The sequence below is a fragment of the Pan troglodytes genome, chromosome 9 (genome assembly GCF_028858775.2).
Source record: "Pan troglodytes isolate AG18354 chromosome 9, NHGRI_mPanTro3-v2.0_pri, whole genome shotgun sequence".
NCBI classification, from domain to species: Eukaryota; Metazoa; Chordata; class Mammalia; order Primates; family Hominidae; genus Pan; species Pan troglodytes.
In genome coordinates, this window is record NC_072407.2 from 51675279 (window position 1) to 51796963 (window position 121685).

General features: G+C 44.6%; 2 protein-coding genes across 23 annotated transcripts; both read right to left on the bottom strand.

Annotated features, from left to right (window-relative positions):
* Positions 1-5763: 5763 nt before the first annotated feature.
* AGBL2 (AGBL carboxypeptidase 2) lies at positions 5764-61447 on the bottom strand. 16 transcript variants are annotated; one of them, XM_063782944.1, is made up of 18 exons: positions 60884-61440; positions 60659-60791; positions 60325-60388; positions 56399-56533; positions 51860-51913; positions 50537-50722; positions 45552-45659; positions 38213-38366; positions 36176-36958; positions 32012-32168; positions 28014-28140; positions 26038-26138; positions 23377-23507; positions 15012-15078; positions 13750-13875; positions 13135-13242; positions 9201-9287; positions 5764-6520 (listed from the first exon to the last, which is right to left on the bottom strand). In XM_063782944.1, exons 2-18 carry the CDS (start codon positions 60689-60691, stop codon positions 6347-6349), a joined length of 2595 nt encoding a protein of 864 aa, XP_063639014.1. In that variant the 5' UTR covers positions 60692-60791; positions 60884-61440; the 3' UTR covers positions 5764-6346. The 16 variants fall into 16 exon arrangements, with proteins under 16 accessions (XP_063639014.1, XP_054517350.2, XP_009458645.3 ...); XM_054661375.2 differs by lacking the exon at positions 51860-51913 and having other exon boundaries at positions 60884-61447; XM_009460370.5 differs by lacking the exon at positions 13135-13242.
* A 1114-nt stretch (positions 61448-62561) lies between these two features.
* FNBP4 (formin binding protein 4) lies at positions 62562-113836 on the bottom strand. 7 transcript variants are annotated; one of them, XM_054661371.2, is made up of 18 exons: positions 113410-113794; positions 111620-111712; positions 102807-103025; positions 100556-100692; positions 98935-99121; positions 97154-97301; positions 96927-97047; positions 92072-92410; positions 89965-90175; positions 82621-82745; positions 80031-80135; positions 78535-78668; positions 77372-77559; positions 70467-70777; positions 70028-70172; positions 68978-69318; positions 65939-66096; positions 62562-63557 (listed from the first exon to the last, which is right to left on the bottom strand). In XM_054661371.2, the coding sequence occupies exons 1-18, from the start codon at positions 113633-113635 to the stop codon at positions 63467-63469; spliced, it is 3279 nt and encodes a 1092-aa protein (XP_054517346.2). In that variant the 5' UTR covers positions 113636-113794; the 3' UTR covers positions 62562-63466. The 7 variants fall into 7 exon arrangements, 4 of the variants coding, with proteins under 4 accessions (XP_054517346.2, XP_054517347.2, XP_016776353.3 ...); XM_054661372.2 differs by having other exon boundaries at positions 113416-113790; XR_010147209.1 differs by lacking the exon at positions 68978-69318 and having other exon boundaries at positions 113410-113786.
* Between the last annotated feature and the right edge of the window lie 7849 nt (positions 113837-121685).

Here is a 121685-nt window from a genome sequence, read left to right on the forward strand (position 1 = left end):
TCTCGAACTCCTAAACTCTTGATCCACCTGCCTTGGCCTCCCAAAGTGCTGGGATTACAGGCGTGAGCCACTGTGCTCGGCCTGCACTTTCTTTATATTTACTTATTCACAACTGATCAGAAGGCATGTTCTTTTTTTTTTTCTTTTTTTTTTTTTTTTTGAGATGAAGTCTTGCTCTTGTCGCCCAGGCTGGAGTGCAATGGTGTGATCTCGGCTCGCTGCAACCTCCACCTCCCTGGTTCAAGCGATTCTCCTGCCTCAGCCTCCTGAGTAGCTGGGATTACAGGCACCTGTCACTACGCCCAGCTAATTTTTGTATTTTTAGTAAAGACGGGTTTTACCATGTTGGCCAGGCTGGTCTCGAACTCCTGATCTCAGGCGATACACCCACCTTGGTCTCCCAAAGTGCTGGGATTACAGGTGTGAGCCACGGTGCCTGGCCTGCATGTTCTTTCTTTAAATATGGAAGAAGCCTGGCATGTTTTGAGGCCACAGCGAAGTTGCTGGTAGGGAAGGAGAAAGACAAGAGGGGGTAAAGCAATGCAGAAAGTTTGGGAAAGTAGAGTGACTGAATTGAAGCATAAGGTGGAGAGATTAGCCTTAAACCCAAAGTTGGGCACTTTTTTTTCTCTAAGAACAAAGGAAAGAGGGCGGGCGTGGTGGCTCACACCTGTAATCCCAGCACTTTGGGAGGCTGAGGTAGGCAGATCACTTGAGGTCAGGAGTTCAAGATCAGACTGGCCAACATGGTGAAACCCTGTCTCTACTAAAAATATAAAAATTAGCCAGGCATGGTGGCACGTGGCTGTAATCCCGCTACTTGGGAGGCTGAGGCATAAGGATCACTTGAACCTCGGAGGCAGAAGATGCATTGAGCGGAGATGGTGCCATTGCACTCCAGCCTGGGTGACAGAACAAGACTGTCTCAAAAAAATAGAACAAAGGAACGGAACAGAAGTAAGGGTGGACAAGAGTGATGCCAGCTCACCACTCCCGAGTGTTTTCTGTGTGTAGAGCACTCTACTAAGTGCATTATAGACATTTTCTTGTCCGGTCCTCCCAACAATTCTGAAAAGTGTGTCTTGTTTGTGTTCCCATTTTACAGATGAGGAAATTGAATCTTTGAGAGGTCATAAAGCCTAAGGTCATAAAGCTATGGAGTCAGCCTTTGAACCCAGGCATCCTGATGCCAGAGTCTAGATTCTTTTTGGCAGAATGTTCCTTATTTTTGTTTTATCTGATGTTTTTTCATGATTAGATTCAAGATATGCATTTCCAACCAGAATACTACTTAAGTGATGTGTTCGTCTCAGGCTTTCCATCAGAGGGCACAGAATGTCCATCTGTCCCTAAACAATCACACTGTTAAGGTGGTGTCCAATTGCCCTATTATACAGTCACACTTTTTCCCTTCCAACTAATAAGCAATCTGAGTGGAGACACTTTAAAACCATGCAATTATCTTGCTCCTCAAGTTTCCTCCTGAATTTTGCATCCATAGGTACTTCTTGCCTGATCCATTTTACTACAATAATTGCAAAATAATGAATTCCCGATTGCAGCACTACTTCTACATTCACCATCGACCTCAGCTTCATTCTTCTTAAACAAGAGCGCTCTTCCTCTCTTTCTCTCTCATTGATATGAACTCATGATTCCTATTTTTTTCAATAGGTTATAGTTTATTAATGTCCTTAATCATTTTGGTGCCCTAATATCCCAGATTTGGCCAGTGGGAGCTCCTTCAAGTTGGTTCCTTTATCCTGTGACATGCCCCCAGCACTTTTTTACTTTTTGACATAACACAACATTTCAGGCTCCTCATCTCATATCTACATTGCCCCAGACATTTCTCTAATGAACCCTGATTCCTTTTAGTGAGGAATGTATTAGAGACCAAGATCTCAGTGCAAAATGTTCTTATTGCTAATGGGATGTATTTGATTTTAGCCCTTTTTAGCAGATACAGCTGAATACACATACACACATTATCTACATATATGAATATGCATACACACATGCACATACATACTTGTGTATACATACATGTGTATGTTCAGACATATACATGTTTTAGAAATCATGAGTTCTGGCCAGGTGCAGTGGCTCACGCCCATAATCCCAGCACTTTGGGAGGCTGAAGCAGGTGGAGTTCTGAGGTCAGGAGTTCAAGACCAGCCTGGCCAACATGATGAAACCCCATCTCTACTAAAAATACAAAAAAAAAAAAAAAAATAGCCGAGTGTGGTGGTGGGCACCTGTAATCCCAGCTACTTGGGAGGCTGAAGCAGGAGAATCACTGGAACCCAGGAGGTGGAGGTTGCAGTGAGCCGAGATTGTGCCACTCCACTCCAGCCTGGGCAACAAGAGCGAAACTCTGTCTCAAAAAAAAAAAAAAAAAAAAGAAAAGAAATAATGAGTTCTTGGCTTTCAACAACACCAACACATTCATTCATTTGTTCAAGCATATAATATGTCTAAAATGTTTCAGAATTGATTTGCCAATGCCATTACATAAACAAACCTACCAAAGAGACTTCAGAATTTGTTTGAAGTTATCTTCCTACCCCTGCCTCACGGGAGCCTAGCTTCTGAACCAGTCTTGACTAGTATGGCTGTTTGCTCGGAGGAAGGTGGCAGCAGAGAGGGAGCATGAGACTTGAAATGGAGGTGTGAAATAGCCACGGAGGGGGAAAGGTGTGGGAACTTCAGTTTCAGAAGCAGAAGATAAATTTCCAAGGCTGAAGGAGATACTTGTGTGCTGGTCCAGGACCACTTGATGGCATATTTTCCCGAAGCCATCTTGGCAGCCTGGGTACAGTAGAGAAGACAGATGGCTGAGATGACTGGCTGATCCAAAGCTGGGGAACTACCAGGTGGATGTGGCAGAAGGACAGAGTGTGAGGACACTGGGGTGCTGGCAAGAGAATGGTTGACGTCACGAACCCTGGAGTCTGGGCTGAATTGGGGAAGAAATGAAGCCAAGAGAAAGGGGAATGACTGGAGCTGTGAAGGGGTTTATTCATGTGATTTCTGGTCACTAAATCCAATAATCTAGGAATAGCAGTTCAGGGGGCTATGAGGAGAGATGGCATCTATCTTTATTTTATTTTATTTTATTTTTCTTGAGACCGTGTTTCGCTCTTGTTGCTCAGGCTGGAGTGCAATGGTGTGATTTCGGCTCACCAAAACCTCCGCCTCCTGGGTTCAAGCGATTCTCCTGCCTCAGCCTCCCGAGTAGCTGGGATTACAGGCATGTGCCACCATGCTAATTTTTTGTATTTTTAGTAGAGATGGGGTTTCTCCATGTTGGTCAGGCTGGTCTCAAACTCGCAACCTCAGGTGATCCGCCCGCCTCGGCCTCCCAAAGTGCTAGGATTACAGGCACGAGCCACCGTGCCCGGCCAGCATGTATCAAAATTGGTTAGCGACAAGATGAGAAGAACTGTACTCAGAGCAACCAAAGAGGTCTTGTTTCCCCAAAGACCGGAGATTGAGGGAGAGAAGACCTAGCTAGCTCAGGCTGAAGAGGGAAACTGTTTAAAGCACATTATTGCAATGTATGATCAACAGCTAAGAGTAGTGGTCAAATGAAGGGACCTTAGAGATCATTTCACCTTTCACTTTTAAGGTCGGGTAGTAAAAGTGCAGGGCTATTAAGCAACTGCCCCATGCCTACTTGCCCCCAGCCTCTGTGGGATTCAAACTCAGGTGTTCTAAATGCCACATTGGTGGCTCTTTAACTCACTACAATGTTCTGAAACTAGCAAAACATCTGACTGCTTTGTTTTGCCTACTAGTCTTTGTTCTCCATCTAGGTTTTAAACACAGGGGCAGTTCTCCATAGTTCCTAAGTAAATCACTGCTCAATGCACCTTTTTTTTTTTTTTTTTTTTTTTTTTTTTTTTTTTTTTGAGAAGGACTCTCGCTCTGTTGCCCAGGCTGGAGTGCAGTGGCACAATCTCGGCTCACTGCAACCTCCACCTCTCGGGTTCAAGCAATTCTCTGCCTCAGCCTCCTGAGTAGCTGGGATTACAGGCCCCTGCCGCCACACCTGGCTAATTTTTGCATTTTTTGTACAGACAGGGTTTCACCATCTTGGCCAGGCTGGTCTTGAACTCCTGACCTCGTGATCCACCTGCCTCAGCCCAAAGTACTGGGATTACAGGCATGAGCCACTGCTCCCAGTCTTTTTTTTTTTTTTTTTAAAGACAGAGTCTCACTCTCACCCAGGCTGGAGTACAGTGGCATGATCTCAGTTCACTGCAACCTCCACCTCCTGGGCTAAAGTGATCCTCCCACCCCAGCCTCCAGGGTAGTTGGGACTACAGGCATGTGCCACCACACCCGGCTATTTTTGTATTTTTTTGCTAGAGACAGGGTTTCACCACGTTGCCAAGACTGGTCTCGTACTGCTGGGCTCAATGAATCCACTTGCCTCAGCCTCCCAAAGTGCTGGGATTACAGGCATGAACCACCATGCCTGGCCTATCTCACTTTCAAGAGATGTTGTCCTCTCTCCAAAAACACAGATATGCTGCCACCAGATGGTGATAGGACCTTCATTAGGCCCTGTGGTCCAAAGAGTAAGGCTTCGAAAGAAACCATGTTCATAGGCCAGGTGGCTCACTGCACCCTCTGCCTCCTGGGTTCAAGCTATTCTCCTGCCTCAGCCTCCAGAGTAGCTGGGATTACAGGCACACACCACCACACACTGCTGATTTTTGTATTTTTAGTAGAGACAGGGTTTCACCATGTTGGCCAGGCTGGTTTCGAACTCCTGGCCTCAACTGATCTACCCGCCTTGGCCTCCCAAAGGCTGCCAGCTGAATTTCTGAACAACTTTCAAACAAGGTTTGCTTTTGGGACTTTTCCTTTAAGGATATCCTTTTAGGGATAAAAAGTGGGGTTTTGGCTGGGTGCTTTCTAGATACTTAAAATGCTAATAGTTTTAGGATGTATGTAAGGTGCGGCATAGGAGAAGGCCATTTGCAAACTCCCTATATAAACAGTATGTGGGCCAGGCATGGTGGCTCATGCCTGTAATCCCAGCACTTTGGGAGGCCAAGGTGGGAGGATCACGAGGTCAGGAGTTCGAGATCAGCCTGGCCAACATGGTGAAACTCAGTCTGTACTAAAAATACAAAAATTAGCCAGGTGTGGTGGTGGCGCCTGTAATCCCAGCTACTCAGGAGGCTGAGGCAGGAGAATTGCTTGAACCAGGGAGGCGAAGGTTGCCGTGAGCCAAGATTGCCCCACTGCACTCCAACCTGGGTGACAGAGCAAGACTCCATCTCAAAAAAAAGTATGGGCTGATATTGCCCTTAAAAAGACTCACAGATTGAGGGTAGCTGCACCTAGGACCTCTCTGTACTCTCTGCTCAATTTGTCTGTAAATCTAAAACTGTTCTAAAATATTTTTAAAATACTCCTACACTAGGATTGCAATAAAATTTGTGTTGTCATGTAGTTCTAATCACTAGTAATCCAGGTAGTGATGGTGGCTGAAAGTTTAAAAGTGATAATGAAAAATGTGCTAGAAAACTTTCAATCCCATGTGATAGAAAAAAAAGTAGTCAAAATAGGGCTCCTAGCATGAGCTGGAGTGACCACCCTTGTAAATGACTCCAGCGTGTTGACATGACAGGCTGCAGCTGGCTGACTTTGCTTGGTGCTCAGGAGAGGCTATTGGAAAGAAAAGGCGGATAAAAAATATCTGTTCACATAAAATTATGCAGTTAACCAATCAAAGGAAACAACTGGTTAGAGAGAAAGAATTTTAATCATCAGCCTAAAAAAATTACAAAACCTCATTGAACATAAGATACGCAACATTAAATTCTGGGTAATACATGCATTGTTATTTCTATGTGGGAATACCTCATTGTGAGCAAACCTGACATACAGCAGTAGGACTGACCGTCACTAGAAATCTTTGACACAACACTTTTTTTTTATTATAGCACACTGCCAAAATGTGTTTAACATAGAGTTTGATTTTTAAAAATTGATTTGCACATAATTTTAGAGAGAATATCTATTGGTTAAAATGAGGTATATCTGTGCTGCCATGAAGTGTGCCATGAGAACACACTTCAGTTTCTGATAAAGCATTTTTACACATCATAATAAAATTTCATTTTATGAAAAAATAGTTGAATTCATGAGGTATGCATCTTGACCACATGCCCACAGTGTAAGTACAAAGTGTAAGGTCAGTGCATGAGTGCACAACACAGTATACCACAAGTAAATGCAGTTCCCAGTCATACATCTCCCCCATTACAAAATGTGTCTAATCTCAAAACCCCCGATGAAGTGCTTGTGTGGCACAGCCCAGGCTCACCTACGGGTATGTGTATATGTGCAAGGATGGGTATGCCGCCATGGCAGCACAGCCTCTCTTTGTGGCAGGATATCTGCTCCTAGGCCAGTTTGGCTTCATACCTGGAACTGGCTCTTGGCTGGAGTTTATGGTTCTCTTTGGAGAGCATGATACTGTAAAGCCTGGCTTCTTATTCTGTGCAAATAAGATTTTAAACAGTTGAATTCAGTTTATTTTGCCATTTCTAAAGATGTAGTTAGGGTTGGGGTTGGCTTTACAAGGAGCTGGTGAGAAGTATTTGCATTTCTTCCCCAAATATAAAAGTAGTTGACAATGTTACGGAACAGAGGTGAATTGAGCATTTGTCCTGGTCCCTTAGCCAAATCAAGGTCAACATGAGACACATTTTTTTTTTTTTTTGAGATGGCGTCTTGCTCTGTTGCTCTGGCTGGAGTGCAATGGCACAATCTCAGCTCACTGCAACCTCTGCCTTCTGGGCTCAAGCAATTCTCCTGCCTCAGCCTCCCGAGGAGCTGGGACTACAGGCGTGCACCACCACACCCAGCTAATTTTTTTTGTATTTTTAGTAGAGATGGGGTTTCGCCATTTTGCCCAGGCTGGTCTCAAACTCCTGACCTCAAGTGATCCTCCTGCCTTGGCCTCCCAAAGTGCTGGGATTACAGGCGTGAGCCACCACGCTGGCCAACATGGGCAACATTTTAATTGCCCCCAAAAGCAGAAGGACTGCATTTTATAAGCTGTCTGGAAACATTACACAAAAAAAGAGAAAAACAATCTGTCAAGGTGGCAGATTGCCTCATTTTTTTCAATTATGTTTATCTGACATGTTATAGAAATTAAATACCCACATCTCTGTTACACAAGTATCACACTATAAATTTTAAGAAAATATGAGGTGGGATAATCGCTTGAGCCTGGCAGGCAGAGGTTGCAGTGAGCCAAGATCACGCCACTGCACTCCAGCCTGGGCGACAGAGCAAGACCCTGTCTCAAAAAAAAAAATTTTTTTTTTAAGAAAATGTACTAAAGATAAAGGTTTGGATAACATTCATCCACTACACTGGATTTAACTGAATTCATGGTTATATGTTACAACCTAATTAGTATGTTTCAGTTCTGGGATATGGTTTTTGCTACTCATAGGCTTCCAGCAATGAATGCTAAGTGAAGAAAGAGGACAAGCTCATTCTTGATTAGTCTGTCAGGACTGAAACTCTCTTTAATTTGACTTTATTTAAGCCTATCTTTTCGCTGCTCTTCATTTTCTGTCATAATATGGTGATTGGACTATCAGTCTTGTCACTCCTAGAGGATCTTGTCTTCGTGTCTTTTAAGGGCCTTGCACATAGTAGACACTAGAAGACACTGATAGGTAAATGAGAGCATCAGTGCAAGAATTCCCAAGCAACAGACTTGGGAAGACAGCAGGGACTCCATCCATTGGGAGAACCATCTACTCTATATCTAGTACACCTAACATAATCCACTGATTCTCAACCTGTGTTTTACCCAGACTCATGTGAACAACACCCTCCTGTACACATACCCTGGGCTATTAGAAACAACAGCTTACTAGCTGTTTTGCCACCTTTTTTTTTTTTGGAGACAGAGTCTCACTCTGTCGCCCAGGCTGCAGTGGTGCGATCTCTGCTCACTGCATCCTCCACCTCCGGGTTCAAGTGATCCTCCTGCCTCAGCCTTCCAAGTAGCTGGGACTACAGGCGTGTGCCACCACACCTGGCTAATTTTTTGGTTTTTAGTAGAGACAGGGTTTCACCATGTTGGCCAGGCTTGTCTCGAACTCCTGACCTCAGGTTATCCGCCTGCCTCGGCCTCCCAAAGTGCTGGGATTACAGGCATGAGCCACCGCGCCCGGCCTCACCATCTCTTTTTTCCTCCCTTTCAGGAAAAAACATGTGAGTGCAAATGAGCATGATGAATGTTATTATAGGGATAAATATGAATTCATTCAAACTTACTCTTTTTTTAAAGTTTTTATATTTTATTTATTTATTTATTTTGAGAAAGAGTCTCACTCTGTCGCCCAGGCTGGAGTGCCATGGTGCAATCTTGGCTCACTGCAAACTCTGCCTCCTGGGTTCAAGTGATTCTCCTGCCTCAGCCTCCCGAGTAGCTGGGGTTATAAGCATGCACCACTACACCCAGCTAATTTTTATATTTTTAGTTGAGACAGGGTTTGGCCATGTTGGCCAGGCTGGTCTTGAACTGGAACTCCTAACCTCAGGTGATCCACTCGCCTCAGCCTCCTAAAGTGCTTGGATTACAGGTGTGAGCCACCGCACCTGACCAAACTTACTTTTTCACTTTTTTTTTTTTTTAGACGGAGTCTCACTCTGTCACCCAGGCTGGAGTGCAATGGCACGATCTCAGCTCACTGCAACCTCTGCCTCCCGGGTTCAAGCGATTCTCCTGCCTCAGCCTCTCCAGTAGCTGGGATTACAGGCACACACCACCATGCCCGACTAATTTTTGTATTTTTTTAATAGAGATGGGGTTTCACCATGTTGGCCAGGCTGGTCTTGAACTCCTGATCTCAAATCATCTGCCTGCCTTGGCCTCCCAAAGTGCTGGGATTACAGGCATGAGCCACTGTGCCCGGCCTAAAACTTACTCTTTTAAAAAAGCAAACAATTCACAAAACTTGGTACTGAATGGTCAGTGGTAACTGTAGCCTGAGGGTGCAAAATGCCTTAGATGTTCACCTGAGCAGAACGAATCCGAGAAGGTAAAACTGGACTGTGCATCACCGCCCTCCAAATCACATAATACATTTGAGAACTAATTAAAATTAATCACTGGCATATAAGTATATACAGTATATTAGGTGAAGTACCTGCATTCTCCCTTTATTCTTAGGCAGAATCAGGGTGGCCATTGATGGGTCCAGGGGGGTGTCTTTGTCTCTTCTATTTAAATTTGTCTAAAATAAATGAACATATCCTCACTAAATTTTCCACTTGAGCAAGTGTGATTACAGTGAATATACATTATTCATTTGTTTCTTATTCATACATGTTGATTCATTGTGATATTCCCACATAAAAGGACAGGCAAAACATAATTCAAAGAAGGAAAAACAATTCAAAGGAGGAAAAGTGACTAATTTACTGAGTGCCTACGATATGCCAGGTGCTTTACCCTTTCACACTAATTCACACAACTTTAGGCTGTAGATATTATTACCTCAGTATTTCAGATGCAGAAACTTAGTAACCCCAGGGTGGTCAGATGACTCACAGAATATTAAATAGTGGGGCTGAAATTTGAACTCAAGGCAGACTTCAAAATGTATGTATGCTCTTGCCACCAGCTGTGCTCTGTGGGGATTCCCCAGTATTACACAGTGAGGCCTCATTATAGTATTCTTTTTTTTTTTTTTTTTTAGACGGAGTTTCACTCTTGTTGCCCAGGCTGGAGTGCAATGGCGCAATCTTGGCTCACTGCAACCTCCGTCTCCCGGGTTCAAGCGATTCTCCTGCCTCAGCCTCCCAAGTAGCTGGGATTACAGGCATGCGCCACCACGCCCTGCTAATTTTGTCTTTTTAGTAGAGACAGGGTTTTTCCATGTTGGTCAGGCTGGTCTTGAATTCCCGACCTCAGGTGATCCACCCGCCTCGGCCTCCCAAAGTGCTGGAATTACAGGCATGAGCCACCGTGCCCAGCCTATAGTACTCTTTTTTTCTGAGACAGTATCGCTCTTGTCGCCCAGGCTGGTTGCAATGGCGCAATCTTGGCTCACGGCAACCTCCACCTCTTGAGTTCAAGCGATTCTCCTGCCTCAGCCTCCCCAGTAGCTGGAATTACAGGCACCTGCCACCACGCCTGGCTAATTTTTATATTTTTAGTGGAGACAGGGTTTCACCATGTTGGCTGGGCTGGTCTTGAACCCCTGACCTCAGGTGATCCACCCACTTCGGCATCCCAAAGTGCTGGGATTACAGGCGTGAGCCACCGTGCCTGGGCAGCACCGTTAACCATAGGGTAGTGTTTCACATGAGGAGGGCCCATTTTGCACCCTATCCCCTAAGAATCAGCTACTAACTATTGTACCAAAACTGTTTTTTTATTTTTTTGGGACAAAGTCTCACTGTGTCATCTAGGGTGGAGTGCAGTGGCAGGATCACAGCTCACTGTAACCTTAAACTCCTGGACTCAAGTGATTCTCCCACCTCAGCCTCCCAAGTAGCTAGGACTACAGGGGCAGGCTACCACATCCAGCTAAGTTTTTTTTTTTTTTTAAGACGGGGTTTCGCTCTATTGCCCAGGCTGGAGTGCAGTGGCGTGATCTCGGCTCACTGCAATCTCTGCCTCCCAGGTTCAAGTGATTGTCCTGCCTCAGCCTCCCGAGTAGCTGGGACTACAGCGATGCACCACCACGCCCAGCTAATTTTTTGTACTTTTAGTAGACACGGGGTTTCACTGTGTTAGCTAGGATGGTCTCAATCTCCTGACCTCGTGATCCACCTGCCTCAGCCTCCCAAAGTGTTGGGATTGCAGGCATGAGCCACTGTGCCCAGCCCACATCCAGCTAAGTTTTAAAGTTTTTTGTAGAGATAGGATCTTGCTATGTTGCTCAGGCTGGTCTTGACCTCCTGGCCTGAAGTGATCCTCCCACCTTTGCCTCCCAAAGTGCTGGGATTACAGGTGTGAGCTACCGTACCTGACCTCAAAACCCATCTCCCACCTTTTTTTTTTTTTTTTTTTTTTTAGCAAGGTCTTGCTCTGTCGCCCAGGCTGGGGTGCAGTGGTAGGATCACAGCTCACTGTAGCCTTGACCTCTCGGGCTCAAGCAATCCTCCTACCTCAGCCTCCCAAGTAGCTAAGACTATAAGCATGCGCCACCATGCACAGCTGATTTTTTTTCTTCTTTTTTTTTTTTTCTAAGACAGAGTCTTGCTCTGTCGCCCAAGCTGGGCGCAATCTCAGCTCACTGCAACCTCTGCCTCCTAGGTTCAAGCAATTACTGTGACTCAGCTTCCTGAGTAGCTGCCACTACAGGCATACACCACCATGCCCAGCTAATTTTGCATTTTTAGTAGAGGTGGGGTTTCACCATGTTGGCCAGGCTGGTCTTGAACTCCTGGTCTCATGTGATCCACCCATCTTGTCCTCCCAAAGTGCTGAGATTACCGGTATGAGCCACCGTGCCCAGCCATGCCTAGCTGATTTTTAAAAAAAATTTTTGTAGAGATGGGGTCTTGCTATGTTGCCAGAGCTAGTCTCAAACTTCTGGACTCAAGCAGTCCTCCTCTCTCAGCCTTCCAAAGTGCTGGGATTACAGATGTGAGCCACCGTGCCTGGCCACCCAGGCTGGAGTACAGTGGTATGATCATGGCTCACTGCAGCCTCCAACTCTGGTCTCATGTGATCTGCCCACCTCAGTGTCTCAGATAGGTGGGACTATGTGCACCACTATGCCCAGCTAATTTTTGTTTATTTTTTGTAGAGATGAGGTCTCACTATGTTGTGCAGGCTGGTCTTGAACTCCTGGGCTCCAGTGATCCTCCTGCCTCGGCTTTCCAAAGTGTTGGGTTTGGCCAGGCGTAGTGGCTCATACCTGTAATCCCAGCACTTTGGGAGGCTGAGGCAGGCGGATCACCTGAGATCAGAAGTTCAAAACCAGCCTGGCCAACATGGTGAAACCCTGTCTGTACTAAAAATACAAAAATTAGCCAGGCAAGGTGGCATGTGCCTGTAATCCCAGCTACTCGGGAGGCTGAGGCGGGAGAATCACTTGAACCCGGGAAGTGGAGGTTGTAGTGAGCTGAGATCGCGCCACTGAACTCAAGCCTGTGTGACAGAATGAGACTCTGTCTCAAAAAAAGAAACAAAAAAGAAAACACACAAAGTGTTGGGCTTTCAGGTGTGAGCCACCATGGCCGGACAGCCTATTTTTTTACACAAAAAAATAAATGATTTTGACTGGGCATGGTAGCTCATGCCTGTAATCCCAGCACTTTGGGAGGCCAAAGTGGGTGGATTACTTGAGTTTAGCAGTTTGAGACCAGCCTGGGCAACATGTCGAAACCCTGTCTCTACTAAAAATACAAAAATTAGCCGAGCATGGTGGTGGGCACCTGTAATCCCAGCTACTCCAGAGGCTGAGACCCGAGAATCACTTGAACCCAAGAGGTGGAAGTTGCAGTGAGCTGAGATTGCCTCTGCACTCCAGCCTGGGTAACAGAGTAAGACTCCATCTCAAAAAAAAAAAAAAAAAGAAAAAAAATCAAAGATTTTATAGCCATAAAACTATAAAGTACTAAACATTGGTTGAGTGTCTCTCCTCTGTGTTGCCACTGCATCCTACTCTGTGATACAATTTCCTACTTACTTGCTGAAATCTCCACCAGATTCTGAAGTCCCTGAGGCAGGGATAGTATTTTGTTCAAGGTTGCATTCACAGCATCCAGTAAAGGGACTGGCATATAGTAGGTGCCCAATAAAATTCATTGATTTATTTTAAAATAACATTTGCTGATTGAGTAGATGGGTGGGTAGATGGATGAATGGATGGTAAGTAAGGCAGCCTGTTCTTATGTTCTTGGTGTAAAATCACAAATCACCAATATTTGATTCCAGACTTCAGTCATGTCTAATCCAAAGCAGTGTCAATGTCTCCCCCAGTTTTAATGTTTTCTTGCTCCCAGTGGCACTGTCAGGTTAGGGTAACGTAAATGGCTATTACATTTGTCACCTTGTGGGAGAGAGGTGCTAATTCGAGAGGTTAGAGAATCTGTGTGACAAAGAGTCAAAAACAAAAATACTACCTCATTTAACCTCGGGTTTTCATTTTTCATTGGTAAAAAACTGGAATTCTCTGAGTTTTTGAAAAAGGTTGGCTGCTTTTGCAGAGTAGAAGCAAATCCTGCCTTTTCCTAGGATTGAGTGAAAAGAGAATCTTTTTCAATTGATCTATTCAAAATTGATCCAATTTACCCAACAGCAAAACTTGTACTTCTGAAAGCACGTTTGTCTTTAGAAAGCAGAGGGTATGGTGGGAGTGTGGCAGCTTGGACAAAGATTGATGAGCTATCCAGCTGTCTTAGCCTGGACCAGGCCTGGCCCCCAGCCATCCATCTACTCCTGACTAGCTCTAGCCACTACCATTCCAGTATCATGTCTTTTCTCTGGAAATTCAGACTTGGCTAAAACCCAGATTTCTTATGCCAGAGTGTAGGAGAGGATCAGTGGGCCAAGGCCAAAACCTGCTCGGCGATGTCCGGAGGGCCCCTGGAAGGGTTCTGATCCCAAAACAGAAAGTCTCCCTCTGCCCCAATCTCCATCCCCTTTTTGGTTTAGAGTAAACTTTAACCCCCTTTCCTTATCCCTCTATGGAATGGTCTGAAACTAGACAGTAGAAATAGCCAGCAAGTCTTTCTTACTGAGGTATCTTCTGTTAACTTTAACTTCTGCATCAAATTTTTTTTCTGATACTGCTCATTTCGCTGTTTCCTAGTCTGAAGTGACTTCTTTTTTTTCTTCTTAAACATCTTCTTTTTCTGAGTCAGCTATTCCAGAAAGTAGAGAAACTGGTCATTGAGGATTCCAGAACTAGGCCCACCCACATGTGGCACTCTTCATGCAACACTCAAGACACAAAGGCTAACTCGGTATGCAGACTTGTGGTGTTGGTTTGGAGAATAAACAAACAGTTCAGTTCCCTCCTTACTGGAGGATGCTTCCTACTTAATACCCCCAAATCCCACTGTTACAGATAAACTGCCAAAGGGGTACTTATGGTTGGGCATGGTGGCTCATGCCTGTAATCCCAACACTTGGGGAGGCTGAAGCGGGTGGATCACTTCAGGTCAGGAGTTTGAGACCAGCCTGGCCAACATGGTGAAACCCCACCTCTACTAAAAATACTAAAATTAGCCGGGTGAGGTGGCAGGTGCCTGTAATCCCAGTTACTCAGGAGGCTGAGGCAGGAGAATTGCTTGAACCCGGGAGGCGGAGGTTGCAGTAAGCTGAGATCACGCCCCTGAACTCCAGCCTAGGCGACAGAGTGAGACTCCATCTCAAAAAAAAAAGGCCCAGTGCAGCAGCTCACGCCTATATTCCCAGCACTTTGGGAGGCCAAGGCGGGCAGATCACGAGGTCAGGAGTTTGAGACCAGGATGGCCAACCCCATCTCTACTAAAAATACAAAAATTAGCCGGGCGTGGTGGCATGTGCCTGTAATCCCAGCTACTCAGGAGGCTGAGGCAGGAGAATTGCTTGAACCCAGAAGGCGGAAGTTTGCGCCACTGCACTCCAGCCTAGGAGACAGAGCAAGACTCCATCTCAAAAGACAAACAAACAAACATAAAAACACAAAGGGGCACTTATACTAATAACCAAATATCTGTGATTTACAATATGAAATCAGATTACTTATGGCAATAATATCAGGTCCAGATATTAATGATCATTAAATGTGTGGTTAAAAGATTCAGTTTGGGTGTTACCTTAAGATGGCCTTAAAAATTAAGCAAGAAAGTTATAAAGGACAAAACAAGAGACTTTAGGGCAAGGTGACTAGTTAGGACATTACTGTATATTTTCTGCAGGTCTTAGGACTGTTGGAAAATTCCAACAAATTGTCTGGTAGTGTCATGATTTTTTTTTAAGGCTGCTATTTCCTGGGTATAAGAGTTCAGCTTACCTCATCTGCTATGTTTGCTAGGTGAACAGGAAGACCATCTGAGAGAGAACTGTCAGAGCCACTGGTGCTGTTTCCAAAAGAAAAAAAGAAGAGGAAATAACTGTCATTGATATGTCTAGGAAGCATAACATTTACCAGACCAGCTGTATGGGATTAGGATTAGGATATCTTCTAGTCTACTATTTCTCTCATTGTCTATGCTTCAATTACTAAAAATTATTATTTTCTTCCTTTTTTATATTTTTGGGACAGGGTCTCACTCTGTCACCCAGGCTGGAGTGCAGTACTGTGATCATAGATCACTGCAGCCTTGACCTCCCCGGCTCAAGAGATCCTCCCACCTCAGCCTTCTGAGCAACTGAGACTACAGGCTCATGCCGCCATACCTGGCTAATTTTTAAAATTCTTGTAGTCACAGGATCCCACTATGTTGCCTGGGCTAGTCTTGAACTTTTGTGTTCAAGCGATCCTCTTGCCTCAGCCTCTTAAAGTACTCAGATTACAGGTATGAGAAATTGCGCCCAAGCAATCACTAAGAATTCTTGACGGCTGGGCGCGGTGGCGCACGCCCGTAATCTCAGCATTTTGGGAGGCCAAGGTGGGTGGATCACCTTGGTCAGGAGGTGGTCAGGAGTTTGAGACCACCCTGACTAACATGGTGAAACCCCGTCTCTATTAATACAAAAAAATTATCTGGGTGTGGTGGCGCACGCCTGTAGTCCCAGCTACTCAGGAGGCTAAGGCAGGAGAATCGCTTGAACCTGGGAGGCAGAGGTTGCAGTGAACCAAGATTGCGCCATTGCACTCCATCCTAAGCAACAAGAGTGAAGCTGTCTCAATAAAAAAAAAAAGAAAAATTTTTTTTTGAGACAGAGTCTCCCTATGTCAACGTCTCGAGTAGCTGGAACTACAGGTGCCCGCCACCATGCCCAGCTAATTTTTTGTATTTTTAGTAGAGATGGGGTTTCACCGTGTTAGCCAGGATGGTCTCGATCTCCTGACTTCATGATCCTCCCGCCTTGGCCTCCCAAAGTGCTGGGATAACAGGCGTGAGCCACTGTACCCGGTACCAAAAAAAGAATTCTTGACAAGCACATTCATTCATTCACTCCGAACACCTACTGCATGCCAAGCAGTGTGCTAGGCACAGGGAACACAGATGAACGAGGCAGAGCCTCTGGCACCAAAGAGTTTGCAGTCCATATGGCAAAGCAAATACTGGCCAGATGGGCAGAATTGCCCTTGGTGGAGGTTGTGAGAGGCTACAGGATTCTCAATATGCAGGCCTAGAGAACAGCAGAGGACTGTCATTTGTTTGAAAACAAGGGATCTTTCTCATTTATTCCTCTTTGGCTGGTACCAATTCAGAAATCCAGGATCCTAACAGGTACTCTGAAGAAATGTATTCAATATATAAACATATGCATTTAATAAAGAATCTGAGCCTGGGCGATACAGTATGTCGCTGTATCTACAAAAAATTTTTTTTTAAAAAATTAGCTGGTAATGGTGGTGCCTGCCTGTGGTCCCAGACACTTGGGAGGCTGAGATAGGAGGACCACTAGTGCCCAGGGGGTTGAGGCTGCAGTGAGCCGAGATTGTGCCACTGCACTCCAGTCTGAGCAACAGGGCAAGAAACTATCTCAAAAAAAAAAAATAATAATAACAAAAAGAACCTTCAGGTCAGAGACCAAGATTACTTTTATCACCCCAATTTTCCTTCAAAAGTTTTGAATGAGGCCAGGCATGGTGGCTCATGACTATAATCCCCACACTTTGGGAGGCCAAGGCAGGAGGGATCACTTGAGGCCAGGAATTAAAGACCAGACTGGGCAACACAGTGATACCCTGTCTCTATTAAAAAAAAAAAAAGGGTGGCTGGGCACAGTGGTTCACACCTGTAATCCCAGCACTTTGGGAGGCTGAGGCTTAAAGATCTCTTGAGCCCAGGAGTTTGAGACCAGCCTGGGCAACATGGCAAAACCCTGTCTCTACAAAAAAATACAAAAATTAGCCAGGTGTGGTGGTGTACGCCTATAGTCCCAGCTATTGGGGAGGTTGAGCTGGGAGGATCATTTGAGCTCAGGAGGTTGAGGCTATAGTGAGCTGTGATTGCGCCACTGACTCTAGCCTGGGCGACAGAGCGACACTCTTTCTAAAAAAAAAAAGGTTTGGATGCTCATCTAGACTAATCTAAAGTCTTCCCTCACAAACTGTGTCCTCCCCCTTTCTGCAAGGGCTAGGATGAATGAAAACTTAAATAATCAAACCTTTCTTTCTTCATGTCTTTTGCTTAAGTGTCACATTATATTTTCCCCTTTCCTGGGGTTTAGTTGGCTAGAACCAAGAGCTGTTCTCTATGACGGGGGTCTATACACACAGTTTACTGGCACAAGGCCAGGCGCGGTGGCTCATGCCTGTAATCCCAGCACTTTGGGAGGCCGAGATGGGCAGATCACTTGAGGTCAGGAATTCGAGACAAGCCTGGCCAACATTGTGAAACTCCATCTCTACTAAAAATACAAAAAAAATTAGCTGGGTGTGGTAGCGGGTGCCTGTAATTCCAGCTACTCGGGAGGCTGAGGCATGAGAATTGCTTGAACCCGGGAGGTGGAGATTGCAATGATGCAGTGAGCCGAGATCGCACCACTACACTCCAGCTTGGGTGACAGAGTGAGACTCCATCTCAAAAACAAACAAACAAACAAAAAACACTTATTGGCACAGAGCTCGAATCACATGGGAGAAGTCAGGATTTCAAACCATTCAGCTGCCCAGGCCTTCATTCTGTTTCTGCTCTCCTCCCACCTCTCAGTGCACAATGAGTAGTCCCACAGAAAGACAGCAGGAAGAAAACCCCATCTTCTCTGACCTAATTCCCAATTCCCTGTTCTCACAAGGTGTTTTTCTAGTCAAGGAGTAGCCTTTTAGGATGCTGGAAGTCCTGTTGGTAGAAAATGTTAGCAAATGGGACAAAAGCACTAAAAGCAGTATGTCCCAGAAAGTGTCAAAACCTTTGTGTGTATACACACAGAGCAAACTCAAACTGGGCTTGTACACTCACAGTCTGCTTTCCTTTGCAATCGTGACAATGAATAGGTGGAACCCCACTGGAGACTGTGACAGCCAGTTTCTTGAGGCAGAGGCTGGCAAATTGGGTTCAATAATTCTTAACCGTATGCATCAGAGTGTCCCTGCTGAGCCACTAGACTGTAGAGTCTGCCTGTTTCTGAATTGATTCCCCTTGGGCTCTATTTATTTCTTTTTAAATTTTTTAAAAAATAGAAATGGGATCTCACTATGTTGACCAAGCTGGTCTTCAACTCCTGGCCTCAAACAATCCTCCCATCTCAGTCTCCCAAAGTGCTGGGATTACAGACATGAGCCATCATACCCGTTATTACAGACATGAGCCATCATGCCTAGCCACATCTTGGGCACTATTTCTATGAGTTGATATGCAGAGCACACTTTTTTTTTTTTGAGACAGGGTCTCGCTGTGTCGCTCAGGTTGGAGTGCAGTAGTGCAATCTTGACTCACTGCAGCCTTGACCTCCTGGATTCAAATGATCCTCTCACCTTAGCCTCCCAAGTAGCTGGGACAACAGGCATGAGTCACCATGACTGGCTACTTTTTGCATTTCTTGTAGAGATAGGGTTTCTCCATGTTGCCCAGGCTTGTCTTGAACTCCTGGGCTAAAGTGATCCGCCCATCTTGGCCTCCCAAAGTGCTAAGACTACAGGCGTGAGCCACTGCATCCAGCCGGCATTTTGTTTTTGAGGCTGTATTTGGAGAGGGGTTGGTGCAGAGGTCTTGGTGAGTTAGGCATAGGATTCTGAGAGAGTGGAAGGGATGACATGGTGAATGGGGCACACTACCTGGCCTGATGGCCTAGTTTAAAGTCCCCAAAGAAATATTTGTGAGACTCAGAATTGCTTTTGGGCCCAGATGTCAATGTGCCATAGAGTGGGTGGAAGAGCCATCCCTTTTCCACTGTCCACCACAGACTACAGTGCAGCCTCTGTCAGAAGACTTCCATGCCAGCTCAGAAGCCTGAAAGCAGCTGGGTCATCCACGAGGCACTTTAGCCAGTAAGTTAGAGTAGAAGGTATTCTTGCATACCTGGGAGACATAACCTTTTGGGGGCTTCCTAAATAGCTGGGGAGACTATGAAGGTACAGATGAGATCCTGAATGCTAAATTAATTCAAAAAATATTTATTGAGCTCTTCCTCTGTGCTAGGTACAGAACAGTACCATTCTAAGTGCATGAGATACAGAGCAAACGAAAAGATCTCTGACTTTGTAGAACCTATCTCCTAGTAGAGGGAAACAGACAATAAACAACAGATATTGGCTGGGCATGGTGGCTCATGCTTGTCATCCCAGCACCTTGGGAGGCCAAGGTGGGTGGATCACTTGAGGTCAGGAGTTCAAGACCAGCCTGGACAACATGGTGAAACCCCATCTCTACTAAAAATACAAAAATTAGATGGCCGGGCGCAGTGGCTCATGCCTGTAATCCCAGGACTTTGGGAGGCCGAGGTGGGCGGATCACCTGAGGTCGGGCGTTCGAGACCAGCCTGACCAATATGAGTAAACCCCATCTCTAATAAAAGTACAAAATTAGCCAGACGTGGTGGCACATGCCTGTAATCCCAGCTACTTGGGAGACTGAGGCAGGAGAATCGCTTGAGCCCGGGAGGTGGAGACTGCAGTGAGCTGAGATCGCGCCGTTGCACTCCAGCCTGGGCAACAAGAGTGAAATTCTGTCTCAAAAAGAAAAAAAAAAATTAGCAGGCATCGTGGTGGGCACCTGTAATAATCCCAGCTACTCGGGAGACTGAGGCAGGAGAATTGCTTGAACCCAGGAAGCGGAGGTTGCAGTGAGCTGAGATCACGCCATTGGACTCCAGCCTGGGTGACAGAGAGAGACTCCATCTCAAAAAAAAAAAAAAAAAAAAAAAATTGGCCAGGCGCAGTGGCTCATGCCTGTAATCCCAGCACTTGAGGAGGCCGAGATGGGTGGATCACCTGAGGTCAGGAGTTCGTGACCAGCCTGGCCAACATGGTGAAACTGCATCTCTACTAAAAATTAGCCAGCCGTGGTGGTGGGCGCCTGTAATCCCAGCTAATCGGGAGGCTGAGGCAGGAGAATAGCTTAAACCTGGGAGACAGAGGTTGCAGTGAGTGGAGATCACGCCATTGCACTCCAGCCTGGGCAAGAAGAGTGAAAGTCTGTCTCAAAAATAAATAAATAAATAAAACAGATATAGTAAAGACTTAAATGATACAGAATGACAGAGGCAATAAATGCTATGGAAAAAAGTAGAGCACCTAAGGGGGATAAGGAGTGGCAGGAGGGTGAACGAGGGGAGTAAGTTGTAGCATTAGAGTAATGTGTGTAGGTCATGTTGAAAAAGGCAGCATTTGGCTGGGCGCGGTGGCTCACGCCTGTAATCCCAGCATTTTGGGAGGCCGAGGTGGGCAGATTGCCTGAGGTCAGGAGTTCGAGACCAGCCTATCCTAGGCAACACAGTGAAACCCTGTCTCTACTAAAATACAAAAAATTAGCCAGGCGTGGTGGCGTGCGCCTGTAGTCCCAGCTACTTGAGGGGCTGAGGCAGGAGAATTGCTTGAACCTGGGAAGCGGAGGTTGCAGTGAGCTGAGATCGTGCCACTGCACTCCAGCCTGGGTGACAGAGCGAGACTCCGTCTCAAAAAAAAAAAAAAAAGGGTTAGGGTGGAGGCCATAGAGGTATCAGGAGGCCTATAGCCTTATAGGCCATTGTAGGGTCTTTGGCTTTTTTTTAAACTGAGTCGGGGAGATACTGAAGTGCTTTCAACAGATAAATGATATTATCTGATTTAGGTTATTTATTTATTTATTCATTCATTTTTTGAGATGGAGTTTCGCTCTTGTTGCCCAGGCTGGAGTGCAATGGTGCGATCTCGGCTCACTGCAACCTCCATCTCCGGGTTCCAGCGATTATCCTGCTTCAGCCTCCCGAGTAGCTGGGATTACAGGCATGTGCCATCACACCCAACTAATTTTGTATTTTTAGTAGAGATGAGGTTTCTCCATGTTGGTTAGGCTGGTCTTGAACTCCTGACATCAGGTGATCTGCCAGCCTCGGCCTCCCAAAGTCCTGGGATTACAGGTGTGAGCCACTGCGCCTGATTTAGGTTTTTTAAAAAATCACTCTTCTGCTTTTTTTCAGCCTTGCTAGTCCCTTCGTCTCAGTCGCCTTTGCTGGCTCCTCCCCTATTAAAGTTGTATTATCCAGCTCAAACCTCAGACTTGGACCTCTTCTCTATCTGCACTTACTTCCTTGAGATCCCACCAGTCTTTTTTTTTTTTTTTTTTTTTTTCTGAGACAGGGTCTCACTCTATAGCGCAGATTGTAGTACACTAGCGCGGCCATACCTCACTGCAACCTCGAATTTCTGAGCTCAGCAATCCTCCTGCCTCAGCTTCTTAAGTAGCTAGGACTACAGGTGCATGCCCCGACCCCCTGCTAAGTTTTTTTTTTTTTTTTGAGACCAGAGTCTCACTCTGTCACCCAGGCTGAAACGCAGTGGCGCAATCCCAGCTCACAGTAACCTCCACCTCTCGGGTTCAGGCGATCCTCCCTCCTGCCTCAGCCTCCCGAGTAGCTGGGATTACAGGCATGTGCCACCACACCCAGCTAATTTTTGTATTTTTAATAGAGATGGGGTTTCATAATGTTGGCCAGGCAGGTGGGAATTACAGGTGTGAGCCACTTCATCCAGTCCCCATCTAGTGTTAAGGTTTAAATATTATCTACCAGGCTGGGCATGGTGTCTCACGCTTGTAATCGCAGCACTTTGGGAGGCTGAGGCGGGCAGATCCCTTGAGCTCAGTAGTTATAGACCAGCCTGGGCAACATGGCAAAACCTGTTCTCTACAAAAAACACAAAAATTAACCGGGCATGATGGTGCACACCTGTAGTCCCAGCTACTTGGGGAGCTGAGGCAGGCGGATTGCTTGAGCCCAGGAAGTTGAGGATGCAGTGAGCAGAGATCATACCACTGCACTCCAGCCTGGGTGGAGAGCAACACCCTGTCTCAAGAAAAAAAAGTCATCTATCCAATGATGACTCTCTCACTGGTCCACTGGACCTCTCCACTGAACTCCAGACCCATATAGCCTACTGCTTGTTCGAGGTCTCCACTAAATATATAATGGACATTACAAACTTAACAAGCCTAACACTAGACTCCTGATCTTCACTACCTCTCTAATTTTTTCCACTCCTTTGATCTTTCCCATCTCAGCTAAAGGCAACTCCATCCAACCAATTGTGGAGTCATTCTCTTCTTTTCTCATGCCCATATCCAATCCACAGGCAAATCCTAATGTTTATAATTTCAAAATATATCTAGAATCCAACCAATTCACACATCCCCCCACAACCACTGCTGCTACTCTGGTCTAAGCCTCCATTACCTTTTACCTGTATTATTGGTCTAAGCCTCCATTATCTTTTACCTATATTATTGCAAGAGCCTCCTATTGAGTCTCCCTGCTTAGAACTTCCCTCTTTATGATCTACTTTTCACACAGCAGCCAGTATTCCTGTTGAAACTAAAACCTGTCTGGGGCCGGACGCGGCGGCTCACGCCTGTAATCCCAGCACTTTGGGAGGCCCAGGCGGGTGGATCACGAGGTCAGGAGATCGAGAACATCCTGGCTAACACGGTGAAACCCCGTCTCTACTAAAAATACAAAAAAATTAGCCGGGCGTGGTTGCAGGCGCCTGTAGTCCCAGCTACTCGGGAGGCTGAGCCCGCAGAATGGCCTGAACCCGGAAGGCGGAGCTTGCGGTGAGTGGAGATCGCGCCACTGCAGCCTGGGCCACAGAGCGAGCCTCCATCTCAAAAAAAAACAAAAACAAAAACAAAAAAACACTAAAACCTGTCAAACCATGATATTTCTCTACTCAAAACCTTCCAAAGGCTTTCCATCTCCGTTGGAGTGAAAGGCAAAGGCTTTGCAGTTCCCTACAAGGCCCTACACAAACTGCCTGCCCAACTCCCTACTCCTTTCTAATGGCTAAAACAGAGGCTGGCAAAGAATATTCACTCTTTTGTTTTGTTTTTTGTTTCTGAGCCTGTCGCCCATGCTGGAGTGCAGTGGCATGATCTTGGCTCACTGTAGCCTTAACTTCCTGGGCTCAGGTGATCCTCCCACCTCAGCCTCCCCAGTGTCTGGGACTACAGGCATAGATCACCAAGCCCAGCTAATTTTTGTATTTTTTGTAGAGACAAGATCTCACTATATCACCCAGGTTAACAACAAAGTATTTGAAAAAAAACAAAACTCTGTTTTTTCTTTGTTACCTGGATTCAATGTCAGACAAAGAGATGTCACTCCAACTTCCTTCTAAATCTACATCTTGTCCAAGTTCATGGAATTTCTTGTGGATTTCCTGTCGTAAAAGCTCCTTAAGCTCTGCTAGACACTGAGTGAACTATGAAAGTGAAAAAAAGAACTATTTTGTTAATTCATTTTATTTTATTTATTTATTATTATTATTTTTGAGACGGAGTTTGACCCTTGTTGCCCAGGCTGGAGTACAATGGCACTATCTTGGCTCACTGCAACCTCTGTCTCCTGGGTTCAAGCGATTCTCCTGCCTCAGCCTCCCAAGTAGCTGGGATTACAGGCATGCCCCACCACACTCAGCTAATTTTGTATTTTTAGTAGAGACAGGGTTTCACCATATTGGTCAGGCTGGTTTTGAACTCCCGACCTCAGGTGATCCACCTGCCTCAGCTTCCCAAAGTGCTGGGATTACAGGCGTGAGCCACCATGCCTGGCCCATTTTATTTATTCATCAAATATTTACTAAGTATATGCTGAAAGGCATTTTATTTATTGCTGGGAACACAAAGATGAATAACCTGCACCCCTGCTAGTAAGGACATGTTAACAGAAAATTACATGAGCGGGAGGAACAAATAGAAATTTTTTTAGGGCAGAACATCAGTGAGCACTGCTCTAGCCACTTTTCTCTGACTAGAGCCAACTTCTTCTTTTTTATTTTTTTTTGAGACAGAGTCTTGCTCTGTCTCCAGGCTGGAGTACAGTGGCGTGATCTTGGCTCACTGCAACCTCCGCCCCCTGGGTTCAAGCCATTCTCCTGCCTCAGCCTCCCGAGTAGCTGGGACTACAGGCGCACACCACCACGCCCAGCTAATTTTTGTATTTTTAGTAGAGATGGGGTTTCACCACGTTGGCCAGGATGGTCTCGAACTCCTGACCTCGTGATCTGCCCGCCTTGGCCTCCCTAAGTGCTGGGATTACAGGCGTGAGCCATCATGCCTGGCTGCCAACTTCTTCAACAATGCAATACTCTATTTTATTTTATTTTATTTTATTATTTTATTTTTTTTTGAGACGGAGTCTTCCTCTGTCACCCAGGCTGGAGTGTAGTGGCATGATCTCTGCTCACTGCAACCTCTGCCTCCCGGGTTCAAGTGTTTCTCCTGCCTCAGCCTCCCGAGCAGCTGGGATTACAGGCGCTTGCCACCACGCCTGGCTAATTTTTGTATTTTTAGTAGAGATGGGGGTTTCACCGTGTTGGTCAGGCTTGTCTCGAACTCCTGACCTTGTGATTTGCCAGCCTTAGCCTCCCAAAGTGCTGGGATTACAGGTGTGAGCCACTGCACCCGGCCTGATGATGATTATTATTAGTTTTTTGTTTGTTTGTTTGTTTGGGAAGACATAATTAATGAGGCAAGACCTCAGAAAGGCCATAGGGGAAGTCAACAAGTGTACACAGAGCAGGGCTAACTTTGGAGAAGAGAAAAGACACCTGGCTGGGCACAGTGGCTCGCACCTATAATCCCAGCACTTTGGGAGGCTGAGGCGGGCAGATTACCTGAGGTCAGGAGTTCCAGACCAGCCTGACCAATATGGTGAAACCCCATCTGTACTAAAAAATACAAAAATTAGCCGGACGTGGTGGTGCACGCCTGTAATCCCAGCTACTCAGTAGACTGAGGCAGGATAATTGCATGATCCTGGGAGGCGGAGATTGCAGTGAGCCGAGTTCGCGCCACTGCACTCCAGCCTGGGCGACAGATGGAGACCCTGTCTCAAAAAAAAAAAAAAAAGAAAAGACACCTGATTTTCTAAAATAAAAGGAAAGATAATTAGTGTTGTAGCTGGGCACAGTGGCTCATGCTTGTAATCCCAGCACTTTGAGAGGCTGAGGCAGGAGGATCACGAGCCCAGGAGCTGGAGACCAGCCTGGGAACAGAAAAACCCTGTCTCTATAAAAGCTTAAAAATTAGCTATGTGTGGTGGTGCATACTTGTGGTCTCAACTACTTGTGAGGCTAAGGTGTTGAGGCTGCAATGAGCCGTGATCACCCCATTGCACTTCAGCCTGGGTAACAGAGTCAGATCCTGTCTCAAAAGAAAAAAAAAAGAATAGGTGTTGCCATAGGTTAAGTCCAGAAGCGAGGGAGAGGTGTTCCAAAGGACTGTCTCCATCTTCTTGGTGAATTATGAGGTCTTACCATTTGTAGACAGTATGCAGTCTGGGGGCTTTCTTATTTTCTTTTATTATAAAAACTTCAGAAAACTAGTAAGAGGAAAATAAAGATTGCCTATAATTCCACTGGGCTCACTTTGGACCCATGTGAAACTGATCACAGCATCATCATCACATTTCTTTTTTTTTTTTTGAGTCTCGCTCTGTCCCCCAGGCTGGAGTGCAGTGGTGTGATCTCGACTCAGTGCAACCTCCGCCTCCTAGGTTCAAGTGATTCTCCTGCCTCAGCCTCCCGAGAGCTGGGATTACAGGCACATGCCACCATGACCAGCTAATTTTTTGTATTTTTAGTAGAGAGAGGGTTTTGCCATGTTGCCCAGGCTGGTCTTGAACTCCTGAGCTCAGGCAATCCACCCACTTCAGCCTCCCAAAGTGCTAGGATTACAGGTGTGAGCCACCATGCCTGGCCTTCACCACATTTCTTGAAACCCCATTTTTACCTTCGTTTGGTCAGGATCACAAAAGTCCAGAAGGGTGTCACAGACATGATAACCTAAGGACTTCAGATCTTCGATGGTAAAGTGGGTGTCTCTTTTATTACCTGGAAAAAAAAAACCCCACAAACATTTCCAATTAAATCTTAGTGACTGAATGTAAATCTAATTTATGATTATCTTTTTAAAAATACCACCACTGGCCAGGCGCGGTGGTTTACGCCTGTAATCCCAGCACTTTGGGAGGCCAAGGCAGGCAGATCACGAGGTCAGGAGATTGAGACCATCCTGGCTAACACGGTGAAAGCTCGTCTCTACTAAAACATACAAAGAAAATTAGCCGGGCGTGGTGGTGGGCACCTGTAGCCTGTAGTCCTATCTACTCAGGAGGCTGAGGCAGGAGAATGGCGTGAATCCGGGAGGTGGAGCTTGCAATGAGCTGAGATCGTGCCACTGCACTCCAGCCTGGATGACACAGCAAGACTGTCTCAAAAAAATAAAAATAAAAAATAAAAAAATACCACCACTGGCCAGGCACAGTGGCTCATGCCTATAATCCCAGCACTTTGAGAGACCAAGGCAGGCCCTTCACTTGAGCCTAGGAGTTCGAGACTAGCCTGGGCAACATGGTGAGACCTTGTCTCTACAAAAAATACAAAAATTAGCCTGACGTTGTGGCGTGTGCCTATAGTCCCAGCTACTCAGGAGGCTGAGGTTGGAGGCTAAGGTGGGAGGATCGCCTGAGCCAGGGAGGCGAGGTTTCAGTGAGCTGGGATTGCGCCACTGCACTCCAGCCTGGGTAACAGAGGGAGACCCTGAAACAAAACAAAACAAAACAAAACACCTCTTATTCTAGAATATTATGCTTCAGGAGAGTGTAGCTCTCCTAGTTTTAGTTTGGTTCAGAAGAATCTTTGGCAATGAAAAAATTATAATCATGATGGTTCTAATTACTGGGGTTTTTACTTCATGTTAGGCACTATGGGAAGTGCACTCCATGCACCATCTCACTAAGCAGTACCTACAATGCAAGTACTATTATTATTGCAGTAAAAGGAAAATGAGGCTGGGCATGGTGGCTCATGCCTGCCATCCCAGTACTTTGAGAGGCCCAGGCAGGAGGATTGCTTGAGCCAGGGAGTTTGAGGCCAGCTTGAGCAACATAAGGAGACCCTGTCTCTACAAAAAAAATAAAAAAATTAGCCAGGCATGGTGACATGCACCTATAGTCCCAGCTACACGACAGGCTAAGGTGGGAGAATCGCTTGAGCCTGGGAGGTTGAGAATGCGGAGAGCCATGATCATGCCACTACACTCTAGCCTGGGTGAAAGAAACCCTGTCTCAAAAAAACAAAATAAATAAAAATTAAAAAAAGAAAGAAAAAAATGAAGTTCAAAAAGGCCAGATAATTTACCCAAGAACACAAAACTTGTTAGTGCAGCTGAAATTCAACCCCCTATCTGCCTGATTCCAGGTTTTTTGTTTGTTTGTTTGTTTTGAGACAGAGTCTCGCTCTGTCACCCAAGCTGGAGTGCAATGGCACGATCTTGGCTCACTGCAACCTTCACCTCCCGGGTTCAAGCGATTCTCCTGCCTCAACCTCCAGCGTAGCTGGGACTACCGGCACATGCCACCACGCCCAGCTAATTTTTAGTAGAGATGGGGTTTCACCATATTGGTCACGCTGGTCTTGATCTCCTGACCTCGTGATCTGCCCGCCTTGGCCTCCCAAAGTGCTGGGATTACAGGTGTGAGCCACTGCGCCTGGCCTGATTCCAGGTCTTTAGCAACCACTATGCCATACTGCCTCATCAAATATATTTCACATTCATATGTTGGGCACTCAAATTTAGCATAAGTCTAGACAAAAAAATCCTCTAGATCAGTTATCTCCCCAGCATTCAAAGGCATTTTATCTCCCTGATGCTTTGCTTGGATTTCCCTTCCTATGCTGGCCTATGATATACAAAAGAGAATGTACCCAGGGTGGACCCGCCAAAGGTAGACTCCATGGTGTAGCTGTTTAGGATTCCCATCCGCCACATAACAACTCGTCCTGTTCCTTCTTTGCATTTTTGGACCTTAAAATTACAACTGTGAAAAGAGAACTAAAAAGAAATCCAAATTTTCTGTTAATCATAAATCAGCAAATGTAAAATATCTAAGATTCATTAATATGATACAAGAATAATTTCCTTGGGGTCCATATGTTATTTCCCAAGGCATTTTCCACAAAATACTAATTTGGAGGGATGTTAACAGGTATTACAGGGGAAAAAGGAGTTCTGTGGTCATGTTAGTCAGGCAGATGAAGGGTTAACAAAACTAAACAGGCTGTCTCTGCAAGCCCTCTTAGAGTGTTTAATATGAGGACTGTAATCTTCCAAAGGGAAGAGAGTATATTTGCAATATGTTTTCCAAACATTTTTGCCCATGAACTCTTCCTTCCTGTTGTCCCCACCCCACTCCCCTAAGGAGAATTTTGCAGGAATTGGTTTCCTAGAACATCCGTTTGGCATTCAAGGCACTAGCCAACCTTTCTAAGACTTATTTTCTGCCACTCCCCAACTTGAACCCCTAAATCTAGTTGTGTTTATCTTCTGTCTATGATGTGTATTCCTTACCCCCATAATCTCTGCCTGGAACCCTCTCCCTTACACTAATCTTATCACTTGGAGTTCAATATCCTCCCTTATCTTTTATGACCCCTCAGCCCTTGTGTGTCACTTGGAGTTTGTAATATACACTTGGCACCTCTCTCTATCCACCCAATCGTGCTAAAAAGATTTTGCAGTTGGAAAGTATCTCATTGTCCAGCGATTTTTAAATTGTGCTCTGTGGAATCCAGGGGCTCTATTGAGGAGCCTCAGGGCATTTCTGCTTTATGGAGGGAAGGAGCAGAGGAGACAGAGTTCCCTGCTTCAATTAGTTTGTTTTAGATATGGGTTCTGGGTGTGATTTCCTGAAAGAAAGAAAAGAAGATAAGGAAAAGAAGGAAAGAAAAGAAGGAAAGGAAAGGAAAAGAAAGAAAGAAAAAGAAGAAGAGAAGAGAAAAAAAGAAAAGAAAAAAGAGAAGAGAAGAGAAAGAGAAAGAGAGGCCGGGCATGGTGGCTCATGCCTGTAATCCCAGCACTTTGGGAGGCCGAGACGGCCCAATCACCTGAGGTCAGGAATTTGAGACCAGCCTGGCCAAGATGGTGAAACCCCGACTCTACTAAAAATACAAAAAAATTAGCCGGGCATGGCAACATGCACCTGTAATCCCAGCTACTCAGGAGGCTGAGGCAGGAGAATTGCTTGAACCTGGGAGGAGGAGGTTGCAGTGAGCTGAGATCGTGCCACTGACTCCGGCTTGGGCGACAGAGCGAGACTCAAAAAACAAAAGAGAGAGAGAGGAAGGAAGGAAAGCTTCCTCCTTTTCTTTTTTTAAACAAATAAGAGTAACAATACAAAATATTTTTATCATATATCTTTATGGGAAAAATCTGTAATATCAGTCAGGCACAGTGGCTAACCCCTGGAATCCTAGCACTTTGGGAGGCCGAGGTGGGTGGATCATGAGGTCAGGAGATTGAGACCATCCTGGTCAACATGGTGAAACCCTGTCTCTACTAAAAATACAAAAAAATTTAGCCAAGTGTGGTAGCTTGTGCCTATAATCCCAGCTACCCAGGAGGCTGAGGTAGGAGAATCACTTCAACTCAGGAGGTGGAGGTTACAGTGAGCTGAGACACACCACTGCACTCCAGCCTGGGAGACAGAGTGAGACTCCGTCTCAAAAAAAAAAAAAAAAATTAAAATACTTTTCTAAAGCCAGTGCAGTGGCTCACACCTGTAATCCCAGCACTTTGGGAGGCTGAGGTGGTGAGGCGGGAGAGTTGCTTGAACCCAGGAGTTCAAGACCAGCCTGGGCAACATAGTGAGACCCTGTCTCTATTAAAAAAAAAAAAAAAAAACTTAAAAAAATTCCAGTCTAGGCCGTGCGTGGCATGGTGGCTCATGCTTGTAATCCCAACACTTTGGGAGACCAAGGCGGGCAGATCACAAGGTAAGGAGTTTGAGACCAGCCTGGCCTACATCTCTACTAAAAATATCCCATCTCTACTAAACCCCATCTCTACTAAAAATACAAAAGTAGCCAGGCATGGTGGCGCCTGCCTGTAATCTCAGCTACTCGGGAGGCTGAGGCAGGAGAATTGCTTGAACCCGGGAGGCGGAGGTTGCAGTGAGTGGAGATCCTGTTACTGCACTCCAATCTGGGTGACAGAGCAAGACTACGTCTTGAAAAAATAAATAAAAGGACGGGTGTGGTGGCTCACACCTATAATCCCAGCACTTTGGGAAGCTGAGGCGGGTGGTCAGGAGTTCAAGACCAGCCTTGCCAAGATGGTGAAACCCTGTCTCTATTAAAAATACAAAAATTAGCCGGGTGTGGTGGCGGGTGCCTGTAACCCCAGACCCTCGGGAGGCTGAGGCAGAGAATTGCTTGAATCTGGGAGATGGAGGTTGCAGTGAGCCGAGATCACGCCACTGCACTCCATCCTGGGCGACAGAACAAGACTCTGTCTCAAAAAAAAAAAGAAGAAGAAGAAAAAAAAAATAAGTAAAATAAATAAATAAATAAAAATCCAATCTACTTTCTTCTTCTGAAAGCTACATTTTGTGGATCTATTTATGATGTGAAAAACCAGCTTCTACACCAATGAAGATTACCTGTATATGCCTGTCACAAAATTAGTCAATTATTAAAAACTTTTATATTGTTTTCATTAAGCTCTTTAATATCTTACAATTATTTGTGATCTTCTAGTATATAACCTTTCCTATGAAGACTCATGACATTAGCATTTTGCTTGTCCTTCAATCTCTTCTTCCAGGGTCAACCACCACAGGATAGGTGATAGATAACTGTATATGCAAGAATTTCAACTTATGGAGGGGCGCAGTAGCTCACGCCTGTAATCCCAGCACTTTGGGAGGCTGGGGCAGGCGGATCACTTGAGGTCAGGAGTTTGAGAACAGCAGTAGCTCAGGCCTGTAATCTCAGCACTTTGGGAGGCCGGGCCAGGCGGATCACTTGAGGTCAGGAGTTTGAGAACAGCCTAGCCAACGTGGTGAAACCCCGTCTCCACTAAAAGTACAAAAAAATTTAGCCAGGCATGGTTGTGCATGCCTGTACTCTCAACTACTCAGGAAACTGAGGCAGGAGAATTGCTTGAATCTGGGAGGCAGAGGTTGCAGTGAGCCAAGATTGCACCACTACACTCCAGCCTCGACAGAGCGAGACTCCGTCTCAAAAAAAAAAAAAAAAGGATACCACATTTTATTTATCTGTTGATTGGTTGATGGACACAGCAATTCTTTTTTATTCTATTGTTTAGTAGTGGCAGGGGTCTCCCTATGTTGCCCAGGCTGGTCTCGAACTCCTGGGCTCAAACAATATGCCCACCTCGGCCTCCCAAAGTGCTAGGATTACAGGCATGAGCCACTGTAGCTGGCAGGACACAGCAATTCTTTTTTTTTTTGAGATGGAGTTCCGCTCTTGTTGCCCAGGCTGGAGTGCAATGGCACGATCTCTGCTCACTGCAACCTCTGCTTCCCAAGTTTAAGCGATTCTCCTGCCTCAGCCTCCCAAGTAACTGGCATTACAGGCATGTGCCACCATGCCTGGCTACTTTTTGTATTTTTAATAGAGATGGGGTTTCTCCGTGTTGGTCAGGCTGGTCTCGAACTCCTGACCTCAGGTAATCTGCTTGCCTTGGCCCCCCAAAGTGCTGGGATTACAGGTGTGAGCCACTGTGCCTGGCCCCACAGCAATTCTTAAAACCATGCTTTTCTAAATTCTTGAAGTCTAGGTTGCTCGGATTTACCAAAGATAATAAAAAGAGATACAAAATGCCAAATAAAACACTACATATAGGAAGCAGTGAGTTCCCATGTCCCTAACTCAATGGAGAGAAAATTACATTATGTGCTTACCTTATCTGGTGCATTTTTGCATAACATTAAAGGAAAGACTCGTTCATGAAGCCAGTATTTGCGATTGTTGTTATTACAGCCATACAGGAAGATATTATTCTTACGACTGTGGCCATGGAAATCACAATACAACAGAACCTCTCTTTCTTCAAGAAGTCTATTGAGGGGGCAAACAAAGGACTCAGTGGACACCCAAATGCATACAAATAATTAAGGATCATTTGGTATCTCTTCCTTAAATACAGATGTTAATACTTTCCCTCCTAAGAAAATCTCAACTCCATTGGCCTTCAATGGACCCTATCTCCATTCTCAGCCACTGCAGAAAACATGTCATCAGCTTGCCTTGCCAGTCAGAGGGACTTGAAATGGAAAATTTCTTTTTTTCTTTTTTGAGACAGGGTCTTGCCCTGTTGCTCAGGCTGGAGTGTAGTGGCCTGACCATGGCTCACTGTAGCCTTGACCTCCTGGGCTCAAGTCATCCGCCCACCTCAGCCTCCTAAGTAGTTGGGACTACAGGCACACACCAATACACCCAGCTATTTTTGTTTCTGTTTTTTTTTTTTTTTTGTAGAGGCGGGGTGATAGAGTTTGGGTATTTGTCTCTGCCCACATCTCAAGTTGAGATATAATCCCTAGTGTTGGAGGTGGGGTCTAGCGAGAGGTATTTGGATAGTGGGGGTGGATCCCTAATGAGTGGCTTGGGCCATCCCCTGGTGATACATGAGCTCTCACTCTGACTTTGCACACGATCTGGTTGTTTAAAAATGTGTGACACCGGCCGGGCACGGTGGCTCATGCCTATAATCCTAGCACTTTGGTAGGCCGAGGCGGGTGGATCACCTGTGGTTAGGAGTTCGAGACCAGCCTGACCAACCTGGTGAAACCCCATCTCTACTAAAAATACAAAATTAGCTAGGTGTTGTGGTGCATACCTGTAATGCCAGCTACTTGGCAGGCTGAGGCAGGAGAATCACTTGAACACAGGAGGTGGAGGTTGCAGTAAACTGAGATTGCGCCATTGCATTCTAGCCTGGGCATCAAGAGTGAAACTCTATCTCAAAAAAAAAAAAAAAAAAAGGTGGGGGGAGGGGGGAGGGATAGCATTAGGAGATATACCTAATGCTAAATGACGACTTAATGGGTGCAGCACACCAGCATGGCACATGTATACATATGTAACTAAGCTGCACATTGTGCACATGTACCCTAAAACTTAAAGTATAATAATAATAAAAAAAATAAAAAAAAATAAAGTTTAGTTAGATCTTCCTACATGCTGTCTGCAATTCAGAAGGGTGCCTGGTGCACACAGGTAATGATACAGTAAGTTAATCCTTTAATTAATTAAATCCAGGCCCATTAACACCAGAACTGGGCTTTGACTGAACAGATAAAATATTTGACTTAATATCAACAGAGGGGACAGTATTATATGTTTTGTCCTATAAAAATATAGCTCTCTACTAAAAATGAAAAAAAACCCCACTTATACTAGAAATAATGGAAAAAACATTCCCGTTATCAATTATTCATTGAAACTAAAGAATATTTAGTTTGGCTGCTAGCACAGTGCCTGGCACACAGTAAATATTCAATAAATGTATGTGAAATTGAAAAAAAAAAATGAACTCCGTCTCAAAAAAAAAAAATGTGTGGCACCTCCCCTACACTTATTCTCTCTCTCCTACTCCTGCTTTCGCCATATGATGTGCCTGCTCCCTCTTTGCCTTCTGCCACGATTGTACGCTTCCTGAGGGCTCCCCAGAAGTTGAGCAGATGCTAGCACCATGCTTCTTGTAAAGCTGCAGAACTATGAGCCAATTAAACCTCTTTTCTTTATAAATTACCCAGTCTAAGGTATTTCTTTCTTTCTTTTTTCTTTTCTTTCTTTTTTTTTTTTTTTTTTTTTTTTTGTTGAGACAGAGTCTCACTCTGTCACCTAGGCTGGAGTGCAGTGGCGTGATCTCGGCTCACTGCAACCTCTGCCTCCCAGGTTCAAGCAATTCTAGTGCTTCAGCCTCCTGAGTAGCTGGGATTACAGGCATGCACCACCATGCCAGGGTAATTTTTGTATTTTTAGTAGAGACGGGGTTTCACCATGTTGGCTAGGCAGGTCTCAAACTCCTGACCTCAAGTGATCTGCCTGCTTCAGCCTCCCAAAGTGCTGGGATTACAGACATGAGCCACCACGCCTGGCCAGATATTTCTTTATAGCAATGCTAATACAACCTAATACACGGGGTCTCACTATGTTGCTCAGGCTGGTCTCCAACTCCTGGGCTCAAGTGATCCTCCTGCCTCGGCCTCTCAAAGTGCTGGGATTACAGGCATGAGTCACTGTGCCTGACCAGAAATGGAAAAGTTCTGATTTGGAAAGGGGTGGTGGGTAGCCTTGCGTAAGTTGACAAGGAAGTACAAAAAAGCCTATTGAGAAAAAGCTCACCATGGTGCAGACCTGTGAAGAAAGAGAGGGAGGCAGAGAGTGGGCAGTTGCAGGAAAGAAAAAGAACCAAAGAAAGCCTTGATTCCTGACTTTCGAGGGCCGGTTCCTACAAGGCTCAGCTCTTCTTTGTCTCATGATCACCCAGGACACCTATTCCAGCTTTCCAAATATGTTCACTTTCCCCATGATGAGTATAATAACAACAATGCTACACATTTATAATATGCTGGGTACTATAGTAAGTAGATCATGTGATTATCTCAATCCTCACAGTAACCACCCAAGGCAGGTATTATTTTTCCACTCTACAGATGAGAAAGCTGAAGCTCAGACACATTAAATCACTTAGCCAAGGTCACAGAACCAGCCAGCAGTAAAAACAGGTCTCAAACTCAGGCCTGTCTGATTCTGAAACATATGCTCTTTAGCTATGCCTGCCATGGTGCCATCTCAGCTCATTGCAACCTCTGCCTCCCAGGTTCAAGTGATTCTCCTGACTCGGCCTCCTGAGTAGCTGGGATTACAGGCACCCACCATCATGCCCGGCTAATTTTTCTATTTTTAGTAGAGATGAGGTTTCACCATGTTGGCCAGGCTGGTCTCAAACTCCTGACCTCAGGTGATCTGCCTGCCTCAGCCTCCCAAAGTGCTGGGATTACAGGTGTCAGCCACTGAGCCCAGCCCACATATTCTTATATGCTGTATTTTCATTTCCAATGGCATGAAAATTCCTTTAAGGTGGGTGCTATTACATTATAGCCTTCAATGCTTTTATACAGGCTTGAAAACTGCTGACTGATGTTATGATTCTTTCTTTGTGATAGGCAATATAAGATCGTAAAAGGAATTTAGACTCTGGAACCAGAGAGAGAGCCTGTATTTAAATATCTACTTTGTCACTTAATAGCTTTATGACCTTAGGCAAGTTACTTAACCTACCCACTTCTCAATTTTTTTTTTTTTTTGAGATGGAGTCTCACTCTGCCACCCAGGCTGGAGTGCAGTAGCACGCTCTTGGCTCACTGCAACCTCTACCTCCTTGGTTCAAGCGATTCTCCTGCCTCAGCCTCTTCAGTAGCTGGGATTACAGGCACCCACCAGCACGCCTGGCTAATTTTTGTATCTTTAGCAGAGACTGGGTTTCGCCATGTTGGCCAGGTTGGTCTTGAACTCCTGACCCCAGGTAATCCGCCCACTTCAGCCTCCCAAAGTGCTGGGATTACAGCCGTGAGCCACCACGCCTGGCCTAGGTTCTCAATTTCTGTATCATACAACTTGCGATATTGACTGTGCCTACCTCATAATGTTAATGTGAAGATTAAATGAGTCATGTGTGTAATGCACCTACCATACAGCTTGCCACTTCATGCATACACATTTACTAATTGTTAGCTACTATTATTATGATACAAGTCTCATCATGAAGACCTGTGAACTCCCCTGAACTCTGACCTTTTCCATTCAATTATTTCACTTACAAGTGAAATGACTCTTGCTGAAATGTTGCATGTCCAGTTTCAACCCAAAGACAAGACATGATTTAAAAGTCTGAAAATTAACAAAGTCACTTGACTACAAAGAGACTGGTAAGGGCTCTGTCTCCAAAGTCATACTCAATTCCTTTAACAACAGAAGAGACCTCATACCCCATCAGGTAGGGATATCTGGTGCTAGGACTCATAGCAGTCACAGAAATATCAACAGATAAAAAGTCTCACCTTTTGATCATGTTCCTGGTGTACCAAATACAAGGGAAAGACTCCTTCAGAATGGTTTTATAATGCCTGTTCAAATCCCTTCCGGCCAAGGAACACCGATAATTCCCCACAATCACACCATCTGGATTTAACATGGGAAGCACCTTGAAGACAAAAATATCTCTGAGGAGCTGGGCATCTGGGGAGTTGCTAAGGATGAAGTCCAAAAAGCCTTTCATAACCCAGGAGCCATTACTTTCTCCAGGGTGAACTCTGGCACTCAAGACCACAGCTTTCTTTGCAGCTGCCTCTTGAGGGGTCTGGGATGGGTTGGTGATGGTGAGCAAGTAAACGGTATTTCCTGCTAGGCTCCTGCATAAAGTTTGGAGCTTGCAGAACTGAGACTGGATAGGGTTGTTTGCCACTGACAGGAGGTAGCATTGCAAATCAGTGTATGTATATGGGTAGAAGTGTGCAAAGAAGCAAGTGTCCTGGTCATATGGAAACTGAATGGTCCACGTGAGACAGTAGAAGGGCTGCTGCCCATCATCCGTGTTGTTCTTGTAGTACTTGATTTCATTTCCTTCTCTCCTCCAGCCAATATTGCGGGTGTTGGCATCCAATTGGGAGTACAAGAGTGGCTTCATCCCTACAGTATAAAGACTCTTGGGTTTTAGCAAGTTGACAATGGTGAAGCGATAGGTGGCATCTCTTCTGGTGTTCTGAACACGAAAATAAAACCACTGAGTGTGTTTGTTAGTGTAGAGGTCAGTTCGCAAGGTGAGTTCATACTCATAGGTGTCTCTGTAATGGAGAAAATAGAACAACTCTGTAAGCTTACACCCTGCCTTAAAAAACAAATTGGGAAAATGTTGTTTTCTCCTGGTAAAAACAGGTCTTATTATAACAGAAAAATCTGCTACCTTAATCATTTATTCTCTGTAATCCCAGCACTTTGGGAGGCTGAGGCGGGCTGATTACCTGAGGTCAGGAGTTCAAGACCAGCCTGGCCAACATGGTGAAACCCCATCTCTACTAAATATACAAAAAAAAAAAAAAAAAAAATTAGCCAGGTGTGGTGGTGGGTGCCTGTAATCCCAGCTACTCAGGAGGCTGAAGCAAGAGAATCACTTGAACCCACGAGGTGTAGGTTGCAGTGAGCCGAGATCGTGCCATTGCTCTCCAGCCTGAGCAACAGAGCAAGACTCCATCTTGAGGAAAAAACAAACAAACAAACAAACAAAAACAATAAGGAAGTATATCTATGGTACTCCCAGAGAAAAACACCTGAAATTTATGAAGTGGAAAAAAAATTTGCCAATTTGCAAAACAATATGTACATACACCATTAATCAATTTTTATTTTAAAAATATATAAATGGCCGGGCACGGTGGCTCATGCCTGTAATCCCTGCACTTTGGGAGGCCGAGACGGGCAGATCGCGAAGTCAGGAGATCGAGACCATCCTGGCTAACATGGTGAAATCCCGTCTCTACTAAAAATACAAAAAAATTAGCCAGGCACGGTGGCAGGCGCCTGTAGTCCCAGCTACTCGGGAGGCTGAGGCAGGAGAATGGCATGAACCTGGGAGGCGGAGCTTGCAGTGAGCCAAGATCATGTCACTGCACTCCAGCCTGGGCGACAGAGAGAGACTCCAACTCAAGAAAAAAAAAAAAAAAAAAAAAAAAAATATATATATATATATATATAATTTGTGCATATTACATATACACACACAGAAAAATATTAAGGCATATACACCAAACTTAATATTTGCTGCATCTAGGAAGTATGACTATAGGACTTTTTATGTTACATATTTTTACTAATACAAATTTTAGGTGAGCTCTAATTTCTTCTATAAGCAAAGTAAACAATTTAGAAAACATTTTATTTTGGGGAAAAAAATGAGTAATAATTACTCCATTTTTCTTCATACCCATAACTATTCCCCATCACCTCTTTCTTTTTTGCAAGTACTTCTGATTCCTAATATCATTACTGAAGACACCTTCTAGTCACTCCAATTATCATCCCTTTGAGAAATTGTTACTCACACTCTGACAGCTTTTTGCAGATTCCCACTCTCAAACCTTGATTCAAACAGTAGAGTATTATCTTCTGGTCCTTGCAACGTGACAGCAAGTTCCTTGATAATTCCTCGTTTGCCTCCCACTCTGGAACTGGTAAAATAGGAACCTTCTGTAGGCACTGCAGAGAAAAGATATATTTAGGCTAGGTTTTACTCAGAATCCACTCATTCAGCAAATACTTAAGTGGCCCCTCTAAGTGGTCAACACTATTCTAGACCAACAATGAAATTTCTAATTTTCAACTATCTTTGCAGAGACTTTTAATCTTTTTTTTTTTTTTTTTTGAGACAGAGTCTCACTCTGTCACCCAGGCTGGAGTGCAGTGACATGATCTTGGCTCACTGCAAGCTCCGCCTCCCAGGTTCATGCCATTCTCCTGCCTCAGCCTCCCGAGTAGCTGGGACTACAGGCGCCTACCACCACGCCTGGCTAATTTTTTTGTATATTTAGTAGAGACAGAGTTTCACTGTGTTAGCCAGGATGGTCTCAATCTCCTGACCTTGTGATCTGCCCGTCTCGGCCTCCCAAAGTGCTGGGATTACAGGTGTGAGCCACCACGCCTGGCCATCCAACATCAATTTTTTTTTTTTTAATGAATTATGCTTTTGGTGTCATATCTAGAATCCACTGCCACATCCAAGGTCATGAAGATTTATCCCTATGTTTTGATTTATCCCTATGTTTTCTTTGTTTGAGACAGGGTCTCACTCTATCACCCAGGCTGGAATGCAGCGGCGTGAATCACAGTTCACTGCAGCCTCTACCTTTTGTGCTCAAGTGATCCTCCCACCTCAACTTCCTGAGTAGCTGGGACCACAGGAGTGCACCACCACACCCAACTAATTGTTTAATTTTTTTGTAGAGATGAGGTCCCACTATGTCACCCAGGCTATTCTTGAACTCCAGGGCTCAAGCGATCCTCCTTCTTCAGCCTCCCAAAGTGCTGAGTTTACAGACATGAGCCATTGCATCCTGCAGACACCTGTTTCTTTCTTTCTTCCCTCCCTGCCTCCCTCCCTCCCTTCCTTCCTTCCTTTTTTTGACAGGGTCTTGCTCTGTCACCCAGGCTGGAGCAGTTGCACAATCATATCTCATGGCAGCCTCAAACATCTGAGTTCAAGTGAACCTCCTGCCTCAGCCTGCTGAGTAGCCTGGACTACAGGCGTGCACCACCCTGCCCGGCTCATTTGTTTTAAGATTTTTATAGTTTCAGTACTTATCTTTAGGCCACTGATCCATTTTGGGTTAATTTTTAAATATGGTATGAAGTAGGGATTCAACTTCATTCTTTTGAGTGTGGCTATACAGTTATCCCAACACCATTTGTTATAGAGGCCATTCTTTCTCCACTGAACAGTCTTGGCACCCTTGTCAAAAATGAATTGACCAAAAATATGAGTTTATTTTTGGACTCTCAGTTCTGTTTTAGTGACCTATATGCCTACCCTGTGTTAGGATTATACTGTTTTGATTACTGTATGTTCGTAGTGTTTTGAAATCAAGAAATGTGAATCTTCGAATTTTGTACTTCTTTTTTTGTATTGGCTATTCAGGGCCCTTTACAATTCCATATAAATTTGAGGATCATCTTTTCATTCTGCATAAAAGCCCTTTGAAGTTTCCAGATTCTAGAGGGAAAGTTTTCAGTCTTTCCCCACTGAATATGTTATTCTTGTCATGTGTAGGTCACCAGGTGTCTTCTCCATTCCATTATATCAGTGGTCAGCCAGTGAACGGACAGAGATTTCTTCAATAACCAGGGCTTGGCTAGGTGTAGTGGCTCATGCCTGTAATCCCAGCACTTTGGGAGGCTGAAGTGAGAGGATTGCTTGGGCTCAGAAGTTTGAGACCAGCCTGGGCAACATGGCAAAATGTCGTGTGATATACTCTGTACAAAAAATACAAAAGTTAGCTGGGTGGTGGTGTGCACCTGTAGTCCCAGCTACTCGGGATGCTGAGGTGGCAGGATTGCTTCAGCTGAGAGGTCGAGGCTGCAGTGATTTGTGATTTTTCCACTGCACTCCAGCTTGGGTGACAAAGTGAGATCCTATCATTCATTCATTCATTCATTCACTCACTCCCAAGCCAAAAAAAAAAAAAGCACAAAACTTTCCTAGTCTGGGCAGACTGGCTTTGAGGTGAGGCACTCCTCAACACTAAGTCAGGCTGCCAAAAACTCGATGTTAGCCTTCCTCTTTAGTTGCACAGAGCCCAACCACCAACCAGAGATGCAAGCCTAGGATCCTCTCAGGTTTTTTCTGAATGTGGTTCCAGCCCTAGCCATGTATACTGCGTTCTCCAGTATATGTGGAGGCCCTTCCAAGTGCTCATTTCCCCAAGAATCTTTCTCCTCAGTTTCTTTCCCAGGCTTTTGGGCCTATCTGCTCCTTGCCTATTTGCTATCCCTTGCCCCAGGTAGCTATGAGCAGTGTATGTCTTTAAATACACTTTAAAATTTGATAGATGCAGATGGCACCTGGAAAAACTGCTTTAGCCTGAGGGAGGCAGTAACAAAAGTCAGTCTTTCCTCTGGCTCCTCAAGGAATTGTGAGAAAGGTAAAAAAGAGTCACGACCAGTTTGAGAATAAGGTCTACATTGTCCTCCTCCCCTCTTCCACTTCCAACACCAGCATTCCACATCAGGATGGCGGGCTGCTATCCTCATGACCTCTGCTAGGCAGGGGAATGGGGAATAGTAAGTGGGCAAACAAAAATGGCACAACAGGCCAGGCGTGGTGGCTCATGCCTGTAATCCCAGCACTTTGGGAGGCTGAGGCGGGTGGATCACTTGAGGTCAGGAGTTCAAGACCAGCCTGGCCAACATGGTGAAACCCAGTGTCTACCAAAAAGATAAAAAATTAGCCAGGTGTGATGGCGGGTGCCTGTAATTCCACCTACTCAGGAGGCTGAGGCAGGAGAATTGCTTGAACCCGGGAGGCAGAGGTTGCAGTGAGCCGAGATTGCGCCACTGCACTCCAGACTGGGCAACAGACGGAGACTCCATCTCAAAAAACAAACAAACAAACAAAACAAAAACAAAAACGCCACAACAAAGGCTGGGCATGGTGGCTCACGCCTGTAATCCCAGCACTTTGGGAGGCTGAGGTGGGTGGATCACCTGAGGTCAGGAGTTAGAGACCAGCCTGGCTGAAATAGTGAAACCCTGTCTCTACTAAAAATGCAAAAATTAGCCAGGTGTGATGGTAGGCAACTATAATTCTAGCTACTTGGGAGGCTGAGGCAGGAGAATCGCTTGAACCTGGGAGGCAGAGATTGCAGTGAGCTGAAATCACACCACTGCACTCCAGCCTGGGCGACGAAAGTGAAACTCTGTCTCAAAAAAAAAAAAAAAAAAAAAAAAACAGTTGAGGGGAATGGGACCTATAATCCTAGCACTTTGGGAGGTTGAAGTGGGTAGATTGCTTGAGCACAGGAGTTTGAGACCAGCCTGGGCAATGGTGAAACCCTGTCTCCACTAATAATACAAAAAATTAGCTGGGCAGGGTGGTACATGCCTGTAGCCCCAGCTACTCAGGAGGCTAAGGTTGGACAATTCACTTGAGCCTATAAGGTGGAGGATACAATGAGCCATGTTCATCCCACTGCACTCCAGCCTGGGCGACAGAGGAAGATCCTGTCTAAAAATTTAAAAAAATAGTTGGGAAACATTTTTTCCTCTTCTGTTTTCAGAGTTGGTGAAATATTGGTATTATTTCATCTTTAAATGCTTAACAGAATTCAAACAAACCAGCCAGGTGTGGTGGGTCACGCCTGTAATCTCAGCACTGTGGGAGGCAGAGGCAGGTGGATCACTTGAGGCCAGAAGTTTGAGACCAGCCTGGCCAATATGGTGAAACTCCGTCTGTACTAAAAATACAAAAAAAAAAAAAAAAAAAAAAAATAGCTGGGCATGGTGGTGCACACCTGTAATCCCAGCTACCCTGGAGGCGGAGGAACAAATCGCTTGAACCTAGAAAGTGGAGGTTGCAGTGCCATGCACTCCAGCCTGGGTGACAGAGTAAGTGAGACTCTGTCTCAAAAAAAAAAAAAAAAAAAAAGAGATTTCAAACAAACCTTGTGAAGTAGGTCATTTGAGCCTGGGTTTTGTTTGTTTGTTTGTTTGTTTGTTGTTTTTTGAGACAGAGTCTTGCTGTGTTGCCCAGGCTGGAGTGCAGTGGTGTGATCTTGCCTCACTGCAACCTCCACCTCCCTGGTTCAAGCAATTCTCCTGCCTCAGCCTCCCAAGTAGCTGGGACTACAGGTGTGCACCACCATACCAGGTTACTTTCTTTGTGTTTTTAGTAGAGAGACAGGGTTTCACGTAGGCCAGGCTGGTCTCAAACTCAAGACCTCAGCTGATCCACCTGCCTTGGCCTCCTAAAGTGCTGGGATTAGAGGCCTGAACTACCAGGCCCCAGGTGGGCCTGGGTTTTCTTTGTGGAAAGATTTCTAATTATTATTTCTTTGTTATAATGTATTTAAACCTTTTATTTCTTCCTTGAGTCAGTTTTTGTAACTTTCTAGCAATTCGTCCTGTTGATCTAAATTGTCTAATTTGTTGTCATAAAGTTGTTAATAGTATTACCTTGTAATTTTTTTGATTTGTACAGGTTTGGTCCTTATGTTACCTTTTTCATTTCTGATTTTGATAATGTGTGCCTCTTTTCCTTTCTTGGGTTAGCAAATGTGTTTCAATTTTGTTGATGTTCCAAACAACCAACTTTTGGGTTGTTTTTCTCCATCAGTTTTCTGTCTTCTATTCAATGCTTTCCTTTTTTATTTTTTATTTATTGATTGATTTTTGAGATAGAGTCTCGCTCTGTCACCCAGGCTGAGTATAGTGGCACAATCTTGGCTCACTGCAACCTCTGCCTCCTGGGTTCATGCAATTCCCCTGCCTCAGCCCCCCAAGTAGCTGGGATTACAGGGGCATGCCACCACACCCAACTAATTTTTGTATTTTTAGTAGAAACAGGGTTTCACCATGTTGGTCAAGCTGGTCTCAAACTCCTGATCTCAAGTGATCCACCCACCTCAGCCTCCCAAAGTGCTAGGATTACAGGTATGAGGCGCCACATCCAGCCTCTTAATGATGATGATGATGATTTTTTGAGATGGAGTCTCGGTCTGTCGCCCAGGCTGGAGTGCAGTGGCACAATCTTGGCTCACTGCAACCTCCACCTCCCAAGGTTCAAGGGATTCTCCTGCCTCAGCCTCCTGAATAGCTGTAACTACAGGCGCGTGCCATCATGCCCGGCTAATTTTTTGTATTTTTAGTAGAGATGGGGTTTCACCATGTTAGCCACGATGGTCTCGATCTCCTGACCTTATGATCCGCCCACCTTGGCCTCCCAAAGTGCTGGGATTACAGGCGTGAGCCACCTCGCCAAGCCTACTTTTTTTTTTTTTTTGAGACGGAGTCTTGCTCTGTCGCCCAGGCTAGAGTGAAGTGGCGCAATCTTGGCTCACTGCAAGCTGCGCCTCCCGGGTTCACGCCATTCTCCTGCCTCAGCCTCCCGAGTAGCTGGGACTACAGGCGTGTGCCACCACGCCCAGCTATTTTTTTTGTATTTTTAGTAGACACGGAGTTTTTCCGTGTTAGCCAGGATGGTCTCAATTTCCTGACCTCGTCGTCCGCCCGCCTCAGACTCCCAAAGTGCCGGGATTACAGACGTGAGTCATCGTGCCCGGCCTTTTTTTATTTTATTTTTTATTTTTTTTTAATGAGACGGAGTTTCGCCCTTGTTGCCGAGGCTGGAGTGCAGTGGCGCCATCTTGGCTCACAGCAACCTCCACCTCCCAAGGTTTAAACGATTCTCCTGCCTCAGCCTCCTGAGTAGCTGGTTTTACAGGCGCCTGCCACCATGACTGGCTAATTTACTGTGTTTTAGTAGAGACAGAGTTTCACCATGTTGGGCAGGCTGGTCTCGAACTGCCGACCTCAGGTGATCTGCCCATCTTGGCCTCCCAAAGTGCTGGCATTACAGGTATGAGCCACCAAGCCCAGTCTACATAATTTTTTTTTTTTTTTTTTTTTTTTTTTTTTTTTGAGACGGAGTTTCACTCTTGTTGCCCAGGCTGGAGTGCATGGCACGATCTTGGCTCACCACAACCTCTGCTTCCCAGGTTCAAGAGACTCTCCTGCCTTAGCCTCCCAAGTAGCTGGGATTGCAGGCAGGCACTACCACATGGCTAATTTTGTATTTTCAGTAGAGATGGGGTTTCTCCATGTTGGTCAGGCTGGTCTGGAACTCCCAACCTCAGGTGGTCTGCCTGCCTCGGCCTCCCAAAGTGCTGGGATTATAGGCGTGAGCCACAGCACCCAGCCACATTCTTATTTTTATTACTACTTTCCTGCTGCTTGCTTTGGGTTTAGTTGGCTCTTATTTTTCCAGTTTACTAAGGTAGAAGCTTAGGTAATTGATAAGAAGCCTTTTTTGTTTTGAAATTCAGGCACTTAAAGCCATAAATACCCATAAATATCCCTGGCACTGGTTCATTTTGTTTTGCATCCTATAACTTTTGATATGTTGTGGTTTTATTTTCACTACATTCAAAATATTTTTGAAGTCTACTTGTGATTTCTTTAACCCACAGTTTATTTAGAAAGACGTTATTCAATTTCCACATATTTATGGATATCTCATATTTCATTCTGTTGTTGATTTCTAACTTAATTTTATTATGGTCAGAGAATGTACTTTGTATTATTTTAATCCTTTTACATGTATAAAAACTTCCATTACGGCCTAACATATGGTTTATCCTGGGGAATCTAACAGGTACCCTTAAAAAGAATGTGTATGACTTCAGTAGGAATGGCAAAAAAAAAAAAAAAAAAAAGAATGAGTATTTTGTTGTTGTTAGGTATGGTGTTCTGCATATTTCTATAAAAGATATATATTCAATCCCTAGAAGCTTAAAACTCAACACAGGAAACTGCATTACTAAATGACAGTCATATGCACATAGAACAAAGTACTCACTAAAGTACGTATAACAGGTGGAGAAAAGAAATCTCCCCAAAGATGATCCAACATCTGATTTTCAGGAAGGAGAATAACAAGAGAGAAGCTGTAAAATGGACTTAGAACTATTAAAAATAATGTACTTTTATTTTAGAAAATTATCGAAATTTTGCAGCAGACTGGTTATGACTCCTCCTCCAGGCTCCCACTCATGTTGGCCTGGAAAAGAGTTTACCACTAAACTATGGATTTTTAAAATCACTTTTATTATGGAACATATGTTTATTATAACTTTGTCATGATTAACCATTCATTGTTCAGTGTAATGACAATACCTGAATCTAACTGATAGACAACTGTTCCTTTTTTCTCTCCTACAATCTCTGGTACCTTTTCATTTCCTTTAGGCTGATAGAAATATTCTGGTTGAGGTGGAGCCCACTCTGAAAGAAGACATTTTAAAAAGTACAAAATAAGAAATAATGTAAACGGCACTATCAGAACTAATATAAAATAATAATAATAATTTTTCAAATGGCTAGTTTGGTTGAATCAAACCAAATTCCCACCCTAAATTTCCTGCTTGTTTATAAAATAATTATGTCTTGTTTCTTTCTATAAAGACTTACGAGGACACTTTTAACAAAGAGCATATAAAATGAAATATAAACTATCCATAGAAGACCTAAGAATAAGTCAGAAAGGTCAATATAGCTGCTGCAACAGCTCTTCAAAATTTGGCCCTGACTTTCCTTAAAGTGAGCAAAATACGGTCGTTAACATAATTTTTTTTATTACCATAGAGGACTAGGTCTATCAATTGTTTCAGAGGAAGCAAGCCTTTTTCTTTTCTTTCTTTTTTTTTGAGATGGAGTCTTGCTCTATTGCTCAGGCTCTAGCCTTAGTAGAGACAGGGTTTCTCCATGTTGGTCAGGCTGGTCTCAAACTCTCGACCTCAGGTGATCCGCCCTCCTCTGCCTCCCAAAGTGCTGGGATTACAGGTGTGAGCCACTGTGCCTAGCGAAGGCTTTTTCATTAATACTGAATTTAAAAAGATTTCTTTGGCTGGGTGCAGCGGCTTATGCCTGTAATCCCAGCACTTTGGGAGGACAAGGTGGGTAGATTACCTGAGGTTGGGAGTTCGAGACCAGCCTGGCCAACATAGTGAAACTCTGCCTCTACTAAAAATACAAAAATTAGCCGGGTATGGTGGCATGTGCCTGTAGTCCCAGCTACTCGGGAGGCTGAGGTAGGAGAATCGCTCTAACCTGGGAGGCGGAGGTTGCAGTGAACCGAGATCACGCCACTGCGTGCCAGCCTGGGCGAACAGAGCAAGACTCTGTCTCAAAATAAATTAAAAACAAACAAACAAACAAACAAACATTTCCTTTATGGAACTTGAACTTTTCAATATCATTTTTAGAAGAGTAGCCACTGATGAATTCCAAGAGCATATAAAGATACACCTCAGTCAAATATTACATGAATTTATTTTCTCGAAGATTATAGGAAGTGATGAGGCTTTGACAATTTAGTTTAAGCAATAAGGTGCTTGCATGCCTGTAATCCCAGCACTTTGGGAGGCCAAGGAGAGTGAATCATGAGGTCAGGAGATCGAGACCAGCCTGGCCAACACGGTGAAACCCCGTCTCTATGAAAAAATACAAAAATTAGCCGAGTTACAGTGGGCACCTGTAATCCCAGCTACTCAGGAGGCTGAGGCAGAATTGCTTGAACCCAGGAGACAGAGGTTGCAGTGAGCTGACGCGGTGCCACCGCACTCCAGCCTGGGCGACAGAGTGAGACTCTGTCTCAAAAAAAAAAAAAACAACCAACCAACCAATAAGGTGCTTATTAATACAATTTAGTTTAAACAATAAGGTGTTTGTTAATAAGTTTCTTTGAAACATTTTTTTAAAAATTGCTTTATAAAAGATCATGTAGTTGGCTGGGCGCAGTGAGTGGCTCACGCCTGTAATCCCAGCACTTTGGGAGGCCGAAGCGGGCGGATCATGAAGTCAGGAGTTCGAGACCAGCCTGACCAACATGGTGAAACCCCGTCTCTACTAAAAAAAATAAAAAATTAGCCAGGCGTGGTGGTGCACACCTGTAATCCCAACTACTTAGGAGGCTGAGGAGGGAGATTGCTTGAACCTGGGAGGCGGAGGTTGCAGTGAGCCGAGATTGTGCCATTGCACTCCAGACTGGGCGACAGAGCAAGACTCCGTCTCAAAAAAAAAAAAAAAAAAAAAGATCTTGTAGTTTAGTGAATTACCACAGCATTAACTTGGTTGTTAAATTCCAGTGTCCTTGCTGGGGGTGGTGGCTCACACCTGTAATCTCAGCACTTTAGGAGGCCAGGAGGATCATTTGAGGCCAGGAGTTTGGGAGTAGCCTGGGCAACATAGTGAGACCATGTGTCTCTACAAAAAAACTATTTAAAAATGAGCCAGGTGGCCGGGCATGGTGGCTTACACCTGTAATCCCAGCACTTTGGGAGGCCGAGGCAGGCAGATCACTTGAGGTCATGAGTTCGAGACCAGCCTGGCCTACACGGTGAAACCCCGTCTCTACCAAAAATATAAAAAATGAGCAGAGTGTGGTGGCACGTGCCTGTAATCCCAGCTACTTGGGAGGCTGTGGCAGAGAAGCACTTGAACCTGGGAGGCGGAGGTTGCAGTGAGCGAAGATCATGCCACTGCACTCCAGCCTGGGCGACAGAGCGAGGCTCTGTTCTCAAAAAAAAAAAAAAAAAGAAAAGAAAAAAAATTAGCCAGGCATGGTGGTGCACGCCTATAGTCCTAGCTACTCAGGAGGCTGAGGGGGGAGGATGGCTTGTGCCCAGGAGTTCAAGGCTGCAGTGAGCTATGATTGCACCACTGCACTCCAGCCTGAGTGACAGAACAAGACCCTGTCTCAAAAATAAAATATAAAGTCAAATAAACTCTACTTTTATTTTTTCCCTATATTTTCAGACTCTTCTCTTGTTTTTAATGCTCAATGTTCTATGGTTGCCCAAGCATGCCATGCTCTTTTTCTGTTTCTTCCAACTGAAATACTTTTCTTTGACCCTCTTAATTGGATCATTTCGAACTCATCCTTTAGATCTCAGCTTAGTTGTCAACTCCTTTTGAAAACTTATGCCGATCTCTAAGCTGGGTTAGGTATGCTCAGAGGGACCAAGCACTATGCAATTGTCTGTTAAAATGTTTAACTTCCCCACTAGTTCATGAACTCTGGGTCCATGAACTCTCCACTTTGCTCATCACTACTATCTCTAGCACCAAGCACTGTACTTAGCATATAGCAACACATATGAACGAATATTATAAAGCAGGGAGACAGAAAATAAGGAACATCCAGCTGGGTGTGGTGGCTCACGGCTGTAATCCCAGCACTTTGGGAGGCCGAGGCGGGTGGATCATGAGGTCAGGAGTTCGAGACCAGCCTGACCAAGATGGTGAAACCCCATCTGTACTAAAAATACAAAAATTAGCTGGGTGCGGTGGTGGGTGCCTGTAATCCCAGCTACTCCAGAGGCTGAGGCAGGAGAATCACTTGAACCCGGGAGGCGGAGGTTGCAGTGAGCCGAGATGGAGCCATTGCACTCTAGCCTGGGTGATAGAGCAAGACTCCGTCTCAGAAAAAAAAAAGGAACATCCAGTTGTTTATTCAGTAGTATAAAGCAGAGACATACGTGATGTTTGCTAGACTTGTTCTGGTAGTTAGAGAAGTCCCCACTTTCTAATGCAACCCAATTCCATAAATGCTTAATCCGTAAAATGGATGCAGAAGATTGTACTTGCTCCAAGAGCTCACAGGTATGACCCATAATGTCATAAAAAAGTCTCCACCATTTCGACAAGAAAACTCCAATAAACTCAAAATATAAAATTAAATTAATTTTATATTTAATTAAAAACTGTAAAAACTATGTCGTGGTATATGTAGTCTTCAATTATACCAAGACTGGTAAAAATACCACACAACCAAACACATTAATACTGAGACAGGGTAGCACCCCTGTATTTTTAGATAAGATGCTATGCCCTCTCTCCAAAAAATGAAAAAGAAAAGAAAAAAACCACTGAAACAGGTTAATCTAGAAAACAGATTTCAGTATTTATATATTTTGGCTTCTAGGAAGGTATCCTCCCATTCTGAAAAACTCAGAAGCATTCTAGTTTACACATTAGTGTAACTTGATTTTGGTGAGTTTATATCAGTTTCTCACAGTTTAATTTTTTCCAGGGTGAGTTAATAAATGTTGACTCTAGGCTGAGTGCACTGGCTTATGCCTGTAATCCCAGCACTTTGGGAGGCCAGGGCAGGTGGATCACTTAGCATCAGGAGTTTGAGACCAGCCTGGCCAACATGGAGGAACGCTGACTCTAATAAAAATAAAAAACTAGCCGGGTGTGGTGGCTTACATCTGTAATCCCAGCACTTTGGGAGGCCGAGGCGGGTGGATCACCTGAGGTTGGGGAGTTCGAGACCAGACTGACCAACATGGAGAAACCCCGTTTCTACTAAAAATACAAAATTAGCCGGGTGTGGTGGCACATGCCTGTAATCCCAGCTACTCAGGGGGCTGAGGCAGGAGAATCATTTGAACCTGCGAGGCGGAGGTTGCAGTGAGCCGAGCTCATGCCATTGCACTCCAGCCTGGGCAACAAGAGCGAAAGTCAGTCTCAAAAAAAACAAAAAACAAAAAACAAAAAAAAAACTAGCCAGGCGTGGTGGCCAGGCATCTGTAATCCCAGCTACTTGGGGGGCTTAGGCAGGAGAATCACTTGAACCTGGGAGGTGGGGGTTGCCATGAGTCGAGATCGCGCCACTGCACTCCAGCCTGAGTGACAGAGTGAGACTCTGTCTCAGTAAATAAATAAATAAATAAATGTTGACTCTGTCCTGCCTTATACTTAAGCACGTAGGACTTAACATTCTCAGATCTTGTAATAAAGTCAGGCAGAAGGCCGGGCTTGGTGGCTTATGCCTGTAATCCCAGCACTTTGGGAGGCCGAGGTGGGCAGATCACGAGGTCAGGAGTTCGAGACTAGCCTTGCCCACATGATGAAACCCCGTCTCTACTTAAAAATGCAAAATTAGCTGGGCGTGGTGGTGTGCGCCTGTAATCCCAGCTACTCAGTAGGAGGCTGAGGGAGGAGAATCCCTTGAACCTGGGAGACAGAGGTTGCAGTGAGCTGAGATTGCGCCATTGCACTCCAGCCTGGGCAACAGAGTGAGACTTCGTCTCAAAAAAAAAAAAAAAAAAAAAGTCAGGCAGAATAGCAAGACCACTGTGAGTAAGTCATATTACCAATATGATGAATGTTTTCCTTGATGACCTCACATTCAATTGGCCATCTTGGAGCCTGCAGTGGCCTCTTGGTAGACAAAATGGAAAAGAGCTCTTGGGGTTCTCGAAGACGTGGGTTTACTTCATCCAACTCATCATAAAGAAGCTGTCTGCTCCTAAGATGTGGTAAACTCAGCATATGTGAATCTGCCAAAGGGAAAGAGAGTAAGTGAACATCTTCCTTTTCCTCCTTGGGAACTTTACTGCTCATCTATAACAATGAAACTATTTTAAGCATTACATTAAAATATTAGCACAGATATGTGATTCTCTGACATGTTTCTCCTTCAAGAAGATTTAGTCCAGAATAACAGGTTCAAAATTATAAAACATTAAAATTCTGCACAGTCTATGAAATGTTTAAATATAAAGCTTTAGGGTAAATTAAAAACCTTTTAAAAATTAAATTTAATGGTCCAAGACATTTCAACAGTGGGTTACAATGAATAAGAAGTTACTTAATATGTTTTATTATTTTTGTTTAGCTAGTGGCAAGAGAGGAAATTTCAATATATCCATTAGCATTTTAGAAAAAATTACATAAAACTTTATTCTTTTTTTCTTCTTTTTTATCAACTATAGTGAAATAATCTATAAATAAAATTTCAGGGCCATAATATAACCATACAAAGGAAAGACAGACATAAAACGAAGATGGAAAGAGGAAGGGGAGAGAAGGCATGAGATGGGGCAGAAGAGAGGAAGAGCTCTTGGGAAAGAAAGAATGAGAAAAAAAGGGAAGAAAAGAAAGGCTTTCAGGAAGATAAAAAAGAAAGGAGGGGCCAGGCGTGGTGGCTCAAGCCTGTAATCCCAGAACTTTGGGAGGCTGAGGCGGGCGGATCATCTGAGTTCAGGAGTTCGAGACCAGCCTGGCCAACGTGGTGAAATCCTGTCTGCACTAAAAACATAAAAATTAGCTGGGTGTGGTGGCACATGCCTGTAATCCCAGCTACTCGGAAGGCTGAGGCAGGAGAATCCTTGAATCTGGGAGGTGGAGGTTGCAGTGAGCTGAGGCCGCGCCACTGCATCCAGCCCAGGCAAGAGTGAAAGTCTGTGTCAAAAAAAAAAAAAAAAAAAGAAAAAGAAAAAGAAGAAAGGGAATGAGGAAAAAAGAAAAAAATGGAGATGAAAAGGGGGAACTAAAGGCTGAGGGTCCTTCAGTGCTCATCAGGCATGAATCCCATTCCTGTCTGGTAATTCTTAGGTCTGGTGGGAACAGCAGGTGATGAAGACATAGTCCAAAAAAGGAGCTTGAATTTTCTGATCTGGAAGGACATGAAATACCTCTGTTGATGGCTTCTATCTGTCTGTGCACAGCTGAAGATAAACTGATAGGCCCTAGAAAGAGGAGGAGGAGGCACCCTTTGTGTCAGGGATCGTTGTCTTCTTTTCTTCTGTCTGCTATCCCCATCCCTTCTCATTTCCTATGCTCACTCTGGACCCCTGCATTTCTATCTAAATCTTTCTCCCATACTTTAATGGGGGAAATAAAAGGAAATAAACATTTGAAAAGATAGTAAAGCTGCACAATGTCACTCATAACTAAAGAAATATAAAGCAGTTTGGGCACGGTAGCTCACACATGTAATCCTAGCACTTTGGGAGGCCAAGGCGGGCAGATTACCTGAGGTTGGGAGTTCAAGACCAGCCTGGCCGGCTGGGCGCGGTGGTTCATGCCTGTAATCCCAGCACTTTGGGAGGCTGAGGTGGGCGGATCACGAGGTCAGGAGATCGAGACCATCCTGGCTAACATGGTGAAATCCTGTCTCTACTAAAAATACAAAAGATTAGCCCGGCGTGGTGGCGGGCGCCTGTAGTTCCAGCTACTCGAGAGGCTGAGGCAGGAGAACGCCGTGAACCCGGGAGGCGGAGCTTGCAGTGAGCCTAGATTGCGCCACTGCACTCCAGCCTGGGGCACAGAGCAAGACTCCGTCTCAAAAAAAAATAAATAAAAATAAAAACAAATAAAAATAAATAATTGTGGAATATGACAGGTGCCCTTATAAAGAATGGGGTAAAGGCAGGAGAGGTGGCGTGTGCCTATAGTCCCACCTAGTCCAGAGGCTGCAGGGTAGGGGTTGGGTTGTGGTCACTTGAGCCCAGGAATTTGAGTCCAGCCTCAAAAGAATGTGTTTTTTGTTTCGTTTGTGGTGCTCATATGAAAAGGCTTTCTCTTTTGTTTTTTTAAGACAGGGTTGCTGGGTGTGGTGGCTCACACCTGTAATCCCAGCACTTTGGGAGGCCAAGGCAGGCGGATCATTTGAGGTCAGGAGTTCGAGACCAGCCTGGCCAACATGGTGAAACCCTGTCTCTACTATTCAAAAAAAAAAAAAAAAAAAAAAAAGAATTAGCCGGGCCTGTAATCCCAGCACTTTGGGAGGCCAAGGCAGGCGGATCACTTGAGGTCAGGAGTTCGAGACCAGCCTGGCCAATATGGTGAAACCCTGTCTCTACTAAAAAAAAAAAAAAAAAAAAAAAAAAAAATTAGCCGGGCATGGTGGCACGTGCCTGTAATCCTAGCTACTAGGGAGGCTGAGGCAGGAGAATTGCTTTAACCCGGCAGGTGGAGGTTGCAGTGAGCAGAGATCATGCCTTTCTACTCCCTGCCAGGAGCTTTAGCACACAGAATATAGGAAACTTTTGGGCTGGTGTAAGCAAACATATAAGATACATACCTGAAAAGGGAAATACTACATCAAGGGTAAATTACTGTTTTAATTTTCCCAGCTGTGTTAGTCCATTTTCACACTGCTGAAAAAGACATACCTGAGACTGGGCAATTTACAAAAGAAAGAGGTTTAATGGACTTACACTTCCACGTGGCTGGGGAGGCCTCACAATCATGGCAGAAAGCAAGGAGGAGCAAGTCATGTCTTAAATAAATGGCACCAGGCCAAGAGAGAGCTTGTGCAGGGAAACTCCCCCTTATAGAACTATCTGATCTCGTGAGACTTATTCACTATCACAAGGACAGCATGGAAAAAACTTGCCCCCATGATTCAATTACCTCCCACCGGGTCCCTCCCACAACACGTGGGAATTTAAGATGAGATTTGGGTGGGGACGCAGGCAAACAATATCACCAGCTATTGCCAAATTGCCTTCCTAAAAGTCTACTTACTCACATTGGCAACAGCAGTATAGGAAAGTGTGTTCCTCCATACCCTAACCTACACTACGTATAAGTTTCTTTAAAATTTTGCCCAAATCTCATAATTTAAAAAAATGGTAACTTGCTATTTTGATTTGCATTTTCAGTTAGTAGTGGAGAATCTTTTCATATGCTTATTGACTATGTTTTTCCATGAACTACTTGTTCATGTCTTTTACTCATTTTTCTATTTGGTCATCTTTTTTGTTTGTGTTTATTTAGAGAAAGGGTCTCTCTATGTTGCCCAGGCTGGACTCAAAATCCTGGGCAATTCTGGGGCTCAAATGATCCTCCTGCCTCAGGCTCCCAAGTGGCTGAGACTACAGCCATTTGCCACCATGTTCAGATTTAGTCATCTTTTTTTTTTTTTTTTTTTGAGATGGAGTCTCGCTCTGTCACCCAGGCTGGAGTGCAGTGGTGCAATTTCCTCTCACTGCAACCTCTGCCTCCCAAGTTCAAGCGACTCTCCTGCCTCAGCCTCCTGAGTAGCTGGGATTACAGGTGGGCACCATCACGTTGGGATAATTTTTCTATTTTTAGTAGAGACGGGGTTTCACCATATTGGCCAGGCTGGCTTCGAACTCCTGACCTCAGGTGATCCGCCTACCTTGGCCTCCTAAAGTGCTGGGATTACAGGCATGAGCCACTGTGCCCAGCCCAATCATCTTTTATTAACACTTACTGATTTGAAAGAGCCGTTATATGTAAAGGAAATGAACCCTTTGGCATATTTGTTGCAAATTTTTTTTTTTTAGTTTGTCCTTTACTTTATCAATGGTATTTTTTCCAAAGAGAAGTTTAAATTTTTCCTTTAAAAATTATCAGCTGGGCACAGTGGCTCATGCCTGTAATCCCAGCACTTTGGGAGGCCAAGGCAGGCGGGTCGTGAGGTCAAGAGATCAAGACCATCCTGGTCAACATGGTGAAACCCCGTCTCTACTAAAAATACAAAAATTAGCTGGGCATGGTGGCGCGTGCCTGTAGTCCCAGCTACTCGGGAGGCTGAGGCAGGAGAATCACTTGAAGCCAGGAGGCGGAGGTTGTAGTGAGCCGAGATGGAGCCACTGCACTCCAGCCTTTTGACAGAGCAAGACTCTGTCTCAAAAAAAAAAAAAAAAAAATTATCAATATTGGCTGGGTGTGTTGGCTCGCACCTGTAATCCCAGCACTTTGGGAGGCTGAGGTGGGCCGATCACCTGAGGTTGGGAGTTTGAGACCAGCCTGGCTAACATGGCGAGACACCGTCTCTACTAAAAGTACAAAAATTATCCAGGAGTGGTGGCGGGCGCCTGTAATCCCAGATACTCAGGAGGCTGCGGCAGGAGAATAGCTTGAACCCGGGAGGCAGAGGTTGCAGTGAGCTGAGATAGTGCTACTGTACTCCAGCCTGGGCGACAAGAGCGAGACTCTGTCTCAAAACAAAACAAAACAATATTGTATTTTACGGTTTTCAGATCTTGTGTCATTCAAAGGTTTTAAGTAAAAAAGGGACCTAATCAGATTTGCATATAAAAAACTCTGCTATGTGGAAAATTGATTGGAGGGGGCGGGGCAGCACAGAACAAGAGGAGCCAGGAGACCAATTAGGAGGCTGAATGATGACAGCTTGGATGGGAGGTGGTAGGACTGTGAGGGTGGGGGTGTAAGGGTAGCGGTGGAGGTTGGGGATAAGCAGGGGGGGTTGTAGAGAATAGAGGGGTGGATCAATGTTTGGTTTGAGGGAGAAGTTCAACTGGATTCCTCCCCTTGGATTTTAGAAGAAACCTGTGTCTCTGCAAAAAATTATTTTTTTGTGTAAGCTAGCTAGAACTGTTTTCCACTGCTCCTATGCAAAGAGCCTTAGTAAGCATTATGCATCAAACTGTAAAAATCAATGTATTACTTTTTTTTTTTTTTTTGAGACAGGGTCTCACTCTGTTGCCCAGGCTGGAATGCAGTGGCACAATCTCAGCTCACTGCAACTTCCGCCTCCCAGGTTCACACAATCCTCCTGCCTCAGCCTCCCCAGTAGCTGGGACCACAGGCACCTGCCACCACGCCCAGCTAATTTTTGTATGTTTCTGTAGAGACAGAGTTTTGCCGTGTTGCCCAGGCTGGTCTCGAGCTCCTGAGCTCAAGTGATCTGCCTGCCTCAGCAATCCAAAGTGCTGGGATTACAGGCGTGAGCCACGATGCCAGGTGTATTACTCTTTTTTTTTTTTTGAAACAGAATCTCACTTTGTCACCCAGGCTTGGAGTACAGTGGCCCAACCTTGGCTCATTGCAACCTCCGCCTCCTGGGTTCAAGTGATCCTCCCACCTCAGCCTCCCAAGTCCTGAGATTACAGGTGTGTGTCACCACACCCGGCTAATTTTTATATTTTTAGTAGAGCTGGGGTTTTGCCATGCTGGTCAGACTGGTCTCAAACTCCTAACCTCAAGTGATCCTCCCACCTCAGCCCCCCAAAGTGTTGAGATTACAGGCGTGATCACCATGCCTGGCTAGAAAATACAGTATTTTGATTTAAACCTGTAATCCAAAGTAGATTTAGAGAGAAGTTTTGAATGGTGTTAGAAACAGAGGCCAAGGCTGCTCCCTGGCCTCTCCCATGTTAGAGCAGGTTCTTCTGAATACTCAGAGGAGTTACTAGGCAATGAGGTTCTAGAGGTCACACATACTGATTGTTACTCACATAGAAGCTTCTCCTTTTGCAGGGTGTCTGGTATCAAATCATCTTTTTCCCCAAGAGAGCCATTCAACAGGTATTGAGGGTTATTCTTCCGAACATGCTGATGCGTAGCAGAGTTTGGTAAACTGCCTCTCTGAGCTAAAAATTGGCAGTTTAATTAAAGTTGCTGGAAGGCCGACTCATCACTTCTAACATCTAGGTCAATACCAAACCACTACTCCTTTTATCACCACCCACCACCACAGCCCTTTGCAATGAATACACTGCATTTTTCAAAGAGCTTTCATATTCCAACTTATGTGACTGAAGCATAATTATCCCCACCTTACAGCTGAGGAAATGGATGTAAAGAGGAGACTTGAGAAGCAGCCTGGTGTAGTGGAGTGAGAAAGGACTTGGCAGGCAGAAAGATTCTGAAGCTACAAGGGCTGTGTTGGAACTCAGAAAATGATAGCCAAAGGCTGGGAGGGTTGCTTGAGCCTGCGATGTGGAGGCCACTGCCCTCCAGCCTGAGTGACAGCGAGATCCTGTCTCAAAAAAAAAAAAAAAAAGAAAAAAAAATTATGGCCCAAAGGTTTGGCACTTTGGCATACTGAACACTTTGAATTCAACATAGAAAGGGTTCCAACCCTCAATAACATGCAATTTACCCATGTAACAAACCTGCACATGTACCCTCTAATCTATAATAAAAGTTGAAAAAATAAATTAAAAAAAAATAGAAAAGGCTTAGAAGCTGCCTCAGAATCAAGGACTTTCTGACCTCTCCTGTCTCCCCACTACCCCAAGAGCAGGAAGGGACTCCTCTCTGGATTTCCTTCTAAGGAAACTTCTTTCCAAAAGAAAAGCAGTTATTTTAAGACCCCTTCCCTAGGAATCTCATCAAATAACCACTAAAGATGAACCACCAAAGAGGAGACTAAAAATTGTCACGACACCCAGATAGACTTTTCATCAATTCTGAGGGCAACTCAGAGATTACCTGGGCAACTATTTGCATAAGACAACCTTTCTTCAGTGAAGCTCCTCCCCTCACTTGCTTGCCACCCCTTCCCGGAGCTCAGAGGAACTTTGTCCCAGGACATGGTTTTTGGAGCTCATTCGTTTCTCCTGAATATCATTTACTACCTTTCACAATTGCCTACACAACCCCTCCCTGAATGTCTCTCTCCCCATGAAGAGGGTATTGAAACTTCAACAATCTGGAGTGCAGTAGCGCAATCTCGGCTCACTGCAACCTCTGCCTCCCGGGTTCAAGCGTTTCTCCTGCCTCCGCCTTCCGAGTAGCTGGGATTACAGGCATGCAACACCATGCCCAGCTAATTTTTTGTATTTTTAGTAGAGGTAGGGTTTTGCCATGTTGGCCAGGCTGGTCTCGAACTCCTGACCTCAGATGATCTGCCCACCTTGGCCTCCCAAAGTGCTGGGATTACAGGCGTGAGCCACCACGCCCGGCCTGAAGTTCTTGACTTTGTATGGAAAGTAAAAAATTGTATGATGACCAGCCTGAGCAACATAGTAAGACCATGTCTCTACAAAAAAAATTTTTTTAATTAGCTGGGTGTGCTGGCATGTGCTTGTGTTCCCTTCTAGTTGGGAGGTAGGAGGATCGCTTAAGCCTGGGAAGTCAAGGCTGCAATGAGCTGTGATTGCAACATTGCACTCCGGCCAAGGCAAAAAACAGACCGTCTAAAAAAAAAAAATAATAAATATCATAATAGTTTTGCTGTCATACTTCATATTGCAAAAGTAATGGCCACAGTACATAAGTACTTAGTTATGGTGGAAAAGGCATTAAATTTGTGGGTGGAAGATAGAAGTCTGTTCTGAATGACAGTGATTTGGATTTAGTACTATCAGTGGTTTCAGGCCATCCAGGGGCCTTGGAACCTCCCCCCTGTAGATAAGGCGGGACTAATGTAGTTAATAAAAAAGTTTAACAACATTCTTTGATAGAAATAAAATTAATACTAATACAATGAATATTACTCCATCTTATTTCAATATACCAGTAACAAAGTTAGGAAATTAAATTTTAAGAAGATCAATATTTATAATAGCATAAAAATATGAAGTATTATGAAAAACTATAAATCTTTATTGGGAGACATTAAAGACCTAAGTAAATGGAGATAAATATTATAGTCATAGATTGGAGAACCCAGTGTTGAAAAATTGCCAGTTCTTGTGAAATTTGATCTACAGATTTAATGCAATTCCTATAATCTTTTAAAATGTCATAAGCGGGCTGGGGACAGTGGCTCATGCCTGTAATCCCAGCACTTTGGGAGGCCAAGGTGGGTGGATCACCTTAGGTCAGGAGTTCGAGAACAGCCTGGCCAACATGAGGAAACCCTGTGTCTACTAAAAATACCAAAATTAGGCCGAGCGTGGTGGCTCATGCCTGTAATCTTGGCATTTTGGGAGGCTGAGGTGGGTGGATCACCTGAGGTCAGTTCGAGACCAGCCTGGCCAACATGGTGAAACCGTTTCTACTAAAAATACAAAATTAGCCAGGCATGGTGGTGCACGCCTGTAATCCCAGCTACCTGGGTACTTGGGAGGCTGAGGCAGGAAAATCGCTTGACCCCGGGAGGTGGAAGTTGCAGCAAGCCTAGATTGCACCACTGCACTCCAGCCTGGGCAACAAGAGCATAACTCCGTCTCAAAAATAAAAAAAACACTGGGCGCGGTAAGCTCACGTCTGTAATCCCACCACTTTGGGAGGCCTAGGCAGGTGGATCACCTGAGGTCAGGAGTTCAAGACCAGCCTGGCCAACATGTTGAAACCCCGTCTCTACTACAAATACACAAAAAAAATTAGCTGGGAGTGGTGGTGGGCGCCTGTAATCCCAGCAACTTGGGAGGCTGAGGCAGGAGAATCTCTTGAACCCAGGAGGTGGAGGTCGCAGTGAGCCGAGATTGCGCCATTGCACTTCAGCCTGGGTGAAAAGAGTGAGACTCTATCGCAAAAAAAAAAAAAAAAAAAAAGAAAGAAAGAAAGAAAAATTACCCAGGCGTGTGGTGGCTCGTGCCTGTAATCCCAGCTACTCAGGAGGCTGAGGCAGGAGAATCTCTTGAACCTGGGAGGCAGAGGTTGCAGTGAGCCGAGATCGTGCCACTGCACTCCAGCCTGGGCGACAGGGTGAGACTTCATCTCAAAATAAATAAAAAATAAAATAAAATAAAATAAAATGTCATAAGCCAATTGCAAAATTTATTTTTTTAAATTTTTATTTATTTATTTTTTTTGAGACAGAGTCTCACTCTGTCGCCCAGGCTGGAGTGCAGTGGCTTGATCTCGGCTCACTGCAAGCTCCGCCTCCCAGGTTCACGCCATTCTCCTGCCTCAGCCTTCCGAGTAGCTGGGACTACAGGCACCCACCACCACGCCCGGCTAATTTTTTTGTATTTTTAGTAGAGACGGGGTTTCACCGTGTTAGCCAGGATGGTCTCGATCTCCTTACCTCGTGCTCCACCCGTCTCGGCCTCCCAAAGTGCTGGGATTACAGGTGTGAGCCACCGTGCCCGGCCGCCAATTGTAAAATTTATATAGTAAGGCAAAGACTCAAGAACAGCCATGTCACTTCTGAAGAACAAGGTGGGAAGACATGTCTTTCCAGATAAAGACTATTTTAATGCCATATAGTAATTAAGAGACAGTGATATTGGTAAAGGATAGCCAAACAGACCAATGGAATAGAGAGCCCAGAGACAGACCTTTGTATTAAGTGATGCTGTCTACTTGACAGAGGTGACCCACAGATCAATGGGGAAAGGAAGTACTTTTCACTAATGGTAGAGGAAAAAGTATTTATTTGTCAATGCAAATTATTTATTAGTCTACCCAAGTGCAACCCTCCCAGCTAACGAAGCAATTTTCCTCTTGAGTCCAGGAAAGGTGATACTAGATAAGAACATGGTATTACCTTTAAAGTAGCCATAATATTGGAGGTGACGGTACATAAAGTCTTCATAAGGATCAGGAATAGTCTGTGAAAGGAAAGGCCACTTCAATCAAGATAATGTTTTCAAACCATAATAGACTCAACAAAAAGTACATGAGCGTTGTTGCATAGGACTAGACGAAACCAAGCGAGCTGCATTCCATGCGAATTATTCTATCGTGGGGATCAAGATCTCCAGCTGAGAAAAGATGCCACCAGAACATCCCTTCTCATCTAGTAGCAGATTTCTGTGGAGTTCCCGAAGAAATGGAGTTCCCCGAAGAAATTTCTGTGGCTTTCCGTGTTGTGTACCGACCTGCTTTAGGTGCGTTTCCAAAGCTGGGAACATGTTACTTCTGGATGGTAGGCTGAAAACTAGTCAGTGACATTAGCATCCAGTCGCAAACCCTGCCCAATTTCCAAATAGGCAGCTGATTACACAAGAGAAGCTACAAAGCCAGAAGAGGACAAGTGAAAAAACTGCCAGTACCTCCCGGGGCGCCCCCCCAGCTCCCTCTTGACTTCAGAAAACCCTGCCAACCCAGCTTCTCCTCAGCTAAACAAGGTGGTCACGCCGAGGCCAGAGGTGCATCTGAGACAGGGAGGGCAGCGTATCTTCCCGCTTCTTCTTCCCAAGGTGCTGGCCCCATGCTTCCCTTTCCCTGAGAAGGGAGATGCTCGCCACAGGAAAGTGAAAGAAATGGGTATGGGAGCACGCGACGAAGTCGTCTCGGTAGGTGCCGATGGAAAAAGGTCAGGGGGTTGGGAAAGTGGGCCCTAAAGATTGAATTTAGGGTTCAGAGGAACCTGGTCTGGGGCAGGTGGTGAGGGGGTTTCCTAAGGGTAGGAGCGGGGAAGGAGAGCAGAAACTTCCCAGGAGGGCAGAGCGATGGATGCGACCGCCTTCGCGCCCCGGCCCGTCCCAAGCAGCATGGATGGCTGCGGCAGAGAAGCTCCAGCGAGGCAGGCGGCCACCGCACTTAAGTACAGAGGCCAAGCAGTGTGCGGGCAAGGGGACAAACTCGCTGCACCCGCCCGCCACCGCCTTCTGTGAGGGCCCGGGTAGTCTAGCAACCGAAAGCAGGAAGCGGAGAAAGGGCGGGGCGGTCGGGCGCTTCCGGGGAGCTAGGCCTCGCCCCCAAGGAGGGAGCGGGGACCCCGGGAAGGTCTGCAACATGTATGGCGGGCAGCGGCTTTCTTCCCCTCATACATCACAGCCCCAACCTGGGAATCGAAACCGCATTGATGAGTACGATGCCAGTAGCCTTCAACATACTTCCAAGCTGGTTTGCTGTTGGCTTTAGATAATTGTTATGCATAATTTGCTCTAAGAGAGCTGCTGCTTCTCTCCTTTCACCTTAACATTCTCTCCACTGCACAGCTAGAAAGGAAAAATTACCTTCTAAACTGCAAATCTTAAGAAACAAAGCTAACAAATTCAAATCACACATTTTGATTAGGTTTAAAAAATCAGTTATATGCATAGAAATATACTCCAGGCCAGGCGCGGTGGCTGTCGCCTGTAATCCCAGAACTTTGGGAGGTCGGGAGTTGGAGACTAGCCTGACCAACATGGAAAACCCCATCTCTACTAAAAATACAAAATTAGCCGGGTGTGGTGGCGCATGCCTGTAATCCCAGCTACTCGGGAGGCTGAGGCAGGAGAATCACTTGAACCTGGGAGGCGGAGGTTGCGGTGAGCCGAGATCGTGCCATTCCACTCCAGCCTGAGCAACAAGAGCGAAATTCTGTCTCCAGAAAAAAAAAAAAAAAAAAAAAACAACCAACAACAAAAAAATAAATATACTACAATAAAATTCAAACACGTGTCTTTGGTTAACTATATATGAATATAACCGTATCTGTTACTTTTATCAGTGGGGGGAAAAAAGCTATAAAGCACCTTTTTTCTGAAATGTTAACCATATTACATCATTGCCAGGAATTAAGTAGGTCAAATATTATCTAATATGGCTATTAACCAATCTAGATATTATAGATAATATTAGACCCCAAAAGTTTGATCACACAGCACCATCTGGGACTAGAAGCCTGTTTGTCTAAACTGGCCCCACCACTCCCCATTCAAGATCTGCTGCTCATTTTCTTGAAAGCTGTTCTTAAATGTTTGCACCTTGCATTGTATATGCTTAGAAAAAAAAACAAGTATTGGTTACATAATCAGAATAACAGGAGTTGACGAGCAAAAGGATAACCCATCAGGATTATAAAAAAAGCTTTATTAGTGCATATATACAAATTTACAAGGTCAGAAACTGGAGAAATACAAAGAGCTTTAAAACACAATTTGCCGTTTCCTCAGTTTAAAGTGACTTTTACCTGATTGTGATACAACAGAAAGTACAGAACAGTAAACTGCTTTTTAAATACTGGAATTTTATGGAGAATACATTCACATAAAGAAAGGAGGTGAATTTTGTTTTGGAACAGGGTTAAGACAATGGAGACATTAATACATAGAGTGTCTTGTTGTATTTACTGCCACATACTTGAGGGGAAATTCTCAAAATCAAGGATATGAACACCTGCTGCTGCCTGTATGCCACCTAGTGTGCGAAACGACCGAGCTACCAGTTCTAGAACTTATGAGAACTACTCTAAAGAGTGTGGCCATCTATCAGCACGAGGTAAACCACTTAGACCTCAGCACTTCAGGGGTGGCCGACTAGAGAAAAGAGGCCAGAAAAAGCTTCAGACAATTCCAGTCAAGGAAGGCAGAATGCAGAGCTGCCTTCTGAATTGCACTTGTTCTGGAGGAGAAGTTAATTCTTCACTTTTGTCAGGGAGTCCTCTACAGAAGTGTTATACTCATGAGCCACATGTTCTTCAAGACTGATGAGGTTAATACACCTAACATGCTAAGTTTGCCAGTTTGAGAATAAAGGCAGCATGGTCAAAGCAATTCCAATCACCTCATCCCTTTGCAAAAACAGAAAAATTACATTTCACAAAAGTGAAAACTTTGTATGCATACACTCTTGCCCAGGAAATTTATAAGATCTCCCCCATAACATTTATAGTTTATTTGACAATAAAACTGGTTAAGACTTTGAACTGAACACAAAACAAACAATAATACAAAAAAGTTTTAAAAACTTAAAAACTATGTGTTTGGAGCCATTTTCCTTCTCTTCAGCCTTGCTCTCCAATCCTCAGGAAGGGCTTCAAAATTAGCATTTCTCTCTGCCATGCCACTGTGAAAACAACATACAGATTATTTTAGTGGAAAGAAAAATTAACAAAAGTATTCATTTCCCAGCAAATAAAAATCTAACTGAAATTAAAAACCTGATCTATCACGTCTATGTTTATGAAAATCTTTTGTTTCTCAGCCAAACATCAGTATATTCTTCATCAAACTTCTTCATTCTGATAGGTCAACCAAACACTCCCCCAGTTTTACGTATATGTCTAAGTGCATATTTATTTATTTATTATTGATTGATTGAGACGGAATTTTGCTCTTGTTGCCCAGTCTGGAGTGCAATGGTGCGATCTCGGCTCACCGCAACCTCCGCCTCCCAGGTTCAAGCGATTCTCCTGCCTCAGCCTCCCCTCAGAGTAGCTGGGATTACAGGCATGTGCAACCATGCCTGGCTAATTTTTTTTTTTTTTTAGTAGCGACAGGGTTTCTCCATGTTGGTCAGGCTGGTCTCGAACTCCCAACCTCAGGTGATCTGACTGCCTTGGCCTCCCAAAGTGCTGGGATTACAGGCGTGAGCCACCGTGCCCGGCCTTAAATATACCTCCAGTAACCATTAAAGGCACACTGAAGAAATGAAACACGTTCTATTAGAGTTTTTCTTAGCCCACAGGAGTTATGATTCTTCAGGGCAGATATATCTAATCCTCAGTCTACCAACAGGGACCCTGGGATCTAATGTTTTTTTTCTGTTTTTGAGATGGAGTCTTGCTCTGTTGCCCAGACTGGAGTGCAGTGGCACAGTCTCGGCTCACTGCAACCTCTGCCTCCTAGGTCCTAGCGATTCTCCTGCCTCAGCCTCCCAAGTGGCTTGGACTACAGGCGCCTGCCACCATGTCCAGCTAATTTTTATATTTTTAGTAAAGACAGGGTTTCACTATGTTGGCCAGGCTGGTCTCGAACTCCTGACCTCATGATCCACCCACCTCGGCTTCCCAAAGTGCTGGGATTACAGATGTGAGCCCCTGTGCCCGGCCGGATCTAATGTTTTTGTGTTTCTCTTTCAAGTAGTTTTATTTGTAAGGATTAAAATTCAAATTCTATCTTGCAATTAACAGAATGGATGCATTAGATCCTTTAATAAAAACTAAGCTAGAACCTAACAGAGATTAATTTGAAATCTGGCATCAGTAATAGACAGCTATGTTCTAGGTTATACACTGACAACTGATGAACAGTGAGTTGCAGTCAAAGAATGCTGCCCATTTCAGAATGTATACCTTCAAAACAAGGAAAATATGAAATAAAAAATTGTACTTGCTGTGTCTAAAGTCTTTAAAATTTCTAGAATTTTTGAGAAAGCCATCTTCTTGCCTCAGCCTCCCAAGCATCTAGGACTACAGGTGTGAGCCACAGTGCCCACCCAACATGTTTTGTTTTTTTTTTTTGAGATGGAGTCTTGCTCTGTCGTCCAGGCTGGAGTGCAATAGCACGGTCTTGGCTCACTGCAACCTCCGCCTCGCGGGTTCAAACAATTCTTCTGCCTCAGCGATTACAGGCATTCGCCACCAGGCCCAGCTAATTTTGTATTTTTAGTAGAGATGGGGTTTCACCATGTTGGCCAGGCTGGTCTCGAATTCCTGACCTCGTGATCCACCCGCCTTGGCCTCCCAAAGTGCTGGGATTACAGGCGTGAGCCACCGTGCCCGGCCCAACATGTGCTTTCATCATAAAAAATATTTCTGACCTGAGTGTGGTGGCTCACACTTGTATTCCCAGCACTCTGGCAGGCTGAGGTGCAATTACTTGAAGCCAGTTCTCCCTATCCTTTTATTCTAGTCAAGCAAGGTAGTGAAGGATTTTCTTACCTAGAAGAGGTTCATTTAGTTCCTAGTGTGGTGTGCTCTCTCATTAACTTCTATTCTAGAATAAGTGCAATTGAGAAGGCAGCTCTGTATTCTACCTTGCTTGACTGAAATATAGGGACAGGGGAAAAACTTTATTCTAATTCTGTAAATCATTTGTACAATAATGTGTGTGTGTATAAAAGGGTCTAATTCTATAAGTTATTTGTAAAATAAGTTAGTATGTTATGTGTGTGTGTGTGTGTGTGTGTGTGTATAAAAGGGTCCACTGGATCTAGATAGTAAATGATGTATTGAGAGTTAAGACAGGCCTTTGCCTAAGACCAACAATCAACTGGACAAAGTATTACAACTCGGTTGTTTCTGATTTTGAAAAAAGGCTAGCCCATAATTTCTATAAGGAATTAAACATGTTTATAAATTAGAAACCTTTAGATAAATTTACAAGCTGTGATTTTAAGAATATGTCTATTCTAATGCATCTATAACAACCACAACCTACTCCATCTCATAGTAGGTCTCAACCTACTCCAAAACCCCATCTCATCTGTGTTTCCTTTTCTTTTACCTAACCAGCTGCTGCTGTTTCCACTCTTCAATTCGCTTCTGTGCAGTTGATTCCCGATCCTCTTCACTGGAACTAGAATTGTCCTCTTCATCTAACTCACGCTGGATACTCTGCCACTTTTTTACCAAAGATGGCATTTTGGTCTTACTCTTCTTTGCCTGTAACAAAGGTTAAAGGTCAAAAGGAATAGAAAACATAAAATAAGGATAAGAGTCCTCTACAATGGAGGTCAGGATCCTTTTCCCAGTTCTAAAGAATATGCACACTTTAAAAAAGAAAGTAAATACCATTCTAAGTTCTTGCCATAAATTTCTTACCAACTATAAACAAAAAGGCTTGGTTAAAAATCTATAAAGCAGGCCAGGCGCGGTGGCTCAAGCCTGTAATCCCAGCACTTTGGGAGGGTGAGGCGGGCGGATCACAAGGTCAGGAGATCGAGACCATCCTGGCTAACATGGTGAAACCCTGTCTCTACTAAAAATACAAAAAATTAGCCAGGCGTGGTGGCGGGCGCCTGTAGTCTCAGCTACTCGGAAGGTTGAGATAGGAGAATGGCATGAACCTGGGAGGCGGATCTTGCAGTGAGCCGAGATCACCACTGCACTCCAGCCTGGGCTACAGAGGGAGACTCCGTCTCAAAAAAATAAATAAATAAATAAATAAAATCTACAAAGCTTTGTAAATGCGGTATTTTATAAAATCATGTCATATAAACTTCCTTTAACCTCCCTATCCTATGTAATTCAAAATATTGCCTTTATCGCGTCTCAGAATTACAGTGTTCCCGTTTTCAAATTTTAAATAGATGCAGTGTTCCTCCCAAGTGATTAAAAAAAAAAAAAAAAAAAGCTAAAAAATAAAGCTGGAAAGAGCAACAAAGCAAACTGCCATATTAGCCGGGGGCGGTGGCGGCGGCGGCGGCGGGCGACTGTAGTCCCAGCTGCTTGGGAGGCTGAGGCAGGAGAATCGCTTCAACCCGGGAGTCAGAGTTTGCGGTGAGCCAAGATTGCACCATTGCACTGCAGCCTGGGCAACACAGTGAGACTCTGTCTCAAATAAATAAATAGCCATAATTAAATATGAAAAAAAGCAAACAGATTTTTAAAAATATCGGCTGGGCACGGTGGCTCATGCCTGTAATCACTTTGGGAGGCCGAGGCGGGCGGATCACGAGGTCAGGAGATCGAGACCATCCTAGCTAACACGGTGAAACCCCGTCTCTACTAAAAATACAAAACATTAGCCAGGCGTGGTGGTGGGCGCCTGTAGTCCCAGCTACTCTGCACTTCAGCCTGGGCGACAGAGCAAGACTCCGTCTCAAAAATAAATAAATAAATAAATAAATAAATAAATAAATAAATAAATAAATAAATAAAAATAAATAAATAAATAAAATAAAACATCAATGGGGCCAGGCATGGTGGGTCACACCTGTAATCTCAGCACTTTGGGAGGCCAAGGTGGGTGGATCACTTGAGGCCAAGAGTTTGAGACCAGCCTGGCCAACATGACAAAAACCCATCTCTACTAAAAATATAAAAAATACAAAAATTAGCCTGGCATGGTGGCGCACATGCCTGTCGTCCCAGCTACTCTGGAGACTGAGGCATGAGAAGTGCTTGAACTGGGAGGCAGAGGTTGCAGTGAGCTGAGAGCATGCCACTGCACACCAGCCTGGGTGACAGAGACTCTGTCTCCCCTCCCCCTGCCAAAAAAAATCAATGATACAGTTAGTTCTAAGAGAAGGTATAATGATATAATATTTTTTCTTTTCGCTTACCTTCATTGTCTAAATCGTCTATAATAAACATACAGTTTTTTTGCCCCTTTTCTTGAGACTCCGTTTCAAAAGGTGGTATTTTATAAAATCAGGTCATATAAATTTCCTTTAACCTCCCTACCCTATGCAATTCAAAATATTGCCTTTATCTCGTCTCCTCAGAATTACAGCGTTCCCATTTTCAAATTTTAAATAGATGCAGCGTTCCTATCAAATGATTAAAAAAAAAAAAGCTAAAAAATAAAGCTGGAAAGACCAACAAAGCAAATTGCCATATTAGCTGGGGGTGATGGCGGATGTCTCTGACTCAAAAAAAAAAAAAAAAAAAAAAGGAAAAAAAAAAATTTCTCATAGATGTATTTTTCCCTTATCTACTCCCAAGCCACCCCCTGCCAGAAGAAAGGTTCTACAAAAGCAGAGGGTTTTTTTTTTTTTTTTTTGTCTGTTTGATGTACTGCTAAATCCTAAGCCCCTAGGGAGAGTATCTGACAAATATATTAGATATTGATAAGACCAATTTTTATCCCCGTTTTTCTTTTTTTTTTTTTAAGACAAAGTTTCACTTTTGTCACCCAGGCTGGAATGCAGTGGTGCGATCTCAGCTCACTGCAACCTCAGCCTCCCAGGTTCAAGCGACTCTCCCGCCTCAGCCTCTTTAATAGCTTATCCCTATGCTTTTTAAGAGAAGCAGTTGTATGTTTGAAGACCCGTCTGGGTGATGCTGGCTCAACAAGTAGGAGTTGACATGACTGAGTACTGTACTCATGTTGAGGACTAGGTATGGGGGCCCAAGCTGATTCTCCTCCCAGCACTTGAGACAGACAGATTTCTTAAATAAGGTCTCCCCACTGAGAAAGTAAGCTGGACATTTCAATTTCTTTTTTCTTTTTTTGAGATGGAGTCTTGCTCTGTCACCCAGGCTGGAGTGCAGTGCTGTGATCCTGGCTCACTGCAACCTCTGCCTCCTGGGTTCAAGCGATTCTCCTGTCTCAGCCTCCCAAGTAGCAGGGATTACAGGTGCGTGCCACCAGGCCCAGCTAATTTTTGTATTTTTAGTAGAGACAGGGTTTCACCATGTTGGGCAGGCTGGTCTCGAACTCCTGACCTCAGGTGATCTGCCTGCCTCGGCCTCCCAAAGTGCTGGGATTACAGGCGTAAGCTACAGTGCCCAGCCTGAAAATGGTTAATTTCATGTTATGTGAATATAACCTCAATAAAATTTTTAAAAATAAATTTTTAAAAAGGGAAATTTATTATACCTTGTCTTTCTTTCCTTTTTTTGTCTTTTCAGGTGGTGGCATTTTGGGAGCTGGTGGTGGTGGAGGAGGAGGAGGAGGAGGTGGTGGTGGTGGTTCTATAATGGTAGCGGTAGGCACAGCACCTCGGGCCTGAACTGGCTGCAATGAGGGAGCAGTCACTCCAATTGGGACAGAACATTCTGCATAACTCATAATTGCAGGTGCTGCCGCTAGTCCAAGGTAATTTGACTGCAGGCTCATTCCTCTGGCCTGATGACCCATTCCTGCTGCTGGAAGGCTAACTGGTATTGTCTGATGTCCAATTCCTGTTGCCTGGTTTCCAATCCCTGCTGCCTGGTGACCTAACACAGAAAACATAAAATGATACTATAAAAAGGACATCATGACAAGAACAGATGCAATGAAAAGAGAAGTGGGGATTAGATCACATGGAAAATGATTCCAATATATCCTTTTCTAAAAAATATAGCCATATTTGCTAGTAGCAAAATATATTAATTTTGAATACCTTGGCATTAAACTACCTAAACATCGAAATCATCAATGTACATAAATATACAAGACAATCTGGAAGCATATGTGCTGAACGTTTTTTGTGTTTTTGAGACAGAGTTTTGCTCTGTCGCCCAGACTGGATGAAGTATAGCAGTGTGATCACAGCTCACTGCAGCCTCAACCTCCAGGGCTCAAGTGATCCTCCCACCTCAGTCTCCTGAGTAGCCGGGACTACAGGTGCAGACTACCATGCCTGGCTATTTTTTGTCTTTTTTGTAGACAGGCTTTTGCCGTGTTGCCCAGGCTGGTCTCCAACTCCTGAGCTCAAGCAATCCGCTTGCCTCAGCCTCCCGAAGTGCTGGGATTATAGGTGTGAGCCACTGTGCACGGTCAGCTAAACTGTCAAAAGTTTTTTTTTTTTTTAAGTAAAATAAATGCATACTGACAGTCTTTGCAATCAAGAGCCTTTAACATTTCTTTAGTTTTTATGGCATCTAATGCTGAAAAGAAAAGAAACAATACATTGAGGAAAAACCACGCTCTATGCACAATTACCTGTAGCTATAGCTGACTGGCTATAGAGAACTGGAGAACTGCCAATGGTAGCTGACCTCTGAACCACTGCAGTGCTAATTTCTGTAGCTTTCCTCTTTATTCCTTTAGTGGAAGAAGAACTAGAGATGGTGGAATCAACTGAACTCTGAAACACAAACATTTGTTATCAGTGGCTGAAGGCCATGGTTAAACATAGCCCGCTCCCACCTCCTTTTTTGAGACAGGCTCTCATTCTGTTGCACAAGCTGTAGTGGTGAGATCATGACTCATTGCAGCCTCCTGGGCTTAAGCAATCCTCCTGCTTCGACCTCCCAAAGGTCTAGGATATAGGCGTGAGCCACCGTGCCCGGCCTTTAAACATATGCTTCTAAAATAAAACATGGTGTCAATCATGTTCCAGTCCTCAAAATCACTCAGAATGCCAAAGGGAATTACTTACCTGGCTAGTTACAACTGTGGTTTGTGCTGAAGGTTTCAAAGGGGTGTCTTCCTCTGTTCCTGGGGCAGGGGGCTCCTCACTTCCCTCATCCTCCATCTCTACCTCCTGGATCTCACCATCTTCCGCAGGAGGAGGTGGTGGAGGAGGGGGTGGAGGTGATTCTGGAGGTGGAGGTGGGGGTGGTGGCATTTCCAAGGGTAATGGAGGTTGAAGCACAGGAACATTTGACTGAAGGAGGGTCCAGAATGGAGTAAGTGGCATGAGTGATGAAGAAGAAACTTGACCAGAAAAGGATTCTTTACAAAGAGAACCTATGAAAACAGGTAAGAGTCAGGGAAAAAGCAAGAAAAAAACTCCGTGGCTTATATTCATAGAAATGTTCAACTGGTCAGTAAGATAAACATTTATAGGAACCTAGCACAGTGTACAAAACAATACAGAATGTGGTGTCAAACAGCAGGGAATGGCTCCTTCCTTGAAAAAAATTTGGCCCACAGGCATCTATTCTATACTGATATCGCTAAAATATTGAACAACTCAGTTCAGAAATGACTTCCATGGAAAGATAAATTTATGAACTTCATAGCACCTTCCCCATCTGTATTATACTTGTCCTTCGGGTCCATATTTGTGGATGAGTAGAAGAATATTACATCAACTCAACGAGAAATGCAGTCATCTGAATCTGTAGTTTGAAGTTTTTGATTTCAAACACTCACAAGCTTCAACATACACAAATAAAAGGTAATAGTCTGGAGTCTACTTCAAAAGTGAAAGAGTGAGTGAATAATGTGCACCTGCAGTAATTATTAAACATACTTTATTTTTTAGTGAGCTAGACAAAGTGAGTAAAGACAACCCAGAGTATTCATTCAAAATACTCAGGAAAGTTCTACCCATTGTGTTTAATTTGGATTACTAAATTTAAAAAATCCATTTGCAAGGTGCTACTGTCAACTATATCATTCCTTCACACCCTTGCATACATTACATTCATTTGTGATATCACAGAGACACAAGTTAGGGATGGCAATTTTTACTTTTGCGATAAAAGAGAAATTTAGGAAGATAAATCTTCAAAGTATATAACTCAGATTTTTTAAAACTGCAGTGGTTTTGAAATTGCTGTTGCTGAAGTCTACATTACGAAATTGCAGCTGAAAAGTTGCAGGATCAGCTTTCCTCAAACTTTGTAAAAGCCATCATTGATTACTGTCTTTTCTCTGCTGGGAAAACCTTTAAAGATTAGAGAAAATAGGATATACTTACTTGTAGCCTTCCCCAGCCCTCTTTATCGTCAATAGGGAAGTTTCACAATATATGGGACTATTAGATATATATCCCAGGAATGTTGAAGGGGATTTTCTCCCTAAAATCATAGAATTTAGGAGTAGAAGAGACATGAGAAATCATCTATTTCAACCTCTTCAGTTAAAGGTAATGAAACCCAGGCAGGAACTAACTTGCCCAAGATCATATCAATGTTAGTGGCCAGACCAGAGCTAGAACTCAAGTCTGATTCCTCATCTGATACTTCCTGTTTTACTAAGATGTCCTGGTGAGATACCATGAATCCAAGAGCTTTAGACATCTCAGTCAAAAAAAATATCACTTCACCCGGAGTAGATACGCAGAAGAAGTCACCTGTTAAATTTCATGGTCAAAAGTGGTAGATTAAATAAGGCTCAATTATGAAAGACTCTAGGGCAAGAAGGCCATTTACACTGCTTTGCTCAAAATACACACTGGCACTCAACAAGGTAAAACAAACAAAGCAACCATGAGCCATTTGGGTCTTGCTCTGTTGCCCAGGCTGGAGTGTAGGTGGTGCGATCATAGCTCATTCTAACCTCAAACACTTGGCTCAAGCGATCTTCCTACCTCAGCTTCCCGAATTGCTAGGACTACAGGTGTGCATCACCACACCTGCTAATTTTTAATTTTTTTTTTTTTTTTTTTAAAGAGACAGTCTCACTATGTTGCCCAAGCTGGTCACGAATAGAGTAGTTTTACTTTTTATGGAACAGACAGACAATACATTGTGTAAAAGACTTTAACAACATCATTCCCACTGTCTCCTTATTTTAAGACAGCTGCTTACTGCCACTTTTGGAAAAGGACATTGAAAAAAATTCACCAGGAACATAAATGCAGTTTTCTGGCTAAATGACCTCAAATGACTCATTAAACTTTTATATTTGGCCATATTTAATATTAATTTATGCATTAACTTTTAGACAAAATCAAGTATGGCCAAGTAGTCTACATTATACAATAGTACACAAGGACTACATCAGAACTAAGTCAATAAACGTTGAGGATTAACTTAATTATTAAGGATTAAACTCCCTTCTATTAAACTAATCACAACATACAGTAAGTAAATATAAGTTAAGATTTTCTTTATTTTCTTTCTTTTTTAAAAAAGGCTAGTCAAGTGAAGCAGCAGGACTGGAGAAGAAACAAAGTCTGTAACTGGTTGTGATCAATTAGTTGTAAACACCACTGCACTCGGACCAGCCAGATTTTCAAATATTGGTGGATGTCTCCTCTAGAAGCATAATGCAATACCAACATGTTTATGATGGTGACATGCTATTATGCAGAGGAACTCAAGTAAACACAGAGTTGGTTCAAGGTTAATAATGTGGTTTATGACCTCCAACAAAGCTAATTAGAATTAACTAAACTCTGTAAATATGAGATTAAACTAGACTTGATAAAATTAGCCACAAATGACGAGCATTTTTAGAATATGTGAATCCAATACTTTTCTTCTTTTTTTTTTTTTTTTGTGACGGAGTCTCACTCTCTTGCCCACGCCGGAGTGCAGTGACGCAATCTTGGCTCACCGCAACCTCTGCCTCCCAGGTTCAAGCGATTCTCCTGCCTCAGCCTCGCGAGTAGCTAGGATTACAGGCCCACACCACCACATCCAGCTAATTTTTGTATTTTTAGTAAGAGAGGGGTTTTCGCCATGTTGGCCAGGCTGGTCTCAAACTCCTGACCTCAAGTGATCTGTGTGCCTTGGCCTCCCAAAGTGCTGGGATTACAGATGTGAGCACCTGGCCTCTGCTTTTATACTTCATAAGCACTTCAAATTCTCACATACAATGTGTCTCCCTCAAACTTTGTTATGAGGTCAGCACATTACCCATCTCACATGAAAATAAATAATAAAAATACTCCAATCTCCAACTAAGTTTATTCAAATTATAAAAGCTGTGTCATAGTAATGACAATTATCTCCTTTATCTTACGAAGACCATCAGAAAATTCTAGTTTGAATACACATGGATGTCGTATTACAATGATGCTTCTCCTCGCTTTTAAATTTAACTTAGTTAGTATTTTTGCTGTTTAAGAGAATATTTAAGTCTGAAGCCCAAGGACAGATTAAAGTGGTATATACAGCTCTTTTTTTAGATGGACTCTTGCTCTTGTTGCCCAGGTTGGAGTGCAATGGTGGGATATTGGCCCACCACAACCTCCGCCTCCCGGGTTCAAGTGATTCTCCTGCCTCAGCCTCCCAAGTAGCTAGGATTACAGGCATGCGACCACGCCTGGCTAATTTTGTATTTTTAGTAGAGGCGGGGTTTCTACATATTGGGTAAGCTGCTCTTGAACTCCCGACCTCAGGTGATCCTCCTGCCTCAGCCTCCCAAAGTGCTGGGATTACAAGCATGAGCCACCACACTTGGCCTACGCAGCTTTTATTACGTGCTCAAAGATTTAAAAGCTACAAGCTTAAAACTGAATATGTTATGAGAATACAAATTCTTAATTTTTTTTTAAGACGGAGTCTCACTTTGTTGCCCAGGCTGGAGTGCAGAGGTGTCATCTTGGTTCACTGTAATCTCTGCCTCCTGGGTTCAAGCGATTCTCCTGCCTCAGCCTCCCGAGTAGCTGGGATTACAGGCACCCGCCACGACACCTGGCTAATTTTTGTATTTTTAGTAGAGACAGGGTGTTACCATGTTGGCTGGTCTCAAACTCCTGACCTGAAGTGATCTGCGCGCCTTGGCCTCCCAAAGTGCTGGGATTACAGCCGTGAGCTGTCATTTTTCCCTTTTCTTTTTGAGACAGGATCTCACTTTGTTGTTCAAGCTAGAGTGCAATGGTGTGAATATAGCTCACTGCAGCTTCAACCTACCAGGCTCAAGTGATCCTTCCCACCTCAGCCTTCCAAGTAGCTAGGACCACATACTCGTGCTACCAAGCTAGGCTAATATTCTGCAAAGATGGGGTCTTGCCATATTGCCCAGGCTGGTTTTGAATTCCTGAGCTGAAGTGATCCTCTTGCCTCAAACTCCCAAAGTGCTGGAATTACAGGCATGAGTCACTGCACCTAAGAACCTTGTTTCTGTAGGCGTCTTTTTTTTTTTTTTTTTTTTTTTTTAGATAAAGAGTTTTGCTCTGTCGCCCAGGCTGGAGTGCAATGGCGTGATCTTGGTTCACTGCAACCTTCGCCTCCCAGGTTCAAGTGATTCTCGTGCCTCAGCCTCCGAGTAGCTGGGATTACAGGCGGCTGCCACCACGCCCAGCTAATTTTTGTACTTTTAGTAGAGGCAGGGTTTCACCATGTTGCCCAGGCTGGTCTTGAACTCTTGACCTCAGGTGATCCACCCGCCTCAGCCCCCCAAAGTATTGGGATTACAGGCATGAGCCACTGCACCCGGCCTAGGCATCTTTATTTCTATGTATAGAAAGCCTTCCTTAATTTTCCCCCCAAAGAGAAATTATTGTTTAGTATTTTGAATGAAGAGCTCAGTTTAGCAATTTAAATCAAGAAATTATACAAATTGTTCCATGGAGATTAAAAAGAAAAAGGAGCTCAACTTCACCTAAGTGACATAAGCCCAATATAAAAGATATGTTGGATATCTTGAACCCAACTCATCTTTAGAATCCACTCCATCTTTAAAAACATAATGTTAAATTCAAACACTGAAACAACAAATAATGATTAAAAATGACTTAGAAAAATAAATAGAACTTTGAAACTTCTTGGCTTCTCAGAGTGTAATTTTGCACCCCTTCCCCCACTTTATTTTTGAGACAGGGTCTTGTTCTCTGTCGCTCAGGCTGGAGTGCGGTGGTACAATTATGGCTTACTGCAGCCTCAAAATCTTGGGCTCAACCAATCTTCCCACCTCAACCTCCCAAACAGCTGGGACTACAGGCGTGGGCCACTAACTATGCCTGGCTAACTTTTTAAAACAATTTTCTGAAGAGACAGGGCATTGCTGTGTTTTGTGTTTTTTCTCTTCTTTAAAAGATAGTTGGTTTTAACCACCACTGAGCTGATTAAGAGCTCTCTTTATTAGGCTTAGAACTATTGATTATTGCTCTTAAATCTCACAGAACTTAGTGTAAGATTTGGATTTTACTTGGATCAAGTTTATCCTGCAATTCTAGGGGTTCTCAATAAAGAGAGGCTTAAGAATATAACCTGTTTTATCAGTGGCTTTTTCCTACACTACAACTAGTTCTGTTTTAATTAAATAGGAATGGCTCAAGAGCCTCCTTTTACCAGACAGTATCAACTATGTGTGTCATAAAGGGAGAAAACAGCTTAATACTCATCTAAAGTGTTCACAGAACATTCAGAATTGGTAACAGTGGAATTTTCAACTTTGGAACATATAAGGGATGTTGACAGTGGTCAGGAGTGGAGCCACCTATCCAGAACCACGATCAAGCCTCTTCAGTTCATTAACTGCTAAAAAGCAAACAAAAAGAACCAATATATTATTAGTCATGTCTATCACTGCTACCAAAAGAGAGGAAAAATATTCAAAAGAAAATCTCTTCATGTAAAAGGGAAGTGAAATGCCCTGTAACTTGAGAAAATGCACTTCTAAAATGTGAAGTAGAATAAAATCAGCCTTTTGCTATGTTCTGAAATTATCACTGCAGTTGTATGTGACCTGCAGACGATTTCTAGGCTATTTAAGAAGTTAACAAAATCATCTGGTACACAACCAGTTTCATTTGGTACATTACTAGTGCTTTTCTACTATCATCAGGGAGCCAGTAGAGTACAAGCATCAATTTCGATAAGTTTTAGACAAAAGAATTCAGCTCTTAACTCTGTTATTGACAAATGTCACTTTTTAAAATTTTCAAAGATCTATTACTTTAGAAACGACTCATAGACTCTTGCCTTCATATGCCATCAGTTTAACAAATAGCTACCAATTCTTAAGATTAATAGGTGGAAGTTTCTTTACACATTGGAAACTTTTTAAAAACTAAAGGAACTGAGGAGCATGAAAGCCTATCTTTTAAAAAATGTATGTAACTAAACTAAATTCTTCTAAGAGTACCTTAAAAATGGAATGAGCCATCCTATTGCCAATTGTTTTAGACCAGAAGATTGCTGGTGATTTTTCATGATCAATTATTTTGCTTCTCTGAAACAAGTACTAATGGCATTTCTTCATATCATTTTGATTTGTACCAACAACGCTTTTTGTAAGATTAGTGGAGGTGAGAAATGAGGTTGCAATATGAACAGACTAAGTGTTGTATAGAAATGTATAACAAATCTCAGCATGCCACATATATTGACAGTTCAACTATCTAGTTCCTCAGCACAAGCATTCCTATTTTTGGAGACCCACAGCTTAGTCAGTGGCATGACAGAATGGTTATAAAACAATTTTTTAAAATCAAAATCTGTTAGCCTATCTTTTCACTTTGGGGCACAGTTTTACACATGATAACAATAGTATGCTGATTTCCAACCATAATAACTCATGCATTCCTTGTTTTAGTTCACACCACTATTCTCAATCAGAAGCTTATATTATTATGACATAAAATCTTCTAATAATGTAAATTAATAAGATTTTTCCTCTAAAGTCATTTTGGCCCAATTAGTACAAGGTAAATTGTCTCACCTGTGGAAGTTTCAGAGGATTCTGTTGAATTTGAATCAGTGCCAGTTTTGTCTTTCAAGGTCTGTTTGGCAAGAGTCTCATCTCTACTTTCTTGTGCTTGGCTTTCTTCTTCTTCCTCTTCACCATCTGGAAACTCCCACTGAGACTCGCCCGACTGTTCGTTTACATAGAAATACCGCCTATGATCCCTAAATTACAAGAAAGAAAACACATGTTTTAAAACCCGTTCTCCTACAAAGACACTTCCATTTGGTCCTGTCCCAGGACAGCAGTCTGCTTTCACAGGGACGAACCTCTTAATGGACTGCTATTCACAAAGGCAACAAAGAGCTTTGACAATTGAGAATGGAGAACCAAAGATAATTCAAAGCTATTTGCACTGCCAGCAACTCTGTGAATACAGCCCTGAACCCTCTCACTCCAACAGATGAGACTTAGAAAACACTTTTCTCTTTTTTTGTGATTTGCCAATGCATAACAGGGTTTCAAGTTTCATTAATGAAGGGACTCAATCGCCTAGAACACTAATTTCCCTTCCAAAGAAGAGAACAACGAAGTTTGTGAAAGGTGACTCTTCCCCTCTTGGACCGTGGAATTCACATTTCATATTCTTGATATCAAACACAGTGAAAGCTAAAGAGAGGGAGAGGATCTGGGAGCTGAAAAATAAAAGAGCAAAGATTTCAAATAACGAAAAAAAAATCAAGAAAAGCCAAATATATAAAGAAATGTTTTCATCTGACCTGCTGGCAGAGGATAGTAATCTTGTTCTTCATTCACATCTTCAGCCACGAAGTTTTCCTTAACTTCACCGAGGTTAATCAGGAGTAGTTGCTTCCAGAGGTCCTGTAAAGCGCACAGAGCTCTCGCATGCGCTTAACCCCCAAGCCCGCCCTACTCCGTGCAACACTCTGGAGAGTAAAAACCAGCTTTGTCCATATCTTGGGAAAAAATCCGTTACATGGAACACTTTAAACATTGCTTTTGTTTCTCCAATGTGTGGCTGGCCAAACTTTGTGCTTGCGGTGCTTTGCCTGCCCAGCACCGCTAACTGCAGCTGCTCTCAGTCTCCAGACAGGCTGTCATGTCGTCAGATGGTGGTGATCACAAATCATGTCTGAGATGTCAAAGGTGAAAGGTGAAAAGGGGAGAAGAGTGCGTACCTGTCCCAGTGGCAGGACCAGCCTTTAGGAGTGGCGTTTATTTCATACTGTTTTAGTTGTTCTGCTGCATCCTGAAGTTTTCGTTTAAGGTAGTTTCCATTAAGAGCCCCTTCCCGCCAGTCTGCAATTCGAGTCTAGAATAAACAGACAAATAAGTTAAAGACTTATTATTACATGTCAGGAGACACACGCAAAGGGGATATAAACCTTCTGCTCCAAGACTATATCCCTGTGCTCTGGCAGGACAGTAGACCAGAGAGGAAAATAAACCCCATCTTCATCTCATAAAATAATCTTAAGGCTGGGCATGGTGGCTCACGCCTGTAATCCCAGCACTTTGGGAGGCTGAGGCGGGTGGATCACCTAAGGTCAGGAGTTCAAGACCAGCCTGGCCAACAAGGTGAGACCCCGTCTCTACTAAAAATACAAAAATTAGCTGGGCTTGGTGGCAGGCACCTGTAATCCCAGCTACTCGAGAGGCTGAGGCAGGAGAATCAATTGAACCCGGGAGGCGGAGGTTGTGGTGAGCCGAGATCATGCCATTGCACTCCAGCCTGGGCGACAAGAGTGAAACTCCGTCTCAAAAAACATCTTAAGTACACAGCAGAGTTCTGAAAAATGAAATTGGGCTCCAGTATATTTTAACACTACCAACTCTCCAATATGTGTGAAAATGAGTAGTAGTAGTTTTGTCTTCCCTTTTGGACTTATTAAGATTGGTTTCCCCAGTAGTTTTACTTTTTTTGGGAGATAGTTCACTTATTCCAGTACTGTTAGTAATCACAGTTAAGGATTCAGTTCTTTTTTTTTTTTTTTTTTTTTTTAGAGACGGACTCGTACTCTGGCTCTGTCGCCCAGGCTAGAGTACAGTGGAGCAATCTCTGCTCGCAACCTTTACCTCCTGGGTTCAAGCGATTCTCCTGCCTCAGCTTCCCGAGTAGCTGGGATTACAGGCATGTGCCACCACGCCCGGCTAATTTTGTATTTTTAGTAGAGATGGAGTTTCACCATGTTGGTCAGGCTGGTCTCGAACTCCTGACCTTGGTGATCTACCTGCCTCGGCCTCCCAAAGTGCTGGGATTACAGGTGTGAGCCACCGTGCCTGGCCAAGGGTTCAGTTCTTAAGAAAATTAGTCAGCTTCCTACAGGAGCTCCTTACCTAATCCTGCCCTGCCATTTTGTAAAGTATGCAGGTTACAAATAGGACTCAACTTTTCTCTTTAAACAGACTTATAATGCTTTAACACTTACAAAGTACCTTCAACATTACATGGCCTCATCTGACCATGAGAATATAATTTTAATTTGTGAGAAAAAAGTCTATTTACTGTGCTTTGGTTAACACAGTTTTATTTCCTGGATTGTCGGCTCAAATATTCTTCAAGGTTAAAAATTTAAATTTAGGCTTAAAATGTAAGCAAGACAGAATCGTTAACACAATCAGCATTTCATTCAAACACTTAACTGTTTATGCCAAAAAAAAAAAAAAGACTTACCTCAGTCTGTAAGAGCAGCACATGAAAGTTGGAGATGGATTGTCTATTAATGCCTAGAAACTCAAATTTACTTGTCAGGGTATTTGCCAGTTCTCCAATCTGAAACTACAATGCAAAAAAGAAAAAAAGTAAAACTAGAATCCGTAACATTTTCTGTATTATGTACAATCCTTCATTTATTCTTACAGATATTAGAAATATGGGTCTGCCTATAAACAGCCTTCCCCAAACAGCTGTATTTAGTTATCCAGAATATAAAATTCTAATTTATAGTAACATAATACACATAACAAAGTGACAAATGATGACAGGAATCAAATGCATATCTACATAATCACAATGCATTTTAAAAATTATTCAAAGCAATTATTTTGTTTCAGACAAAGGTCTTGCTATTGCCCAGGATGCTCCTGAACTCCTGGTCTCAAGTCAGCCTCCTGCCTTAGTCTCCCAAAGTGCTGAGATTACAGATGTGAGCCACTGTGCCCAGCCCATCATAATGCATTCTAATACAACATGGAATTCAATAGTTGCAAATGGATCCCAATATTGAAAAGCTAAATTCAAAGAGTAGAATTAGAATGGTGGTTGCTAGGGGCTGGAGACAGGGGGATATGGGGAGATGTTGGTCAAAGAATACAAACTGTCAGTTATAAAATAAATTTTGGGGCTGGGTGTGGTGGCTCACACCTGTAATCCCAGCACTTTGGGAGGCTGAGGCAGGTGGATCACAAGGTCAATAGATAGAGACCATCCTCGCCAACATCGTGAAACCCCACCTCTACTAAAAATACAAAAATTAGGTGAGGATGGTGGTGCACACCTGTAGTCCCAGCTACTCGGGAGGCTGAGGCAGAAGAATTGCTTGAACCTGGGAGGTGGAGGTTGCAGTGAGCCAAGATTGTGCCACTGCAATCCAGCCTGGTGACAGAGCAAGACTCCATCACCCCAACCCCGCCCCCCCCCCCCAAAAAAAGGAAATCTAAAGCACAGCATCGTGACTACAGTTAACAATACCTGAAATTTGTTAAGAGTATAGATCTGATGTATCATCCCCACATACAAACACAAGACAACTCTCCAAGGTAAGGTGATATGTAAGTTACTTTACCTGGTTTGTGATAATCATATCATAATATACACATATAACAAATTATGACACAGTACATGCAAGATATATGTATAGTCAACTACAGCTCAACAAAGCTGGAAAAAATAGATCCTGAATGATACAAATACCAATATTGTCAAATTGCCATTTATCCATTAATTGCTTATATTAGCCACCTGCTGAAGCCTGAAACAAAATTAATTATTCCAGTCCCTTCTACTTGGTTGTTCCCTAACTAGTAACTGGATACTCTTTCAAGTCAAAAGAATACGTTAAGTGGTTTTTCCAACAGACCACCCTTAAATAGCTAATACTTATTTGGTCTAACTCTCCCATGAGATTAGGTTAGAAATGCAATTCAAACTAAATTTGCCTTTGTGTAAAGACAAGTATTTCACACAGGAATTAAATCTGTGACTTTTCTCCCAAACTAGAGAAGCCTATAAGCTACTGCTTGTCAAACAGAGGCTTAATTTGAAGAAAGCAATTGAGCAGTTAGAATTTTAGATAATTTCTCAGTATCAAGTCAGCCTTAATTACTTCAGACTTAAATATGATCTTTTCACCTAACCAAGTAAACAATTTAGGTTGGAAACAGTAAAGATTATTTTTACTACTTGTTAACAGAAAGCAGTTTAATAAATGGCATTAAAAAAAATTGGGGCCCGGTGCGGTGGCTCATGCCTGTAATCCCAGCACTTTGGGAGGTCGAGGCAGGTGTATCACGAGGTCAGGAGATCGAGACCATCCTGGTTAACACGGTGAAACCCCATCTCTACTAAAAATACAAAAAATTAGCCAGGCGTGGTGGCAGGCACCTGTAGTCCCAGCTACTCGGGAGGCTGAGGCAGGAGAATGGTGTGAACCCAGGAGGCGGAGCTTGCAGTGAGCCGAGATCATGCCACTGCACTCCAGCCTGGGCAACAGAGCGAGACTCCGACTCACAGAAAAAAAACTTGCCAGGCGTAGTGGTGGGTGCCTGTAATCTCAGCTACTTGGGAGGCTGAGGCAGGAGAAGTGCTTGAACCTGGGAGGCAGAGGTTGCAGTGAGCCAAGATCGGGCCACGGCACTCCAGCCTGGATGGCAGAGCAACACTCCCTCTTGGGGTAAAAAAAGAAAAAAAAAAAAAAATTTGGCGGGCCGGGCGCAGTGGCTGACGCCTGTAATCCCAGCACTTTGGGAGGCCAAGGTGGGGGAATCATGAGGCCAGGAGTTCGAGACCAGCCTGGCCAACATGGTGAAACCCCGTTTCTACTAAAAATACAAAAATTAGCTGGGAGTGGAGGTGCGTGCCTGTAATCCCAGCTACTGGGGAGGCTGAAGCAGGAGAATGGCTTGAACCCAGGAGGCAGGCAGAGGTTGCAGTGAGCTGAGATCGTGCCACTGCACTCCAGCCTGGGTGACAGAGCAAGACTCCGTCTCAAAATAATGATAATAATAATAAAAATTTGTCAAGTTGCATTAAGTAATATACATACTTTCAAATCCTGTTCTTCTTCTACTTTTGGTGTTGTCTGTACTTTTATTTTCTCTGGAGATTCTTCTACTTCCATCTCTTTATCTGAATTCTCATCTATTTTTTCTGAATTTTCAGCACCAATTGCTGTAAAAAAAACATGTAAAATTAAACCAAAGTACCAATACTTATAGAACACTATATACATTTTCCCCCATAGCAGATATCTGCAAAAGATTATTAGTTCTTTCTCTCTTGCCTGTTTTACTTACTTGTTAAAACTCTTCAAACATGTCAGCCTACTGTCTATATAACCCAAAAACAATTCAGGGCCGGGCACAGTGGCTCACGCCTGTAATCCCACCACTTTGGCATTTGGAGGTGAGCAGATCACGAGGTCAGGAGATCGAGACCACCTTGGCTAACACAGTAGAACCCTGTCTCTACTAAAAATACAAAAAATTAGCCACGCATGGTGGCATGTGCCTGTAGACCCAACTGAGGCAGGAGATATGCTTGAACCCGAGAGGCAGAGGTTGCAGTGAGCCGAGATTGCGCCACTGTACTCCAGCCTGGGTGACAGAGTGAGACTCCATCTCAAAAAATAAATAAATAAAATAAAAATCCTTTATAATCAACTTTCTTAAAATACATCTATAAGTAAAATTTACTTTAGCCTATCAAATTACCCTGAAGTTTCTGCTTTCCCCTTCTCCTTAACATCTTTTCTAATCTTCTCTTCCAGAATACCACTGCTTCAATTACTTATAATAGCTAGACAGCAAACCTGAGTATGTAAGAATTCTTTAACAAGTTGCAGGGGAAGGTGCTCAAAAGAGCAACATTATTAGCATTATTATTTTTTAGAGACAGGGTCTCATTCTGTCGCCCAGGCTGGAGTGCAGTGGCATGATCTCGGCTCACTGCAGCCTCGACCTCCTAGGCTCAACGGATCCTCCCACCTCAGCCTCCCAAGTAGCTGGGACTACAGGCAGGTGCCACCATGTTCGGCTAGTTTTTGTATTTTTAGTAGAGATGGGGTTTCACCATGTTGCCCAGGCTGGTCTCAAACTCCTGGACTCAAGCAATCTGCCTGCCTCAGCCTCCCAATGTGCTGGGATTATAGGTTTAAGCCACTGCACCCAGGCTGCATCACAATTTTTTTTTTTTTTTTTGAGATGGAGTTTCGCTCTTGTTGCCCAGGCTGGAGTACAGTGGCGTGATCTTAGCTCACTGCAACCTTTACCTCCCAGGTTCAAGTGATTCTCCTGCCTCAGCCTCCCAAGTAACTGGGATTACAGGCATGTGCCACCAAGCCTGGCTACTTTTGTATCTTTAGTAGAGATGGGGGTTTCACCATGTTAATCAGGCTAGTCTCGAACTCCTGACTGGTGATCCGCCCGGCTAGGCCTCTCAAAGTGCTGGCATTACAGGCGTTAGCCACCACGCCCGGCATGCATCATTATTTTCAAACCATCTGGTAACTTCCTTCCTGAACTGGTGAAAACCTACAGACATCTCTATATTGAATCCACCTACTTAGTTGGTGCTATTGGTAATGGGAATCTCCAAAAGAGAAGAGGTCTACCAACTTAAACGGAGCACACAATATGAACTCTTTTATCTTTGCTTTCCAACACCTGCATACTCAAACTAATTCACACAGTCTGAATGACCGCCAGTTAAAAAGCCAAAAATGGCCGGGCATGGTGCCTCACGCCTGTAATCCCAGCACTTTGGGAGGCCGAGGCAGGTGGATCACCTGAGGTCAGTTCAAGACCAGCCTGGCCAACACAGTGAAACCCTGCCTCTACTAAAAATACAAAAAATTAGCTGGGTGTGGTGCTGGGCGCCTGTAATCCCAGCTACTCAGGGGGCCGAGGCAGGAGAATCGCTCGAACCTGGGAGGTGGAGGTTGCAGTGAGCCGAGATTGCACCATTGCAGTCCAGTCTGGGCAACAAGAGCAAAACTCCGTCTAAAAAATAATCATAATTTTTTAAAAAGCCCAAAATACCTCAAATGTGAAAACCGTGACTTTGGGTAATCCTTCATCTTCAGGATTAAAAGTAAAAATGTGACTTTAAATAGCTTTTAATATTTTAAACTTTTTTTTTTTTGAGATGGAATCTTTGTCGCCCAGGCTGGAGAACAGCGGAGCTATCGCGGCTCATTGCAACCTCAACCTCCTGGGTTCAAGCAATTCTCCCGCCTCAGCCTTCCAAGTAGCTGGGGCTTCAGGCGTTTGCCACCATGCCCAGCTAATTTTTTTTTTTTTTTTTTTTTTTTCAGTAGAGACAGGGTTTTGCCATGTTGGCCTGGCTGGTTTCAAACTCCTGGCCTCAAGTGATTTGTCCACCTCAGCCTCCCAAACTGCTGGGATTACAGATGTGAGGCATGGCGCCTGGCTTTTTTTTTTTGAGGCACGGTCTTACTCTGTTGCCCAGGTGGGAGTATAGTGGTATGATCACAGCTTATTGCAGTCTTGACCTCCTCCAGCCTCATTTTTTGTTTTTTAGTAGAGACAAAGTCTCACTATGTTGCCCAGTTTGGTCTCGAACTCCTGAACTCAAGTAATCCCCATGCCTCAGCCTCCCAGAATGCTGGGATTAAAGCTGAGCCATTGCATCCGGCCTAAAACTTTTTATTAAGTCCTTAACCTTATAATATAATAGCCTGGCTCCCCTTTTACCTGATCGTTAATATTCCCTCTTTATTATCAAATTGTCTGAAACAAAATCTTCCCACTAATCCCATTTATTAATTTTTAATGCCATTATATATTAAAAGTCTTCCATCTGGTGGCAGGTCCAAGAATTTAACAATTTTAAGGATGGCTAGAGTTAAAGACTAGAATGTTTTAGAGGGCAAGTACACAGGCTCTATTAAATTAGAATGCACACACCCCTTTGACCTAGCAATATACCACTAGGAATCTTTACTGCTGTGAAACTAGAATGTACATAAAATATATTCATCAGGATGTTAGCACAGTATGATTTATTGTGAAACAGGTTAACAAATGCATATAATATAAAGAATAAAATTAGCTCAGTGAGGTGGCACAAGCCTATAATTCCAGCACTTTGGGAGAGCGAGGCAGGAGCATCAATTGAGCCCATGAATTCAAAGCTGCATTATGATTATGTCAACTACATTCGGCCTGGATGACAGAGTAAAATCTGTCTCCTTTTTCTTTTGAGATGGGAGTTTTGCTCTTGTTGCCCAGCCTGGAGTGCAATGGTGCGATCTTGGCTCACCACAACCTCCACCTCCCAGGTTCAAGCGATTCTCCTGCCTCAGCCTCCCGAGTAGCTGGGATTACAGGCATGCGCCACCACGCCCGGCTAGTTTTATGTATTTTTGTTTGTTTGTTTGTTTGTTTGTTTAGTAGAGACAGGGTTTCTCCACGTTGGTCAGGCTGGTCTCGAACTCTCAACCTCGGGTGATCCGTCCGTCTCGGTCTCCCAAAGTGCTTGGATTATAGGCGTGAGCCAGGCCAACATCCTCTCTCTTAAAAGAAACAAAAATTCAAGTAAATTGGTCAGGCGCAGTGTCTCACGCCTGTAATCCAAGCACTTTGGGAGGCAGAGACGGGCGGATCACCTGAGGTCAGGAGTTCGAGATTAGCCTGGCCAACATGATAAAACCCTGTCTGTACTAAAAATACAAAAATTAGCTGGGCACGGTGGCGCGCGCCTGTAATCCCAGCTACTCGGGAGGCTGAGATAGGAGAACTGCTTGTACCCGGGAGGTGGAAGTTGCAGTGAGCCACGATCGTGACACTGCGGTCCAGCCTGGGTGACAGAGTGAGACCCCGTCTCAAAAAAAAAAGTAAATATAACATGGCTTATTAAAATATCAAAATATTAACGTGTTAATATTGAGTCTTCCCAGGCTTCTCTGCCATCACAGCCACACCAGATATGACCTCTACCCTCATGGTGTCAGTCATTATGTTCCTTTAGCTTCCTCATGGACAGATCTTTAAGCACAACATACATATGTATTTGTTTTTTTTTTTTCCCGAGACAGTCTCACTCTGTCGCTTAGGCTGAAGTGCAGTGGCACAAACTCGGCTCACTCCAACTTCCGCCTCCTGGGTTCAGGTGATTTCCTGCCTCAGTCTCCCAAGTAGCTGGGATTACAGGCGAGCACCACCAGGTGCAGATAATTTTGTATTTTTAGTAGAGACGGGGTTTCACCATGTTGGCCAGGATGGTCTCGATCTCCTGACCTCGTGATCCGCCTGCCACGGCCTCCCAAAGTGCTGGGATTACAGGCATGACCCACTGCACCCAGCCACATTTTTTTTTTTTTTTGTGATGGAGTCTCATTCTATTGCCCAGGCTGGAGTGCAGTGGCGCCATCTCAGCTGACCACAACCTCCACCTCCCCAGTTCAAGAGATTCTCCTACCTCAGTCTCCCAAGTAGCCGCCACGCCCAGCCTATTTTGCAGTTTTGGTAGAGACAGGGTCTCACCATGTTGGCCAGGCTGGTCTTGAACTCCTGACCTCAGGTGATCCACCCACTATGGCCTCCCAAAGTGCTGGGATTACAGGCGTGAGCCACCGCACGCCAGTCTGTTTTTCTTTTTCTTTTGAGGCAGGGTCTTGTTCTGTCACTCAGGATGGACTGTAGTGGTGTAATCATAGCTCACTGCAGCCTCGAACTCCTGGGCTCAAGCTATCTCCCTCCCTCAACATCCTGAGTAGCTGGGATTATATCCGTGTGCCACCACACTGGCTAATTTTTAAAAAACATTTTAGAGACAGTGTCTTGCTATACTGTCCTGGCTGGTCTTGACTCCTGGCCTCAAATGATCTTTCCGCTTTGCCCTCCGAAAGTAAATATTATTGTTTCTATCATTAAGCCACATTGATGCACATAACTATGGTATGTTCACTTTGTCACTGCTGCTTAGTATTCCTTTCTAAGAATATACCACAGGGCTGGTCGCAGTAGCTCACGCCTGTAATCCCAGCACTTTGGGAGGCTGAGGCGGGTGGATCACAAGGTCAGGAGTTCAAGAACAGCCTGGCCAAGATGGTGAAACCCCATCTCTACTAAAAATACAAAAATTAGTCAGGCGCAGTGGCAGGCGCCTGTAATCCCAGCTACTCGGGAGGCTGAGGCCAGGGAATCGCTTGAACTCGGAGGGTGGAGGTTGCAGTGAGCTAAGATCATCCACTGCACTCCAGCCTGGGTGACAGAGTAAGATTCCGTCTCAAAAAAAATAAAAAAATAAAGAATGCACCACAATTTATCTATGATACCTCTAATGGACATTTGAGTGCTCTATAGGGTTTTTTTTCATAGCACAAATGCAGCAATTTTTTTTTAGTGAAACATGGACACAATTTAAATGTCCATCAACAGTGGGCAGAGTTAAATACGCACATCTACACCACTCAGTTTTAACCAATGACCAATAATTTTTAAGGCACGTTGTTAAGTGAAAACTGTTATGTTGCCTAATAATCTATATGCTCTCATATATGGTAAAATTTACATATATACACATAAACACACTCATACATACCTAACTGAAAACATATATAAAGAACATGGTCTGGAAGGATATATGTTTATAAAGGACAGAGAAAATAGCTGGGCACAGCTGGGATTACATGCCTGTACTCCCACTGCTTTAGGAGGCCAAGGTGGGCAGATCACCTAAGGTCAGAAGTTTGAGACCAGCCTGGCCAACATGGTGAAATCCCATTTCCACTAACAACACAAAAACTAGCTGGGCATGGTAGCAGGCGCCTGTAATCCCAGCTACTCGGGAGGCTGAGGCAGAGAATTGCTTGACCCTGGGAGGTGGAGGTTCCAGTGAGCAGAGATCGTACCACTGCACTCCAGGCTGGGGGACAGAGCAAGACTCCGTCTCAAAAAAAAAAAAAAAAAAAAAAAAAGGACCACGGGGTAGGGAATGAGAATAATGAAAAGATAAAGAGGATTTACAGAATTTTCCTTTATGTTATTCCGAACTGCCAACTGAAAAGAAAAAATTCAGGCTAGGGGTGCTGGCTCATGCCTGTAATCCCAGCACCTTGCAAGGCCAAGGTGGGCAGGTCACCTGAGGTCAGGAGTTCGAGACCAGCCTTGCCAATATGGCGAAACCCCATCTCTACTGAAAAATACAAAAAATTAGCTGGGCGTGGTGGCGGGCGCCTGTAATCCCAGCTACTCAGGAGGCTGAGGCAGCAGAATCACTTGAACCCAGGAGGCACAGGTTGCAGTGAGCCAAGACTGCACCATTGCACTCCAGCCTGGGCAACAAGAGTGAAACTCCGTCTCAAAAAATATAAATAAAAAGAAAAGAAAAAATTCAAACAAGGATGTCTTTCTTTATTTATCACCTGTATTGTTGTTTTTTTTTTGGTTTGGTTCTTTGTTTCTTTTTTTTTCTTTTATCAAGAAACAAGGGTCTTGCTATGTTGCCCAGCTAGCCTGGAACTCCTAGGGTCCAGGGATCCTTCTGCCTCAGTTTCCTGTGAAGCAGCACTGGGCTGTTTTTGAACCACGATCCATAAAAGTATTTTCTTCTAGGTGTACTCAACTAAGGTTTGGGGTCCTTATCTTACTGCTAACTTTCCACTACAGAATTAGGGCCACAGCTGAAAGCAGTGGCTCACGCCTGTAATCCCAGCACTTTGGGAGGCGGGCGGATCAACTGAGATCAGGAGTTCGAGATCAGCCTGGCCAACATGGCGAAACTCCGTCTCTACTAAAAATACAAAAAATAGCCAGGCGCGGTGGCAGGCACCTATAATCCCAGTTACTCGGGAAGCTGAGGTAAGAGAATTTCTTGAATCTGGGAGGCGGAGGTTGCAGTGAGCCAAGATCATGCCTTTGTACTCCAGCCTGGGCGACAGAGTGAGACCTCCGTCTCAAAAAGGAAAAGAAAAAAAAATAATTAGGGCCAAATGGAGATTAAAATATGAGCTTCATCCAGGGATCTCTGAAAATAGATTAAAAAATGCAGCAGGAGCTCTTCGACCTTACCATGAATGAATGATAAGGTCCTTATTACCTGAATGAAGACAACTTGGGTCCTCATGACACAATCAAACTCTCTACCCACCCACACAGAGGCTGGGCAACGTAGACAGAGAGAAGAAATGGGACTGGACTCTGAATACACCACCATCCAGTGGGTGTCAGCCTCTCAGGCTCTTACTCCTCTACCAGAAAAAGATCTGGAAAAGGTAGAGAGGTGGATGGAAGCTTCCTTCCCAGCACTTCTCCCAAAGAGTAAAAGTACAATCTCCTGTTTTGTTGAAGAGGAAACAAAAAAAGACAAGAGTTTCCTTCCCCTCTATATCTTTCAACTCTGAAGTTTAATGTGAAGCACAAATTACCAGTTTCTCCATTTTCTGGAGTATCTCGTCCAGTTTTACTAGAACTCCTACTGGTAGATTCTGGACTGGTAGCTCGAACAAACATCTTCCATTTTCCTCTTTTAGACATAAGCCTACGCATTCCATCTTGAGATGCTGGCTGGCTGATATCAGAACGTGGACTAGACCCTGACACACTACCATCTCCTTCCTCCAAGGCTCGCAACTCTGCCTACAAAGAACATGACAATTAAGTTAGTGTCATTAACTGCTTATTAATATGTATAATCAGAATAATAAACAAGACTATGTTGTTGAAATTTAAATCCTTTTAGAACAGAAAGCACTTTTTTTTTTTTGGAGACAGGCTCTCCCTCTGTTGCCCAGGTTGGAGTGCAGTGGCATGATCATGGCTCGCTGTAGCTACAACCTTCTGAGCTCAAGCAATCCTCCCACCTCACCCTTCCAAGTAGCTGGAACTATAGGCACATGTCATCATACTTTTTTTTTCTAGTAAGAGATGATATCTGGGTATGTTGCTCACATTGGTCTCAACTTCTGGGCTCAAGTGATCTCCTGCTCAGCCTCCCAAAGTCCTGGGATTACAGGCATGAGCCACTGCACTCGGCCTACTCACTCTATTTTTATTTTTTAATTTTGCCAATTTTTTTGTGAGTACATAGTAAGTGTATATATTTATGGGATACATGAGATGTTTTGACACAGGTATGCAATGTGAAATAAGCACATCATGGAGAATGGGATAACCATCCCCTCAAGCATTTATCCTTTGAGTTACAAATAATCCAACTTCATTCTTTAAAGTTATTTTATAATATACAGTTATTATTGACTACAGTCACCCTACTGTGCTATCAAATAGTAGGTCTTATTCATTCTTTCTGTTTTTTTTCTGGTACCCATTTGTATAAGTCTGAGTAATGTCAAGTCTCTTTATTGATTATCAACTACCTGTTGTGGGAAGTCAAGGATCCTGAATGGAGGGACCAGCTGGAGCCGTGGCAGAGGAACATAAATTGTGAAGATTTCATTTTAATATGGACATTTATCAATTCCCAAATAACACTTTTACAATTTCTTATGCCTTTCTTACTTTAATCTCTTAATCCTGTTATCTTAGTAAGCTGAGGATGTACATCACCTCAGGACCACTGTGATAATTGTGTTAACTGTACAAATTGATTGTAAAACGTGTGTTTGAACAGTATGAAATCAGTGCACCTTGAAAAAGAACAGAGTAACAGTGATTTTTAGGGAACAAGGGAAGAAAACCATAAGGTCTCACTGCCTGGAGGGTCGGGCAAAAAGAGCCATATTTTTCTTCTTGCATAGAGCCCATAAATGGACATGCAAGTAGGGAAGATATCGCTAAATTCTTTTCCTAGCAAGGAATATTAATATTAATATCCTGGGGAAGGAATGCATTCCTGGGGGTAGGTCTATAAACTGCCGCTCTGGGAATGTCTGTCCTATGCGGTTGAGATAAGGACTGAGATACGCCCTGGTCTCCTGAAGTACCCTCAGGCTTATTAGGGTGGGGAAAAACCCGGCCCTGGTAAGTCTGTGGTCAGACTGATTCTCTGCTCTTGAACCCTGTTTTCTGTTGTTTAAGATGTTTATCAAGACAACATGTGCACCGCTGAACATAGACCCTTATCAGTACCTTTTTGCCCTTTGAAGCACATGATCTACTCCCTGTTCTTACACCTCCTCCCCTTTTGAAACCCTTAATAAAAAACTTGCTGGTTTGAGGCTCGGGTGGGCATCATAGTCCTACCGATATGTGATGTCACCCCCGGTGGCCCAGCTGTAAAATTCCTCTCATTATACTCTTTCTATTTCTCAGCTGGCCGATACTTATGGAAAATAGAAAGAACCTAGGTTGAAATATTGGGGGCGAGTTCCCCCGATAACTACCAAAAGTATCATCAAGGACCAAAAAACCTACAACTCTGTAGTTTAAAGTTTTTGCTGCGTAAGCTTCAACATACCTAGATGATGGGATAAGAAAAACAAAATCCCAATAATGGTTGTAAGTCAAGCACAATGATCCCTGTAGAGTAGTACTGAGGAAAAAACATTCTACAAGTAACTTTCAAAAGCTTACTTTTTTCCTTTCCAAAACTAGCTCCAGTTCAAGGGTATCTTGTTCCTCTTCCTCCTCACTTTCTCCAGATTGGACAACACTGCAAAGATCCTCCTGAGAAGGGTCTTCTATATTGTCCAACATAATTTCCTGTGGCTTTACTATTGTTGTTGCTTCTTCTACTGTTGTACTTGTTTCTTTTACTTCTGAAACTGGCTCCTCTTTACAAATTACTTTTCTTCTCCATCTCTCTTCTTCTTCTTTTATTCCCTCAGGCAATAAAGGAGCAAGCAGCGATGCTGCCACCCCTTTCTTCTCCTCCTCACTATTTGAGAGAGCCTGAATTCCTTCATTTACTTCCTATAAAGAACAAAATAATTTAGTCTCATTTAATTCTGAAATAAATCTCACCTGCACATACATTCAATTGCACATACATTCATATTAACTGTTTTCAGTAGCTGAATACTCAAGGTAAAAACCACTTTTTTTTTTTGAGATGGAGTCTCGCACTGTCACCCAGGCTGGAGTGCAGTGGCACAATCTTGGCTCACTGCAACCTCTGCCTCCCAGGTTCAAGCTATTCTCCTGTCTCAGCCTTCCGAGTAGCTGGGATTACAGGCGCCTGCCACCACGCCCAGCTAATTTTTTGTATTTTTAGTAGAGGCCTTTCACCACGTTGGCCAGGCTGGTCTCAAACTACTGACCTTGTGATTTGCCCACCTCAGCCTCCCAAAGTGCTGGGATTACAGGTGTGAGCCACCGTGCCCGGCCAAAACCACTTACTCCCAACAGGTGAGTATATATTTATACCATTACATTATTACTTTAGACAGACACTGACTGAATGAGAGCCTAGTTCTAGGTAGGATTCAAATATATCCTCCCTGCTATTCTCAGGATGTCAAAAGGCAGACTAGTAGTAAACAGAGATAGACTTAAGATCAGTATTTTGTCAGCTCATAACATGACTGGATAAATCTTTACCTTCTTCTGTATGATGAGAAATTTTTTTTTTTTTTTTTTTGAGAGAGTCTCACTCTGTTGCCCAGGAGTGCAATTGCGTGATCTCAAGTCACTGCAACCTCTGCCTCCCAGGTTCCAGCGATTCCCAGCCTCACAGCCTTAGCCTCCCAAATAGCTGGGATTACAGGGATGCACCACCACACCCAGCTCATTTTTGTTTCTGTTTTTGAGATGAACTCTCGCTCTTCTTGCCCAGGCTGGAGTGCAAAGTGTGATGTCGGCCCACTGCAACGTCTGCCTCCCGGGTTCAAGCAATTTCCCTGCCTCAGCCTCCTGAGCAGCTGGGATTATAGGCGAGAGCCACCAAGCCTGGCTAATTTTTTTTGTACTTTTAGTAGACACAGGGTTTCACCACGTTGGCCAGGCTGGTCTCGAACTCCTGACCTCAGGTGATCTGCCCACCTTGGCACCAGGCCCAATTTTTGTATTTTTAGTAGAGACAGGGTTTTACCAGGTTGGCCAAGTTGACCTTGAACTCCTGACCTCAGGTGATCTGCCCACCTCAGCCTCCGAAAGTGCTGGGATTACAGGCGTGAGCCACCATGCTGGGCCTGATAAGAAAATTTAGTAAGTATGCCATGAAGGTGATTTAGACTAAAGTGAACTATTCCTAGGCCGGGCACAGTGGCTCATGCCTGTAATTCCAGCACTTTGGGAGGCCAAGGCAGGCGGATCACAAGGTCAGGAGTTTGAGACCAGCCTGGCCAACATAGTGAAATCCCATCTCTGCTAAAAATACAGAAATTAGACCGGCATGGCGGCGTGCGCCTGCAATCCCAGCTATTCGGGAGGCTGAGGCAGAAGAATCGCTTGAACCTGGGAGGCAGAGGTTGCAGTGAACTGAGATCAGGCCACTGTACTCCAGCTCGGATGACAGTGTGAGAGACTGTCTCAAAAAAATAAAATAGCTGGGCGTGGTGGCTCATGCCCGTAATCCCAGCACTTTGGGAGGCCAAGGTGGGAGGATCACATGGTCAGGAGTTCGAGATCAGCCTGGCCAATATGGTGAAACCCCGTCTCTATTAAAACTACAAAAATTAGCCGGGCGTGGGGCAGGCGCCTGTACTCCCAGCTACTCGGGAGGCTGAGGCAGGAGAATCGCTTGAACCCGGGGGGTGGAGGTTGCAGTGAGCAGAGATTGCGCCACTGCACTCCAGCCTGGGTGACAGAGCTAGGCTAGGTCTCAAAGAAAAAAAAAATAATAAAAATAAAAAATAAAAATAAAATAAAATAAAATAAAATGAACTATTCCTGAAATGAAATTTGTGATTAAAGTATCTGCTTCTCCCATTGGGGTAACACTTGTCCTATCCTCCTTTCTGTAACTGTAAATTTAAGTTATTACTATTATTTCTGGATGGTCTCACTCTGTCCAGGCTGGAGCACACTGGCACAATGATAATTTTGAACTCCTGGGCTCAAGCTATCCTCTTGCCTCTGCCTCCTGAGTAGCTGGGACTACAGGTGTGTGCTACCTTGCCTGGGTAATTTTTCTTTTGTAGAGATGGGGTTGATCTTGTTATGTTTTCCAGGCTGGTTCAGAACTCCTGCACTCAAGCCATCTTCCTGCCCTGATTAAATTATTATTTTATTATTATTATTAAATTTTTTTTTGAGATGGAGTCTCACTCTGTCACCCAGGCTGGAGTGCAGTGGTGCGGTCTCAGCTCATTGCAGCCTCTGCCTCCCAGATTCAAGCGATTCTCCTGCCTCAGACCCCCAAGTAGCTGGGACTACAAGCATGTGCCACTACACCCAGTTATTTTAGTATTTTTAATAGACGGGGTTTTACCATGTTGGCCAGGCTGGTCTTGAACTCCTAACCTCAAGTGATCCGCCTGCCTTGAACTCTCAAAGTGCTGGGATTACAGGTGTGAGCCACTGCGCCAAGCTCAATTATATTATTTTAAAGTATTTTTTTTGGGCTACATGCAGTAGCTCACACCTATAATGTAAGCAATTTGGGAGGCCGAGGCAGAAGCATCACTTGAGCTCAGAGTTTGAGACCTGTCTGGCAAACATGGTGAGACCACATCTCTCAAAAAACAAACAAACAAACAAACAAAAAAACAAAACCTGACATGGTGGTGCACACCTGTAGTCCCAGCTACTAAGGAGTCTGAGGCAGGACTGCTTGAGCTCAGGAGAGTAAATCTGCAGTGAGCCATGGTCGTGCCACTGTACTCTAGCCTCGGTGACAGAGTCAGATCCTGTCTCAAAAATAAGTAAATAAAAAGGAAAGGTGCGGTGGCTTGTGCCTGTAATCCCAGCACTTTGGGAGTCTGAGGCAGGTGGATCACTTGAGGTCAGGAGTTCAAGACCAGCTTGACCAACTGGTGAAACCTCGTCTCTACTAAAAAAAAAATAGAAAAATTAGTCAGGCGTTGTGCCTGTAATCCAAGCTACTCGGGAGGTTGAGGCAGAATTGCTTGAAACTGGGAGGCGGAGGATGCAATGAGCTGAAATCGTGCCACTCCCTTCCAGCCTGGGTAACCAAGCAAGACTCTGTCTCAAAAAGAAAAAAATTAAAATTAAAATATATTTTGATGCAAAAAAGTCTTTAAAATTGAAGATAAATTGGAATTCAATATACACTCCCTAAGGAATACAACTTACTTTTCTTACTAATTAGGCTACAGAAATGCTCAGGTTTCACTAACATAGTATCCGTTATTGAAAAATCCAAAATCTGAAACCGTTTGAGCACTGACATGATGATCAAAGGAAATGCTCACTGGAGCATCTTAGATTTCACATTTTCAGATTAAGAATACTCAACTGCTAAGTATAATGCAAATATTTCAGAATTCAAAAAAAATTCAAAATCTAAATTATCTCCGATCCCAGGCATTTCAATTAAGAAATACTCAACCTGCAGTAGTTTTTAAAGTAGTTACCTTTATATTTTTAAAATGTCTTATATATGGAATCCGAAAAATAATAGAATGATTCTATGTGAAGTGGAGCCCTGTCTGGACTGCTGCTCCCACGTCCTTTGCAATGATCCAAGAGGCCTCTGTGATACCCTAAAGCTCTCAAAGAAAAAGTGAAGTGGGCCAGCTGCAGTGGCTCATGCCTGTAATCTCAGCACGTTGGGAGGCTGAGGCAGGTAGATCACCTGAGGTCAGGAGTTTGAGACCAGCCTGACCAACATGGTGAAACCCTGTCTCTAATAAAAATACAAAAATTAGCCAGGCATGGTGGCAGGTGCCTGTAATGCCAGCTACTCAGAAGGCTGAGGCAGGAGAATAACTTCTTGAGCCTGGGAGGCAAAGGTTGCAGTGAGCCGAGACAGCACCACTGCGCTCCAGCCTGGGCAACTGAGCGAGACTCCATATCAAAAAAAAAAAAAAAAAAAAAGGCCAGATGTGGTGGCTCACGCTTGTAATCCCAGCACTCTGGGAGGCCAAGGCAGGCGGGTCATGAGGTCAGGAGATCGAGACCATCCTGGCTAACACAGTGAAACACCGTCTCCACTAAAAAATACAAAAAATAAGCCAGGTGTGGTAGCGGGTGCTTGTAATCCCAGCGACTCAGGAGGCTAAGGCAGGAGAATGGTGTGAACCCGGGAGGCGGAGCTTGCAGTCAGCTGAGATCGCACCACTGTACTCCAGCCTGGGTGACAGGGCGAGACTCTGTCTCAGAAAAAAAAAAAAAAAAACAAAAGAAAAAGTCAACTGAGTAACCGCTATAAAGGCTACATAATACACAGAAACAAAGTGAAAGTTATGAAACTTTTCCTATTTCACATGTATGACATAAAATATTAAGAGAAGGCTTCCATTCCTGTGCTCAGAGTAACGCTTATTAGATCTGAAAATAAACAAATGAGGTAAGTTTCGACACTGACCTTTTTAACTTCTCGCTTGGCTATGACTGGTCCACTTTTACTACTGGAAACAGAAATCGTTTTCTCCTTAGAATATATGTCTGTATTTACCACAAAACTAGTTTCAGCACCTGGCACAGAACTAACAAAATATATACTTAGCAAGAGAAATGTAAGACAAATACTATCAGCAAAAGATAAGGCTTCAATTTCCTTCTAGGCAATTTCACTTTTAAATTTATTCTTACCTGGGCTGGTAATGCTGTAATCCCTGTACCTGTGTGGCAAGATACTGGGGTAACTCCCAAGTCACTTCATTTGTTTGTGTATTCCAATAATAATAACATCCCGTGTTCTCATCCCAGACTTCCTGCCAATCGCCCATCTCAATTCCGACTAGAAGATAAAACAAATTTTAAGCACAAATCCCTCTACGATTCTGGCTTACTTATAAGCTCAAAAGCCAAAATCACCTAACAGTTTCTCAAAACAGCACTGTTAACTTTGGGGCACACAGGTCTTTGTTGTGGGGGGGCAATCCTATGTGGAGGTTTTAGCAGCACCCCTGGCCTCTGCCCACTAGATACAGTAGCACTCCCATCCACCCTGCCTCCTACATTGTGACAATAAAAAATATTTGACAGACATTGTCAAATATCCCCTAGGGGCACCCCCCAACACTGGTTGAGAACCACTGGCCTAACACCAAGAATTATTTTCTCAATATCTAACATTTAGAGTCACCTTTGAACACAGTTTTTAAAAAAAACAGTTTGGCCAGCTACAGTGGCTCACGCCTGTAATCCCAGCATTTGGGAGGCCAAGGTGGGCAGATCACCTAAGGTCGGGAGTTTGAGACCAGCCTGATCAACATGCAGAAACCCTGTCTCTACTAAAAATACAAAAATTGGGCGTGGTGGTGCGTGCCTGTAATCCCAGCTACTCGGGAGGCTGAGGCAGGAGAATTGCTTGAACTCGGGAGGCAAAGGCTGCGATGAGCCAAGATTGCACCATTGCACTCCAGCCTGGGCAACATGAGCAAAACTCCACCTCTAAATTAGTAAATAGAAAAAAGCAGTTTGCTGGTCCTAAAATGTACCTAAAATACTTTGAATATCATGGCTTTTCTTATTCAACTGGCAAGGACAAGCAATTACTTTTTAAAAGATAAAAATTACATCCTACAAGTTTTCCGAGCCGACTATCCTACCTACCATCTTCAACATGCTTTATTTAAAAAGACAGAGGTTGGGCGCGGTGGCTCAAACCTGTAATCACAGCACTTTGGGAGGCCAAGGCAGGTGGATCCCCCGAGGTCAGGAGTTCGAGACCAGCTTTGCCAACATCGTGAAACCCCATCTCTACTAAAAATACAAAAAATTTGCTGGGCGTGGTGGTGGGTGCCTGTAATCCCAGCTGCTCAGGAGACTGATGCAGAAGAATTGGTTGAACCTGGGAGGCGGAGGTTGCAGTGAGCCGAGATCGCATCACTGCACTCCAGCCTGGGCAACAAGGGTGAAACTCAGTCTCAAAAAAAAACAACAATTAAATAAATAAAAATAAAAAGACAGAATCCTAAAGTCTAAGGTTAAAGTCTCTGGGCTTTCATCTTTAGAAAACTGAATGCCAGCCGGGAGCGATGGCTCACACCTGTAATCCTAGCACTGTGGGAGGCCAAGGCAGGCTGATTTCCTGAGCTCAGGAGTTCGAGACCAGCCTTGGGCAACACAGTGAAACCCCGTCTCTACTAAAATACAAAAGAGAAATTAGGCAGGCATGGCAGTGTGCGCCTGTAGTCCCAGTTACTCAGGAGGCTGAGGGAGGAGAACTGTCTGAACCCAGGAGGTGGAGGTTGGAGTGAGCCAAGATCGCGCCAGTGCACTCCAGCCTGGGCGACAGAGCGAGATTCCATCTTAAAACAAACAAACAAACAAACAAACAAACAAACAAACAAAAAACCAGAAAAGTGAATGCCTAGAATCCCTTTAAGGATTTTACTTTTCTTTAAAAATCAAAGGATCAAGTTTACCTCCTGCCAGTGAACACTGAGTATCATATTGCCATCCAGATGTTTGGGTGGAGTCTGTTCCATTTGAAGTAGAAGAAGAAAGGGTAGATGTTGCTGCTTCCTTTGGCTCTGGTCGAGGTGGAGTTGGAGGTGGAGCAGAAGCTCCTACAGGAGCTGCAGGCTGAGGAGCTGTTATGGCATCGATCTCCTTCAGTATGAAAAGAGTAACAAATGCAGTAATTATACCAAAAACAAGAAACTTGAGGAAATGGCAATCACTTTTTAAAAATTCTACATGAGCCGGGCACAGTGGCTCACACCTACACTTCCAGCACTTTGGGAGGCTGAGACAGGTGGATCACTTGAGGTCAGGAATTCGAGACCAGGCTGGCCAACATGGTGAAATCCCCCTCTACTAAAAATAAAAAAAATTAGGCTGGGCACGGTGGCTCACGCCTGTAATCCCAGCATTCTGGGCGGCCAAGGCGGGCGGATCACCTGAGGTCAGAAGTTCAAAACCAGCCTGGCCAATATGGTGAAAACTTGTCTCTACTAAAAATACAAAAATTAGCTGGATGTGGTGGTGGGCACCTGTAATCTCAGCTACTTGGGAGGCTGAGGCACTAGAATTGCTTGAATCTGGGAGGCGGGGATTGCAGTGAGCCGAGATCACGCTACTGCATTCCAACCTGGGTGAAAGAGCAAGACTCTGTCTCAAAAAAAACAAAAAACAAAAAACAAAAAAAAAAAGAATACAATTATTAGCGGGCGTGGTGGCACATGCCTGTAATCCCAGCTACTCAAGAGGCTGAGGTGGGAGAATTACTTGAACCTGGGTGGCAGAGGTTGCAGTGGGCCAACATCACACCACCACATTTCAGCCTGGGTGACAGTAAGACCCAGTCTCGAGGGAGAAAAAAAAAATTCTAGATACTCATTCTAAGCTTCTCAAATCAAAACCCTCATCTTCCAATTATACAAGCTCCCCAGTCTCTTCTAATTTGCCTTTCTTCTCTTTGAAAGCTTTACAAAAAGAAAAGGGAGGTGGTGGCTCACGCTTGTAATCCCAACACTTTGGAAGGCCAAGGTGGGTTGATCACCTGAGGTCAGGAGTTTGAGACCAGCCTGGCCAACATGGTGAAACCCCGTCTCTACCAAAAATACAAAAATCAGCTGGGTGTGGTGGCACATACCTGTAGCCCCAGCTACTCGGGGGCACATACCTGTAGCCTCAGCTACTTGAATCCAGGAGACAGGTTGCAGTGAGGCGAGATCGTACCGCTGCACTCGAGACTGGGCAACAGAGTGAGAGTCTATCTCAAGAAAAAAAAAAAAGGAGAGACAGCCAGGTGTGATGGCTCACACCTGTAATCCCAGCACTTTGGAAGGCCGAGGTGGGAGGATCGCTTCAGCCCAAGAGTTCAAGACCAGCCTGAGCAACACAGTGAGACCCCATCTCTTAAAGTTAAACAAAACAAAACAAAACGAGAGATAGAGATCGGGAGAAATACAAGAAGAGAGTGTTGGAGGGAGAGGGAGAAAGGAGGAGGAAGACATTGAACTGACAAGTACGCTGACCACTTAAGATCCAGGTCCCAAAGTAGCTTCAATAACTAAAACTCCAAACGAAAGCACCACTAACCGCTAGGAAGTTGGCCAATGTACTATCAATATCAGTTGACTGGTTTCCATTTGTCTCTTTGGATTGTGCTAGTTTTTCGGAAACATCATTGTCATCGTCATCACTGTCAGCATAAGCACCAAGCAAGCATAGACCGCCTAGAAACAAAAAGGAAAACAGCATTTGTAACAACAATGTCAATATGTCCTAAGAAGCATCTAAAACGGAAGTATAACATGTTTTTTTTTAACTTACTTACAGATTAGAACATAACCGCAAAACTAATAATCACTGAACTACCACAGAAGAATAAATTACATCGTATGGTTAAAGCTAATAAAAATTGATCTATAGGCCAGGTGCAGTGGCTCAACGTCTGTAATCCCAGCACTTTGGGAGGCCGAGGTGGGTGGATCATGAGGTCAGGCGTTTTGAGACCAGCCTGGGCAACATGGTGAAACCCCATCTCTACTAAAAATACAAAAAATTAGCCAGGCCTGGTAGCACGTGCCTGTAGTCCCAGCTAGTGAGGCAGGAGAAGTGCTTGAACCTGGGAGGCAGAGGTTGCAGTGAGCCAAGATCACACCACTGCACTCCACCCTGGGCAAAAGAGTAAGACTCTGTCTCCGGGGGTAAAAAAAAAAAAAAAAAAAAAAAAAATTGATCTGGGCTGGGCATGGTGGCTCACACCTGTAATCCCAGCACTTTGGGAGGCTGAGGCGGGCAGATCACCTGAAGTCAGGAGTTCAAGACCAGCCTGACCAACATGGAGAAACCCTGTCTCTACTAAAAATACAAAATTAGCCAGGTGTGGTGGCACATGCCTGTAATCCCAGCTACTCAGGAGGCTGAAGCAGAAAAATTGCTTGAACTCGGGAGGCGGAGGTTGCGGTGAGCTGAGATCACGCCACTGCACTCCAGCCTGGGCAACAACAGTGAAAATCCATCTCAAAATAAATAAATAAATAAAATAAAAAATAAAAAAACATGTTGATCTATGAGCCAGGCAACACAGCTTATGTCTACAGACCCAACTTCTTCGGGAGGATCTGAGGCAGGAAGATCATTTGAGCCCAGAATCTGAGACCAGCCTCGAAAACATAGTGAGACCTTGTCTATCCCATAAAAACAAAAACAAAAAAAAAAAAAAGGGAAAAGGAAAAAGAATAAAAATTTAGCCGAGCATACGGCTGAGGTGCAAGGATAGCTTGAGCCCAGGAGGTTGAGGCTGCATTAAGCCGAAACATCTCCACTGTACTCCAGCCAGGGTGACAAAGTGAGACTGACCATGTCTCCAAAAACAAACAAACAAACAAAAAAAAAACCGAGAACAAGAAAATTAATCTTTATAGTTATTTCAATCAATTATTCAATCTCACTCTCTTTCCAAATTGTTCATAGATAGTATATCCTGATTTTAGAATTTGGTGATTAAAGTGTTTACTTCAAACTGAGCCAATTACAGTGTAGCAGCTGAAACAAAGACTTTCAAAACCTAAAGAAATAAAGACTTTCAAAGTTAAAAACAAAGCTTTTAATCAATGATTATTCCTCAAACAGGAAGTGACAGAAATTAAAAACATGAAGTGACAGGAATTAAAAATGGGGCTCAACATGGCTAAAACCAATGATCAATGTCTTCCTCAAATTTAAGTGGTATCAGGTATGGCCTCTGTAATGCTGCTATGCCATTTCCTTTTGGATCATCTGTGGCTACTCCAAGATTACAATTAACAATATAATACATAGAGTATTATTATATGTATTATAAACACATAAAATGTTAAATTCTAGCTAGACTTTTCCAGCTATTACTTATATTAAATTTCACAGCGCTGACACAGTCTACGCTCACTAAAAAGTTGGTAAATGAACAGATTTATCAGAAAGTTAAATCTAGTTTTGTGTGTCATACATCCCATACATAAACTCAAAGGTCACCTAAAAGTAAACATAAATTGTTCCATTAATCATGTAGGAGTTCGTATTCAGTGCCTTAGTGTCATAATTCCTGCCTTCATTTTTTTCTTTCTGTATGTAGGTTTTTTGTTGTTGTTGTTATACTTTAAGTTCTAAGGTACATGTGCACAACGATGCAGGTTTATTACATATGTATACATGTACTATGTTGGTGTGCTGCACCCATTAACTCATCATTAACATTAGGTATTTCTCTTAATGCTATCCCTCCCCCACCCCCCACCCCATGACAGGCCCCGGTGTGTGATGTTCCCCACCCTGTGTCCAAATGTTCTCATTGTTCAATTCCTACCTGTGAGTGAGAATATGTGGTGTTTGGTTTTCCGTCCCTGCGATAGTTTGCTCAGAATGATGGTTTCCAGCTTCATCGATGTCCCTACAAAGGACATGAACTCATCCTTTTTTATGGCTGCATAGTATTCTATGGTGTATATGTGCCACATTTTCTTAATCCAGTCTATCACTGATGGACATTCGGGTTGGTTCCAAGTCTTTGCTATTGTGAATAGTGCTGCAGTAAACATAACGTGTGCATGTGTCTTTATAGCAGCATGATTTATAATCCTTTGGGTATATATACCCAGTAATGGGATCGCTGGGTCAAATGGTATTTCTAGTTCTAGATCCTTGAGGAATCACCACACTGTCTTCCACAATGGTTGAACTAGTTTACACTCCCACTAACAGCGTAAAAGCGTTTCTATTTCTCCACATCCTTTCCAGCATATGTAGGTAAGTTCTTAAATAGCAATTTTATTTTGAGATGGAGTCTCGCTCTGTCCCCCAGGCTGGAGTGCAGTGGCTCCGCTCACTACAAGCTCTGCCTCTCAGGTTCACGCCATTCTCCTGCCTCAGTCTCCTGAATAGCTGGGACTACAGGCGCCCACCACGCCCGGCTAATTTTTTTGTATTTTTAGTAGAGATGGGGTTTCACCGTGTTAGCCAGGATGGTCTTGGATCTCCTGACCTCATGACCCGCCCACCTCGGCCTCCCAAAGTGCTGGGATTACAGGCGTGAGCCACCGCACCCGGCCAAGACGGAGTCTTACTCTGTTGCCCAGGCTGAAGTGCAGGGGCGCAATCTTGGCTCATTGCAACCTCCACCTCCAGGGTTCATGCGATTCTCCTGCCTCAGCCTCCCGAGTAGCTGGGATTACAGGTGTGCACCACCACACCTGGGTAATGTTTGCATTTTTAGTAGAGATGGGGTTTCGCTATGTTGGCCTAGCTGCTCTTGGACTCCTGACCTCAAGTGATCTGCCCACCTCGGCCTCCCAAAGTGCTGGGACTACAGGCATGAGCCACCACACATAGCCTCTAAACATCAATTTCTAAAGTTTGATTTGTTTATGTATATATGTATGTAAGAGATAGGGTCTTGCTCTAGTGCCAAGGCGGAAGCAGTGGATCACTACATCCTCAAACTCCTGGCCTCAAATGATTCTCTTGCCTCGGCATCCTGAGTGGATGACTAGAGGCACAACCCACCATGCCTGGCTAATTTATTTTATTTTTTATTTTATGCAGAGATGGAATCTCCTGTGTTGCCTAGGCTGGTCTCATCCTGTCCTCATGTGATCTTCCTGCCTTGACTTCCCAAAATGTTAGGCAAAATTTTTCATTTCTTTTTTTTGAGACAGGGTCTCACTCTGGCACAAGTGAACTGGTGCGATGACAGCTCACTGCAGCCTTGACCTCCTGAGCTCAACCAATCTTCCCACCTCAATCAGGCTCCTGTGTAGCTGGGACTAGAGGCGTGCACCACTACGCCTGGCTAACTTTGGTAGAGACGGGGTTTTGCCATGTTGCCTAGGCTCATCTCGAACTCCTGGTCACAAGCCATCCTCCTGCCTCAGTCTCCCATGTAGCTAGGACTACAGGCCTACGCCACCACACTTGGCATTTTTTAAGCACACAAAAGGTTTCAATCTGTTGCTCAGTTTGGTCTTGAATTCCTGAGCTCAAGCAATCCCCTGCCTGAGCCTCCCAAAGTGCTGACATTACAGGTGTGAGCCACCTCGTCTGACCACAAAATATAGGTGTGAGCCACCTCACCTGGTCACAATAGTATTTTAAACTGGTAAGAAAGATATTTACATGGACGTTTGTGGACAGGCATGGTGGCTCATGCCTGTATAATGCCAGCACTTTGGGAGGCTGAGGCAGGTGGATCACGAGGTCAGATCAAGACCATCCTGGCCAACATGGTGAAATCCCGCCTCTACTAAAAACAAAAAATTAGCTGGCTGTGGTGGTGCGCACCTGTAATCCCAGCTACTCAGGAGGCTGAGGCATGAGAATTGCTTGAACCCGGAAGGTGGAGATTGCAGTGAGCTGAGGTCACGCCACTGTATTCCAGCCTGGTGACAGGGCGAGACTCCGTCTAAAAAAAAAGGGGGGGAAAAAAAAGAGAGAGAAATTTGCATGGACGTTTCTTAGATAGTGTCTCTAATTTTTTTTTTTTTTTGAGATGGAGTCTCACACTGTCACCCAGGCTGGAGTGCAGTGGCACAATCTCAGCTCAGTGCAACCTCCGCCTCCCGGGTTCAGGTGATTCTCTTGCCTCAGCCACCCTAGTAGCTAGGATTAACAGGCGCACGCCACCGCGACCTGCTAATTTTTGTACTTTTAGTAGAGACAGGGTTTCACCATGTTGGCCACGCTGGTCTTGAACTCCTGACCTCAAGTGATCTGCCCTTTTTGGCCTCCCAAAGTGCTGGGATTACAGGTGTGAGACCTGCGACTGGCTTTTTTTTTTTTTTTTTTTTTTGGTATGGAGTTTCGTTCTTTTTGCCCAGGCTGGAGTGCAATGGTGCAGTCTTGACTCACTGCAACCTCTGCCTCCCAGGTTCAAGTGATTCTCCAGCCTCGGTCTCCCAAGTAGCTGGGATTATAGGCGTGCACCACCACGCCTGGCTAATTTTTTTGTATTTTTAGTAGAGATGGGGTTTCACCATGTTGGCCAGGCTGCTCTCGCACTCCTGACCTCAAGTGATCCGCCTGCCTTGGCCTCCGAAAGTGCTGAGATTACAGGCGTGAACCATGGCACCCGGCCCAATTTTCTTGGTATTCTGAACAAAAGGTATTCAGCTTTATAAGAGCAGAACTACCAAAGGAGAAACTTCTGTATGAAATAATGCCGCACTTTTGTATACAGTACTGATGGATTCTGGAAATGAGAGTGGGAAATTTTATTTTTAAATAAAAATACTGGCCGGGCACGGTGGCTCATGCCTGTAATCCCAGCACTTTGGGAGGCCAAGGCGGGTGGATCACCTGAGGTCAGGAGTTCAAGATTGGCTGGCCAACATGGTGAAACTCATCTCTACTAAAAATTCAAAAAAAGGAGCTGGGCGTGGTGGCAGGCACCTGCAATCCCAGCTACTTGGGAGGCTGAGGCAGGAGAATCACTTGAACCCAGGAGGCGGTGGTTACAGTGAGCCGAGGCTGTGCCATTGCACTCCAACCTGGGGAACAAGAACTAACTCAAAATAAATTAATTAAAAATAAAAATACTTCTAATGACAATCATAGATATAATCACTTTCAGTAAAAAGTTTCAATCAGGTAAGCTGCATGGTATTTTCATTACAAAATTTCCCAACAAGAGGTAGCTCCCCAGGTCCACAGGCAAAATCGGCTCTGCCTATTCCCTTTCTTCACCTAAGAGCTTTTCACCTATGGACAAACTTCTTCTAAACTCCTAAAAACATAATAAATTAGCCAAGAAAATGAAAATTATTAAGTCTAGTGTTTGTGAGAAATTCAGAGAGACATCATAAATTGATCAAACTTTTTTTTTTTTTTTTTTTTGAGACAGAGTCTTGCTCTGTCACCCAGGGTGAAATGCAATCACATGATCTCGGCTCACTGCAGCCTCTGTTTCCTGGGTTCAAGCGACTCTCCTGCCTCAGCCTACCAAGTAGTTGGGATTACAAGTGCGTGCCAATGTAATTTTTGTATTTTTTTGTTTTTTTTTTTTTGGAGATGGAGTCTCACTGTCACCCAGGCTGGAGCGCAGCAGCACAGCTTTGGCTCACTGCAACCTCTGCCTCCCGTGTTCAAGCGATTTTCCTCCCTCAGCCTCCCGAGCAGCTGGAATTAGAGGAGTGCACCACCAACCACAGCTAATTTTTTTGTATTTCTAGTAGAGACGGGATTTCACCATGTTGGCCAGGCTGATCTAGAACTCCCGACCTCAGGTGATTCATCCGCTTCAGGCTCCCAAAGTGCTGGGATTACAGGCGTGAGTCACCCAGCCTGGTCTTTTCTATTTTCGTAGAGACAGGTTTTCACCATGTTGCCAGGCTGGTCTCGAACTCTTGACGTCAGGTGATCCACCTGCCTTGGCCTCCCATAGTGTTGGGAGGCGGCAGCCACAGTGACCGCCTAGATTCCATATATCTTAAGTGAAATTTGGCAACGGGTACCAAGAGCTACAAAACTCAAGTTTATTTTATATAGTTTCATCTTTGAGACTATAATACCAAGACATAACTCCAAAAAAACTTTGCTCAAAGCTTCTGGTGGCTTGCTTGAAACAACTAAAATCTGTAAACACTCAAATGCTCTCAAACAGTGGACTGGCCAAGCAAATCATAGGACATACCTGATTTATTACCATTTTGTGATAAATCAGACTATTATAGAATCACATGAAATATTACTAAAGCGATTAAAAGTAATGCTAAAGGAATAAAAGCAAGTCATAAAATACATACAAAATTTAATTAAATCTCAGAAAATACAGTGTATATACTGTTAACAGGAATGAAGTTAGAGTAACACTGAAAATAAACATTCACATTATCAGGTAAAATTGCTTTATCTTAGAAAAATCTCAGAGGCTGGGCATGGTCGCTCACCGCTCTAATCCCAGCACTTTGGGAGGCTGAGACGAGTGGATTACAAGGTCAGGAGTTCAAGACCAGCCTGGCCAAGATGCTGAAACCCTGTCTCTACTAAAAATATAAAATTAGCTGGGGATGGTGGCATGAGCCAGTAATCCCAGCTACTAGGGAGGCTGCAGCAGGAGAATCACTTTAACTCAGGCGACGGAGGTTGCAGTGAGCCAAGATCACACCACTGCACTCCAGCCTGGGCGACAGAACAAGACTCCATCTCAAAGCAAAAAAAAAAAGAGAAAAATCTTAGAAACAAAATCAACACGATGGTCACGGTGGCTCACATCTATAATCCTAGCATTTTGAGAGGCCAAGGAAGGAGGATCACTTGAGCCTCCTTGAGAACAGCCTGGGCAATAAAGTGAGACCATGTCTACAGAAAGAAAAAAAATTTTATTAAAAACAACAACAAAGCTGGCCAGGTGTCACTGACCTATAAGCAGGTACTAAAGAACTCCAAGAATTTAATTTCTTTCTTTCTTTTTTTTTTTTTTGAGACAGAGTTTCGCTCTTGTTGCCCAGGCTGGAGTGCAATGTCGTGATCTTGGCTCACCGCAACCTCTGCCTCCTGGGTTCAAGCGATTTTCCTGCCTCAGCCTCCTAAGTAGCTGGAATTACAGGCATGCGCCACCATGCCCAGCTAGTTTTGTATTTTTAGTAGAGACGGGGTTTCTCCGTGCTGGTCAGGCTGGTCTCGAACTCCAGACCTCAGATGATCCGCCAGCTTCACCCTCCCAAAGTGCTGGGATTAGAGGCGTGAGGCACAGCGTCTGGCCGTTTTTTTTTTTTTTTTTTTTTTTTGAGATAGAGTCTTACTCTGTCACCCAGGCTGGAGTGCAATGGTGTGGTCTAGCTCATTGCAACCTCCGCCTCCCGGGTTCAAGCGATTCTCCCACCTCAGCCTCACGAGTAGCTGGGACTACAGGTGCGTGCCACCATACCCAGCTAATTGTATTTTTAGTAGCGATGGGGTTTCACTATGTTGGCCAGGATGGTCTTGAACTCCCGACCTTGTCATCCGCCCGCCTTGGCCTCCCAAAGTGCTGGAATTACACGCGTGAACCACTGCACCCGGCCTCGTTTTTTTTTTCCTTTGAGATGGAGTTTCACTCTGTCGCCAGGCTGGAGTGAAGTGGCATGATCTTGGCTCACTGCAACCTCCACCTCCTGGGTTCAAGTGATTCTCCCACCTCAGCTCCCTGAGTAGCTGGGACTACAGGCGCATGCTACCACACCCAGCTAATTTTTGTATTTTTAGTAGAAATGGGGTTTCACCATGTTGGCCAGGATGGTCTCAATCTCTTGGCCTTGTGATCTGCCTGCCTTAGCCTCCCAAAGTGCTGGGATTATAGGCGTGAGCCACCGTGCCCCGCCTATTTTTTTAAATTATTTTTGACACAGGGTCTCATTCTGTCACCTAGACTGGGTTGCAGTGGCATGATCATATATAGCTGACTGCAGCCTTGAACTCCTGGGCTCAAGCGATCCTCCTGCCTCAGTCTCCCAAGTAGCTAGGCCCACAGGTGCTCATCAGCACGTCTAGCTAATTTTAAACTTTTTTGTAGAGGTGGGGGTCTTGGCCAGGTGTGATGGCTCATGCCTTTAATCCCAGCACTTTGGGAGGCTGAGGCAGGTGGATTACTTGAAGTCAGGAGTTCCAGACCAGCCTGGCCAACATGGTGAACCGTCTCTACTGAAAATACAAAAATTAGCTGGGCATGGTGGCGTGGGCCCGTAATCCCAGCTACTTGGAAGGCTGAGGAAGGAGAATCGCCGGAACCCAGGAGACAGAGACTGCAGTGAGCCAAGATCACGCCACTGCACTCCAGCCTAGGCAACAGACTCTGATTCCAAAAAAAAAAGAGTCTCTCTGCTGCCTAGGCTGCTCTTGAACTCTAGGATTCAAGTGATCCTCCCACCTCAGCCTCCCAAAGCACTAGGATTACAGGCATGAGCCACCCATTTTCAGGGGCGTTAAAAACTAAGCTCCTGGGCTGGGCACAGTGGCTCATGCCTGTAATCCCAGCACTTTGGGAGGCCAAGGCAGGAAGATCACTTAAACCCTAGAGTTGTAAGAACAAGTCCTTGACTACTATTAAGATGAAGATGTGTTGCAGGCTGGGCGTGGTGGCTCAGACCTGTGATCACCGCACTTTGGGAGTCCAAGGCGGGTGGATCACTTGAGGTCAGGAGTTCAAGATCAGTCTGGCCAACGTGGCGAAACCCCGTCTCTACTAAAAATACAAAAATTAGCCGGTAATCCCAGCTGCTCAGGAGGGTGAGGTAGGAGAAATCACTTCAACCCGGGAGGCAGAGGTTGCAGTGAGCCAAGATCACACCACTGCACTCGAACTCAAAAAAAAAAAAAAAAAAAAGATTTGTTGCTACTTAAAGCCTGAGAAAGCATGGTCATTCTTCAGAGCCATAGTGTTTTGTTTTGTTTTATTTTGAGACGGAGTCTTGCTCTGTCGCCCAGGCTGGAGTGCAGTGGCGTGATCTCGGCTCACTGCAAGCTCCGTGTCCCGGGTTCACGCCATTCTCCTGCCTCAGCCTCCCGAGTAGCTGGGACTACAGGCGCCCGCCACCACGCCCAGCTAATTTTTTGTATTTTTAATAGAGATGGGGTTTCGCCGTGTTAGCCAGGATGGTCTCGATCTCCTGACCTCATTATCCACCTGCCTCGGCCTCCCAAAATGCTGGGATTACAAGCGTGAGCCACTGTGCCCGGCCCAGAGCCATAGTTTTTAGCAGTCTTTTTTTGAGAGAGGTGTTGACCCCTCAAACCTCAACATTCTTACTTACCTTTGAGGGATGGTGCTACACAATTTGTATATAGCTACCTATATCAGGCAGTAAATTATTTCTTAGGTATATACCTCTTATGGCTTGAATGTGCCCCTAAAAAGGATGTTTTGGAAATTAAATCCCCAGTGCAACAGTGTTGGGAGGTAGGGGCCTAATGGAAGGTGTTGACATCACGAGAGGACATTCAAACCACAGGAGTAATCAAGGAAGTTTCTCCTAGAAACATTTAAATTTATATTTTATTTTATGTATTTATTTGAGACAGGTTCTTACGGTCGCCCAGGCTGGAGTGCAGTGGCAAAACCTCAGTTCACTGCAACCTCCACCTCCTGAGTAGCTGCGATTATAGGTGTGCGCCACCACGCCCAGCTAATTTTTATGCTTTTAGTAGAGATGGGGTTTCACCATGTTGGCCAGGCTGGTCTCGAACTCCTGAACTCAGGTGATCCGCCTGCCTCAGACTACCAAAGTGCTGGGATTACAGGCGTGAGCCACCGCTCCTGGCTAAATTCTACATATTTTAAATGAGTGTTAAGTCTCAAATGAAATAACATATGCAGTTGGCAAATACAAAATGGTATAATGTAGTTCTGAAATTTCTCTCACATTCAAATTTTAGCTTCCTAACCCACACTGGGGTGTTTGGTTTGGTTTTTTTTTTTTTAGGTGGCAAATGGTGAGGAGAGAGGAATAAGCATCTATCATTTTAAGCATCAAATAGTACAAAAAGTATTCTGAACTGAAAAGAAATTACTACCAATTATAGAATATTTAATATTAAAACACATTTTACTCTTCCAAGATACACAGAGTAGAGAAAATTAACATTCTTGGCACTTACTATGTCACATCTGGAAATATCTCAGAGATAAAAGATCCATTTTACAGATTAATGAGGTTCAACCCAATTAGTAATTGCGCCAAAGTCTAAGTGTGAATGCCAGAGTGATGAATTGAACCCAGGTTTGTCTACAAAACCACTGTTGCAACTATGGCATTCCTTTGTACTTGAAAATATTTAATAAGATCAATTTCCAGGTCCACCAATGTTTGTTAGGTAACCAATCAAGCCAGAGTGTTAGAAAAGGAATAGGAGTTGGCATGCCTAACGAACACCAAGCTAGTGGGAGGACCAGAAAACTAGTTATAAAATAGCATCAGGAAAAAAAAAACAGTAAAAAACGTTTTGGGTAAAGAAAAACAACAAATTTTGCACTGGTCAAAGTGTATATACATCAACATTCTCTCACAAACAAAAATAATCTTAAATCATATTTTTGGGAGAAATAATGTTAGCAACACTAAAGCATTCAGCAAAACATTCTATGTACAAACCCAACTTGACTTTAATGAAAGACGTGGGAGAAAAAATGTAAAAAACAAAACAAAAGCATACCTGTTGCTTTAACAGCTGTGGGTCTAGTGGTCATGACTGGTTTTGGAGGATTCTGAACAACTCTAGGAATCTCCTGCACCGCTTCCTGTTCATCTGGATTTAAAAAAAAAAAAAAAAAAAGAAAAGAAAACTGCAGTCAGATTCCGGACCAGAGAAAACACTAGAGGTGACAATCAACCTTTGATTTAACATTTCAGCTCTAGATTCCATCAATTTTTTAAAAAGTGCATTTCGGATGGGTTCGCACCTGTAATCCCAGCACTTTGGGAGGCCAAGACGGGGGGGGGGCGGGGGGGGGCGGGGTCACTTGAGGTCAGGGGTTCAAGACCAGCCTGGCCACCATGGTGAAACTCCATCTCTACTAAAAATACAAAAATAAAAATAAAAAAATTGCTAGGCATGATGGCACTCGCTTGTAATCCCAACTACTCGGGAGGCTGAGGCAGAAGGATCGCTTGAACCCAAGAGGCAGAGGTTACTGCAGCCTGGGCCACAGAGGAAGACTCCATCTCAAAAAAAAAAGAAAGGACATTTCATTGACCCAAATAATTGGGAGATAATAAACACACAGAGCTGGAATCTTTTTTTTTTTTTTTTTGAGACGGAGTTTCGCTCTTGTCGCCCAGGCTGGTCAAACTCCTGACCTCGAGTAATCCGCCTACCTCGGCCTCCCAAAGTGCTGGGATTACAGGCATGAGTCACCGTGCCCTGGAGTCTTTCATCTGCCTACAAACTTCAACATCAAGGGAAGACTCTTACCATGGTAAATAAAAATTATTAATACATCTGCATGGCCGGGCGCGGTGGCTCTCGCCTGTAATGATCGCTTGAGCCCTGGAGTTCGAGACCAGCCCGGGAAACATGAACTCCGTCTCTACTGAAAATACAAAAATTAGCCGGGCATGGTGGCAGGGTCCTGTACTCCCAGCTACCCAGGAGGCTAAGGCGGGAGGATCGCTTGAACCCGGGAGGTGGAGGTTGCAGTGAGCCCAAGATCGCGCCACTGCACTCCAGCCTGGGCGACAGATTGAGACATTGTCTCGAAAAAAACAAAACAAAACTCTTAAAAAGTTACATCTGCAATACTTACAAATACATACAAAAACAGTAAGTATTCTCCAGGCTATGATAGGACCTTTACAAGACACACCAAACACTGCTATTGCGGATTTTTTCCAATTAACGAATCAGCGTGATCTCTGAACATCTGAAACGGTCGCGGCTCCTCCGGCGCCTAGCCCTGGAGTCACTTTTAATCCAAGCACCACTCCAGTGAGAACCACACAAATACTTAGGAACCTACCAGCTCCATTTCTCCAGCAGTTCTGCTAGTGTGGGGATGCTTACTGGCTGGAATATTAAGAGCTTTTTCTAAACGTCTCTATCCCCGTTTCGACAAAACCGAAAGGAGGCAGATGACGTGTGGAAAGGCCTGGCCCACAGTCACAGGCCGCGCACGCGGAAACTCATCCTCACATCCACCCTCTGCGTTACCCAAAACCGACCCGGGGCGTTTGGGAGACTCAGGATGGCCGAACTTCGGTCATATTTCAAACGTTCCTGGGGCAAGCCCTGCACCACAGATGGCGCCTCGGGCTTGGCCCAGGCCGAGGGCGCAGAACTCGGCCTGGCCCTTCTGCGGCCCGGAGCCCAGGGCCGCCCCGCCTGCAGGCCCGCAGCAGGCAGGCCTCGGAAGCCGACCTCGCCCGCCTCCCTCGCCGGGTCTGGCCAGGCGCCGTGAGGAGCCTAGGCCGCAAGCCCTGAGCTCGAGTTCAGGTCCCCCCGCGCACCCTTGCCTTCTGAAGGCGAGTCGTCCGAGGCCGCGGCGGCAGTCACCGCGGTGGTGGTGGTCGTCGCCGCCGACGGGGCGGGCTGGCTGGGGACCGCCGCGGTTGAGTCCGGCTCAGTGTCGGGTTCCGGCTCCGGGTCCCGGCCCGGCGTGCTGCCCCGAGGACCCGGCGGAGAGAGCTGCAGGATGGGCCTACGGCCGGGTACCGCCCGGGACTTCTTCCCCATCGCGAGCCCAAGCGCGAGCAGCTAGCGTCGGGCGGCCGAGAGGGGCGGGCACTGGAGGCTGGGCGCTGGGCGCTGGGCGCTGCGACGCGTAATCAATATTCATGCACCGCGACACCGCCTCCAGCCCGGATCCGCTTTCAACCGGCGGAGCACGCGCTTGCGCAAGCGCCTCGGGCCCTTCGGCTCTTCTGGCTCCTCCTCACCAGGAGAAAGGGCGGGATTACCAACTGCGCTAGGCGATTGGCTGTTTTGACCCAGAGGAGGGACCGGTGGCCAATGGAAAAGGAAAAAGGGTGAGAGTCCAGCCAATAGTGCGGTAGGGCCTGAATTAGAACGACTTCCCCACTTCCGTCGGGTTCCACCCATGCGCTTTCCCCAAGCCTTTTCTTTGCCCACTTGTCCTCCATCTTGTGGCTATTCTCGGCCTAGAGTTTCATGTTGTCTGTCTTCTAGAAAGGTGTGCTGCTGGGCCCAGCGCACTCACGCCTGTAATCTCAACACTTTGGGAGGCCGAGGCGGGTGGATCACGAGGTCAGGAGTTCAAGACCAGCTTGTCCAAGATGGTGAAACCCCGTCTCTACTAAAAATTCAAAAGATTTAATCCTAGCTAGTCGGGAGACTGAGGCAGGCGAATCGCATGAACCCGGCGGCAAAGGTTACAGTGAGCCGAGATCGCGCCACTGCACCCCACCCTGGGCGACAGAGTGAGACTGTCTCAAGAAAAAAAAGAAAGGTGTGCTGTTTTCTGAGCCCTTCCGCACGTTTCGCCCGGATTATTGTGGCTTACTTTGGGTATAGCATTGAACATTAAATGGGACAGTGGGTCTTTTACGCTTTTGCAATTTCCTGCAGCACACAAATAGATGTCTCATATTTTCTCGCTTATTAGCTGGGAAAAATCATGAGATATTCCACTACCTACAAGGAAAAAGCCTAAAATTGTTGGGATGGCATACAGGAACCTTACCAGTTTTGTACTACTATCGTCAACATGCTTTAATTTACCCTTGCTTTAACACTGCCCCCTCTCCCGTCTCCTGCCTCTGGAGCCCGCCACTTGGAGCATCACCTCCCTCACTTTTCCTTTGCACTGACTGGAATAATTACTGCATCACATGATGAAAGTCTTTTATTGTTTCATCAGGGCGCAATGCAGACGCAGTGCAGGCGTGACCTCTCCTGCCCAGCCTCTCCCTGGCACTTGACATCCTGTTGACATCCGTCTCCCCTCTAAACTAAGGAATGCGAGTGGTATTTATTTTTATATCCGCAGCAGCTCAGTTCCCACTAAAAATATCTAATACTTACTGAGCTCTATGTGTCAGTCACCAAGCACTTTACACGTAGAATTGCATTTGATCTTTTAAAATGATTATTTCTAATTTTATTTTTAAAAGTGTCTTGCTCTGTCATCCAGGTTGGAGTAACGTGGCATGATTATAGCCCACTGCATCCTCAAACTCCTGGGCTAAAGCCATTTTTTTTTGAGACGGTGTCTCGCTCTGTTGCCCAGGCTGGAGTGCAATGGCGCAATCTCGACTCACTGCAGCCTCTGCCCTCCGGGTCCAAGCGACTCTCCTGCCTCAGCCTCCCCAGTAGCTGAGATAATAGGCGCCCACCACCACGCCTGGCTAATTTTTGTATTTTTAGTTGAGACAGGGTTTTGCCATGTTGGTCAGGCTGGTCTTGAACTCCTGACCTCAGGTGATCCACCCGCCTCGGCCTCCCAAAGTGCTGGGATTACAGGCGTGAGCCAGCGTGCCTGGCCTAATTTTTTAATTTTAATTTTAATTAATTTATTTTTGAGAGAGCTTCTCTCTGTCGCCAGGCTGGAGTGCGGTGGCACGATCTTGGCTCACTGCAATCTCTGCCTCCCAGGTTCAAGCGATTCCCCTGCCTCAGCCTCCTGAGTAGCTGGTACTACAGGCGCGCAGCACCTTGCCTGTCTAATTTTTTGTATCTTAGTAGAGATGTGGTTTCACCATATTGGCCAGGCTGGTCTAGATCTCCTGACCTCATGATCTGTCTGCCTTGGCCTCCCAAAGTCCTGAGATTACAGATTTTTTTTTTGTATACAGAGTCGCCCAGGTTGGAGGGCAGTGGTGCGATCTTGGCTTAAGGGAGGAGACCACCCCTCATGTTGTCTTATGCCCAGTTTCTGCCTCCAAAGAAAGAAAAAGTAAAAACTAAAAGGCAGAAATGAAATCCACAGGCAGACAGCCCGGCACCACACCCTGGGCCTGGTAGTTAAAGATTGACCCCTGACCTAATCGGTTATGTTATCTATAGATTAAAGACATCGTATAGAAAAGCACTGTGAAAATCCCTATCCTGTTTTGTTCCGATCTAATTACCGGTGCACGCAGCCCCCAGTCACTTACCTCCTGCTTGCTCAGTCAATCACGAACCCTCTCATGCGCACCACCTTAGAGCTGTGAGCCCTTAAAAGGGACAGGAATTGCTCACTCGGGCAGCTCGGCTCTTGAGATAGGAGTCTTGCCGATGCCCCTGGCTGAATAAACCCCTTCCTTCTTTAACTCGGTGTCTGAGGAGTTTTGTCTGCGGCTCGTCCTGCTACAGGCTCACTGCAACCTCCACCTCGTGGGTTCAAGCAATTCTCCCATCTCAGCCTCTGGAGTAGCTGGGACTACAGGCGCATGCCATCACCCCCACTAATTTTTGTATTCTTAGTAGAGACGTTTCACCATGTTGGCCAGGCTGGTCTTGAACCCCTGACCTCAAGTGATCTGCCTGCCTTAGCCTCCCAAAGTGCAGGGATTACAGATGTGAGCCACGGTGCCTGGCCTAATTTTTTTTTTTTTTTTTTAGAGGGAGTTTTGCTCTTGTCACCCAGGCTGGAGCGCAATGGCATGATCTCAGCTCACTGCAACTTCCGCCTCCCGGGTTCAAGCGATTCTCCTCCCTCAGCCTCCCGAGTAGCTGGAATTACAGGCACCCGCCACCACCCCCTACTAATTTTTTGCATTTTTAGTAGACAGGGTTTCGCCATGTTGGCCAGGCTGGTCTCAAACTCCTGACGTCAGGGGATCCACCCGCCTTGGCTTCCAAGAGTGCTAGGATTACAGGCCTGAGCCACCGTGCCTGGCCCGAAGAATTTGCTGGGTTTTTTTGTTTGTTTGTTTGTTATTATGTTTTGAGACGGAGTCTCGCTCTGTCACCCAGGCTAGAGTGCAGTGGCGCGATCTCGGCTCACTGCAAGCTCTGCCTCCCGGGTTCACGTCATTCTCCTGCCTCAGCCTCCCCAGTAGCTGGGACTACAGGCACCAACCACCACGCCCCGCTAATTTTTTTGTATTTTTAGTAGAGACAGGGTTTCACCGTGTTGGCCAGGATGGTCTCGATCTCCTGATCTCGTGATCCACCTGCCTTGGTCTCCCAAAGTGCTGCGATTACAGGCCTGAGCCACTGCGCCAGGCCAAGAATTTGCTGTTTTAAAGCTGTTAGCAGGCTGGGCGCAGTGGCTCATGCCTGTAATGCCAGCACTTTGGGAGGCTGACGTGGGCGGATCACAAGGTCAGGAGATCGAGATCATCCTGGCTAACACGGTGAAACCCCGTCTCTACTAAAAAAAATACAGGGCATGGTGGCGGGCGCCTGTAGTCCCAGCTACTGGGGAGGCTGAGGCAGGAGAATGGCGTGAACCCGGGAGGCAGAGTTTGCAGTGAACCAAGATCACACCACTGCACGCCAGCCTGGGCAGTAGAGCGAGACTCCGTCTCAAAAAAAAAAAAAAAGCTGTTAGCAATTTTCTAATTTATTTAATGAGGAAAGACAGTAAAATAAGGAGTTTTGTATAGGAACTTTGAGGCCAACATCTGGATTGAAAACTTTTCTTCAGTACCTTCCAGATATGAAGGCTTAGACAAGTTTCTTAACATCCCTGAACTTGTTTTTGCAACCACAAAATACATTAGTACCGGTATCCATAGACCCATAGGGTTGTTGTGAAATTTAAATTGTATCATAGTTTTTTTGAGACAGAGTCTTGCTCTGTTGCCAGGCTGGAGTGCAGTGGCGTGATCTCCGCTCACTGCAACCTCCACCTCCCAGGTTCAAGTGATTCTCCTGCCTTAGCCTCCTGAGTAGCTGGGACTACAGGTGCGCGCCACCACGTCCGGCTAATTTTTGTATGTTTAGTAGAGATGGGGTTTCACCATGTTGGCCAGGTTGGTCTCAAACTCCTGACCTCAGGTGATCCACCCGCCTTGGCCTCCCAAAGTGCTGGGATTACAGGCGTAAGCTATCATGCCCAGCCTGTATCATAGTTTTAAGACCTTTGCATTGCACCTGGAAAAAAATAAATGCTAGTACCTGTGGAGTCCTAATAAGGGAAAAGGAGTCAGGCTGGCAGGAGTAGGGGAGAACAAAAAGAAAAAGTAGATAAGCTCTAAGTCTGCCTTTCTTCATGATCCAGGACATACAGTCCTTCTGTGCAAGTAACTCACAATCTTCCTATGCTCAACTTATCACCAGAACCTTGGCTGATAGAACAATGCAAGTTAGCTCACAGCAACCTTGGTATTATCAATACTGCGTGTAGCCCTCTCCAGCATAAGCACCATTCTGTAAAATCCCCAGCAAGCATTTGTCTCCTTGTAGTCAGCTCCTCTCTTAGTGCCTGCCTGTTGCATCCTTGCAATGTATGTTTATACTACCTGCCTTTGTTTACCTATGACTGTCTTGGTAAGTTCCTTTACTGCCTGCAACACTGGCCCCAATTAGTTGTTACCTGAGAGCAGCTATTATTACTATTAATGATCCTTTTGTCTATACAAAAGTACAGGTAATATTATAAAACTGGCTAGAACTAAGTTGAGATTATGAGCTAAACCAAAAGTGTATAGAAATGTGAAAGGCTGTTTTCCTTGGGGGAAACATACATTTCTGGAGGTGATGGTTGTTTATGCTTATACCAAGGGTTCTCAACCATCTGGAGGGCATTAAAGCGATATAAAAATCCGAATCAGTTGGAGTGGGGTGGGAGGGAGTGCAGGACCTATTTCAATGTGCTTTATTTTAATGTAACTATTTATTTTTGAAACAGGGTCTTGCTCTGTTGCCCAGGCTGGAGTACAATGGCATGATCATGGCTCACTGCAGCCTTTTCCTCTTGAGGCTTAAGGGATCATCCCACCTCAGCCTCCCAAGTAGCTGAGACTACAGGTGCATGCCACCAATCCCAGCTAGTTTTTAAATTTTTGGTAGAGATAGGGTTTTGCCATGTTGTCTGTGCTGGTCTGGAACTCCTGGGTTCAAGCCGTCTGCCCATCTCAGTCTCCCAAAGCATTGGGATCACAAGCATGAGCCATTGCACTTTGCCAGTTTATGTATTTATTTATTTTGAGATGGAGTTTTGTTCTTGTCGCCCAGGCTGGAGTGCAATGGTGCCATCTCAGCTCACTGCAACCTCTGCCTCCCTCCTGGGTTCAAGGGATTCTCCTGCCTCAGCCTCCCAAGTAGCTGGGATTACAGGTGTGTGCCATAACGCCTGGCTAATTTTTGTATTTTTAGTAGAGATGGGGTTTCACCATGTTGGCCATGGCTGGTCTCAAACTCCTGAACCTCAGGTGATCCACCTGCCTCGGCCTCCCCAAAGTGCTGGGATTACAGCTGAGAGCTACCGTGCCCGGCTGCCAGTTTATTTTTAAGTAAAGATAGGGTCTTGTTTTGTTTCCCAGGATAGACTCAAACTCTTGGCCTCAAGCCGTCCACCTTAGCCTCCCAAAGTGCTGGGATTATAGTTGTGATGAACTGCAACCAGCTTGCTTTTTTTAAAAAGCTCCTTAGATTATTCTAATGCTTAGCCAGAGTTGATAACCATTGGCTTTTTTCCCTAGCTTTATTGAGGCATAATTGATAAAAATTGTATATATTTAAGGTATATAATGTGATGATCTGATGTACATATACATAATGAAATGATTACCACCATCAGTCGTTCAATGAAATTTATAGGAGGTTGGATGGGCGCGGTGGCTCATGCCTGTAATTCCAGCACTTTGGGACGCCGAGGCGGGCAGATCACAAGGTCAAGAGATTGAGACCATCCTGGCCAACGTGGTGAAACCCTCGTCTCTACTAAAAATACAAAAATTAGTTGGGCGTGGTGGCGTGTGCCTGTAGTCCCAGCTACTCTCCGGAGGCTGAGGCAGGAGAATCACTTGAACCCAGGAGGCGGAGGTTGCAGTGAGCCGAGATGGCACCATTGCACTCCAGCCTGGTAACAGAGCGAGACTCCGTCTTAAAAAAAAAAAAAAAAAAGAAAGAAATTTATAGGAGGCAAGGCTGGGCACGGTGGCTCATGCCTGTAATCCCAGCACTTCGGGAGGCTGAGGCAGGTGGATCACCTGAGGTCCAGAGTTCAAGACCAGCCTGACCAACATGGTGAAACCCCATCTCTACTAAAAATACAAAAAGTAGCCGGGCGTGTTGGCATGTGGCTGTAATCTCAGGTACTCAGGAAGTTGAGGCAGGAGACTCGCTTGAACCTGGCGGGTGGAGATCGCAGTGAACTCAGATCGTGTCATTGCACTCCAGCCTGGGTGACAAGAGCAAAACTCCGTCTCAAAAAAAAAAAAAAAGTATAGGAGACCATTATTTTGGACTGAGTTCCTGTACTAGGCCTCAACAGGCCATACCCAAATGGAGTTACTCATGCTAGAGTTCCATATCATTAAAGAAGTTGTTTGGCTGGACACGACACGATGGCTCATGCCTGTAATCCCAGAACTTTGGGAGGCTGAGGTTGGAGGATCACTTGAGTCCAGGATTTCAAGACCAGCCTGGGCAACATAGCAAGACCCCATCTCTATTAAAAAAAAGAAATGAAGTTGTTTATGTCACCATCTGGGAAATCAGGAGACAGAGATAATAGCCAAGTCCCCAAACAGGCCAGCTTTAGTCAGCATGATAAGGAAATCCCCTCTGTTTTAACCGTTACAAGGAAAGTAACTTTGAAACCATCTCCAGCCTGGGCAACATTGCAAAACTCCATCTCTACAAAAAATAATAATTTTTTTTTTTTTTGAGACGGAGTCTTGCTTTGTCTCCCAGACTGGGGTGCAGTGGCGCAATCTCGGCTCACTGCAAGCTCCACCTCCCGGGTTCACGCCATTCTCCTGCCTCAGCCTCCCGAGTAGCTGGGACTACAGGTGCCCGCCACCGCACCTGGCTAATTTTTGTATTTTTAGTAGAGACGGGGTTTCACTGTGTTAGCCAGGAAGGTCTCCATCTCCTGACCTTGTGATCCACCCGTCTCGGCCTCCCAAAGTGCTGGGATTACAGGCGTGAGCCACTGCGCCCAGCCAAAATAATAAAAATTTGCCTGTAGTCCCAGCTACTCTGAAGGCTGAGGCAGGAGAATCAACTAAGCCCTGGAGGTCCAGCCTGTAGTGAGCCATGATTGTGCCACTGCAGTCCACCTGGGGTGTGAGAACAAGACCCTGTCTAAATAAAAAAAGGAAGCCACCAAGCTGTGTTTTGTTGTTTTCTGCTTTCCTTAGCCTGTCTCTGTCCTGTTTAGCTTGTTGGAACACTCATTCTATTTTATGGAAGGAAGTGTTGCCCAATTCACACAAGTGATAAATAAAAGCTAATTAAGATCTTTAGGCTGGGCACAGTGGCTCATGCCTGTAGTCCCAGCACTTTGGGAGGCTGAGGTGGGCGGATCATGAAGTCAAGAGTTCAAGACCAGCTTGGCCAACATGGTGAAACCCCGTCTCTACTAAGAATACAGAAATTAGCCGAGCATGGTGGTGCGCACCTGTAGTCCCAGCTACCTGGGAGGCTGAGGCAGGAGAATTGCTTAAACCCAGGAGGCGGAGGTTGCAGTGAGCCAAGGTCACGCCACTCCCATCCAGCCTGGGTGACAAAGCAAGACTCCATCTAGAAAAAAATAAAAAAAAATCTTTAAACTAAATTTGTTGCAATTTGTCTTTTGACAAAGTCAATTAACATATCCAGCACCTCATATGTTACCTTTTTGTTTGTGTATGGTGAGAAGCCTTAAAATATATTATCTTAGCAAATT

Excerpts from the sequence above, each read along its gene's own strand:
- AGBL2 (XM_063782944.1), bottom strand. The coding sequence starts at position 60,691 with ATGTTCCCAGCTTTGGAAACGCACCTAAAGCAG. Across the intron at positions 36,959-38,212 it reads CTGCAAAAAGCTGTCAGAGT|AGACACCTATGAGTATGAAC; the intron begins GTGAGTAACAAT and ends TCTCCATTACAG. Across the intron at positions 23,508-26,037 it reads GTGATCCTGACCAAACGAAG|TTCACTCAGTGTCTAGCAGA; the intron begins GTAAAAATGGGG and ends TCACTTTCATAG.
- FNBP4 (XM_054661371.2), bottom strand. The coding sequence starts at position 113,635 with ATGGGGAAGAAGTCCCGGGCGGTACCCGGCCGTAGGCCCATCCTGCAG. Across the intron at positions 90,176-92,071 it reads TAGTTTTGGAAAGGAAAAAA|GCAGAGTTGCGAGCCTTGGA; the intron begins GTAAGCTTTTGA and ends TGTTCTTTGTAG. Across the intron at positions 69,319-70,027 it reads CCAGTCAGCTATAGCTACAG|GTCACCAGGCAGCAGGGATT; the intron begins GTAATTGTGCAT and ends TTTCTGTGTTAG.